Source organism: Schistocerca serialis, chromosome 3 (assembly GCF_023864345.2).
Source record: "Schistocerca serialis cubense isolate TAMUIC-IGC-003099 chromosome 3, iqSchSeri2.2, whole genome shotgun sequence".
Lineage (NCBI taxonomy): Eukaryota > Metazoa > Arthropoda > Insecta > Orthoptera > Acrididae > Schistocerca > Schistocerca serialis.
Window position 1 is genome coordinate 325,284,316 of NC_064640.1, and position 144,179 is coordinate 325,428,494.

At 41.4% G+C, this 144,179-nt stretch overlaps 1 protein-coding gene across 1 annotated transcript; it reads right to left on the bottom strand.

The window, feature by feature from the left end:
* Positions 1-16,112: 16,112 nt before the first annotated feature.
* LOC126471604 (transmembrane protein 177) lies at positions 16,113-63,289 on the bottom strand. Its single transcript, XM_050099841.1, has 3 exons — positions 63,057-63,289; positions 62,149-62,377; positions 16,113-16,807 (listed from the first exon to the last, which is right to left on the bottom strand). The coding sequence occupies exons 1-3, from the start codon at positions 63,209-63,211 to the stop codon at positions 16,238-16,240; spliced, it is 954 nt and encodes a 317-aa protein (XP_049955798.1). The 5' UTR covers positions 63,212-63,289; the 3' UTR covers positions 16,113-16,237.
* Positions 63,290-144,179: the final 80,890 nt, after the last annotated feature.

Genomic DNA, 144,179 nt, shown 5'->3' on the forward strand with positions numbered 1-144,179 from the left:
CAAGGTCATGATTCATAGTAACTAACAGAAAATCACCGAGAAAAACAGAAGTGATACCTTGGTATGCAAATTGGAATGGAGAAAATGTTGTGGGGAAAGCTAATCAAGGACTACGACTTATTGGCAGGACAGTTAAAAGATGCGACAGAGCTCTTAAGTGGGATAGCCTACACTATGCTCATCCATCCTGTTCTGGAATACTACTGTGTGCTGGGGGATGTGCATCAGATAGTACCGATGAAGGCCATTCAAAAAGTTCAAAGGAGCACAGATCATTTTGTATTCTCGGGAAATGGAGGAAAGGGTGTCATGGATACAATACACAGGTTGAGGTAGCAATATTTAAAACAAAGGTGTTTTTTTCATTGCAGCAGGAGCTTTTCAAAAAATTTTAATCACCAGCTTCCCTCCAAATGCAGAAATATTTTGTTTTTGCCCAACTACATAGGGAGAAATGAATATTTATTATTTATTTATTTACATGTCAAGTTCCGTAGGACCAAATTGAGGAGCAAATCTCTAAGATCATGGAACGTGTCAGTACATGAAATTACAACATAAAAGTAATAACAGATAAAAATAAAATGTTTATGAACTCAAAAAAAGTCAATCCATAAGTTTAAGTAAACGCAATCAACAATACAACACGAATCACCTTAATTTTTCAAGGAACTCCTAGACAGAATAGGAGTGACCCACGAGGAAGCTCTTCAGTTTCAATTTGAAAGTGTGTGGATTAATACTAAGATTTTTGAATTCGAGTGGTAGCTTATTGAAAATAGATGCAGCAGTATACTGCACATCTTTCTGTACAAGAGTTAAGGAACTCCGATCGTCTGAGTATTCTGAGCAGAAGCTGCTTATCCTTCAAATTTGCTAATATTGTTAACAGGAAATGACAGTAAGGAATATATATATTGAGAGGCCAATGTCAAAATACCCAGACTTGTGAACAGGGGTCGATAAGATGTTCATGAACGTACACCACTTATTGCCCGAACCAGCCATTTAACCAGCCATTTCTGAGCCAAAAATATCCTTTTAGAATGAGAAGAGCTACCCCAAAATATAATACCATATGACATAAGCAAATGAAAATAAACAAAGTAGACTAATTTTCATGTCGAACGATCATCCACTTCAGATACAGTTCGAATAGTAAAAACAGCAACATTAAATCTTTGAACAAGATCCTGGACATGGGCTTTCCACAACAGTTTACTATCTATCTGAACACCTAGAAATTTGAACTGTTCAGTTTCACTAATCGAATGCCAATTATGTGAAATTAAAATGTCAGGTTTTGTTGAATTGTGTGTCTGGAACTGTAAAAACTGAGTCTTACTGTGATTTAGCATTAGTTTATTTTCTACAAGCCATGAACTTAGGTCATGAACTGCACTATTTGAAACCAAGCCATTGTTGCACACAACATCCTTTACTAACAAGCTAGTGTCATCAGCAAACAGAAATATTTTATAGTTACCCGTAACACTAGAGGGCATATCATTTATATAAAGAAGGAACAGGGGTGGCCCAAACACTGATACCTGAGGCACCCTCCCCCCCCCCCCCCCTCCCCCCTCTTGACCGTACACCACATCAAAGCAATTCTCAACATTGTGAATAATGACCTTTTGCTGTCTGTTGCTAAAATAAGAGGTGAACTGATTGTGAGCTACTCCCTATATTCCGTAATGGTCCAACTTCTAGAGCGATATTTTGTGATCACCACGAACACCTTAGTTAAATAAAAAATTATGCCTAGCATTCGAAACCTTTTGTTTGACCCATCCAGTACCTCACAAAGAAAAGAGCATATAGCATTTTCAGTAGTTAAAAGACTTCTAAAGCCGAACTGCACATCTGATAGCAAATTGAGTGATATAAAATGATCAATTATCCTTAGGAACACAGCCTTTTCAACAACTTTAGCAAACACTGATGGCATAGAAATAGGTTTAAAATTATCCACATTATCCCTTTCTCCCTTTTTATAAAGCAGCTTTACTACTGAGTACTTTAATCGCTCAGGAAACTGACCATTGCTAAAGAAAAAATTACAAATATGGCTAAATACAGGGCTAAAATGTGCAGCACAGTACTTTAATATTCCGCTAGGCACTCCATCAGAACGATGAGAGTCCTTAGTCTTCAGTGATTTAATTATTGGCTCAATCTCAACCTTGTCTGTATCACAGAGGAGTATTTTAGACATCAATCTCGGAAAGGCATTTGCTAAGAGTGTCATATGATTCCCTGCAGAAACTAAATTTTTGTTTAATTCACAAGCAATGCTCAGGAAATGATTGTTAAATACTGTACATATCAGTAACAGAAATTTTTTACTAAAAACTGACTTTTCATCGTCAACCTTGTGCTGCTCACCAGACACTTCCTTCACAACTGACCATATGGTTTTACTTTTATCCTGTGAATTAGCTATTCTATTTGCATATCACATATTCTTTGCCTTCCTAATAACATTTTTAAGCACCCTATGATACTGTTTGTAGAGGGCTACTGTAGCTTGATTGTGACTACTTCTAACATTTTGATATAATTCCCACTTTATTATACATGATATCCTTATCCCACTAGTCAGTCACCTGGGCTGCCTATTACTGCTAGTACCTCATTTAGAACATTCTAATGGAAAGCAACTCTCAAAGAGCATGATAAATGTGTTAAGGAAAGCATTATATTTATCATCTATGTTATCGCCACTATAAACATCCTGTCACTCTTGTTCCTTGACAAGGTTTAAAAAGCTCTCTATTGCTGCTGGATTAACTTTCCTACATAGTTTGTAATTATATGTGACATTTGCTTGACTACAAAAGCCTTTTAGTGTTAAAATTTATGCATCATGGTCTGAAAGGCCATTCACCCTTTTACTAACAGAATGCCCATCCAGTAATGAAGGACGAATAAAAATATTGTCTATGGCTGTGCTAGTGTTCCCGTGCACCCTCATTGGAAAAAACACAGTCTGCATCAGATCATATGAATTTATGAGATCTACCAACATCCTTTTTCTTGCACCATCATATACAAAATTCATATTGAAGTCACTACATACACATAATTTCTGGTACTTCCTACAACGTGAATCAAGAACCCTCTCTAGCTTGAGCAGAAATGCTCTTAAGTCAGAGTTAGGAGACCTATAAACAACAACAATTAGAAGTTTAGTTTCACTAAATTCAACTGCCCCTGCACAACATTCAAATATATGTTCAGTGCAGTGTGATGATACGTCTATGGACTCAAATGGAATACTGTTTTTTATGTACATAGCCACTCCCCCATCTCGCAAGGAACGCCTTGAAAAACAGCCAGCTAATCTGTATCCTTGTAAAGGAAGCCTCTGAATTGTCAAATTATTTAAATGGTGCTCTGACATAACAATAATTTCAGAGTCAACATCTATAAGCAGTTCCCTAACTTCATATCTAATATCTCTTATACTTTGATGAAATATGCTAATTTCTTCTCTACTTGGAAACATGGCGTCCTCTGGAGGTGAGCCCTTAGTTAGAGGGACGTCCTTTAAGTAGGTATACCTATCAGCTGACTTCAATCTAAAAAAGGTGCAGCTCTAACACAAACTACTACAGGAATTTTTCCATGAGTGATCCCACCACCACCCACTACACTGTCACCTATAAGCTTTGCCAGCCACCCCTTCCTATACCTATTGAGTGCACCACTAAAATGTGACCCATGCCCTCTGCCATCAGCACCCTTCCCAGCCCTATGTTAACGCGCCTAACAGCCGCATTAACACGAGGCCAATCATGATGCTGAAACAGTTATACGAAATGCACATTAGTGCCACCAGTTTGAGCAGCTATCTTTACCAGGTCACCACCTACATCATATTCCCTGTTCCTATCAAGACTGTTCCCTCCTCCACCCACTATCACTACCTGATCCTCCTCTGCAAAATTTCTTACACAACTCCCCTATGCTGTCAGTCACCTGAGCACTAGGCTTCACAATGCTGGTGACCTGGTACTCACTCCCCAACACTTCCTGCAACTGCTGGCCCACACCTCTACGTTGATGCGGGCATCTTCATGGTTGCCAGCATGTGCCCTCAATCAAGGACTGCAAAGGGAAACGCTTGTGGGGTTGGAGGGTGGGGATTGGAGGAGGGGGAGTGGGGGAGTGGGGGAGTGGGGTGGACAGTGGGGGTTGTCACAGAGGGGTGGGCGATGGGGGTGGGGGAGGGGAAGAGGTGATGTAAGTCAGTTGCGCTGCATCAGCTCAGTTTGTCAATGCACCAGATGATGGTCATCTGTCTGATCACTTAATTATTGTGACCAGTGGACACTACGGGCTAGCAATACATATGTGGGCTTTTGATCAAGTCATCAATATGCATAGTGTGATCCAGTTTTCACGGTTTGAAGTAAGTGGCACTGGAGTGCCTTATGGTCTCTTTTCGGTAAGCAGTTGATGGAGAGTGTCTCATGTAGGGAGTGTGGATAGCATTTGGGTGAGATTCAGATGTGTGGAGGCTGGGTAATGTTTGGCCAGGGGTTGGACTCAATTTTCTGAGCATAAGTACAGCTGTGCCATTTCTACACTTCGAAAATTTGCAGATGATCAGTTACAGGACTTAGTTGTCTTCTTACTGCTTTTCAGTTGTATTTTTCTGTGACTGAAGAACAAAAGATGGCACAAGAGATAGTACATTGTGTGATGAAATTTTACAAACAATAATTCAGTGTAACTGAGAAACTTGCATTGTACTATTTTGTCATGATTTGGACTTTGATATTGCTACTAAGATAGCTGAATTTACTGGGGACAGTATCAAATAGATTGATATTTTACACAAATGTAACTGAACCCCCTACAGTTTTCATTATTTAACTTGAGGTGGAACACACACATTTTTAATAACAGTATGTAAGGCTTTCTTCTTGTTTGTGAGAGTTTTACTGACAATACATTATTTAACTTTAAACCAAATTTTTCATTGAATTGACTACCTTCTTTGGTTATCCATCCCATTAATTTCCTCTATTTTATTATAAAATTCCAAGCTTTCAATAATATCCACCATCATCTTCACCAGGGACTGAAACTAACTGTTGTGAACTGGCGAAGTTCCTCTTTTATACCCACAGAACGGTATCTGATGGGCTGTATTACGTCATGATGGCACATACAGAGGAGGCAGGCTATGTGTCCATAGATTTTGCTTGCGCTCAGGCAGTGAACTCCAAGAAGTATTCCTCAGTATACTTCAAAGTGTGAATAAGTATTCTCATTTGTTCAAACAAAATCTTGTGCTTATTACCAGACAGTGCTCTGCCATCCCTGATTTATCCAAATGCTTGCTTTTAAGGTTATTTTGAAGCTTGACGCGATGATTGGCAACTGTCCAGATAGAGTGGCCCACACAAATCCTACTGCACTCGCAAGGGACGTTTTACATTCCTAGCACTCTAAGGCCGAAATTATCTTCAACGGCTCACAACATTTCTTTAATTTTTCTGGGTGGCTGGAAGACTGGTCTGATTCCTTGACTGTTTAGGACTCTACCTACTGGTATATTGTTAGTTTTGCAGTGCAGAATGGAAGCTGCAGTATGTGTTGGTCCTCTTGGCTTGTTTGAATGGCGTATGAAACAACTGATGCACAAAAATAGAGTTGCCACAGGTTTCCCCAAGAGAAATTCCCTGATTTCCAGACAAGTTTTAGCATTTTTCCCTGACAAATTTTGAGATCTCAAGGGTAAGTAAAGAGATAAGTTAACAAAAAAATGTAAGAACTTCTGTATTTCTACACGTGTGAGCAAAAATCTAAAGTACTGACATCAACATCTTTTGTAATGAACTGTTTTTAGATAAAGAAAGCAAGCAAAATGGTATATATGTTTCATTAAGACCACTGATGTTATTTTATTTCAATAAAATGAAACACATTTGGTGACAAAAATATGCATTTTGTTGGACTCACAAGACAGATTCAAAACACCTTCACTGATATCAGGAACAACCTCAGAAAAAGTAGGCCTCTTGAAAGATGTGTATGAAGTGGGGAAAAGTTGCGTAAACATACTCTATAGTTTACTGGCAATAAAATGTTGGTTCTACTATGTTCGTTAATGTCGTTTATTACCCACTGTGTTTTAGTTGCTGGTGTTGTTGTGGTCTTCAGTCCAAAGATTGGTTTGATGTAGCTCTCTCTGCTACTCTATCCTGTGCAAGCCTCCATCACCGAATAACTACTGCAGCCTGCATCCTTCTGAATCTGCTTAGTCTATTCATCTGTTGCCCTCCCTCTATGATTTTTACCCTCCACGCTTCCCTCCAATACTAAATTGGTGGTCCCTTGATGCCTCGGAATGCGTCCTATCAACCGATCCCTTCTTCTAGTCAAGTTGTGTCACAAATGCCTCTTCTCCTCAGTTATATTCAGTACCTCCTCATTAGTTACATGATCTGCCCATCTAATCTTCAGCATTCTTCTGTAGCACTCCATTTCAAAAGCTTTAATTCTCTTCTTGTCTAAGCTGTTTATCATCCATGTTTCACTTCCATACATGGCTACACTCCACACAAATACTTTCAGAAAAGACTTCCTGACACTTAAATCTATACTTGATGTTAACAAATTTCTCTTCTTCAGAGATTCTTTTCTTGCCATTGCCAGCCTTTCTACTTCGACCATTATCAGTTATTTTGCGGCCCAAATAGCAAATCTCATCTACTACTTTAAGTGTCTTGTTTCCTAATCTAATTCCCTCAGCATCACCTGATTTAATTCGACTTCATTCCATTATCCTCATTTTGCTTTTGTTGATGTCATTCTTATATCCTCCTTTTAAGACACTGTCCATTCTGTTGAAGTTTTCTTCTATGTCCTTTGTTGACTCTTATGGAATTTAAATTTCATCAGCAATCCCCAAGGTTTTTATTTCTTCTCCCTGGATTTTAATTCCTACTCCAAAGTTTTCTTTTGTTTCCTTTACTGTTTGCTCAATATACAGATTGAATAGCATCAGGGATAGGCTACAACCCTGTCTCACTCCCTTCCCAACCACTGCTTCCCTTCCATGCCCTTTGGGTCTTACAACTGCCATATGGTTTCTGTGCAAATTATAAATAGCCTTTCACTCCCTGCCACCTTCAGTATTTGAAAGAGAGTATTCCAGTCAATATTGTCTCAAAAGCTTTCTCTAAGTCTACAAATGCTAGAAACATAGATTTGTGTTTCCTTAACCTCTCTTCCAAGATAAGTTGTAGGGTCAGTATTACTGTGCGTGTTCCTACATTTCTATGGAATCCAAACTGATCTTCTGTGAGGTCGGCTTCTACCAGTTTTTCCATTCGTCTGTGTTAGTATTTTGCAACCATGACTTATTAAACTAACGGTTCGGTAATTCTCACATCTTTCAGCACCTGCTTTCTTTGAAATTGGTATTATTATATTCTTCTTGAAGACTCATACTTGCTCACCAAATGGAAGAGTTTTGTCATGGGTGGCTCTCGTAGGGCTATCAGTAGTTCTAACGGAATATTGTCTACTGCTGGGGCCTTGTTTCAAATTAGATCTCTCAGTGCTCTGTCGAATTCTTCATGCAGTATTATATCTCCCATTTCATCTTCATCTATGTCCTCTTCCATTTCCATAACATTGCTCTCAAATACATCACCCTTGTATACACCCTGTATATACTCCTTCCACCTTTCTTCTTTCCCTTCTTTGCTTAGGACTGGTTTTCCATCTGAGCTCTTGATATTCATACAGGCAGTTCTCTTTTCTCCAAAAGTTTCTTTAATTTTCCTGTAGGCCGCATCTATCTTACCTCGAGTGATATATGCCTCTACATCCTTACATTTGTCCTCTAACCATTCCTGCTTAGCCATTTTGCACTTCATGTCAATCTCATTTTTGAGGAGTTTGTATTCTTTTTTTGCCTGCTTCATTTATTGCATGTTTATACTTTCTCCTTTCATCAATTAATTTCAATGTGTCTTGTGTTGTGCAAGGATTTCTACTAGCCCTTGTCTTATTACCTACCTGGTCCTTTGCTGCCTTCTCTATTTTCTCTCTCCGAGCTACCCATTCTTTTTCTATTGTATTCGTTTTGCCTGTTCTTATCAATCATTCCCTAACGCTCCCTACAAAACTCACTGCAACTTTTGGTTCTTTCAGTTTATCTGGGTACCCTCTCCGTAAATTCCTACCTTTTTGCAGCTTCTTCAGTTTTCATCCACAGTTCATAACAATAAAATGTGGTCAGAGACCACATCTGTCTCTGGAAATATCTTACTATTTAAAACTTGGTTCTGAAATCTCTGGCTTACCATTACATACTCAATCTGAAACTTTCCAGTGTCTTCAGGTCTCTCTGACGCATCCAACCTTCTTTCATGATTCTTAAACTAAGTGTTAGCTATGATTAAGCTATGCTCTTTCACTCCTTACCTCTAGTCCGTATTCACCTGCTACATTTCCTTCTCTTCCTTTTCTTACTATCGACTTCCAGTCCCCCATCAAATTTTCATCTCCCATAACTATCTGAATAATTTCTTTTATCTCCTCACACATTTCTCCAATCTCATCATCGTCTGTGGAGCTAGTTGGCATATAAATTTGTACTACTTTGGTAGGTGTGGACTTCATGTCAATTATGGCTACAATGATGTGTTCGCTATGCTGTTCGTAGTAGCTTATCCGAGTTCCTATTTGTTTTATTCATTATTAAACCTACTCCTGCATTACGTCTATTTCATTTTGTATTTATAACCTTATATTCACCAGACCAGAAGTCTTGTTCCTTGTGCCACCATATCCAAATTTAACCAGTCTGTTTCCCTTTTTCTAATCTATCTGCACAATTAAGATATTTCACATTCCAGCCTCTGATCCATAGAACACCAGTTTTGTTTCTCCTGATGACAATGTCCTCCTGCATAATCCCCACCTGGAGATCCAAATGGAGGACTATTTTACCTCCGGAGTATTTTACCCAAGAGGACACCATCATCATTTAACCATACAGTAAAGCTGCATGCCCTAGGGAAAAATTATGGTGGTAGTTTCCCCATGCTTTCAGCTCTTCACAGTACCAGCACAGGCAAGGCCGTTTTGGTTGATATTACAAGGCCAGATCAGTCAATCATCCAGACTGTTGCATCTGCAACTACTGAAAAGGCTGCTGCCCCTTTTCAGGAACCACACATTTGTTTGCCTCTCAACAAATATCCCGCCATTGCTGTTTCATCTACAGTATGGCTATCTGTATTGCTGAGGTATGCAAGCCTCTCCACCAATGGCAAGGACCATGGTTCATGGGGGGGGGGGGGGGGTACTCTATGTTATTTCTATAATTTTACATGCAAAATGCATTGTGTGATTTTTCTTTCAAGAAATGCATGAATACATAGTGTTCAAACTGCCAGCAACTGCCACAATCTTCTTCTTCTTATCATCCATGCTTTCTAACATATAAACTACTTTCGAAGTGCCAAAATGTACTAGAATAAATAAAATGTCTACAAAACGCCACACTGTACAATGTACTTGCAGTGAGACAGTTGTAAATCCTGAAATCCAACGCCACAGTCCTGAGTCCATGGATGAACCATGAAAATCTGCCGCATTATGCCATACAAAAACAGTCCTGGCCTGCAGGGATATCGGCTAGACTAGATCCGACAAGCAGGGCCTGCACATTAGTGGGAAACTATGGGCTTCAGTTCAGCAGGCCCAATCCGTTACAGATAACGACAGCAATGGCCTGCGGTTTTGCCCCATCATGGAAGTCCACTTGTGTCGCCAGCTATTCACTTGAGATGGACACAATGTGGATGAAATGAGACTGTGGGGATCAATCCATACAACAGATTACTTGCACAAATACTCGGAGAATCAATACTAATGAGGATAGGTAGCAACTCATCATAGAGATGATCGCTGAGCCACAGACAGGCACATAGAAGAGACTCTCGCAACTAAATTTTTGTTAGAAAACGAGAGCGCACACACTTCACACAATCACTCAGACACAACTCGTGCACACACAAGCGCCTTCTCCGGCCACTGTGTCAATGGCCTCCAAGAATCAGATCCAAACAAACCACTTCTCGTCAATGGCCTCCAAGAATCAGATCCAAACAAACCACTTCTCACGTCTCCCTGCCTCTCATTGGCAGCTGCTAGGCTAGCCGCATGAAGTGGTGGTAACACTAACTCCAAGCTGAGGGGAGTAGTAGAAAGGGAAGAAGCAGTAAGAATGAGGGATTAGGGAAGCAGCGCACATACTCAGCTGTGCGCAGTCAGCAAGTGTGTGACGTCTCAGTAAACAAACCATTTCATCTACTAAGCCAAAAACAAGGTTTTTCCAGTGTTTTTTGAACTTTCCCTGGCACGTTTGAAATTCCCCAATTTCCAAAACTTGTGGCAAACCTGAACAATGGGTTTGCCACTGTCACCAACCATAGCAAACTTTTTCAGGGAAGATTCTGAAGAACGAGCACTGAACAGTGCTCCTTTCTGACCATATTGCTTCTTCAGGTATGTTGATGATACATTATTAATCTGGCTGTGTGGCACTGCTGCAGTTCATTAATCATCTTAATGGTATACATGCCAACACAATATTTCCAGTGAAGGTGGAGAAGGATGGAGTTACCTTTCTTAGATGTGTTGGTTGAATGGAAATCAGATCAACAACTTGGTCATTCAGTGTACGGAAAACCAATGCATACACATCTGTATCTCAACAGGCATAGCTTTCACCATCTAGCTGAGAGGAAGACAGTGTTCAGAAGGAATGGGTATTCTGTCCGTGACATCAGATAACACTGTTGAGAAAACCAAGAGATAACACTGTTGAGAAAACCAAGAGATGACACTATTCGAAAAAGCCAAGAGGAGCAACACATAGTGCAGCTTCCATTCTGCAGTGCAACAACTAGCAACATAGGTAGAGTTCTAAACAGGCAAGGAATCAGACAAGTCTTCCGGCCACCCAGAAAAATTAAAGAAATGTTGCGACCTGTTAAAGATAATTTTGGTCTGAGAGTGGCAGGGATTTATAACATTCCTTGCAAGTGTGGCAAGAGTCATGTGGGCCAGTCTATACGGACGGTTGCCGATTGTTGCATCGAGCATCAACGTCACCTTAAATACAAATATTTGGATAAATCAGCAGTGGCAGAGCACAGCCTGTTAAATAAGCACAAGATTTTGTTTGAACAAACTCAAATACTTGCTCACACTTTGAACTATTGGGAGTCTAATCAGAGAAGCTTTCGAAATTAGACTTCAAGAAAACAACTTCAATAGACACTGGCTATGCACTTAAAAATGCATGAAAGAGCTCTCTTGGTAAGGAAAAAATATAGATGAATACATCTCACAGTTCACCGGCTGATGTGATGGACAGTACTGCAAGCAATGCTACATAGAGAACGGAAGCAAAATCTATGTATGCAGAGCATGTCATCTCTGCAAATGCCATCATGATGAACTCCAACCAGACACTGTTCTGTGGGTGTAAAAGAGGGAACTTTGCTAATTCACAAGTGTCAGTTTTATGCCCTGACAAAAATAATGGTGGATATCATTGAAAGCTTGGAATTTTATCAGAATTTGACGCGGCAAATGAACTGAGAAATTTTTATGCATTTATTTGTGTTGCTTGAGGCTTTCCTGATGGACTAGTTGTAAATACAGTTCTTGGGTGAGACTTGGGAAGATGGAGATGGAGAAAAATAGCAAACTACGATTCCTGGATGTGTCGGTGCCAACAAAAGAGGATGGCACCGTGAGTCATGCTGTGTACCGTAAACCTACATGCAACGACTTATACTTACAGGGTAGAAACTGTCACCATTCGGAAGTGGTGTGCTTAGAACATTGGTCCACAGAGCATGAACCTTATCAAATTCAGACAGCTTATCTGATGAGCTACGCAACCTCTGTACTGTAGTTTTAGAAAACGGATATTCGAGGAGGAGATTTGACTTGCCTTATGCCTGGCGTGTGTCAGACAAATTGAGGAGCTGGAACAAAGTATAGAACCAAGAGGAATGGTCGTCTTGCTGTACATCAGTGGTGTTTCTTCCAAAATATCATTTTGGGACAAACAAAAAGTGAAATGTATCTTTCATCTGCCAGCCAAACTTGGAGTTCTCCCAGGTTAATGAAAGATGGTCTTGGTTTAAGAAGGTCAGATGTGTGTAAGATCCCCTGTAGCTGCGGGATGTAACACACTGGACAAAATTGTTATGATATATGTATCAAACATTGATAACACTAGCCAGAGAAATCCGCAGTGGCTGAGCACCGTCCCAATACAGGACAGTATGGAATACAGAAACACCAAAATTCTTTTGTCGATGTCTTCTACTGGGACAGCATCATTAAATAAGCAGTGGAAATTTGCAACTCGACTAATCTGCTTAACAGGGACACAGGATACCAACTTAGCACAGCATGGGATCCAGCACTGGCCATGTTAAAATCATAGCTACCACAAGGAAGAACTGCTGGTTGAACAAGGAATGGCGCTGTGGCGGCAACATAGATATTCATATGACAATGGTGCTGACTGACACACACACCACCACGAGCACACACATCAGCAGGTGGCTCCCAGCAGAGGGCACTATGTGGCCAATGACAGGGCACAATATGACTGACAGTTTCTGTGGGTGTGTCGAAGCTATTGGTTTATCGTCTGTCAGGTGGCCTAGCTATCTTTCTTGATACCGATCAGGATATCTGCACTATTGGGCACTAAATCTGGTGCATTCATGCCTGTGCAGTTTCTTCTCAGACTGGCATAAACAGGAGGCTTTGGTCATGGCCTCAGCAGCGTGTTCATCACACCTGAAGATGTTGGTCATTTCCACTGATGAAATATTGTGGAAAAATTTCATGACATCTGATGCCTCGCCCAAGAAGCATATCTACAATTATTTATTTATATTCGTTATTACTGACTATTTGTGTATGATCAATGCTTGCCTGTTAAAATTTTTTGCTTAAACAGCTGTTCAGTAGATTATTTTTTTTTTTTTCCAAAATTGGCTTTGTTGTTGAGGTATTGTGGCTGGCAAGTGTAATAACAATTCCAATAGACCTTCTAGGTTAATATTGTTTTCCAACTAGTACAGTTTTATTTAAATTTATGAACTAAAAGTAAAGCTTCTCTGGACAGACTGACTGTCTACATGGGTAGGAGTGATTCAGATAATATATTCACATGTGTTGCGTATCTCTTAAGAGTTTTGCAATGATGATATATTTCATCCCTTATCGAACTACTGAGGCTCAAACCAAATTAGAACTGCTTCCTTGCTGTGTAAACACACTATACTTCTCAAACGTAAATATAGTAAACACACAATTTCAGGAGAGAGGCATTTTTTAAAACTGATATTCCATTGATTCTATGTTTTCCTGATTCATGCATTACTTACACTTCTTTTGCATGTAGGACTGAACTGCATCATTTATACTTTAGGACATTTCAACAGGAGATATTCATATTGTTGTTGTTGTGCTCTTTGTCCAAAGACTGTTTTGATGCTGATATCCTACTGTATTCTGTGGTTTCACCGCCAGACACCACACTTGCTAGGTGGTAGCCTTTAAATCGGCTGCGGTCCGCTAGTATAAGTTGGACCCGCGTGTCGCCACTGTCAGTGATTGCAGACCGAGCGCCGCCACACGGCAGGTCTAGAGAGACGTCCTGGCATTCTCCCCAGTTGTACAGCCGACTTTGCTAGCGATGCTACACTGACAAATACGCTCTCATTTGCCGAGACGATAGTTAGCATAGCCTTCAGCTACGTCATTTGCTACGACCTAGCAAGGCGCCATAGCATTTGATATTTATCTTATGAAGCATGTACAATCAAGAGCGATGTTCGACAATTGTGGATTAAAGTTAAGTATTCCAAGAACTACGTTCTTTTCTTTATAGGATAATTACTTTACCTTGTTCCAGACCTCACGCCAGCCTGCGTGTAATTAAACGCGTGCATTTCGGCCTCCTCTAACAACACGGTGTTGGCTCTTCTGCCAACACTTCATATTCTGTGCAAGCCTCTTCATCTCTGAATAACTACTGCAACCTACATTCTTCTGAACCTGCTTACTGCATTCATCTCTTGGTCTCCCTCTACAATTCTCCACCACTTATGCGCCCCCCCCACCCCCCCCCCCCCCACCCCCCCCAAACGTGCCTGTAATACTAAATTGGTGATGCCTTGATGTCTCTGAATGTGCCCTATCAACCGATCCCTTCTTTTAGTCAAGTTCTGACACAATTCAAAGGCTACTAGTCTCTTCTTGTTTGAACTGTCTATTATGTATGTTTCACTTTCATACAAGGCTACACTTCATAGGAATACTTTCAGGAAAGGCTTTTCATACAAGACTACACTCCATAGGAATACTTTCAGAAAAGACTGCCTAATGCTTAAATCTTTATTTGATATTAAAAAATTTGTCTTCTTCAGAAACACTATTCTTGTCATTGGCAGTCTGCACTGTATATCCTTACTACTTTGGCCATCGTAAGTTATTTTACTCCCCAAATAGCAGAACTCCTCTACTATTTTTAGTGTCTTGTTTTCTCATCTAATTCACTCGGTATCACTTGATTTAATTCGATTACATTCCATTAATCTTGTTTTGCTTTAGTAGATGTTCATCTATATCCTCCTTTAGAGACAGTATCCAGTCCTTTGCTGGCTCTGACAGAATTACAATGTCATAGGCAAACCTTGTTTTTATTTTTTCTACCTGAATTTTAATTCGTTCTCCAAATTTTTCTTTGTTTCCTTTACTGCTTTCTCAAAGTGCAGACAGAGTAACATCAGGGATAGTTTACAACCATGTCTCACTCGCTTCTCAAACACTACTTCTCTTTCATACCATTAGATTCTTAAAGTGCCTCAGCATTTGAGGCTGACTGCAGTACAATTTTACTGCCGCCAACTTACATTTCGCGGAAAGACCACAAAGATAAGATAAGAGAGATTAGGGCTCGTACAGAGGCATATAGGCAGTCATTTTTCCCTCGTTCTGTTTGGGAGTGGAACAGGGAGAGAAGATGCCAGTTATGGTACGAGGTACCCTCCGCCACGCACTGTATGGTGGATTGTGGAGTATGGATGTAGATGCCTTATGGTTTCCATACAGGTTGTAAACAGAGTTTTGTTCCCTGTATTTTATCGATGCTACCTTCAGGATTATGAGTTTATTCAAGTAAACATTGGTAAAAGCTTTGCCTATGTCTACAAATGCTATAAACCCTGCATTGCATTTCCTTCACTTATCTTGTAAGAAAAGTTGTAGTGTCAGTATTGCCTTGGGTGTTCCTACATTTCTCTGGGATACAAACTGATCTTCCCCCGAGGTCAACTTCTACCATTCATGTTAGTATTTTGCAGTTCATAGAAAAACGAACTGCCATTGCAGAAAAAGACTATTACGACATTGAAACTGTTTGTTAACAAGGAACTATTAATGATTATGAACTAGGCTCCAGAATGTCCTTCACCTTTCCTCTTTCAAAACTTCTTATTTAGTAAGCATTTATGACAAGTATAAAGTGCGTATTATCACAGTTTTGACATTACCCTGGGAAAAAAATGATTGTCATCATGCTGAAGCAATTTTCATAGTATTTACGAGAGATATGGATAACATAAATCAGGATAGCAGAGCAGAAGGAGACATAGGAGTTTGACATTTTGTCACTGATGTCTTTAAATAGAGCAAAAGCCCTGACTGGACAAGAAAAGGGTGATAAACAGTCTAGCTCCATTTAAAGGAGCCATCTTCATATTCGCCTTAGGATTTAGTAAACTCACAGAAAACAAAGATCCTGATGGCTGAACAGGAATTTGCCCCCTGCAATATGATGACTACATTGAGATGGAACTTTCTCCTCAATGCATGTCAATGTTTGCATTCCATCTCTCTGTGTACTGAGAAAAATGTATGCATCTGGGAGCTGTAAGAACAGGCACACTATTAAACTATTTTTAACAGAAGTAGTTTTTCAAGAAATATGGGAGGCACAAAATTTCCTTTTAATTCAACAATCAAATTTTTATTAAATAAAATTTATTGACTGGTAACAAATGAATCAGTTAGTTAAAATGCACTGACAATTTCAGACAACTTCAAAGAATAAAATTTCAATTTACACAACAAATTTAAATTGTTAATTCACAAGTATTACACTCTACACTTCAGCTGCTTCAGTTTTTTTCTGTAGTGCTGCCAACTGATTTTCCAAGAACAGCTTCCTGTTAATCAATGGCAAACTTTTCTGTCGAATGAAATATTGTCTGTTACCAGATACACTGTACAGCTTTTTCCCCTTTTCGCCCAGGAGACTCCTCAAAGCAATGTTTCGCTCGAGAATTTTTGAATAAAATTCTAGTCCTCCTTTTGCATAAGTTTCACTCAATGAGCTCACCTCTTCATCACATTTTTTTTCATAGTGGGTACTTGTGACATCTTTCAGGACAGCCCACAGCCCAACACCAAAAATAGCTAAAACAGAATACACCACTCCTCTTATTGCTTGAGGCTGCTTTTCCATGTGCAGTTTCCTGTTCAAATTTTGTGCTATTGTGTATACTAAGGAAAGAGCAGCAAAGGGATACAACGTGTTCAGATACACATATGGTGTGCGTACATAAGCCACTTCACATCCTATTGCAAACTTTTGGGCTGCATCACTTAGTATAAGAGAATCTAAAAACTGTTGTCCTTCTTTAGTACTCCAGGCTACGGGCTCCCCAGACACCTGAAAATTGTAAGAAATAGATTACATGGTAAGAAACTACTGTTACGAAGCAAGTGCATATAAATTAATTCATGAAATTTATGACATCATTAAAAAAAAAGGGCATGTAATAGTTAATATATTGGCACTTTAAAATGGCAGACGTTTAAAATTCAATATTATATGCCCTGGTAATTTGTGCCTATGGTAAGCGACTGAATGATGCAATATTTACTGACATTTCATACTTATTAGAGTGAATAGTTTCACAGAAAAGTTCTTTCAGTTTTATTTTGCCTGTTTCATTCTCTACTCTTAGGGAGAAGGGTTAGCTGTTTTACATCTTCATGTATTCTGTTGGAATGTAACATCAGCCTGGAGAGATTGGGGAAGTGGAGAAATATACCACGCATTGTTAGTGACACCTTATTTTCCCCACACTAAGTATGGTTGCCACCTCTAGGAGTATAGTAGATAACTGTTGGACAAGCACTGTTGAACCTCAAGCAAGACAGTTTCATACTGCAGTTTTCTGACAAATATCCTGCAGTTCTCCTCAGTGGTGACTGCTGCCATTCCTCTTGCAGCCATCGGCCCCCCTACCACCACCACCACCACCACCACCACCACCACCACCACCACCACCAAGGTCTACGAATGTGAGATAAGGAACAAAATGAAGAAGGGGTGGGGTGGGGGGGGGGGAGACGGAGGGCAAAAAGGGGGTAGACTGAGGCCGAAAGGGGGGGAGACGGAGGCCGAAAGGGGGGGAGACGGAGGCCGAAAGGGGGGGAGACGGAGGCCGAAAGGGGGGGAGACGGAGGCCGAAAGGGGGGGAGACGGAGGCCGAAAGGGGGGGAGACGGAGGCCGAAAGGGGGGGAGACGGAGGCCGAAAGGGGGGGAGACGGAGGCCGAAAGGGGGGGAGACGGAGGCCGAAAGGGGGGGAGACGGAGGCCGAAAGGGGGGGAGACGGAGGCCGAAAGGGGGGGAGACGGAGGCCGAAAGGGGGGGAGACGGAGGCCGAAAGGGGGGGAGACGGAGGCCGAAAGGGGGGGAGACGGAGGCCGAAAGGGGGGGAGACGGAGGCCGAAAGGGGGGGAGACGGAGGCCGAAAGGGGGGGAGACGGAGGCCGAAAGGGGGGGAGACGGAGGCCGAAAGGGGGGGAGACGGAGGCCGAAAGGGGGGGAGACGGAGGCCGAAAGGGGGGGAGACGGAGGCCGAAAGGGGGGGAGACGGAGGCCGAAAGGGGGGGAGACGGAGGCCGAAAGGGGGGGGAGACGGAGGCCGAAAGGGGGGGGAGACGGAGGCCGAAAGGGGGGGGAGACGGAGGCCGAAAGGGGGGGAGACGGAGGCCGAAAGGGGGGGAGACGGAGGCCGAAAGGGGGGGAGACGGAGGCCGAAAGGGGGGGGGAGACGGAGGCCGAAAGGGGGGGGGGAGACGGAGGCCGAAAGGGGGGGGGGAGACGGAGGCCGAAAGGGGGGGGGGAGACGGAGGCCGAAAGGGGGGGGAGACGGAGGCCGAAAGGGGGGGGAGACGGAGGCCGAAAGGGGGGGGGAGACGGAGGCCGAAAGGGGGGGGGGAGACGGAGGGCGAAAGGGGGGGGAGACGGAGGGCGAAAGGGGGGGAGACGGAGGGCGAAAGGGGGGGAGACGGAGGGCGAAAGGGGGGGAGACGGAGGGCGAAAGGGGGGGGGAGACGGAGGGCGAAAGGGGGGGGGAGACGGAGGGCGAAAGGGGGGGGGAGACGGAGGGCGAAAGGGGGGGGGAGACGGAGGGCGAAAGGGGGGGGGGAGACGGAGGGCGAAAGGGGGGGGGAGACGGAGGGCGAAAGGGGGGGGGAGACGGAGGGCGAAAGGGGGGGAGACGGAGGGCGAAAGGGGGGGGGAGACGGAGGGCGAAAGGGGGGGGGAGACGGAGGGCGAAAGGGGGGGGGGGAGACGGAGGGCGAAAGGGGGGGGGGAGACGGAGGGCGAAAGGGGGGGGGAGACGGAGGGCGAAAGGGGGGGGAGACGGAGGGCGAAAGGGGGGGAGACGGAGGGCGAAAGGGGGGGGAGACGGAGGGCGAAAGGGGGGGAGACGGAGGGCGAAAGGGGGGGAGACGGAGGGCGAAAGGGGGGGGAGACGGAGGGCGAAAGGGGGGGAGACGGAGGGCGAAAGGGGGGGAGACGGAGGGCGAAAGGGGGGGAGACGGAGGGCGAAAGGGGGGGAGACGGAGGGCGAAAGGGGGGGAGACGGAGGGCGAAAGGGGGGGAGACGGAGGGCGAAAGGGGGGGGAGACGGAGGGCGAAAGGGGGGGAGACGGAGGGCGAAAGGGGGGGAGACAGAGGAAGAAAGGGGGGAGACAGAGGAAGAAAGGGGGGAGACAGAGGAAGAAAGGGGGGAGACAGAGGAAGAAAGGGGGGAGACAGAGGAAGAAAGGGGGGAGACAGAGGAAGAAAGGGGGGAGACAGAGGAAGAAAGGGGGGAGACAGAGGAAGAAAGGGGGGAGACAGAGGAAGAAAGGGGGGAGACAGAGGAAGAAAGGGGGGAGACAGAGGAAGAAAGGGGGGAGACAGAGGAAGAAAGGGGGGAGACAGAGGAAGAAAGGGGGGAGACAGAGGAAGAAAGGGGGGAGACAGAGGAAGAAAGGGGGGAGACAGAGGAAGAAAGGGGGAGACAGAGGAAGAAAGGGGGGAGACAGAGGAAGAAAGGGGGGAGACAGAGGAAGAAAGGGGGGAGACAGAGGAAGAAAGGGGGGAGACAGAGGAAGAAAGGGGGGAGACAGAGGAAGAAAGGGGGGAGACAGAGGAAGAAAGGGGGGAGACAGAGGAAGAAAGGGGGGAGACAGAGGAAGAAAGGGGGGAGACAGAGGAAGAAAGGGGGGAGACAGAGGAAGAAAGGGGGAGACAGAGGAAGAAAGGGGGGAGACAGAGGAAGAAAGGGGGGAGACAGAGGAAGAAAGGGGGGAGACAGAGGAAGAAAGGGGGGAGACAGAGGAAGAAAGGGGGGAGACAGAGGAAGAAAGGGGGGAGACAGAGGAAGAAAGGGGGGAGACAGAGGAAGAAAGGGGGGAGACAGAGGAAGAAAGGGGGGAGACAGAGGAAGAAAGGGGGGAGACAGAGGAAGAAAGGGGGGAGACAGAGGAAGAAAGGGGGGAGACAGAGGAAGAAAGGGGGGAGACAGAGGAAGAAAGGGGGGAGACGGAGGAAGAAAGGCACCCAAGGTGTTCCACCTGGTGAACAGTCACAAGCCCCCAAAAGCAGTGTGCAATAAGGAGACATACGTCCCCCAGCACCTGCCATTTACCAGACATACTCCACTCAGAAATTGCCTAGGAAAGACTAGCAATGCAGAAAGGGCAAGAGAAGCACACAGAGACAAAAGATGGGCAAGTCTAACAGACTACATGAGAAGGGAGAAGAAGAGTAAAAGAGCAGGTAGGGTGAGGACGGGGCTGGACCACCAAGCCCAGACAGCTACAGCCTGTTCTGAGCAGAGGAGGCAACAGTATTCTACTAGCCCCTCAATGGGACCATAAGGTTAAGTGGCCCTCCGTTAAAGAGTGGTAAAAGCCCTTTTCACGAATAAAATGTAAAACAAAGTGAGCTGCTGAGGCACTGTTTCCTAACACCAGGGATAGTGAGTCAGGGAGATTTAGAGGCCACCGCAGGGAGTCTAGGCTGGGACAGTAAAGCAAAATGTGGACCTCTGTCAAATGGGAACCACAACAACAGAGGGGTGGTTCCTCCTGATGGAGGAGACGACCACAAGTCAGCCAGGTATGGCTGATGCAGAACCAGCAAAGGATAGTAGAGTCTTTGCGAGAGGTCTGCATGGAGAATCTCTCAGATTTTTAGTCTCCTTTATCACCTGTAGTTATTTCAGTGAAACCAGAGTGAGCCATTCCATATTTCAGATTCCTAAAACTCGATGGTGTAATACTGATTGGAGGTCTGTTTTGGGAATATCAATCTCCAGAGTCAGTTCACTGGTAGCCAGTTTGGCCACGCTATCAGTAAGTTCATTTCTCAGGATCCCAATGTGGCCCGGGGTCCAGATGAAGGTCACTGAGCATCCATACAGAGAATTTTAGATACCAATGACCAAAAGGTGGCAAGGGTAACAATGGTAGAGAGCTTGCAAACTGCTCAAGGAATCGCTGTGGATGAGAAAGGACTCACCAGTGTGGGAACAAATATGCTAAAGAGTACGAGAGATGGCTACCAGCTCCACAGTGAGAACACTAAAGCCATCTGGCAAGGAGCACAGTTCAGTATGTCCAATGTGAGAATAAACAAAGCCTACATGACCAGCAACCATCGAGCCATTAGGATAGACTACTTCAGAACCCCAGGATGCGGCAAGGACGGAGAAAAATTAGTGATGGAGGGCCTCAGGAAGAACCGAGTCTTTCAGAGCCTGTGACAGGTGACGACGAAGTTATTGCCAAGGGATACACCGTGGAGGTGTACATCAGTGGGCCCAAACGAGAGGTGGAAGAGGAAACAACTGGAGTTCGAAGAGGATGTACCAGACATGGACTGTGGTTGTTATCCCTGATCTGGGCCACCATTATGGAAGATGGATTTTTGTGTTTGAAAAGAAAAGATAGGAGCTGCAAATGTGGGTAGCATAATTGACAAGCTGTTGTTGGCACCTGATCCTCAATGGAGGGATCCGAACCTCTATGAGTATGCTGTTCACAGGGCTAGTTCGAAAGGCTCCTGTTGCAAGTCAAACCTCGCAGTGGTGCATTAGTTCCAGAACCTGCAATGCTGAGGATAATGCCAAATCACATGGGAGACTCCCATAACCAATGCAGGATATTGTAGAGCTGCAGAAGGGTAGTGTGATCTGCACCTCAGCTGGTGTTACTCAGGCAGCAAAGTGTATTAAGGTACAGGCAGCACTTTTGCTTACGCTGGTAAATGTCAACCGAGAACTGAAGACCAGTCATAATAGATGATAAGTCTCCACCACATTGAGTAACTGGTTGTTAAGGTAAAGTTCTGGTTGTGGATGAGTGATACAATGTCAACAGTAGTGCATGACGCAAGTCTTGGCAGCTGGAAACTGAAAGCCATGGGTGAGGACCCATCCCCGCGCATTTTGTATGGTGTCTTGCAATTGACTTCCAGCAACATCCCCATTAGAGGAGCAATAGTAGAGGCAAAAACTCATCAGCATACAAGGATGGTGATAGTGAGGACCCCACAGCTGCTTCTAGATCATTGATGGCTACTAGAAAGAGAGGCACACTCAGTACAGCGTCCTGTGGGAACCTATTCTCTTGGATATGGGGGGTACTGTGGGAAGCACCAACTCGAACCTGAAACATACAATGCTACAGGAAGTTCTGTGTCTGTATGTGTGTGTGTGTGTGTGTGTGTGTGTGTGTGTGTGTGTGTGTGTGTGTGCGCGCGAGTGTATACCTGTCCTTTTTTCCCCCTAAGGTAAGTCTTTCCGCTCCCGGGATTGGAATGACTCCTTACCCTCTCCCTTAAAACCCACTTCCTTTCGTCTTTCCCTCTCCTTCCCTCTTTCCTGATGAGGCAACAGTTTGTTGTGAAAGCTGGAATTTTGTGTGTATGTTTGTGTGTCTATCGACCTGCCAGCGCTTTCGTTCGGTAAGTCACATCATCTTTGTATATAAACAAAGATGATGTGACTTACCATACGAAAGCGCTGGCAGGTCGATAGAAACACAAACAGACACATACATACACACAAAATTCAAGCTTTCGCAACAAACTGTTGCCTCATCAGGAAAGAGGGAAGGAGACGGAAAGACGAAAGGAAGTGGGTTTTAAGGGAGAGGGTAAGGAGTCAAGGAGTCATTCCAATCCCAGGAGCGGAAAGACTTATCTTAGTGGGAAAAAAGATAATTTTCGATTATTCCCTTTTGAGAGAGCGATTGAAGTTGAGTAGTCATGATTTCTTCTTCTTCCTTCATTCTTCCCAAATTCTCTTCATACGTTCACTGTGTTCACTCTTGCGTTCTTCCAGCCATCTTTTTCCCGTTCTGTTCTCCGTATGTTCTTGTTTGTGTGTGTTTCTTTATGATGTTTCTAAACTGTTCTTTATTGTTTATGTTGTCTTGTGTGATCCCCAGTTCTTTAGTGTCTTCTTCTGCTTCAGTGATCCACTTTGTCTTGTTTTTGCTCTTGTTTACTGTCACAAAGATTTGTCTTGTGAGCCTGCTTTTATTCACCCTGCTGATATGTCCACAAAATTTCATCCTTCTCCTTCTAATGGTGTCTATTATTGTTTCTATGTCTTTGTAAATGTCTGCAGTTGGCCTCTTCATCCAAATTCCTTCCCGAAACACGTCCATATATTTTCCTCAGAATTTTTCTTACCTGTTTTTCAATTTCTCTGATCTTCGAATGACTGCGAATCACTGAATCACTGTAGTTTCTGCAGCATAAACTGCTTCTGGTAGGACTACTGTGTTGTAATGCCTTAGTTTCACATCGACCAAAATAGATTTCTTATTATAGTGATTCCAAGTGAGCTTATATGCTTCTTGTAATCTGGAGATTCTATCTTTATTGGCTATTGAGTTCAGTCCTGATGGTTAGATTATCACTCCCATATATATGGCTGAAGTTTAAAAAAATTGTTGACCATGTGCTGGATAGGTATGTACCCAGTAGAACAGTTCATAATGGGAAGGACCCTCCATATTATACAGTCACTGTAAAGAAACTTCTATAGAAACAGAGACTAAAGCATAATACATGTAAAACAAAGTGTAGGACAACAGACAGAGAGATGCTAAATTAATCACATTTGGCTGTCAAGAGGGCTCTGTGTGAAGCCTTCAATAACTACTGTAGCAGAACATTGTCAGATGATATTTCACTAAACCTAAAGAAATTCTCGTTGTATGTAAAGGCTGTTAATCACACTGAAGTTACTGTCGAGTCCCTAGAGAATGAGGCAGGAACTGAAACTGAAAGTAGCAATGCAAAAGCTGAAATGCTTAACTTTGTTTTCAAATGTTCCTTTACAAAGGAAAATGCAGGAGAACCTCCCCCCCCCCCCTTCCCCCCTTCTCTCACCAGGGGCTTGACGACTCTTTTGTGAGCACATGCTTGGATAGCACAGCCCGCAGCCTTTGTTTGCAGCATTATTTCCATTTCGTGCTGCAAGCTTACACTTTCACTATCCCTTCCCCTTTGTCTCTCCATCAGATGGTTTTCTTGGTGCAGACAGTGGTTAGACTTGGTTTGTGATTGCGATTCTAGCTTCCATTTCTGGCATTTATTACACCTTTTCATTGATAAATACATGGTCGCCATTGTTGGATTTGACCTGGCACCCATTTTCAAAATTCTCCAAAAGTACAGATCATGCAGAGGTGGTCACCTGATGGTCCTTCCATTTAATACATTTAATAGGGCCATGTACCAAAAACCCAGTATGGTAGCCATCCTGTTTTGGACGGGTTGTCAAATACCTGCATGGTGGTAGCCCCCTGGCCATCCAGGGCTTGCACTGCAGATGCCAGAGCTGAAAACTCCCCAGATATGCCAAGGAGTATGTGCCCATCGTGACTGGGGCATGGGGACTCCGAGCAGTGGGTTACTGGCCGGGTTGCTGTTGCCGAGTCTGGGTGATACCCATTGAGAGGCCCTGTTCAGAGTGGGTGGCACTGTGGCAGATGAGCTGCAGATGAAGTTATCTCCCAATGGTGGCCATACGGCCTCAGCTGTCTCTATCAAAATGCAGTCCTCTTTTAATAGAGAGAGATATGACCCTAAAATGTTCCCTTCTCCGGCTGCACCATGGGAGGAATGTAGGGTTGAGTGGCAAGTGGCGAAATATCCCCCCCAATACTTAGTTTACATGAGGGCTGATGGGCATTCCTTCTAGGCCACAAAGCCTTTATTCTTTGTAAAAACCATAGAGGACAAGTTTGAGGAAGTTGCAGTGATCTCCAAAATGAAGAGTGGGTCAATTTTGATCAAAACAGCGTCCTATGCCCAGTCTTGGGCACTGCTCACTTCTAACAAGCTGGGTGATGTACCATTGACTGCTACTCCCCATAACAGCCTAAATATGGTTCAGGGCTTCATTTTCCACTGAGACCTCCTCTTACAATCCAATGATCAGCTACGCGCCAACTTGGAGCGATGGGGTGTACATAGGGGCCAAAGGACAATAGGGTCACTATCAGTGCCTTCATCTTGAAACCGTATTGCTCCCCTACCCCCTTACATGTGGTGCTTAAACTGTTTGAAATTGGGGCACATGTATTTGTGCTGCAGTATTAGGGCTATCTGGAGAGATTGTGGACAAGTGCTGCATGCGAACGCTCCGTCTGCCACTCCTCCCATCTGTGTCAGCTGTGGAAAATACCATTCTCTGTGCTCACAGATTGCGCTGTTTACCAGAGAGAGAAGGAAATACAAAAAATACAAGACTAACTTATCAAGAGGCCAAGAAGTAGTATGGGCAGTTGCACCCAGCATGTACAATGATGTCATGTGCTATAGCTATGACAACCTCGCCCCTTTTGGTGACACTGCTCCCACCTGTTACACCACCTACAGGGGGCTGTCAGGGCCACTCAACCACGTCTTTGGGATTGATGGCTTCCCACACACCAGGGACATTGTTCCCTACCTCTCAGCTAGAGACAAATCAGCTTCCTCCAGCTTCTCTTGCCAGGAAGGGATCCTTCAGGACACTTCCTTCCAAGGTTTCCACAGGTCTCCAACGAGCTACTAGTCAGTGGCCGAAGTAGCCACAGGCTGATGGTCGCAGGGCTTCGCAATGATCATCTTTACCTGAAACTGATTCAAAGAAGCCCTCGCCATCATCGAAAACATCTAAGAAGGGGAAAGACAAGAAAAATCCTCCAAGAAGGTCATCACGGTGGCCACCACACCATCTGATCCCACCTGTTCCACTCCTGTGGCCATGGCAGATTCTGGCAGCCCCTGAGGCCCCAGTTCACACCACACAATGGAACCTGAAACCTATGTATATCAATGTGAAACCCCTGAACCATTTGCAGCAGGTGACCATAGGGCATAGCCTGCCTCCTTGGTCCCTTCATGACCTCACAATACATTGTAAACATTATTCTCCTGTGGAACTGTAGTAGTTTTTCCACCACCTGGCTGAGCTAAATCATCTTTCAAACACTTCCTCTGCCTTGTGCATGGTCCTTTGTGAGGCTTGGTTTCAAGCAACGCAGATCCTTGCCCTTTGTGGATATCAGGGATATTATAAGAATCGTGCTACCTACGAAAGGGTGTCGGGCAGAGTTGGCTTGAAAAAAAAAAAAAAAAAAAAAAAAAAATTAATAATAATAATAATAATAATCATCATCTCACTTCTCTCTCTGGTAATATATATAAATGACCTAGTAGATAGTGTCGGAAGTTCCATGCGACTTTTCGCGCGGATGATGCTGTAGTATACAGAGAAGTTGCAGCATTAGAAAATTGTAGCGAAATGCAGGAAGATTTGCAGCGGATAGGCACTTGGTGCAGGGAGTGGCAACTGACCCTTAACATAGACAAATGTAATGTATTGCGAATACATAGAAAGAAGGATCCTTTATTGTATGATTATATGATAGCGGAACAAACACTGGTAGCAGTTACTTCTGTAAAATATCTGCGAGTATGCGTGCGGAATGATTTGAAGTGGAATGATCATATAAAATTAATTGTTGGTAAGGCGGCTACCAGGTTGAGATTCATTGGGAGAGTCCTTAGAAAATGTAGTCCATCAACAAAGGAGGTGGCTTACAAAACACTCGTTCGACCTATACTTGAGTATTGCTCACCAGTGTGGGATCCGTACCAGATCGGGTTGAAGGAGGAGATAGAGAAGATCCAAAGAAGAGTGGTGCGTTTCATCACAGGGTTATTTGGTAACCGTGATAGCGTTATGGAGATGTTTAACAAACTCAATTTGCAGACTCTGCAAGAGAGGCGCTCTGCATCGCGGTGTAGCTTGCTCGCCAGGTTTTGAGAGGGTGCGTTTCTGGATGAGGTATCAAATATATTGCTTCCCCCTACTTATACCTCTCGAGGAGATCACGAATGTAAAATTAGAGAGATTAGAGCACGCACGGAGGCTTTCAGACAGTCGTTCTTCCCGCGAACCATACACGACTGGAACAGGAAAGGGAGGTAATGACAGTGGCACATAAAGTGCCCTCCGCCACACACCGTTGGGTGGCTTGCGGAGTATAAATGTAGATGTAGATGTAGATGTTCTGGACACACTATATAGCGAATTTGTCTCTCTTAATACAACTTTGGAGGCTGTGGCTGTTTGGTTAAGGGCATTTCAGGATATTAACATCTGCAATGTTTACCTCCACCCTGATGGTGAAGTGCCAGAGAACATACTGTTTGTGTTGGTTTGTCATCTACCCCCACCTTTCCTAAACTTGGCCGATTTCAATGCCCATAACCCTTTGTGGGGTGCAACCAGGAACACTTGCCACAGTCAAAACCTCGAGAACTTATTGGCACAACTTGACCTTTGCCTTTTGAATACTGATACCCCCCATACACTTCACTGTGGTGTACAGAACTTTCTCAGCCGCTGACCTTTCCATTTGCAGCTCTTGTCTTCTACAATCCAGCCACTGGAAAGTCCACGATGACCTGTGTGGTAGTGATTACTTCCCAATATTTTTGTCCCTCCCTGAACATCACTCCCCTCGACACCTGTTCACCAGTTCAGATGGGCTCTCAGTAGAGCTGGCTGGGGTGTTTTCTCTGCTGCTGTCGCCCTTGGCTCCCTGCCACATGGAAATATCAATGAGGCAGTCTAGAATACAACTGCAGCCATTCTTTTAGCAGTTGATTTAGCAATCACCTACTCCTCGGGCCCACCCCGATGGAATACAGTACCTTAGTGGTCATCAGAAATCGCAGAGGCTTTTAGAGATAGTAGGTGGGCTCTATGGTCCCACAAGCAGCACCCATCGATGGAGCACCTCATTGCCTTTAAGTGGCTCTATGCCCGGGTTCACCATCTATACATTTCAACCATTGGACCACGTACCTCTCCATTGCAGGTCTGTGCTAAGATCAGATGTCTCTACAGATAGCAGACACCTACAGGTGTGCCTGGTATTAGCTGGAATGGCACTGTCTTCACTGACCCAGATGCCACGACAGAACATTTTGCTCTGCGTTATGCTCGAGCGTCATTGCCTGAGAATTATCAACCTGCCTTTCGTGTTCTAAAACACCAAATGGAACGAAAGCAATTGTCTTTCTACATGCCATGTGGAGTCGTATAATGTTCCATTCAGCGAGTGCCCTGATAAGCTCTAGGACCGGACTGCATCCACAACAAAATGATCAAGCACCTACTGGTGTATTGTCAGCATCATATCCTTGCCACCTTTAACTGCATCTGGACTGAGGGGCAGTTGCCATCACAATGGTGAGAAAACATCATTGTCCCAGTCTCAAACTTGGTAAACACCCTCAAGAGATGGAGAGTTCACCCAGTAGGTCTCACCAATGTCCTCTGTAAGTTGCTTCAGTGCATGGTGAGTCAGTGGCTGTGTTGCCTCCTTCACCCTTGAGTTCTTTCGACTCCATCCCAGGGTGGTATTTGCCAAGGCATTCCACTACTGGTAATCTGTATGATTATGTCTGCTTGTGTCTGTATGTGTGGATGGATATGTGTGTGTGTGCGAGTGTATACCTGTCCTTTTTTCCCCCTAAGGTAAGTCTTTCTGCTCCCGGGATTGGAATGACTCCTTACCCTCTCCCTTAAAACCCACTTCCTTTCGTCTTTCCCTCTCCTTCCCTCTTTCCTGATGAGGCAACAGTTTGTTGCGAAAGCTTGAATTTTGTGTGTATGTTTGTGTGTCTATCGACCTGCCAGCGCTTTCGTTCGGTAAGTCACCTCATCTTTGTTTTTATATATAATTTTTCCCACGTGGAATGTATCCCTCTATTATATATATATACACACATTTTTAATCTAAACTAGATTAAAAAAATCAGTAGTGTCATATCTCAATGCTTTCTCTGAAAACTACCTAGAACAGATAGTTCAGAACCCCACTCATGATGGAAATTTATTGGATTTAATGGCAACAAATACACCTGACGTCTACAAGGATATCCACAGCAAAACTGGTATCAAGCAATTCTACATGCAGCTTCAGTTCCTACCTTCATGGATTTCGAGTTTCTTGTCTACTGCCACAAATACACCGCCTCCATTTTCCATTATCTATCCTTTCAATATGCACTTACATTTTCTCCAAAAATCTAACTGCTGTCAATTTCAAGTTTCAACCAGCTTCCAGTACCTAGTGTTATGCGAGCTTCACTGCTCTTCAGGAGTGCTTCGAACTCTGGCACTTTGTTGTGAATGGTCTGGCAGTTAACCTCTAAGATTTTAATACTCTCACCTGTGGGAGTCACTTCTTTCGATCTTACACTGATACTTCTGCATTTCCTACAGCTATCATTATCTGGTTTGGATGGAGAGTCGCCTAATCTAAAGAACTTTTGTGTGCCCCAAGATGCAGTCAGCTACCTGGGTAGTAGCCTCTGATGAGTAGTGCACACCTGACCCACTCAGAGGTACCCTACAGTTCTCAGCCCTATGGCCCAGGTCCAAGAAGTCACAGCACAGCTTGTCAAAGAACTTTCAAAGTCTCTGGTTCAGCCCAACCACTTGGCTCAGGACCAAGGGGCCACGATCAGTTCTGGGGACAATGCTGTAAATTGCGAGCTTTGATGAAACCCCTTGCACAAGTCTGGTCTTCTCAACCTTCTCTGCCAGTTGCTGAAATGATAAAAGTATGACCTTGAAGTGCAGATAACAGGCGTCATTTGTTCCAATATGCACCATAATCTGCAGTTGCTTGCATCCTGTTCCCTTTATGGCTGTTGGAATAGCCTCTTGAATTTGTTGAATGAGGCCTCCTGGCATACACACCAAGTGCTCCTGGTGTCCTTCCCTCTCCCTTGTTGGCATTTCCCTAAGGGGTACCATCATTTGCTCTATGTTTGAACTGCAGGTGATTAACAGACATCCAGCATTCTGTGTTTTCCACCTCTTGACACTGTACAAAACAGGTTTCCCAAAAACAGATGAAGTGAGTTCCGCTGGCTCAGTTACATGTACAGTGTAAGACAGCACTTCAAACTTGTTGATTAGGGGGGATCAGTGTAACACTCCCGAGTCCTCCCTGGTCCCTACCCACATTGTAGAGGATGACTAGATCTTCTTCTTAAATGCCACTTGCAGTCAAGTGGATGATTGATGGCAGATCCAGTACCTTCTGCAGAGAAGACATTCACAGGAGATGATAATACTTGAGGTACCTTTGGTATCGGTATCACAGGTACATGACTCTCAGGAGCTTTTACAACACACTTATTTGCAGCAGCTGCCAATCATTCGACAGTACTCAGGGTGATTTCCAGTTGCTTATGAATGTCAACCAACTTATTCTGTGTTTCAGAACAGCAATGTACTACAGGACAGTGAACAAATAACTTCAAACTAAGCCTGCTGATGATCTTTTATATGTGTGGAGCTAAAAAAATACTGACTCCCTATAAGAATTCAAGCAAATGTGCAAAACAAGATTTCTATTAAGGCACAGAAAAACCTGAGGTAAAATTACTGATTTCCTAAAACTTTTTAAGATTAATTATAGTTATTGAGAATAACATATACTCCTCTTTCAGTGAAAAATAGATGTAACACAATATTTTAGTTATAATATCTACTGCAGTAACTAAATCACAAATGTTAATTTAATACTAATTAGATTATGCAAAGGGCAATAGTAACTTCCGAAAATTCTCAAAAATACGGCGAAATTTGGGGTGATCTATTCTTTGGCAGCAACTGTGAATCACAAATGCTGATTTGCTATAAAATAAGTTACCAAAAACACTTGGGCCGGTAATTTAAGCAAATATAGCTTTGTAAACATCCAAAAATTCTTGAAAATAACCTATTTCTCACGTAATTATACAATGATATTAGAGAATGACTGATTTGACGAGGATCTGCCTACTGTTCTCGAAAATTTTAATAGAGCACAAATAAGTTTCAAGCCTACAATTGATGATAACAGTTGGAGTTTATTGCAGCACAATACAAATGGGCACTGATGCAATCAATGAAAGACTATGCAGAAGCGACGTGAACAGTAAAATATGCAGATCTTGAATTACAATTGGCACAAGAATCTTGAAAACACTGTCTTGCACATAGGGAAATTCCAAAATCGGCTTTTACATATAAATAAATGTGTGAATTCCATCAATTTTTTTATTTAGCTGTTTCTGTGCCAACTTTTACACTGACATGCCAAATAAGAACACTGCAGCATGAGTTCATCCAAGTCAAAATCTACACAAATGTGCAGCACTGACTAAGCACATCTTCTGCCTGTTGCAGCTAACAGTGCCTCTCTCCATCCTACCGCTTCTTGATATCACAGCCCTGGCCACCCACTCAACTCCTCACCTTCTGCCTTCCACTATTCACCCCAACACCTACCTTCACCTCAATAGTTTCATACCTTCCAGACTATCTTTTTCTACCTTCAATCCTACAGAACAAATTCCTTCATACCCAAATCCTTATATCCCAGTGCATGACCTTTGGTTGTTAAGAGATGGTTGGTTTGTTGGTTGGTTGGCTGATCTGGGGGAGGGGACCAAAGAGTGAGGTCATTGGTCCCATGATCTAGGTTGGCAGAAATAAAGGGAGGAACTACACAAACAGCACAGTTCAGTCAAGGGGAGGTGATAACATGCAAACAGAGAGGGAAAAGGGACATCAAGGCAGAAGGAAGAGGAAATAACAGGAGGTGGGTGGGTGGAAATGGAGAGCATAGGTGCCCCTGAAACGCTATGCATGGTGGGACACCAGCACTACCACTGGCCTGTCATGACACCCACACCATACCATTATCATAAGACAATCAGGCAACACCAGGGGAAGATGACACATGAAAAGGGAAACAACACAGAAAACAAAATGTAGGGAAACGGTGAGGAGAACCTAGCTGGTGTGGAGCCAAGGTCAAGGCCTCCATAGCCAACGCTAACTGAGGTATTCAAATTCTAGAGAAAAATTCAAGGACTTATACCTGAGAGGGAAAACTTCTTTCATGAAGAAGACTGAGGGCAGATGTAACCATGTGAGGGTTGTTCACTAACACTCACAACAAGAAAGGTGGGAGAGCATATTTAGTGTGAAGGGCCAAAAAGCAGGAGCAGTTCAGCAAATTATGGATCACAATGAGGGTAGCCCTACAACTAAAAAGAGAAAGAGCTGGGGAGTGCAACTCATTGTGGACTAGAAAACTGTGGGTCAAACTAGTATGGTCAATATGAAGATGGCAGAGGCTGGTATATTTCTACCAGGAGAGCCAGAGAGAAAAATGTATGTGGGAGTCTCCTTGATGGCGCAAAATTTATTAGATGAGGGGGGGGGGGGGGGGGTAGCCTCCCAGGAGTTGACCGAAGACAGAGCAAAAAGGGGATTTGGTGTAAAGCCGCAAATCTGCCCCCGGAGTGTTCATGGAGAACAGAGGGTAAGTGCTTCCCTCCCCCAGCCAGACACTCTACAACTTCATTACCTGGGATACCTACGTGGTCACGAATCTGAAGGAAATCAACCAAACAAGCAGCATTACCAAGATCAGCAAGGTGGTCATGTATGGCAGAGACCAAGGAGAAACTAAGCGATAGTCTGAAGGCCACTCACTGAGTCCATACATAACAAAACTCAAGTGCGTGAGGACTGTTTATGGAAGCAGAGGACCTGACAGATGGCCATCAATTCTGCAGTAAACAACCCATACGTGGCAGGCAAGAGATGGTGTTCTGTGCAAACAGAAGACGTGAAGGCATACCCCACATGATTGGTAGATTTAGAGCCATAACCCATAAGAGTTTTTGGAACACACAATGAAACACCTTTGGAGCGGCAGAGGCTTTCGGACTCCAGAAGAGATCCATCCAAATCCTGGGCTGAGGGACTAACCAACACGGAGGGCGAGGGGAGGGGGGGGGGGGAGGGAGGAGGTCGGGAGAGAACATGGGGAAGAGGACATGGAGGAGAGATGGTGATCACAGCAGAGAGCAGTGAGGTCGAGCCAACTGGTAAAAACACACCCGAGGGTGAAAAGTGAGTAGGTGACAAAACGAAACTGCGAAAAGAACATAATATGAGGTGAGGGGTGAGCAGGGGATGAGTGTATAGTGATGGCATAAGAAACCAGAAGCTGGGATTGCCGAATTGAAAGGGGAGGGATTCCAGTATCAACCAGAAGACTATCGACAGGGCTAGTGCAAAAGGCACCAGTGACTAAACGGATACCATTATGGTGAACTGGGTCTAAGAGAAGCAGCATTGAAGGGGCAACTGATCCATAAACTGAACAACCATAGTTTACACAACACAAAACTAATGCCCAGTAATGGTGGAGAAGGCTCCAACAATCCGTGTCCCAAAAGGTGTGAGCAAGGAAGCGAAGAACACTGAGTTCATGAAAACAGCTAACCTTCAGATGACAGATATGGGGCAACCAAGTAAGCTTGTTGTCAAAAAGAAGACCCAAGAAATAGAAATGGGGGACCATGGTCAGGCATTGGGTGTCAAGGTAGAGCTCCAGATCAGGATGGACCATAGTATGGTGACGGAAATGCAGCACCCTCAATTTGAGGGCAGAGAATGAAAACCGTGAGAGTGTGCATGCCGGATGGCACCCTGGAGCTGTCATTTGCAGAGGCCACCGAGTGGGAGCTAGCCCAAATACAGAAATCATCCACACACAGAGTAGGGATGACCAATGGGCCAGAAGAGGTCACAAGTCAATTAATACCAATGAGAAAAAGGACACTTAATACAGAGCCCTGTGTAACACCATTCTCTTGCGTCCATGGGAAGCTGAGAACAGTACCAACTTGGACTCTTAACGACCAGTAGGACAGGAACAGGCGAATAAAAACTGGAAGGGGCCACTGAAGACACCACTCATGGAGCACAAGGAGGATGTTATGGTGCCAAGCTGTATTGTAGGCCTTATGAAAATTGAAGAAAACTGCGACAAGATGACGGCACTGAGAGAAGGCCTTCCAAACTGCGGTTTTCAATTGAAGCAGATGATCAATTGGAGACTGTCCCTCCCAAAAGCTGTACTGGTAAGAAGATAAAAAGTCCCAAAACCCAAGGACTAAATTGAGCCGACAAGCCAACATCCATTCTAGTAACTTGCAGATGACATTCGGCAGGCTGATTGGGGCATAACTATCAAGAGACAATGGATCCTTGCCAAGACTGTCTCTCCATTGAGACAGGGAAATGCCTTGGAGTCAAATATTGTGAAACACCTGGAAGAGAGATGTTGTTGTGGAAGATTGAGGTGTTGAGGCAATTAGTTATGGATGGAATCAGGGCCAGGAGCTGAATTGTGGGAAGAAGATATACCGGGTGATTATAATTAAAGTTAAACTTTCAAATTGCTGTAGAAATAACACCACTGGTCAGAATGATGTCAAATTGCAATAGAATATTGTTGGAGAACGGGGAAAACACATGGCAGAAGAAAATTAAATAGTTACAACTGTAGCAATAGATGGCGCTGTAAGCATCACAGTTTAATACTGGTCATGTGTGTGTGTGTGTGTGTGTGTGTGTGTGTGTGTGTGTGTGTGTGTGTGTGTGGGAGGGGGGGGGGGCGGGCTTATGGGTGCTCAATGTCGAGGTCATTAGTGCCCTGACATACATTAAAAGAATTGAATGTGGACAAACTTAGTAAAATGGAAGCATGCATGCAAAGAAAGCGGGAAATGAAGAAAAATGCTGTATAAGAAAATAAAGCATAAGGAAAACAAGAAATGATTGTCAAGGATGCCACAGGAAATTGTCACTGGCTGGCACCTGGCACTTACGTAAAATATGGATGAGCCAGTCAGCCTGTGAATGAATGAAGACCCTCTCCCTGAAATCTTGGTATAAACATTGGACAAGTCAGAGAACTTTAAAACTTCAACCACATTCATTTGAGTATTTCCTAAAAGAGATGGCAGATCCGCCAGCAAGTCAGCCGCGGCCCGCTGGTCAGAAAATAAAATGCAATCCAATAAAACGTGGTGCACAGTGATCTGGATGCCATAAGCACCACACATTGGAGGGTCCTCACGCTGGAGCAGGAGGCCATGCATCATAGGACTGTGGCCTTTCTGAAGCCAAGTGAGGAGAACCTTGTCCCATCTACGGGGCTGGAAGGAAGTACACAACACACGTGTTGTGGGCTTGACTACATGGAGCTTATTGTCAGTAATTTCCAGCCACTCATCCTCCCACTGACGCACGACTTGTGAGCTCAACAGTGAGGTGAGTGGGTGCAGGGGGATGGCACACTGAAAGACTTGTGGATCGAGACATGCCTCCTTGGCTGCAAGATCTGCCCTTTCGTTCCCAGCAATGCCGACATGCCCTGGAACGCAGCAGAAAGCCACCTCCTTCCCCAGTCGTTTTAGTTGGAAGAGGGCATCCTGGATTGTCTGGACTATTTTATCTGCGGGATACAAATGTTGCAATGAGTGAAAGGCACTTAGTGAGTCAGTACAAACAAGAAATTTAGGAAGGGAAGAACATCTCATCTGCTCCAGTGCACGCAAGATTGCAGACAATTCTACATTGAAGACAGTAAATGTTTGAGGCAGTCAGACCTTGAGGATATGATCCAGAAAAACAACAGAGCAACCAACAGAATCCTCATTTCGACCCATTCGTAAAAACAGCTACATTGTCATGGTGCTCAGATAAAATGGCAGAAAATGTTGCATTAAAAACTGTGGCAGGAGTGAAATCTCTCTTGTAATGCACCAAATCTAAAATCACTCTGGGCCTCTCCAGTGACCAGAGTGACAGGTGGTTAAAACCCTGGATTTGCGGCTGCACTGGTTCCATACTGAGGGACTCCAGCACATGTTGCACACGGATCCCAAACAGCATTGTGGCTCGGGGATGGTGGGAAAAAAAGAGGGTCCAGAGGTAGATGAGCAACAATGTGGTGAGCGGGTGAGGTTGGAGCTGCAAGAAACTTACAAACCTGGCGCACCAGTAGGAGCTGCTGCCGGATGGTAAGGGGCGGTTCCCCAGCCTCAGCACAGAGGCGGGGTATGGGACTGGTCTGATAAGCACCTGTGGCCAGTCAAATCCCTACGTGGTGGACAGCATCAAGGAGCTGCAAATAAGAGGGCCGCACTGACCCATACACCGTGCACCCATAGTCCAGCCGTGAACGCACAAAAGCCCGATAAAACTGGAGGAGATGTGCCCTGTCTGCTCCCCAAGATCTGTGGCTGAGGCACTTGAGGACGTTCAGTAACTTCAGGGTTCTGGCTTCAAAGTCTTGCAGGTGTGGCAACCATGACAATCTGGAGTCAAAAATGAGGCCCAGAAACTGCACTGTATTTCTAAAACGTAGGATAGTGACCTCACCATATGCAAGGCATGCAAATTATGAGGACAACGAGAACAATTAAAATGAACACACACACTTTTCGGCAGAAAACTGGAAACCTGTCTTTACTGCTCACTCCTCTAACCGCCACACTGTAAGTTGCAACTGACGGCTCACCGTTGCAACACTGAAGGAGGAACAGAAAACAGCAAAGTCATCCACAAATAAAGAGCACTGTACTGGACTCCTTACTGGAGATGTTATACTGTTGATAGCTATGGCAAAGAGGGTAACACTTAAAAGACTGCCCTGGGGACACCATTCTCCTGCTCAAATCAATCAGACAGTGTCTCACCAACTTGGGTCCGAAAAAACCGCTGAGACAGGAAAGACCGAATGAAAATGGCGAGGTGGCCACGAAAGTCCCATTGATGCAGTTGTGTGAGAGTACAGTGTCTCCAAGTAGTATCGTATGCCTTACTAATATGAAAGAAGATGCTGATACAGTGATGCTGACGGAGGAAAGCCTGCTGAATAGCTGCCTCTAGGAGGGTCAGGTTGTCGACTGTGGACCTAAATTTTCAGAATCCACACTGAGAGCAGCTAAGGAGTGGCCTGGCCTCTAACAGCCATACTAGACGATGGTTAACCATCCGTTCCAGGGTCTTTCTGACACAACTCATCAAGGTGATACTCTGATAACTACTGGGACATCTGCGGTCCTTTCCTGGTTTGAGGAGAGGGATGAGAATTGCCTCCCTCCACGAGTTGGGGAAGGCGCCTGTCTGTCACATTAGATTATTTATTTATTTATTTAGCGTATGTCTAATACAGACATATCATGAAATTACATATACATATGTATATATTGACACACAAGAAACTGAAGTTTGTCTTTACAACTGAATATCCAGTCCTTCAATTCAGCGCACTGCATCTGGAGTTGCTAGCAGGAAGTCCTCTTTGGTGCCGTGATAGGCTCGAATCCTGCATTCACTGACAATGTGGTGGACAGTCTGGTATGGAGCCCCGCAGTCACAAGCTGGATCAGGCAGCTTGTTCCACGTAAAGAGAGCATCCCTGCATCGCCCATGGCTGGTACGGATTCTGTTGAGAGTAGACCACGTCTTGCGTGGTAAGTCGAATCCACTTGGAAGTTTAGCACCTGAGAAGATGTTATGCAGGTGCACATCTGTCACTGCTTCCCACCGACCTTTCCATTCTTCAAGAGGTTTGAAATTCTTAGCAACCATGTCAGCAGCATCGCACAGAGTTGGATGACGTGATTTCAGTCTCTTGCGATTTAAAAGTGGCAGGTCGCTATGCACGGGTAGGTTAGAATTCCTGGAGATCTTGTGGAATTCTCTCATAAGGGCAGTACATCTGCGTAGATCAGGAGGCATTTTCCGGTTAACAGTGGAAGCCAATAAACTGGAGTAGATCTGATTGTGCCAGATATTATGCGCATTGTCGTGCCTCCTGGGTGGTGCTAATTGAGCAACAGTGATTACAGGTAGCCAGACTATTCATACGATCTCCTGGCAATGACATATCAACTAAATAGCAGAAACAGTTCTTTTCAGAGCTCATTAACAAGAAACATTGGACCAACTATCAGACTCCTTCAACTGAATATCGAAAGCATTAGCAGGGCAAAGTGTGACTACCTGTCAAAATTTTTGCTGGACAACAATATCGATGTCGTCGCCATTCAAGAAACTCGTGTTTCCAGCGAAGAAATAGTCCGAAGCCGAGGTCGAATTCCTGGATATTCTGCACTTGGTGTAACTTACCACGAGGTGTATGGAATTGCTACGTATGTCCGTAACAACATAAACGAAGCTTCGTTGATTTCTGTAAGTGTGGAGGCAGATATACATACAGTTGTCATACAATTGCACGGCATTACTACTACAAATGTTTACAAACCACCCAAAACAACATGGCCTGATTTTGTCCGACATTAGGTTAAAATATTCAGTAAGGATTTCTTTTGATGCCACTGGCAGATGTCAAAGCATGCAGTAACGGATGTGGTCATGACATGGTGCAGTGTCAGAAGTCTCATTCAGTGCCGCTTCGAGATCCCACATGGAGAAAGGGGAGTTGTAGGTCTCAGAACTGTTTGACCAAGAAGTCCGACTTTTTCCTCTCGACAGTCGCATGGTAGCGATGAAATGCTGGATCCTGGCTTGCAGTGGCAGTGGTTTATACAAAATGCATGTCCAGCATATGAGCAATGTTTCTAGGTGGTGTTTAGAGGCACCCCTGGTTCAGCACTGCAGCTATCGGGAAACAGCTGTGTTTACCAGAAATTCTCCGGATGGCTTCCATACTTTTGAGCAACAAGTGGAATGATTGATGGAGTTCAGGAACTTGTGCCATGACCGCTTTTTGCTCTCTTTAATGACACGGCGAGCCTTGGCTCTCGCGATGCGAATGGTTGTGAGATTGTCCGCTGTTGGGCAGGATTTCATCAATGAGCCGCACGCTCATACGGGATAGCTAAATGGCACTCTTCTGTCCACCAAGGGACAGGTCGCCTCTGAAGAGGGCCGAAAGACTATGGTATGGATATATCAGCAGTATGATGGATCACATACGTGATGTGAACTACCCATTCCTGGACACTTTGTCACAGTGTTCAAACACAGCCAACTGGCCGAACAGCGTACAGTTACCCTTGCCAATCATCAATGTTGGTGGCTTCTGTTCCAGCAACACACCATCGAGTAGCTGAAGGCAGATCGGGAAGTGGTCGTTGGAATGAAGATCGTCAATGATCAGAGTCAGCGAGGGCTGGAGAGCAGAGAATAGGTCGACGGCTGAGAATGACCCAGTAGCAGCGCAGAAATGAGTCAGAGCACCAGCGTTTAGGAGGCACAGCTCTCGAGAGGTCAGGAGGCTCTCCAAAACTAGACCCCGAGGGCAAGTAGACGTTGAGCCCCACAGGGCATGGTGGGCATTGAAGTCGCCCAGGAGGAGAAATGGTCGCACGAGTTGTGCGATAAGATCTGTGAAAGCCTCAGAGTATAACACATCCAGTGGAGGTAAATAAAGACAAGAAACTGTAAGCCTCTGACGTGCAGCAATTTCAACTACAACTGCTTGTAGGTCAGTATCCAGCGGAAGAGCAGGGGAGTGGTGCCCATTATTGACAAACACAGCAACCCCTCCTTTGGCTCTTTCCCCAGTCAGGTCATCCTTGCGATATAGGGTATAGCCCCATAGTGCAGGTGCATCAGATGCTTTGAAATGTGTTTCCTGCAAACGTAAGCACAAAGGATGTTGCTGTACTAGGAATTTCGGTTCCTCCAAGTACGTCCTGAATCCATTCATGTTCCACTGTAGAATGGGAGCCATTTATCACAGGGGTAGTACTTTCATCCTGACTTTCTAATGGGGAGGGGAGTGCACAATGGGTGGAGGCACAGTTTTGGATTGAGATGATTGCCCCAATCCGACATAAAGCTCCATAGCCTCTAAGGACGAATCGACAGACACGTTAGATCAATGTCGACATTGTCAGGTTTTCTGCCCAATTCCACCAGTGGTTGATGATGTGCCTTGGATTTTTTTCCCTGAGTAGACTTTGCAGCCACAATCGTAGCTGCCACAGCTTTCTCTGAAGCTCTCGGGGAGGGGGACACAGGCATAGAAATGACTGCAGCAGCGCAAGTGCATGGACACACGAAGGTATTAGTGCCGACACTAGCAGCCTCAGTTTGTGTAGCAGCCTCAGTTTGTATAGCAGCGTCAGCATTCTGTGTGGGCTGTAAAACAATGGAAGTGAAGGAGGTAGCAAAACATGGTGGCAGCATGGCTTTACAGAGCTTTTTCACCTCAGTATAGGGGATGCGCTTAATAGTTTTAAGCTCCTGTATCTTCCGTTCTTCCAGATACACACTGCAGTCCAACTCCAGAAAGGGTGAGGTCCAGAGCAATTCACACACTTCAATGGACACCTTAATGGGCGGCCTGACCACACTTGCCACAAAATAGTGGTCGACTACAAATGACAAATGAATCATGTAACAACGCCTAAGGTGTATGTCTGATGTTAAACAAATTGTACTACTCAGTGTGCATGGGTGTACAGGTGTGATACCATTAGTTACGTAAGCCCATTCACCACGGCAAGGTCATATCACATCAGACGGGAAAAATCAGTTTTTAATTGTCCTAAGGCCAAAATCAGCATTGTTAAGACTTTTGTGGCCACTTGTTGACAAACTGCCTATTGGCTTCTGTCTCGGGTTTTTTGGCTGACGTTTATCTCATGATTTTACTGACGTTTCGCCAGGGGCGGTTCTCCTCTTGCTATCTGCGACGGTCATTTGCTGCAGTACGGGAAGCCAGGATCCGTTTACCTTCAGGCTTTCCTCTTTCTTGTTGAATCTGTCTGCACGTTTTTGTATTTCTACAGCTTCCCTGAACAAGCGGATGTGATAGTGCTTCTCTACAGCCAAAACTTCTGTCACGGCGAATTTTATTACGTGGTCAGTCTCAGTGCATGCTCTGCCATGGCCTGTTTCTCCACCCGTTCCAACCTGCAATGTCGCTTATGTTTTTTGATCCTGGTGTTGATTGATCATCCAGTCATTCAAACATACACTTTTCCGTATGTGCATGGTATGCGGTATATTCCTGACATTGTAAGTGGGTACCTTTTCTCCTTTGCCGATCTAAGACACTCTTTGATCTTTCTTGTCAGTTTGAAAATTGTCTTTATGCCGTGTTTGTGCAATATACAGCCGATTCTGTTGGTCACTCTTGGAATGTATGGCAGAAAGGCCGTAGCCGACATTTCTTTTTCTGATTTCTTACTTTGCCAAGTGTTTTGCTCTGTCACACTTCTAACATAATTTTTGGTGTACCCATTGCTCCTCAAAACACTTTCCAGGTGTTGCATTTCACATCTGAGGTGTTGCGGTTCACATATTCATCCTGCTCGCATTATGAGCATATTAATCATGCCTCTTTTCTGGCTCAGGTGGTGGTTTGATAGTTTGTACAGGTATCAGTCCATGTGTGTCGATTTTCTATAGACGCTGTGTCCCAGGTTTTCGCCATCCCTTGTGACCAGCACATCTAGAAATGGCAGTTTTTTCTCCTTTTCTACTTACATGGTAAATTTAATGTTGGCATGGAGGCTGCTTAAGTGTCTTAGGAAGTCACCGAGCTGTTCTTCATCATGGTTCCACACTACAAAAGTATCATTAACGTATCTGTAGCACACCTTAGGTTTGCAAGTTGCCAAGTCCAGTGCCTGTGCTTCGAAATGTTCCATGATGAAGTTGGACACCACTGGACTAAGAGGACTACCCATGGTGACGTCTTCCAGCTCTTCGTAGAAATTGCCATTCCACATGAAATATCTCATGGTGAGACATGCATGAAAGAGCTTTGTGATGTCTTACAGGAAAATGGAACCGACAAGAATATATTGGTACTGCCCGCTGATAAGGGGAATGCCACCATCGTAATGAAGACCGAAGATTATGAGCAAAAGATCCGAGACCTATTAGATTCGACGACGCACTGAAAACTAAGCACAGATCTGACACAGCTTATCACATGGAATAAGAATCTGTTAATCAAGGCATCTGCTCTGCTGGGGGGCATACAGAGAAACCTGCGCAACACAGAAGCCCTACCACCTCGGCTGTGTGGATTATCTAAGATCCATAAGAACAACTTTCCATTAAGACCAATTGTCAGCTGTCCTGGATCACCTATGTATAAATTGGCAAAACACTTGGCCTCTCTGCTCCAGCCACACATGGGGAAGACACACACATACATAAAAGACTCAGAACATTTCATTCAGAAGCTTCAGAAACTGAAACTTGCACCAAACGACATCCTGGTCAGCTTTGATGTTGTCTCTTTGTTTACCAAAGTGCCACTCAGTGACGCTCTGGAACACATTGGTTCCATTTCCCCACAAGACATCACAAAGCTCTTCCATCCATGTCTCACCACGAGGTATTTCACGTGGAATGGCAATTTCTACGAACAGCTGGAAGGCATCGCCATGGGTAGTCCTCTTAGTCCAGTGATGGCCAACTTCTTCATGGAACATTTCGAAGCCCAGGCACTGGACTTGGCGACTTGAAAACCTAAGGTGTGGTATAGATACATCGATGATACTTTCGAAGTGTGGAGCCATGGTGAAGAACAGCTCAGTGACTTCCTAAGGCACTTGAACAGCCTCCATGCCAACATAAAATTTACCATGGAAGTAGAAAAGGACAAAAAACTGCCATTTTTAGATGTTCAGGTCACAAGAGATGGTGCAAACCTGGGACACAGTGTGTATCGAAAACCGACACACACAGATTGATACCTGCACAAACTATCAAACAACCACCCGAGCCAGAGAAGAGCCATGATTAATACGCTCATAATGCGAGCAGGACGAATATGTGAGCCGCAACACCTCAGACGTGAAATGCAACACCTGGAAGGTCTTCCGAGGAGCAATGGGTACTCCACAAATTATATTAGAAGTGTACCAGAGCCAAATTTTTGGCGACATAAGAAATCAGAAAAGAAATGTCAGCTATGGCCTTTCTGCCATACATTCCAAGAGAGATGGACAGAATTGGCCGTATATTGCGTAAAGACAATTTTCAAACCGACAAGGAAGATCAAAGAGTGTCTTAGGTCGACAAAGGAGAAAACGGACCCACTTATAATCTCAGGAATATACCGCATACCATGCACGTGCAGAAAAGTGTATGTCGGAATGACTGGGCGATCAATAAACACCAGGATCAAAGAACATAAGCGACATTGCAGGTTGGGAAAGGTGGAGAAATCGGCCGTGGCAGAGCACGCACTGAGTGACACCAACCACGTAATAAAATTCGCCGACACGGAAGTTCTGGCTGTAAAGAAGCACTATCACACCCGCTTGTTCAGAGAAGCTGTGGAAATACAAAAACATGCAGACAGTTTCAACAAGAAAGAGGAAAGCCTGAACGTAAACAGATCCTGGCTTCCTGTACTGCAGCAAACGACTGTCGCAGGTAGCAAGAGGAGAACCGCCCCAGAAATGACTGCAGAGAGGCCCTCAGACATTGGCGGGCCAGGTACATATTGGCTGCGGCCGCGAGCTCGGCTCCAGTTCACCACCAGCAATGGAGGGTGAAGCTTTGATAATGCCAGCCACTCGTGCTGGCGAAACGTCATTAAAATCATCAGATGAATGTCAGCTGAAGAACCTGAGACAGAAGCCAATAGGCAGCTTGTCGTAAAAAGCATCACTCACACTGGTTGTTAACTGTCCAGAGCCCAAAAACCGCATAAAAAGCATCGATCAAAATCAAATCAAATTATTTATTTCTGTGTGAATGGCACAAAACATGATCAATATGTTGTCCAAGATTTTCTGCAAGAAAACTGATCGAAGTTTTTCCGCGGTCACATTCAGAATGTGTTGCGCAATGCATGCAGTCAATGCAGCTAGGTTTGTAATCGGATCACTGAACACAACATCTTTCAGATAGACCCACAACCAGAAGTCACATGGATTAAGATCAGGTGATCGGGACGGAAAGGCTGTAGGGAAATGGCGCCTGATAATTCTATCATTTCCAAAATGGCGCTTCAGCAGCTGCTTAACTGGATTTAAAATGTGTGGAGGTGTGCCATCTTGCATAAAAATGGTCCCATCCACACTGTTGGAGAGCTGGGATGACATGGTTGCTCAAAAGACAATTCTGTGTATTGACATATCCTGTCACATGGAAGTGGGCTTTGTCTGTCCACAAAACCTTCCACGACCAATCATTGTCCACTTCCATGCAAGCAAGAAATTCTAAAGCAAATGTCTCTCTTGCTGGTAGGTCAACAAGAAGCAACTTGTGCACATGGGTAATTTTGAACGGATAGCAAAGAACGATATTTCGTAGGATTTTACACACCATGCTCATGGGCATGTCCAATGTTTGGGCAATTCTCCGTGCACTACACATGTGCTCACCACCACTTGTCTCCTCCTGAACTGCTGTGGCCACTGCTTCCACTGACATTGAATCAATTCATGTCCTCCCTCAAACAAGTTGCACACCAAAAGAACTCGTCTTTTCGAATTTCCGAATCATTTTCACTAGACCCACAGCAGCCATCGGACCAACGCCTTTTATCAAACCCTTCAGTGTCTGGAAATTCTGCAGAGCGACATATATGCACAGTCATCATTCTTGCAATACTGCTTTACAAGCAGAGTGCAATCCTGCATTGAGACAATCATGGCGAACATCACAGACATGAAAGGAGGAAAAGCTGTCTACGCGGTGTGTTTATACCAACTTCAATGTGTCGTGTGCATGACAGGTGTTTTCATTTACGTATTGCGACACATACAGATCCATCTATGCATCAATTTTCACACTATTTTTTTCTTCTGCCATACATTTTCGCCCTTCTCCGATAATATTACATTGCAATTTGATGTCATTCTGACCAGTGGTGTTATTTCTAAAGTGTTTCTAAAGTTTAATCACCCTGTATATCTACATTTTTTGGAAAAAATATTGATATATCGATAATTTATCAACAGCCCAAGTTGTAAGGTGTTCTGCGAGAACTGATGGGTCTGTACAAAGGCTACTTGGAAGGACAAGGCCCAGAATGGAAGACTGCTGCTGACAACCTTGGAGGGTGCAAATTGTAGCCCACAGCCATGATGAATGGACAGAAGAACCAAGAACCTAGAGAGGAGACAAAGCATTCCCAACACATCTGTTTGCTCTGTATGATTAATTAGCAGGCTATGACGTGAAAATGTTTAAATTTAATAAGACCAGCAGAGGACGGATGCCGCTTAAGATGTTTCAAGGTGTGAGAATGATCATGGATAGCGGTGGCATTGGCCAAGCTTCACCACAGAACAGGCTGATGGTGAATGGGGCCTGTCAAGCAGGGAACAGCAATGCTGGCAATGCAGATTATCTTACCAGACAGATCACAGACGACTTCCTCAATCCAAACTGGCTAAGGAGGTGGGAATACAACCTGGGAGCTGTGTAGAGGCTAATCAGCCCAGCAGTGTAACCTGGTAATCGGGATATGGGAAGGGAACAAAAGAATCATTGGGAAGTGGTCACTATCAGAGAGGTCATTGTACGGCAACCAGCATAAGGAAGGAAGAAAGAAGGGGAGGGGAAGAGAGTGGAAGATCAGTGGCAGAGAAAGCACCATGGGCGGCATTAAAATGAGTCGGGAAGCCATAATTAAGAAGGCACAGGTCATAGTCCGCAAGAAATTGTTTAATGTGGAGCCCCCGACTAAATGCAAAACTACTGCCCCACAAAAGGCGATGGGCATTAAATTCCCCAAGGAGGAGAAAGGGAGAGGGGGAACTGCTGAATGAGGGCAGTCAGGGCAGCAGATTACGTGGGTTGTCAGGAGAGACAGAGATTGCATACCGTGACTGCAAAGTCCAAGTGGACCCGGACGGCAACTGCTTCCAATGGGGTACGAAGTGGGATCCATGTACTAACAATATCCGTACACACCAATGTCCAGACGCCACTGGACTATCCTTTTGTTTCAATAGCGTGAATCTGTTTCAATTGCATTTTTAAGGCTGCTGCCCAAGAAGCTTCTGATGAACAGGTGCCATGTGCATTGTTATTGATTGCTTCTGGAATCTGTAAAGTGACTTTATCACAAAGAAAAGAAAAATTCCTGCTTTTCTGAACCCAGATATTACATTTTATTGGACGTGATAGTTATATTTTTGAAGGTTTTCTTCAACAACCTGGGAAATAGGGATTTTGTCACCACGCCTCTATTCTTCCTTTTCCAATCATCTAGCACATTTCTCCAAGCAAGTTTTGAAGGTCTAAAAAAGGACACATCAGGTGGCTGACACAAATGAGTAGAATTAGGTGGTAGAAGCACAAATTTAATTTCCTGTTTCTGGCACAGTTTAATCACGTTATAAGACAGATGACTCTAGAGATAGCGACCTATAATCACTTCAGGTCCCTCCAATTGCTGGGATTATGGCAACCATGATTCTAACATCGTTAGGTCAAACCAATCACTTTTATTCCTATTATAACCTGCACCAGTTATGTCCTCTTCTGTCCAAGTATCGTAGAGGTGTTTTGCCCTATAAACTGTGTACAGTGGGAGGACTGAGCTGTCGGCAGCTGCTGCTATCACCACACTAATACTTGACTTAGAAATATCCACTATCCTTTCAGAATGTCTTGGGCCTCGCTTCACTATTACTTTCACTTGTCCGCGATCGTCACAAAAGTTTGTCTCATCATAGTTTATAATGTTGGGAGGGAGGGACACCACTCAAGGTCACTTCAAGGTTTTTAAAATAATCAATCACTGTTTCTTGGGTAACTGCTGCCTTTGCCCTCTTCACATTTTCACTTACTCTAACCATTAGTTCTTTCTTTCTTTTCTGAAAAGATTTTACCCACTATGCCCACGTCGACTGTCACAAAATCTTTTTTCAATCCTCCCTGCTCAATTGAGATATGCCTGTACAATATCCCTAGCATCATTATTCTTCAAAGGAAACCCCCATTTTGCACAACACAATAATCCTTCAACCAGGCTTTTTCCCTCACTATTGGTTAATGCTGGTCGGCCGCCCATCTCGTATTTGTACCTTTCCTTGAGTTTGTCATTTAATGCTGTATATGGAACTGCGTATTGCTCTGAAGCTTTCTGGATGCTGATTTGACAGCTTTCACCGTACTTAGAAGAAATTCTGGTTAGTAGTTGGATTTCCATGTTGGTCCCAGAACCTTTGGGTATACTCGCATTATCGGATTCACCCAACAAAAATGCAGTTTTGCAATTAGGCCTGCATAGTGACTGAGCAGTATTAGCAATGAACAAAAAAATGAAACTATATCACTTAAGACATTCATATGCAAGCAATAATATTGCAACTTACCAGTTAGACTTCGGAAGTAACAGGCACCAGCAGAAGTTTCCACACTATTGTGTTGACTAAACGAGTGTAGCACAAGAATCACACACCTACTGACAATGCGATTTTCTGGTTGTGCGCATTCCAACATGCCACTGTTGTAAATAGATTAGTCAAGAATTCACAATAATGGTCAGCTGCAATGTAATTGTTAAAATGCTACGCTCAGTTATCCAAGTGTGGAAAAACCAGCAAATGATCAGATTGACACCACCTGATCAGATTCATCTCATTTTATTGTATTCTCCAGTAGTGTTTGATCAATGAAAATGGAGGGAGCAAACAGCTTATGCATTATGTGCAAAATCATACTTGAAGGTACAATTGTAGTCACAGATTTACTTTCCAAATTATGCCTTCCTAAACTCGTATAAAGATTTCTGCAGGAGCAGTCAAAAGTACTGCATGGGATCTTGCTCAATGATGACAACATACGTACTACCAGGACTGTGAAGACTCACAAATTTCAGGACTCCCTAATGTACACACTTCGACATTCATATTACAGTACCCATTAGGACACATGAGGTTGCTCTCATATGCAGACATTGTTTCAAACACTGGAAGTGCCTAAGCTTGCCTACAATGCAATCCTCTACAAAGTTTGTCCAATACTTTGTGGAGATATGAAGGTAAGTCTATGGAAAAAGAGCTACTTCCTTAAAATCTTTCAAAAATTTTTTTTATTTTTCCTCATACTATCAGTTTCTTTTTGTAATTTGCCTATTCCACTCATATGGTACATGTCCTTAACACATTCTTCTATATATAAACAAAATGTGGCTTCTTTATTATCACCACCTCTGTGAATATGATTCTTACAAATTTTAAAAGTAGCTATGTAGGTGACTCATATAGTAATTACCTTTCTCTGGAGTTTGTTGAATATCAAAAGTAATACTTACCAACCACAAATCCTTCCTACCAACTAAGCTTATACCATGTTAAAATATTTTAATGAGTCAACATAAAACAATTTTGATTCTACTTCAAATTTTGGTGTACTACTTTAAGGTAAAATAAACAAGACTTCAACTGCTACAACTATTTGTCTTGGCATATTAATGCATGTCTGTTTTTCAACCCTGAACTGTATCTTTACGCTCTTTAATGCAGTCTACAAGCAGTTCGCTCAAGGCATTCTTGCCCCCCACCCCAGTTTATGACACATAAAAGTCATCAGTAACATATTTCCTATATTTGGTAGTGGAAGCATGAGCCAAATGCAGATTTTAATGGTTTAATGAACTGAGGAACAAATAATGTCTCTATGAAGAGTGTGATGAGTTCCACAACAACAGATGATAGCGTGAAAAACCATGAGCTGCCACAGATTTTTATTGAACATCACAGCTAGTTTTGGTCTCATATGATGCCATTATCAAATGACACCAAGATCTCAAGAACAAATAAGAAAGATAAGAATGAATTCACAATCTGATACTTGTCAAAATGATGCATGTAAGGCACAGTTTTTATGGAGCATAAGTACAGAAATAGGTAACAAACACAACATAGAAAGTACCTTACATGTTCTGTCTGTTGAGCTACATGAAGTGTCCGATTACAAACTGAGGAATAGAATTTTTACTTAAAACTGAGTTAAGTTGAAAAGTTTAGCATATATGAGCTCAAAATAGTTTAGGTAAGATGCACCAACAGATTGGAGAAAATATGATGTTTCAGAAATTGTGTGTTATATCAGACAGTGTGCTAATGCCACAAGCTAGAGCACCCTCTTGTGCTGACTGGAAATCCTCGCATTGAAGTGAAGGCAAAAAGAAGACAGGTTACAGCCATTCATCTTCCTTGGTTGCTTGTAAGAGCTATTGGTTACTGACTGCTAGACATTACTATCTTCGACTACATCCTTACGCTTGAATTGTTCATCTGACTGAAATTGTTTTCTTTACTGTCACATTTTTTATTTTGAAACTGTACTTGCTTTACATACAGCACAATTATTGGCCTCATGGCATTCTTAAACACGACTGGTAGGAACTGCACCTTGTGCCACTGATTTAGGTAATTATGTATTACTTGTGATGAATGAAGGGAACTTCATGAGCCAAGATCACTAAAAAGCATTGTATTGGAAGACTGGTTTTGACAGAGCTATGCTATCATCATCGGATCTTATGCTTTAAAATTTTTTTTACAATATACTGTGCAATAGTGTTGCAAGTCACTCCACATTGCATATGCACTTCCCTCTCCTATGAAGAGGGCATGAGTCTACAATCATGTCAAATATAAAAGTACTATGCTCGGATACAAACATAACTGTATTGCACCAAATGCAAATGTTCATGCTAACCACCATCTGGCAACTGACAGACGTGGTGTAAATTCAACGACCACCACATACATCCACCAGGTGGCGCTAGGGCATTTGGCTGGATTATTGTCTTGTATATGTCAATGTGTAGTGATCTTCATGGTAGTAGAATGTACATATGCAATTTGAAGTGACTTGCAACACTGACAATAAATTGTAAAACATTTTTTGAAGCATAAGATCCATAATGACAGCACCACTGTCAGAATTGGTCAGCCAATAAAATGCTTTTATAGCGATGTTCAGTTATCACACATTGCAGATCACGCCAAGACTGATGATGTCAGGAATATATATATTACTTACTGAGTTAATTCTGATAAGGTATTTTTCATCTGTTCTTAGGTGATTAGTATCACTTGACTGGCAATGGCCTTATATGGAGTCACAAGTGGTCATGGCTTTAAACAAAAATCAATTACAACTGGGGTTGCAATTTTTGTCAGTATTGAGGAACAGACTATCATTACTGGCAGATCATATTTCAGGAGGAAAAAATGTGCAAATGTTATTGCCACTTACTGAAAAAAGAATATCTGCCCAACTGGTACACCTCTTAGCAAATAACATACCTCAATCCAAAAAGAAAGCTACACTTACCCATTTATACTTTAAAATCTCGTCTTGCTTCCCTTTTTAACAATAAAATCACTTTTCATCAAAATAAGAAATTGTGTAACAAATTCCATCACTATGTTCCATACCATATCTTGAGATATATACTAAAACTGTCTTTGTGCTTGCAGGAGACAAATATTACTATGAATAATTTATTCTATAAAAAGGAAATCCTAGCCCTGAATATTATTACATTCACAAGGACACCAAAATGTACTTACTTTCATCAGGCACAATGCCAGGAAGTGTGACAGTAATACATGTGACAGTACTGAGTGTTGATCTTACTGTTAAAATACCAAGCAAACTATCTCCCTCTGAAAGTAATTAATTTGTGGATAATATATCGTTCCAAAAACCAACCACATCCAGCTTTCAGCACTTACCATGAATGTTAACAGTATATAATCTAAGATTATCGTAATAGGAAATTTTATGGCTACTGCTTTGTCAAAGTGAAATGAATGGAGATACCTTTACAATGTCTTAACAGAAACTACCGTAAATAGACCAACATAAATTGTACCTTACCTTGACAGATTATGTGTATCAGTTATTGTCAATTTATTTTTCCACAAGTTAACCTCGACCTTGAGCTAAACTACAGATCAGTTGGTCACCATAACATCTCATCCTCTGCCACATTTGGTGGCTTCACCGACTAACAATCAAACTGCGAAAGTACACACCAAATGATGTCACCACAGCATACATTAACATTACGTCACTGGTCAAAACTAAAACTATTATCTAATATTCTCCTTGACCAAATTTGCAATACCAGTTTTTTGTTGTGGTTCTGTTGACTGCTCTAGATTTTGTCTGTGTGATTTTTGGGTTACTATTTGTTTTGGTATGTCTTCATTATTAGGCTTGTAGTTTTCCTTAGTCTGGTCTCACCCAAAACCCACTAATCAGTGCAGATATCCCTTTAGTTATACGTTGTTTCTGCAATTAAATATTTTTTCATATCTGGAAAATTTTCTGCAGCCAGGATGATAACTTGGCATTTTCATTTTATTTCACAATCATCTGTCTTGACAATCTTGCCATCATCATCAGATCTACAACGTAAAAAAGTGAAACCATTACATAGAGAATATATCACTGTGTACAAACCTGTATATCGCTGATAAGAAGCACATTAGCATTAGTTTAAATGCCATCGGAAAGATTTTATTAGGATGCATACATGCAACTAATACAATGAGAACACTTCACACTCATAAGAAACACCACTACATTGGCTTGTAAAAGACATAAAAAAGAACATATAAAATATCCATTGCACCAACTGTGTGCCCAAGATTGAAGGTGAATAAATGGAATGTGGAGTCATGGCCCAATGACGTAACAGGAAAAATTAAATGGGCTGGCAACCTAAGGCAGAGTGAGCCATTACATGATTATTCAATAGGTGGTGTATGTGTGCACGTCAGTACTTGACATTCTCACAGACACACACTGAAGAATCATTGACATTCTTACACTAGAGAAGCATTACACCACGGGATCCAAAACATACCATATGATACACCGAGAACTTAACATCCATAGAGATACCAACCTTTAAAGCAAAAACTGCTAGTGTGAATGGTCAAACACACTTCATATGCTAATACGGTATGCCATGGTTTGCACACCACAGCATGGATGACAATGTACAATCTCACAGACCAGAAATCCACGCACACAACAAAACCTTTCCATACAGGTGAAACAAAGAGATCACCACAGAATAGATTGGGTCATAACAACCACTGTGCTGGGTACTCAATTATGTGTCACATTCATTAAAATTTACAGTTACAAAAACACTTGCTGTGTGTATGTAAAAGTAGCACTAGATGACTTAGGAATGTGGGCTTGAGATGAACACAGCAAGTGTGTATGTGTAGTCACTACCAGTAACAGTTGACCAGTTTGCACACACTGCTCATGGTTGAGTCCAAATATTTTTCTTATGACAGTAACAGGGTGTGTTTCCTCTGATTTTATAATCATGCTCCCTGTTGCAAGTGCTTCCTATTTGCATAGATTACTCTTTTTACTGCATTACCCAATTGTTAATGATCTCCTCAGCACATACTGTGCTCAAATCAATGTTTCTTGTATGTATAGATTATACTAGTCCACTGCATCACCTATATTGCAATGATCTCCAATGCACATGCTGTGCTGATATCATAGGTTGAAAGTTAGACACTGTCATTCACATAAGACATACGTTTTCCACTAGCTGAACTAGTAAGTACCATTTTTAAATTATTGTTTTGTAACCCATCCTCACATAATCCACTTATTACAGCACATGTAGGTTTCACAGTTGACATGTCTGCACAGTGTCTTGGTCAAACATTGGTATATTGCCCCATGTGGGCTGTTGTCACCCGGTTACATATTTCAGTACCTATAGATATTGTTTCCAATTTGGTGCCCTTTCCTCTTATAGAATATGTCTTATTCCAAGCAATGTCTAATGACAAGTAATCCATGATCTTTATCTTAAAATACAGAGGCTTATTATTATACACTTTCAATCAATATTGTAGTACAATAAGAACGTGGAACGCACCTGAGTTGGTTTGGTTTCACCTGTCATGGTATCTACCAATTCAGAGCTGTGTGAATGATGTCATATTATGTACACTGGTGTCCAAAATTAAAGCAACAAACAGAAACTTAGCAAGGTTGCACTTATATTGCCAGAAAACAGTATAAACAGGTGATACTAAAGTAGAAAAAAATTTGAAGGATACTTAAGTTAACCAAGTCAACATGTGTAATGGTAGACATCATTGTTCTTTTTTCCAACTTAACAGATTAGCACACACATTCCTATATCTGGTTAATATGCTCAGGACAGGTTGCGACCACTTCTGGCAACCATACAGACATTGATGGAGTATGCTGTGAATGATGTCATCAGTCTCATGCTGAGGCAATAACACCAATTCTTCCTGTAGCACTGATCACCAGTTTTGGAGAGTAGGTGGTGCATGCTGATGTGATGCAACCTATCTCCCTAGTACATCTCGGACATGCTCTATGGGATTCAAACTGGGAGAGTGAGCAGCCCATAACATTTGTACAATATCTTCCATTTCTAAGCAAATATCAGCCACACGTGCTCTATAACATCACGTATGAGCCCACAGCACTTCGCAACAACTGCACATGAGGTCCCAAGATCTCATCACAATACCTGACAACAGTTAAACCTTGCCAACTCAACTGTAAAATTTCATGACTGGGTGTTCGAAAGGTAAAAATAAAGCTTTCCCTCCAGATGCGAGTATGTTGAGAATCACTCACGAAACCAAACTGCTACTCTTCTGTGAAAAGAACATTGCCCCACTGTTTGACTGTTGAAGCAACATGTTGACGACTCCACTCTACACGTTCCCTTCTATAAAGACATGCTAGAGGTACACTTACACCAGGTCTGACAGTAAAGGTCACTCTGCTGAAGCCTTCTGTACACTGTTTGCCTCGATTCAACAAGCCCAGTGAATGCTGCAAGGTCAGATGCCAGTTGCCGTGCTGTACTAAGGTGGTAGTGTTGTGTCCTTACAGCCAAATAACGATCCTCTCTTTCTGATGTCATATGTGATTGGTCCCTCCCTGGCTGTCAGGATACAGTTTGGGTCTCTATAAACTGTCTCTACATCTGAGGAGAAAAAACAAACAAACAAACAGAAAAATTCACAAAAAGTCATAGGGCCACATCAGTTTGCAATCTCCTGCTTCCATTCTCCATATGGTCCTCCACTGCAGAGTGTCTGGTAGGTGTCTTCCCTGTGCCATACAGCACTGTCTGTGCCCACAGTGATTGTGGATGTGACACTATCCAGCAAAAACTACCCTGCCTGGTAGGTGACAAGATGTCATCGTGGGTGTGGTTGTCTGTTGACCGGAATGGCATCTACCAGGAGAACGCAATCATACGGACATCTGGTATGATTATGCCCTGAGTTAGATGTAGGATAAGGAAGTATCAGTTTGCTGCTTTAATTTCGGTCCCAGTATGGTTGGTGTCACACACGCTAGTGTTTTAATGATTTGTTTTTCCTTCATAAACACAGGTTAGTAATATTGGTTTTTAGTCTACTAGTAGTACAAGTTTTCATGCTGTAGGTTCTTATGCTAAGTTATGTAGTTAGTTGGTTGGTTGGTTGCGTGTTCCATTGATCAATCATGCGGTACGGTAGCCGTTATGATGTGGAACGTGTCAAGTGCAAAAGAAATGCACACATATATATAACAATACAGAGTTAAAGATTAATGTTTCTATTATTTACTCCATTCCCTTAAATGGCACATAATGCATATACTATATTTATGGATTTATTTATTCCTATTCAAGAATTCATCTATGGTCTAGAAGGAGTTGTCAAGGAGATATGATTTCAATTTATTTTTGAAGCTATTACTGCTGTCTATCAGACATTTTATTTCATCTGTTGTCGAAAATTTTTATAGCAGGATACCAAGGATAGGTTGAGTAAAGGATAGTGTTAGTCTTTTTTTTCTGTTATTATAATCATGGATGTCAAACCAGGAGAGCAAGCAGCCCATAACATTTGTACAATATCTTCCATTTCTAAGCAAATATTAGCCACACGCGCTCTACAACGTCGAGCATTATCATCCATCAATATGAAGTCTGAGAACAACTGCACATGAGGTCCCAAGATCTCATCATGATACCTGACAGCAGATAAACCTTGCCAACTCAACTGTAAAACTGTTGCAGCTTACTTACGTTTCTGTGGCTTCAATAGATCCCTGTCAATCCATGTGTTTGGTTACCAACAGTGTGTGCTATTTTTGTCTACAAATGTGTGCATACATTGTATGCAAGTGTCTGAATACAATGGCCTGTTAGTAAGACAAGTTGGTGTTGGTTATTTGATACTGCTACTCACTGAATTATTTATAAATGCAGTGTTTCTTGTCTGTCATTTCCATCTCATTGGTTATAGGTTATTACAGCCTGTAAACTTGTGGCAGTTTCCATTAACATTTGTTACAGTATATTTCTGTAAAAGTTCTCTGTATATCTGTAGGACCCACTTTTCAAATAAGTTTGTTTCTAATTTTTGGAATTTTTATAGGCTTTTGAAAAATATCTGAAACAGTTTTTTAAGAAAAGGTGAAAAATGGTAAAAAGCTTTTGCAATTGCACTAAAAAGTGTTTTTGTATTTTTTGTTTTTGTAATTTTAAATTCTAATGAATGTGATGTCTATGGTTATGTACTTATGCACATATGACCCAGACCGTCCTCTGGTGATCTGGATATTCCACCTGTAAGAATCTTGTACATGTGGATTTTTGATCTGAGGGATCATATTTTGATTATGTCATACACAATATGGTGTACAAATAATGGTATACTGTACTAGCATATGATGCCATTCACTCTAGTGATGAAAGTTTTTGCCTTAAATTAGTACCTATATGGATGTCAAGCACTCAATCCTACAGTATATTTTGGATCCCACGGTGTAATGATTCTCTAGTGCAGTTTTTTTTAAGAATTTCAATTGAGGATTCTCCAAGTTTACCATTGTAAGAATGCCAATTACTGATATATGCACTCATAGGCCACCTGTTAACCAATCATCTAATGGCTCACTCTGCTGTAGCCTACCTGCGATGTCGTTTGGCCATGACTGGCATGTTCCATTTGATCACCTCCACTCTTGTGCAATGGGTATTTTACATAGTTTTTTCTAGGTCTTTGACAAACCATTAATTGGTGGTGTTTCTTATGAGTGGAAAGTGTTCTCATTGAATTGGTGGTATGTATGCACGTTAAGAATTTTCCAAAGGTATCAAAACTAATATTTATGTACTTGTTATCACTGGTATACAGGTTTGTAGACAGTGACAAATTCTCCTTGTAATGGTTTTACTTTTGGTATGTTGTAGATCCGATGATGACAGCATGACTGCCAAAATAGGTCACTGCAAAATACAATGAAAATGTCAAGTGATCTTGATATAAAAAATGTTTAATTACAGAAACAACATATAACTAATGGGATAATCACATTAATTGGGGGTTTGAGTGGGGGCAAACTAAATAATACTACAAGCCTAATAATGAAGTCAAACCAAAACAAATACAAACCCAGAAATTACGCAAATAAAATCCTCAGCAGTCATCAGAACCACAATAGAAAAACTGAAATCACAATTGGGTCAAGTAGAATATTTGATACTATGTGTTGGTTTTGACTAGTAACGTAATTTTAATGACTGCTGTGGTGACACAGCTTTAGGTGTGTATTTTCGCAGTTGAATAGTTAGTTGGTATCAACACTGAACTGGGGGGGGGGGGGGGGGGTACATATTGTGGACAGAGACCAATATGTAGCTTCTCAGGGTCAAGGTTAGGTGGACGGTGGCAGTTTGGTTTTGAGTTGGCAAAGCCAACTAATGTGAAAGCAAACACCAGGTCATGGTGACATACTGCTCAGTAGGTTAGCCTGTTTGAAAGAATCGTTTCACAAGCAGCACTCAAGAGGTCCAATAAATTACTAACATCACTCTCAAACAATTTAGATACTTAAACATCCCACACTGGAGAGCACCACTACATACTCCAACATTCCCCTTACAAACACGATCCATTTGAAATGTGCTGCACCACCATGACATCACACAATACACTTACATCACGAGTCGGAGCAGACAAGTGATACTGCAAACTTTGGTTCACTCTTGTTTTGCATGGATACTAAGGTCCTTGAGCTTTCTTGAGCAGAGTGTCAGAGTTGCTTGAAAAGTGATGTTAACAGGCCAGAGAACAAAGGAGGACGAGCTTCTTGCTCCTTTTTAAATATCAGTGCACACATTAAAGAGCAATGTGGGCACCATCTCGTATTAGCAGCATGATATGACTTAAAAAAAAGCGTTGAAGGTGACGGTTTACAGCAATATCTGTTAAGACACTGTAAAGTCTTCTCTCTCTTTCATTTAACCTTGACAAAGCAGTAGCCATAAAATTTCCAAATATGATAATCTTTGGTCATGTATTGCTCACATTACTCAAAAATTCTAAAAGTTGGATACGGTTGGTTTTTGGAATCTCACATTATCCACAAATTCATTAAATATAGAGGGACATAGTTGCTTAGCATTTAAACATTAAGATCAATTCTCAGTATCGCCACATGTATTGCTGTCAAAAATATTTGGTGTTGTGCCTTCTCGAAGTAAGTACATTTCAATGTGCTTGTGACTGTAATAATATTCTGAGCTACATTTCCTTCTTATAGAATAAATTATTCATAGTAAGATTTGCCTCCTACAAGTACAGCAGCAGTTTTAGTATGTATCTCATAATATGGAATGGAACAGTGTGATGGAATGTCTCGTCACACAATTTTTTATTATGATGAAAAGTGATTTTATTGTTAGAGAGATGCAAGACCTGATTCACTACGCGTGTTAAACGTATAAATTGGTATGTGTAGTTTTCCTTTTGGACAGAGGCATGTGATTTGATAACAGCTGTATTAGTTGTGCAGATGTTCTTGTTTCAATAAGTGGCAATAAGTGTTGCACTTACTTGTCCTGAAATATCATCTGACAGTAATGACAGTCTATCTCTCAATACTGACAAAAATAGCAACCCCAGTTGTAATAGATTTTTATTTAACACAAAGACCACATTTGACCTCATACAAGGGCATTCTAAAGTGATATCAGTCACATAAGATCAAGTGAAAGATACTTTACAAAATTAATTCAGTTGGTGTGTAAGTAACACACAAATAGCTAAACCTGTGGTAAAGGTACAGTTTTTAGTAGTCACGTGTAAGAACAGCACGAGGTTAATAATTTTCCTGTATGTAGAACAAAGTACAGTATCTCATAAAATAGCAAGTATGATGGTAAGAACAGCCATTTAATCACATGAACTACTTAAGTGTATGGAAGTAATCGAAGATAGTAATGTCTCACTCTCAGTGACCAATAGCTCTTACAGACAACCAAGGAATATGAGTGGCAGTAGCCTGTCATCATCTTGCCTTCACTTCAATCTGAGTGTTTCCAGTCTGCACAAGAGTGTGCTTTAGCTCATGGCATTAGCACACTGGTATAACGCATAACTTCTGAAAAGTTATATTTTCTCTTACCTGGTGGTGCATCTTACCTGAACTATTTTGAGCTAAAATACTTCACACTTCTGAATTTATTAATTTCATTAATTCAGTTCCAATTAAAAACTTATGCACGAAAGACTGATCGCTCACTACAAACATGTGCAATCTATTTGGTTGCTGCATAAGTTCATAGTATTTTTTTTCCATAAGTTTAATAAACACAACAGATACATGTAACCGACACTTTAGTCATCAATAATATATTCTCCTTCATTATTTACAATAGTTTGCCAATGCTGGGATGACTTGTTTTTTGTCAGTCTATCAGAATGCGGATGGACGTTAGTGTGGAGTAGCATCACTTCACGCAGTTTTCCAGGTTACTGTTCCTTTGTTGCATCTGCACATCATCTCAGTAGCCGAAAATAAATGTCAGGAGTGTTGGTTACATCTCAGGGAATCAATTCGTAGTATACCACACACACACTTTTCCACCAGATGCATAACATTACCTTTTGTGGGTGCGTGCAGGACTTTGCATGGGGAATTGCTGTTTTGTTTGGGCTCAACCATTCCTTTCTTTCCTTATGTTAGCATAAAGACATAATTTCTTGTCACCAGTAATGATGCTGGATAGGAATTGTTGGCACTGTTGATGAGCCAATTGATGACGAGCAAGCAGAGATGTACACCACCTGCTGATTTTTGTGATTCTGGCTTGGCTTGGAGCCACAACCTTCCCCTTCCACATTGCATGCAAATGTCTCACGGTGGAAGAATCATTACAGTTCACATTTGCCAGTTCTTGAGTACACTGACATGGGCCATTGTTGATTAATGTGTTTCAATCATGTTCATCTCATCAAACCCCAAATTGGCGCGCGTGTGTGTGTGTGTGTGTGTGTGTGTGTGTGTGTGTGTGTGTGTGTGTGTGTGAGAGAGAGAGAGAGAGAGAGAGAGAGAGAGAGAGAGAGAGAGAGAGAGAGAGAGAGAGAGAGGGGGGGGGGGAGAGGGGGGGGGAGGGAGAGAGAGAGAGAGGGGGGGAGGGGGGAAGGGAGGGAGTGGGGTGGGGTGGGGGGGTCTGAGTGTTATGTGGTGTATTGGGTTCATTGGAGCTTTAATGCTGGCAGAGTGGAGTATTGGCAGTCTCTGTGACTTAAGGATTGAAATTGTTTTCCGTGAGTTATCAATTTTTCTTTTTTTGGGTGTGTTTGTGTTTTCGATTGGTGTTATTGGTTTTCTGTTTGTGGTGCAGTTTAATTTATTGTGTAGCTTCTCTTGTTAGGTACGGATATGACAATCAAGTTCAATAGCGCAAGGCTGCAGGCGGAGATAGGGGGAGGACATGATGTCCTTGATCAAGTTTCTGCAGATGCTTGCATTAATAGCAGAGATTGTCAGATGTAGTGTCTGCTGAGAAAATATGAGGCTGGCGAGAGTTCCATCATCTTGGACCTGGGACGGGTACATGTTTTGGTGTCGGAAGGACAACCTTTGGTGTTCCATGAACGTGGCACCTGGTTCGAGAAATCCAGGTTGGCCACGAGATTGTTTTGATGACTTACTATATTTGTTATAGGTCCTCTATTAGTTTTTGTGCACATGAAACTGGAGTGAGTGGGAGTATGGTGTTACACTGGTTTTCTTTTTGTAGGGAAATGTGTCCTGAGTATGTGAAGTATAGGGGTATGTTGGGTGGACCGGGGGTATGGTTTGAGATAGACAAATCACAGTTTGGGAAGAGGAAGTCTCTGGTTGGTTTATGGGTGTGGGTTTTTTTTTTTAGGGGGGGGGGGGTATGCCGACTGTGTTTTGAGGGTTTTGGAGGAGCGTACTAACAGGCAATTGGTGGAGTCAATTGAAGAGTGTATTTAGAAGGGTAGTCTGTAGTTTCAGATGCTGTTTCATTATACAGGGTTGAGGAAGAGGGTTATGATCATTTAATTGTAAATCATAGTTTACAGTTTAAAAATTACAAACTTGGGGAACGTATTAATACAATAGAGTGGTTTTGGCGGGTGGTTAAATCAGTCAGAGGGAGGAGGAAGAGGTGCTCTTCTAACTTGCAATCTCATTTAGATGAGTATTGCTGGCAGAAGAACGTCCCTGGGCATTATCGTATTTTTCTGAGGGTAGTGAGTAAGCTGTACAGGCCAAGGGTGGTTAGTTGACGGGGGTTAAGAGAGGTTAGTTGACGGGGGTTTGGTGTGTGTGTGTGTGTGTGTGTGTGTGTGTGTGTGTGTGTGTGTGTGTGTGTGTGTGTGTGTGTGTGCGTGCCTGGGATAGTTGTGGAAACTGATGAGTCAGATTTCGGGAAGTGAAATTGGGGAAGGTGGTGGGGGGTGGAGGGGAGTTGTGGATACTTGTAGGGTTAATCCCCCGCACTGAAGAGAGGGTGACTATTGTTTTTGATTCTTTTGCTTCATATAGGGATCTGAGGGAAGGGTGACAACCAATTAACTGTAAATCATAGACTAGTTTTTTTTTTTTTTTTTTTTAATTTTGAACCTGAGGTGTGTATTAATAAAAGCTCCTGGAGGTGGCGAATTCAAATCGGTTTCAGAAAGGATTAAGACTGGCTCCCCTGCCTTACAGTTTCATTGGATGAGTTGTTCGGACCGTCCCCATCAAAAGCTCTCAATTTCTAGTAGGTGATATATTAGTTTCTATATTATTTTAAATATTTTGTACAAATAAATTATTGTTGTGTGTACGTTATGTTTGCCCAAGTGACATCATGCTTGCCATATTGGATTTAGATGAGTCTGAGGCACTGACACCCCGTTGCAAACACTTCAATATTTCTGACTACTAAAACCTGGATTTCAGAATGTCTGTCAAACTTGATATGTGATATCCTAGGATTAAGATTCATTTCTCTGCAAATAATATCTTCTAAAGATTATTGAGTCTCAATAATTGACAAATTATGAAAGAATGAAGGAGATACAATACAAAGAAATGGAGGATGCAAGTTAATCCCATCTCTCACTGGGAAGCCACAAAAACCTTCAAATACACAATCATGGCTTCTCCTCATGCTATTCAAACTTATTGAAGGACATGAAATGAATTTGACAGTCAATTTTTGTGAAATTTCTGTCATGGATGCACCAAGTGGGACTAAGAATAGTTCACACATCATCAGCTCTAGAGCAGTCACTATGGCAAGATTAGTGCTAGTCATATTAGTGACTAGCTAAAAAATTTTAAAGATGTAGTTCAAAACTCTCGTTACACTTCTGTGTGTTGATTTTCTAATTGTTCCAATTTTTCTGATGAAGTTTGTCATCTTCACAGAAAATAAATGGTAGGCTACTATTTTCTTGTCTAACATTGTTATCAATAATACAGTAGCATTTATGAAAATGATTCGAAGTGGGGCTATAGATAATATAAACAACAGTAAATTGGGGAAGAAACAGTTACTGATTAGGAGCTCGGGCCCAGACACACAAAACGTTACTTTGGATTAAATACATATAAAGCCAAAAGTATTGAAGAATATGATACAGCCCATTCAACTTCTATCTGTGATGAAAAATAAATAAATAAATACTATCAACCAATATGGAAACTGACATACAACCATGTGAATTCTATCAAAGTATCAGGATACAAGTGGTAAAACAAAGGTAATGGATGGGGGTGTACTTGTTATAAAGAACTTCAAGTATATTATGAACTTCAAATTACTCATAGTTTAACAAGTATATGAATACGGTTCAAGAGAGCCAAAACTGACTTGTAGCTACAAGATTTTTCATTTTCAACTAAAATGGAGTAGGCATATATGTTGTACTCTGCCATTGCGTACTACTGTCCCCAAAGTAACAATTTTACTACACCAACAACAAACTGGATAGAGCTGATATGTTACTTGCCTTAATGACTGTCTTGTCCACTTGATCTACAGAGGAATAATGGAAAAATGATGGTATTCCAACAACTGCCCCTTGTTTAGTGTATGTTGATCCTGCATGAAATGTGTCAAAACCATACACAGTAAACGGCTTTATTAATGATCTTTCGTTTGAAGAGACTTTCATATCATCCATTACTACCTGAAAACGTTTCAAGACGTCTTCTGGTATAGGGACTGCTAGGCCATGCCTGAAAAATGCAATATACCTGTCAGCTAACATTCCACAAAATCAAATCACGTTAAAGAACTTGCACGTATATGTAGTAAAATGCAGACACTACATAAAAAAAGAGCACTTATTGACATTGTTGATACCCAAAATAAAAAACACCTTTATTACAAGTTACCCTATAACGCAACGTGTAGATGCCTTCCCATTTCATTTACTGGATATCATGCTAAGAAATCGGTGTCTCATCTAAACGCCACTTAAAATATAGCTCGCCCTTCAATACTGTAAACAATGATTCAAAACATTTTTGACTTATATAAGTATTTAAGATAAGAGAAGTTTCTATACAGAATGTATTTTCTAAGGCTACGCTAGTTACTCTAGTACTACTGTAATTTGTACTTTCCCACGCAGAAACAAAATTATCTCTGTTTACGCTGGTACTTGCTGAGACTGAAATTCCTTTCTTTTACATGTCTAACCATTAGATGCAAAATGAGTTTTTTTCGTTTGAAGTGTGTATGAGACTTTGTTAAAAAAAAAACGTTATTTTCTGCAACTCTAATTTCCACACACAACGAATCACAGCTGGGCATCCCTAACGGTGTGAAAAAAGGTCCAAGACGGGGAATATTAATACAGCCTAGAGCTCAAAATACCTAATTCCAAAAGTGGCAACTAAAGTGAATAGTCACCTGTATAACTGCATAAACTCTCGAAAATCATCAAGAAAAAATGTATTTGGAAAATAATTGATTGACATGAAACTCATTCCGGCAGTAAATACTCCTGCAAAAACTACTTTACGCCCCACTGGCGTCGTAAACCATGCTAAACGTCTGGCTATCATTTCATAAAGTTCCTTCGCCTTAGCAGAACTCGTCCACCTCCTTGCGCTCCCGTTGCCTTTCACATGTCAACAAACCAAAGTTTAACTTCACAGTTTACACCAGTGATCTCAAGCTAGCCATCAAAGATATGTGTCGCTACAAGCATTTACAGACGAGTAGCTCCGCAAAGCAGATGATCACGGCCGCCTGTATTAGAGGCCGGAGGACTGAAATGTGGCAACGTTACGTTAAGGCCTACCGCATGGCTGTGGCTATAAGGCAGCGAACGGAAGCAGCTGTTTACGTACTTTCGCGGTGTCTGTTTTATCCGACATTACAGTGTAATTATGCTATACTGGACTCTGCAAAAATTATAGCAGGTAGTCGTGACTACAGTAGAAGATATAACACAATGTAAGTATACAATTCTGTGAAGTTTGTAGTGTTTTTACATGTATATGTGCAAGTGTGCTACGTGAACGACTTTCGTCTACACAATTGCAACAAAAGTTCTACTATATTCTAGATACAATTCGAAAATAAAGTTTTGAATTCATAAGGTTAATATCAGAATCTTCTCCTAAGTGATTTGTGTTAATATTATGAATATTTCTACACATTTGATTCTATTGTATACTTGTGTTTCGTGATGTCCAAGCAGTAGAAAAAACCAGTCCACTTAAATTCTCATTTGCTATTTTTACATAATAGTATTTTGATGTAAGATGTTAGCAATTAATGCATCATTCTATTTGCAGATGCCAGAAAAATGTTGTGTTCCTGGTTGCAACAGCAACTACAAATCCAGCAATGAAGAGGGTTACATCTCAGTGTTCAGATTCCCTACTGAAGAGGAAAACAGAAAACGATGGACAAGAAATATCCCCAGAAAGGACTCGACTCCATCAAATATAAGTGTTGTTTACATTAAACATTTTGAAGAAAGTGACGTATCAAGAGTGGAGACTTACAAGGATTCTGATGGGAACTGTCACGAGTTTCCTCGTCAAAGACCAGCTTTTACCAGAAGCTGTGCCAAAAATATTCCCTGGGTTACCATCGTATTTAAGTAAGGTGCAGCCTCCAAGAAGGTGTTTGTCATGTTTGTCATTTATATAGGAAGGAATATAATACATTCCAAATAACAGACTGAAATAATTGCAAGTCTGCAAATAATGTTAGTAAGCAACTCACAAAATTGTTTGCTGAACTTGTATATCCAAATCCCGGGTAAGAAACGTCATAATATGAAGAACATGTGAGTTATTGAAAAGTTCATCGTTGCAAGGAAACGAGATTAAAATGCGTAATTCCGACATAAAGTCGGCGTAATACTGCGAGAAATTAGCTTTTCTAGGTTACTGTCTCATATATAGGGACCACATCTACAAAAAAAGTGATTGCGTATTTATATCTGACACTTCTCCACTCGACGAAATCTAAACTTTAGTCTCGGCCTAGCTGGTCACGCTAGCCGGCCTACTGACGTCACAGGCTACGTCGTTGTCAGCTTGACGACTCCGGCCTCTTATACAGGCGGCCGTGAGATGATGCCAATGGCCGATATTTAGTTCCTTGGTTTTCATGTTCTGTCACAAATTCTCATACAGAAATAGACTGGATCAAGTTTTTTTGGGACTGGCAGCAGCGTGATATGCCGCTCTGCATCCTACAGAATAGTTATAAACAAAATTAGGAGATATCATAAAAATAAAAACAGGCGTTAAACGGTGACTGATTAAAAGCGGAACAAGGCGAAAATTTGCAAAGAGAATATAAAAACAAAGGGTAGGTGATGCTGATTAAAACACATAGTAAATAGACAGATACAATTAAAAAAAACACGGCAACATTCTGGTTTCTGTTCGCAACAGTTTAAAAACTGAACATGCACTTGAAATAGCACTGTAGAGGACACATGATGGCAGAATGAGGGGGGGGGGGGGAAGGATCCGGACCGATGAAGGGAAAAAAGGGGGAGGAGAGGAAAGGAAAAAAGGGGGGAGCCGATGGAGGGAGATGACACAGGAAAAGGGGGGTCAGGGTGGACACGAGAAGGAGTGGGGAAGGTAGTGGAAGGACGTGATCAAGGAGGTTAGAATCTATTCAGTCTATCCTTGAAAGAACGGAAATAACACGGGGTCTAGCAATATCCTCAACACGCTTTCTGAGGTCTAACCAAGCGACCAACGAAAAATCGGGGTGGAAGGCCAATGGAAAAGCACTATGTCTCACCCACGGGCAGGTTTAACTTTGTAAACTGCGTTACACATGCATTATATTCTCGCTTCGTTTCTGCATGTTTGAAGTTATCAGCAAATTCAATTTCTGGTCTATTTTTAGTTTCCTGTCTAGCCACATCTTCTAAAATACTGACATATTCGGAAATAAAAAATCAAGTAGCAGTGACAAGCGAGGAGTATAAACGTTGTAATTTTAGGTGTACTTTCGTTTAGATGGGCCATATTTTACGGCAACACTTACCCTCAACATTGCTGCAATGTATGCCCAGTAGACTGTAGTTTTTCATTATCGCTGGACAATATTGCTTATGTTGCAGGCCTTTGCAGGTAGCTGCCGACACACTTTCGAGGGTTTGCCTAAGGCGGAGAATATTTCGTATTGCAGGACAATATGTGCATCTGTCCTTGTCTATAAATGGTTCTCTCTCGCTCTCACCTTTGTTGTCTACTTCTCTCACTGACAGCGCGAATACCATGTGCATGTAGATAAAGCCACATATTTTGTAGTTGTTTGTTGTGTACAGAAATGGAGAAGTGGACAAACGAGGTAACTATGAATATTATGAATGCAATTTATCTACGACCAGAGCTACTGGACGTGGAAGTTAATGTATATAAATATTGCAATCTGTAAAAACATTTGGCAAGATGTTGCCAATGAGCTCAGACTCACGCTTGATAAAGCATAGAAATAATTCAGAAGTCTTTAAATCTATGCCAAATGTGAAGCAAAAGCGTTGCATAGGAATTGTGAAAGTGCAGGTGGGTCCTCACCCACATATGATGGTGTGAGTTTCATATTATCAATAGACATATCGGAAGTAGGAGTTGGTAATGTAAACAGTGTTGCGTGCTCACCGAATTGTCCTTTTTCTGTATTGTGACTATTGGATCCCCTCCCCCCCCCCCCCCCCCCCCCATGAACCATGGACCTTCCCATTGGCAGGGCATCTTGCATGGCTCAGCGATACAGTGATATCACAGGTGCAACCACAACAGAAGTGTATCTGTTGAAGACCTTCCTGAGCTGATACTGTGAACAGCGGAAATCAAGGGGAAACTACAGCTATAATTTTTCTCAGTGGTATCCAGGTCTACTATATGGTTAAATAATGACATCCTCTTGTGTAAAGTGAAGCTTGGTGGCAGAAGGAACAGGACTTCTGGTCACATGAATACAAGGCTATAAATACAAAATAAAATTGGGGGTAATGCATGAGTAAGTTTAATGATGAATAAGAAAATAGGAATGTGAGTCAGCTACTATGAGCAGCACAATGAACACATCATTTAATGCAAGATACATATGAAGCCTCGACCCACCGCAGTAGTGCGAGTTTATATGGCAACTAACTCCACAGATGTTGAAGGGACTGAAAAAATGTGACGGGATAAAAGAAATCCAGATAGTCAAGGGAGACGAATATTTAATAGTGGTGGGGGACTGGAATTCGATAGTAGGAAAAAGAAGAGAAAGAAAAATAATGGGGGAATATGGACTGGGGAAAAGGAAAGAAAGAGGAAGCTGCCTGGTAAAATTTTGCACAGAGAATAAGTTACTCCTTGCAACCACTTGGCTTAAGGACTATGAAGGAAGGTTATATATATGGAAGATACCTGGAAGTTTCAGACTAATTGTATAATAGTAAGACAGACATTCCGGAAACAGATTTTGAACTGTAAGACATTTACAGGGGCTGATGTGGACTCTGACCACAACTTATTGGTTAGGAAATGTAGATTAAAAATGAAAAAAAATGCAAAAAGGTAGGAAATTTAAGAGATGGGGTCTGGATATGCTGAAAGAATCACAGGTTGTTGAGAGTTTCAGAGTGAGTATTAGGCACTGATTGACTGTGACAAGGGAAAGAAATACAGCAGAGGATAAATGTGTTGCTTCGAGAGATGAAATAGTGAAGGCAGCAGAGGATCAAATAGGTAAAAAGACAAAGCCTAGAAGAAATCCTTGGATAACACAAAAATACTGAATTTAATTGATTAAAGGAGAAAATATAAAAATGCAGGAAATTAAGGAAGAGAAAGGGAATAGAAATGTATAAAATATGAGATTGACTGAAAGTACACAGTGGGTAAGCAAGAATATCTAGTGGACAGATTCAAGAATTTAGAAGCTCGTATCACGGGGGGAAAGACAGATACGGCCTACAGTAAAAATTAAAGAGGCCTTTGGAGAAAAGAGAGGAAACTGTATAAGATCAATAGTTCTGAGAGAAAGCCAGTCCTAAGCAAAGAAGAGGGAGCTGAAAAATGGAAGGAGTGTATAAAGGATCTACATAAGGGAGATGTACTTGAAGGCAGTATTATGCAACCAGAAGAGGACATAGATGAAGATAAAATGGGAGATGTGATACTGCAAGAAGAATTTGACAAAGCATTGAAAGACCCAAGTCGAAACAGGACCCCAGGTTTATGTCACATTCTGTCAGAATTACTGACAGCCTTGAGAGAGCCAGCCATGACAGAACTCTTCCATTCGTTGTGCAAGATGTATGAGAAAGGTGATATAACCTCAGACTTCAAGAAGAATATAATAATTCCAATTCCAAAGAAAGCAAGTGCTGACAGGTATGAGTGTTACTGAATTATCAATTTAATAAATCATGGCTGCAAACTACTAACACCAATTCGTCACAGAAGAATGGAACAACTGGTACAAGCTGACCTCATGGAAGACCAGTTTGGATCCTGGATATTTATAGGAACACATGATGCAATACCAACCCTGTGATTTCTCTTAGGAGATAGGTTAAGGATTGCAAACCTACATTTATAGCATTGGTAGATCTAGAGAAAGCTTGTCGCAGTGCTGACTGGTACACTCTTTGAAATTCTGATGGCAGCAGAGGTAAAATACAGGAAGCAAAAGGCAGAAACCAGACTGCAGTTATAAGAATCATGGGGCAAGAAAAGGAAACACTGGCAGAGAAAAAAGTGAGGCAGCATTGTAGATTATCATCGGTGTTATTCAGTCTGTACACTGAGCAAGCATTAAACGAAACCAAGAGTAATTTGGAGCAGAAATTAAAGGTCAGGGAGAAGAAATAAAAGCTCTGCGGTTTGCCGATGACATTGTAATTCTGTCAGAGACAGCAAAGGACTTGGAAGAGCAGTTGAACAGAATGGACTGTGTCTTGAAAGCAGGATGTATGATGAACATCAGCAAAAGCAAAACAAGGATAGTGGGATGCAGCTGAATTAAATCAGTTGATGCTGATGGAATTAGACTAGGAAATGAGGCACTTACAGAAGTAGATGAGTTTTGCTATTTGGGCAGGAAAATAACTTAATGGTGGCCAAAGTAGTGAGGATGTAAAATGTAGACTGGCAATGCTAAGAAAAACGTTTCTGAAGAAGACAAATTTGTTAACATCGAACACAGGTTCAAATTTTAAGAAATCATTTCTGAAAGCATTTGTACGGATTGTCGCCATGTATGGAAGTGAAACACAAATGATAAACAGTTTAGACAACAAGAGAATAAAAGTTTTCAAAATGTGGTACGACAGAAGAATGCTTAAGATTCGATGGATAGATCAGATAATTTTTGAGGAGGTACTGAATAAAACTGAGGAAAAAGAAATTTGCGGCACTGTCTGACTAAAAGAAGGGATTGATTGATAGGGCACATTCTCAGCCATCAAGATATCACCAATTTAGTGTTGGAGGGAAATGTGGAGGGTAAAACATAAAGAGATCAAGAGGTGAATTCAGTAAGCAGATTCAGAAATATGTAGGTAGCAGTTGTTTTTTTTAGATGTAGAGTTCTGTACAGGATAGTGTGGCACAAAGAGCTGCATCAGACTAGTCTTTGGACTGAAGACCACGACAACAACATTCTTATTTGAAATCTCCGTTAATGATATCTTTCAGGTCTTCTACCAAAGCATTGCATACTTCTGGTACCATGAAGTTGTTGATTACTAGTGCACTTTAAAGAGATACATTTAATTCATGTAGGAATCACTAGTAGTTAAAAACCGAAGGATGATCGCTATTTGTCCTGTAACTGGTATACACTTCCTCATATCTGCATCGGTTTTAGCTATTCTTGCACAAATCGCTTGTACGAAATATTCTATATCATTTTCCAACATTCCGGTAAAATTCTGAAACAGGTATCCATTATCAGTTCACTAGATAAATTTTCTGAAGAATTTTGCTTACTTAAAAAAGAAAGCATCCACAACGCCCAATTTCTCTTGTTGTTCTAACTTGCTTCCTTGTGTGATGTAAAAGTAATATAGCCACAGTGATTTTCACTAACTATCATTCGTCCATTTTGTGGTGATAGAGTGGCGCCTCACAAACACTTTTGGCTCAGAAACGTAGTGTCACAAACACTGCTGGACAACAGTGGCCACTGATATTGTAGTACATGTGACTGCAATTTGTGTGGTCGCAGTGTTGCTGGAGAATATTATTTCGGTGTACTCTCATCAGTATACAATATATGGCCCATGTAAACGTGCCTTAATTAAGGCACACACCCTCGCAATTCACGATATACTCGGAAAAAACGGCCAGATATTTATGGACAGGAAGGATACAAATGTCATCGGTGGTTCCAGTATCTGTTATAAATGCAAAAAAGAAAAAAAAGTGTTAGCACATATATCATGATGGGAACTTATTAACTTCTATTCTGCCTATAACCACGTCGGTACAATGAAGAGCAGCATAAGTTTTTTTCTGTTATCGTTCATGTTGGAGTCTCCTGAACGCTTTTACTGCCAATAAGTCGTTAACTAACATTTAATTATATTCCGTTCATCATTTCGGATAGACCTGATATAAACGTTGCATTATGTATTCTTTCGCGTTTGATCGAACCTCATTGGATTTCCGTTCCACATTGGACTGCAGCCAAGTTATCTCGAGTACAGTCAAGTATGGTCATAAGGAAACGTTTTATGATGTGTAACGTGCACATAGACTGAGCTATCATGCGGGACAATAGCTTTAACGGCGCATTTAAGTTGGACAATACAGGCCAGTCAGCTGGTACACCTAGCCTGCAGTGACGTGGCCAGCCGCAGTTCACACGCAAAAAGAGACGAGCAGAGGAGTAATACAGCTTCGAATGTGATTTAATTTTTAAGCAGAATGAAATAATACAATGCAAATCATCCAGACTAGAAGAAAACCGCAACACGTTATCGTTTTTAGCTAAGTTACTATCATAGTTAAAAAAAAGAATGATGAAAATTCCTGGCTTATTAACAGAGTAATTTTTCTGCATTAGCTGTATTTAACATAAGAGAGTGTTGAAGGATTTCACCGTACAGTTAAATATTCGAGCCACTGAAGGTATTACCTACAGTCATTCGTCTGGTAATCTATTAGCTCCTTCCTTATCCAAATCCAAGAAATACATTTCAGTTCTGGAAGTGTCACCTGCTGCGCTGATGACGAGTCTATCAGCAACAGAATCCACGTCGAAGCAACCAGGTGCAGCATTTTCTCTTCTGCTTTTATGATGAGCCTTTCTACAACCCTCCAGCATTCGGCAGTGACATGTGAAAAAGCGGTGCGCGTTTAATTCCAGTACGCATGGCAGCTTAACAATCTTGTTACTTCTCGGGCCAAATCCCGCAGCTTGGCTCCACATCAGTTCTGTTGGGCTCATATTGTAATGGTAAAGTTGCGAATGTAAAAATGCAGCATTTGTATCATGTGCTCGATGTTGTGAAAATGATTGTTTTTCATCTTTCTGCAATACTTCTGTACCTCTGTGGTATAAAACGATGGACATAGTCCAAATAAAGAGAATTTGGTTTTTCATTTCTGCCTTAGAAAATTAAATTGTTATGTTTTCTTAATTTAAGCAACTTTTATGAACAGTCTTTCATAAAACGTCGATAATTAAGAACTTGTATTTAAAATGGAAACAGGAATTTTGTGTCCACTATGTGATTAGAAACAAGAAGACGTGCATTATTCATAAAAAATGATGATGAGTTTTATAATTACGAAATGTTGGTATTTCAAACTGAATGAAGAAAAAGAAATGGTTCAAGGGAGTTTTTTTAATTATTTTTTTAATCTTATTTTGCTCTATATTGGTCGACAAAGCTGTTCGTGGTGGACGTCCGATGACAGCCGTTCAGGTTCTTTGTTGATCCGTGCACTCAGTTTTCTATTACAGAGGGTAGTTAACCCTCTGCCCGAGCACGCTGAGCTACCGTGCTGGCAGGGAGTTTTGAATGAACACACGAACAACCTCACTTCGTTCTCATCGCATTACGTTACCGACTGCGCTACATGCTCAATGAGGGATTTGTAATCAACTGCAGTAAATACACGAAAACTTCAAAGCCTATTATCTCAAAATTTAAGAAAAACATTAAGAACAGCCTATTTCTTGGCACTTTTTAGTCGTGTTCCAAGCACGTGTTTCACTACCGAACAGAAAACAGCCTCAGCCGTTTTTATACTGCGCATTATCAGCGAGAAAATCAGGGCACAACGCTGCAGAGGCTGTGACTGTACACGATTTTTGAAATAAAAACTGTGTGGCTACAGCGTAATTAAGAAAAACCTTGATGGCTGTTAATACATTTAAATTTCTTAAAGTTCCATTTAGCGCAACTTAGTAATAAAACATCTAACACATAAGGAGGACCTACTTCCAAGAGCCTAACAACACCAGTGTACGTGTGCTATGGCTTCTGACCAATCACCGCGTTTGTATTCGTTTACATCAGGTTTATTCTTATGATGAACGAATTATGTAAGAAATTGTACCAAGGTTGTTGTGTTTCTGATAAATCTTTAATCTGCCAAAACAACATTTAATAATGTAAAGAACACATGGGTGAAACACAGCGCTTTTCGATTGGCCTTATGGTTCTGGCTTTCCATTGGTCACTTTGTTAGAGCTCAGGTGACGTGATGGAAATAGTGCTAAACACCGAGTTATTGCTGTTTTTGCAACCCTCCTGGCCTGGTTTGTGGTCTGGAAGTCATCTTTAGCAAGTGTATACTTTTTGTTTTGTTTTGGGGTTTTGTAGAACAATGTGAATTACGACCCGTTCACATTGTCGTAGCGTCACGTCACTTCAGTCCACTCAGCCAAGTACTGAACGGTGAAAGTGAGGTTATGAGTGGTACAAAAAGTCAGAGTATAGTACCGAAATTGATGAGCTACGAAGTGCGATTGGAAAGTTTGAAGAATGGATCCGCTACTGCTTACTGGTTTGGTGGGCAGGTACACAGAGGGTGGGGAGTGAGTCATTTCCTTGTCCTTGAACGGACTCTGACAGGAAACTGCGTTTCCTTTATTCATTTATTTGTGGCAATGGTTGAGTGTGGGTCTATTAGGGCTTGTTGCCGGATTCTGTCTGCGTGAAAGTGGACGTAAAGATGAAGCAACGAGTTTGTGTGAAGTTTTGTTTTAAAACCCGGAAATCAGCTTCTGAGACTTACAAACTATTAAAAACAGGTTTTGGAGATAATTGTGTGAGCCAGTCAAATCTTTTTGTTTGGTTCAACAGATTTAAAATGGCCACGAATCATTTGAAGATGAACCACAGTCCGGCCGTCCTTCCACTTCAAAAACGAATGAAAATGTTGTGAAAGGTGGCGACTTAGTGTGCTCTGATCGTAGACTTACAATTAGGGAGACGGCTGATGAACTTAATTTAAGTTTCTATACGGTTCAGTTAATTTTAACTGACTCCAGATTCACCACAACCGAAAAAAGTATGGCAAAGTCGGTCGAAGATGAAAACAATGTTGGTGATTTTTTTCGATTCTGTCAGTATTGTGCATCATGAATTTACCCCTGGAGGACAGACAAATGATCAGGAAGACTACAAATGTGTCTGAGCGTTTGCACAAAAACGTGCAGGAGGAAAGGCCTGCATTGTGGAAAGACAGGAGTTGGGTGCTGCACCATGACAATGCTCCACCTAATCGTGCCTTCTCCATCGTTGAATTTTTGACCAAATTCAAAATTCCTGTGCTTTCACAACACCCATATTCCCCTGATTTGGCCCATGTAGACTTCTACCTGTTTCCTAAAATGAAATTTTCACTGAAAGGGAAGCGTTTTGACTAGATTGAAGACATTCGGGCAAATATGGAGAGCGTCCTTGACACACTTAAGAAATAAAATTCCAGGAATGTTTCCAAAAATGGAAACAGCGTAGGAGTCGGTGTGTTCAGTCAGAAGGGGACTATTTTGAAGGAGATGCATCACAGTAACATGTAAGTAGCACCTTTGTATAATTACAAGCCCATACTTAAAACTTTCCAATCACACCTTGTATAGCAATAAAGTTTATTAATGGCCAAGGCAAACAGCATAACGTATGTTATTTATCACTTTTGAGTGGCGGGGTATTGAGAAGTGAAACAATGTTTTAAAGTATCAACATTTATTTGCTAGCAAAAATACATACGCAAGAACACGTTGAACAATATGGGGATAAATAGACCGTGTTTATCTCGCCCACCATGTTCTTTTCCTACGTAACTAATAACAGCATAAACAACTGTATGTGTCTCTTTCATTAGAGCTTAGTTTTTCACTTAAAATGTTATTTAATAAAAAGCACATCATCAACCTTTCTTCTTATGTATATGCAGTGTGGGTGCATCTCTTTCTCTTACTGTAAAACCTAAATAATTCTTCGCTTTCAGATATCTGACCTCTCTTGTGAAACAACACTTACAGTGGCGAAAATATCAAAGCCATCATGGAACATTTGCAACTTACCACAAAAATAAAGCACATTAATAAAATAAAGGTTAAGAAGATACAAATGTACCAAACCCACAATTACAGCACGTGTGAGAGTGGAAAAAATAGGTTAACTTCCGATGTTACAGAGGATGATGCCATCAAAACTATCCTACTGAGAAACTTAGAGGTTATGTGATGGTCCACTGATGGTCAGTGTGAATACCACCCTTTGGAATGTATTGTGAAATGTTTTGACTTAATCTGATGTAACATGACAGCCAATCTGAATAGGCCTATATATGGTAATGCTCTTGCTTGCAGAAAGAATTTATATAAACGTCTGAGGCAATGCCATGATGTAAATATAAATTTAAAGCAGTAAGTGGATATGTTGATCACAGTTGGTATTTTTTTATTACACACCCTTTTTTTGACAAATTAATCAAATTAATTTTATTTTAATATAAATTAATTAAATCAATGTTACTTTAAATTTTAATTAGTTTTATTTTGATTTTTAATTAATGTTACTTCTGAAAATTTTCATACTAAGTAAAAATTAAAATAAAATTAATTTAATTAATTCGTCAAAAAAGGAGTGTGCAGTAAAAACATACTTACTGGGCTCAGCCCCATCATTACTACTATATAAAAATCTACATCAGTTTTGAGTCCACTACAAGTAATTAAAAAAAATAAGATGGAAAATTAACCACACGTAAAAGTAGCACTTTATTTATCTTCAATTGCAATTTGAAAACAATTAAATTATATGAATTTCATCATCTCTAATTCTAACTACCAAGTTGGCCCATCGGTGCATCTGGGTACAAATATGTTAACGTTCTTCTCAAGTGCCCAAAAACTAAAAAAAAATTGAGCTTTAAGAAGAAAGGTATACAGAAATAAGTAATTACAGTTAACAAATTTATTCACATTTACTGGAAAATTTCCTTTAATAAGATTTCAAAAAGTGCAAAACAAAGCTCACATTGCTCTCCACACAGCCTATATGTATTTGAGACTCTTCTAATACTATGTACATGGCGTTACATGGAGACTAACTTCTGAATTAATAGAAGTGCTCCATTTATTTGGTCCATTATTAAACAGAAAGGCAAGATTGTTGGTTGTTTTAGCCAAATGGCACTACTCTCTATACATTATGTTATAATGACCTCTGGTAATGCAGTCCCCCTTTGGTAAATGTGTATAGTAGAGTTTGGTGGAAGTCGAGCCTTGAATGTTGTATGTATAGTTGGTATGCGAGTGACAAAACTGATTCAAATTAAGTCATTTTCAATTGTTTGTTTTGGTGTAAATGAATTATTTTCTTCATATTATTACATTTTATTTGAAGAGACTAAATGTAGACAACATGTAATGTCAATTGCAATACTCAAATTAACAGTAAAAAACCGTATTTTGTGTTTATAATGAGGTACATTCCCCTATTAATTTAAATGGAGCTTACCTCAAAACCATCTGCTGACAGATTTTCCCACCACTATAGCTCAGACTTTTCTGAAATGCCAAGTTCAAAGTACGTGAAATTTGATTTCGTTATAACATTTATCTTTAGAGATAAATGAATACTGATTGCTTTTTTGGATAAGATCCTCACCCCTCAAAAACCGCAACCTGATATACATTGAAGTAAGTTGGCTTGCATAACTCACAGGGCAAGGAGCAAAATCTTTATTGTTAATTTCTCAGCCAAATATTAACATAATCTAGAGGGAAAGGGCTATCCAGAAAAAATATAATGAATAAAATCGAATATCATCTACTAATTAAAACCTTCATTAAGTATTCTGTGTTGAGAATCGCATTTCCTATTTTTATTAAATTACATGACTGTATAGAGAAGTGTCTCATTTGGTACCTTGTCATTAAATGTACGCACCAATTTCATCATTGTCTTTTGACTTGTAAGAATATTTTTCTTTACATCATAGTAATCACATCCATTGGGTAATTTGTTATGAAATAATGCCCTACAGCCTCGCCACAGTGGTAACACCGGTTCCTGTCAGATCACCAAAGTTAAGCGCTGTCAGGCTGGGCTAGCCCATTGATGGGTGACCATCCAGTTTGCCGACAGCTGTTGGCAAGCGGAGTGCACTCAACCCTTGTGAGGCAAACTGAGGAGCTACTTGATTCAGAAGTAGTGGCCCTGGTCTCGTAAACTGACATACAGCTGGGAGGGTGGTGTACTGACCAAATGCCCTCCATGTCTGCATTCAGTGACACATGTGGGCTGAGGATGACATGGTGGCCGGTCCAATGCCTGCTCAGACAGAGTTTAGATTATTTTAGTTATGAAATTATAAGGACTTACATCAACATCTCCTTTCAGTTGAGTAACTTGTTTAAAATTGAGAAAAGCGTCATAAGCTTTCAAATACTTATTTGGTGGTTCTAAATTCCATGCTTCTTGAGGAAATACTTAGTTTCTTCCTGTTTTTCAAATATAGGTCACCCAGCTTTATGTGATCATATAGTGATGAATGTGCCAACTGGTTATTTTTATGATTAGTTTGAAACACACCAAAAATAAAATAAGGCATATGAAATTCTGCTAAGGTGTACAAATTCATGGGATCCAATTAGCTCAAAATTTTTCTTATTACTTAAACCAGCAACTTCCTCAGTTTCTAGTCCATAGAGAGAATAGGACCTTTAGGATTTTTCAGTATGTCTTCTCATTGTTCAGGCATATAATTCAGTTCACTTTTAACAATAGATACATGTATTTCCAAAGATTCTACTGTTTTACTTTCTTTTGGAAGTGTATCTTTTATTTCAACTCCAGCATCATTGTGGGCATCTCCAGCAGTGGAACTCCAATTAAAAGTCTTCTTCCCAGAAAATTTCGTATATGTCCTTCCATATTTATTTCATAATTAAGTTATGAAGTCAACTACAACAAAACTGACGAGGAAATATCAGGATACTCTTTTCTAGACATAACATTATTTCCTTTCTTTATGGTAATAAAATCAAATAGCTTTACTACATAATTATCAATTAATTTTTTATGAGATTTTCCATTGTAAATTGGATAATTGTACCATAAACTCCAATAATACCAAAGCTCATGTACCACTGAGCATGATTAGGGAGTACCCATCCATCAACAATATTTATTTTAATCTCAGTTTCCTTGTTAGGTGTATTTGGATTATTTTCACGATTCTCATTAACAGGCAATGAGTATAACTGATAGTTATATATTTTAATCATTATTTATTAAAGAATACAATTTTTTAAGGCATTTCTGTAACAATTGCAACACAAGCTCCATTCAAGTCAGTTACAGTAACAGTATCAAAAATAGGAATATACACAGGATAATGTGGCTCATGAATTACTGGTCCACCAAATTTTACATTAGGTTTGAATGAAGCAATAATGTTAGTTTATCGATGAAAATGTCAGTATCTTTCACAAACATCCCTTCAGCTAAATTAGAATTAATATTAATTAACTTAAATGGAATAATTTTAGGAACATCGATAGCGACAGTTTTTTTAGGAGCTTAAATAATTTGGTTACTAAATCCTAATACACTTCCACCATTATGTTTTATATCATATATAATTTCACATCACTCTCAATTATAAATCTATTTAAAATTTTGATCTGCTGTAATGAGTGTATTAGGATTTTTGAATGAATAAATTTCTCTATGCGTTTCAAACTGTCTTAACCAAGAGGAATTTCTATCGTTTCTCCATCACAGTATAATTTATTATTTTTTGTGTAATATTTGGAATCAGAAATGTATGAAGTCAGCTAGTGCAACATTATTCAAACTTCCTCTTATAGATATAGTCAGTCTCTTTTGACAAGAAATGACTTAACACTCAGTTGAAATAGGCAACTCATTTAATATTAATAGAAATTTATATAATTGAGTGGAAACTGATTGGGAACCAAAAATAAGAATTCCAGAGAAGAAATCAAATTCTGTTCGATGTGGAATAATAGGACCAAGTCGTGGTAAAAGAACCTTAATGATTGACATTTATATTCTTGCTCCAGAATGGTCAAACTGGAATAATGTAAATCACTTGTATGTTTACTCAAAAAGTTTAGATCAACTGAAATATGAAGAATTTATAAAAATGTCCAAAAAAAGTTGAAGATTAAAAAAATGAGAAGATTACTACGTTTATGGGAAACAGTGATGAAATTATTCCACTAGATCAATGCCAAGACAATTAACTTGTAGTGTTCGATTATTTCATTCTTGAAAATCAAGATGTAGTTAGAGAATATGTACTTGAGGTAGACATATAGGAACAGACTGTTTTTATTTTGCTCACACATGTTCTAAAATACTTAAACAATTAGTAAGAGATAATCTAAATTCTTAAAATTTTTTTAGGCGAAATCATACTAATATAAAGCATATTTACCATGAGTCTGTCTGTGTAGATTTGAAGTTTGATGATTTTAAGGAAATATGTTAGAAATTCTGGAATGATCAGTTTGGATTTTTTCGACAGACAGGATTAGGAAACTTAATGAAGGGAAATTCATTTGTTGTATAAAAGATTTGTAATCTAATGTTTTTTATCCTTATTAAATGTGCACTCTAGATCATATAATAGAACATTGAATATTAAAAAACATACTTATCATTGATAAGAAGCTAAATGAGGGCCAGACACAAGTGGGTGCTATTTTTTTAGAGGTGTAAAAGCAGTATCATTATCTTATTAATGTTCATAAATATGTCTTTCATAATAATATAAATGTTATTCGTTAAAATAAATTATATCAACGTTTTTTATGTTTTCCATTGTAAGCTGAATAATTGTACCATCAACTCCAATAATACCTAAGCTCATATGACCCACTGGTTGTAAAAAAAAGCTAAACTAAATAGGAAAAACTGAAGAATTGAAAGAAGAATTTAGAAAATGGAAGAAACAAACAAGAACAGATTATGAAAAATATAAAAAAGAAGGCCAGCCTGTTACTGATGTAATCAAGCAGGTAATACAAGGAATTGAAGGATTAGGTGAGGATGTTCTGAAAGCAAATGAAGAAAATAATAAATGGTTCCGTATAATGTAAATCTACCAGGATACTAAAGTCCACATTACAAATGCTCTGATGATAACCCTGCTTTGTATGACTAGACATTAAGTGAATCAGAAATATGAAAGCCCACAGTGTGATTACAAATTAAGCAAATCAGAAATACAGGCTGCAGTGAATGAACATGAAGAAGAGAAAAACGATAAAAAAAATTAATGAAGAGAATAGAGAGAATGTGGATGGTGTTAAAAATAAATATAAGAGAAAAATGTTGAATATTAATCATAGTGAAGATAAAGTTTTTGGATTGAAACTTGCTGGTATGCTTAAATATGTTGGAAATTTACAAATAAATTTGACAGAGAAAAACTAACCATTGGTGGAGAAGAATACGAAGGTACAGATGGATTAATGAATCAGTTAACTAAAAAACAGATTATTATGGATGACATGTGTCTAAAATTTGATGATCAAGTAAAGGTAAAAATAGAAAAGTTGTATAAGAAACTGCTTAAGAATATTTTCCAAAATTAAGACAACCAATTTCAAGTTCAGATTTTCCAGAAGCAAACAAGATGAAGGCTTAATGAAAAAATATACAGAAAAACCAACTCAATACATTTAGTTGAATTACACCAGAAATTTAATCTTTAGATTCGTTTTTATTCATTGAGAAGGATTAGCTGAAAATGAAAATGATTGAAATGAAAAAGTGGGAATAACAAAAATGTTAACAAATAAATTTTGCGGTTTTATTATCAACAATGTGAAAGAAATTACATATTTCATTAGATTTTTAGATCCATTGCCATACACATTCTGGTAAAGTGCAAATTATGGAAAACACTTAGTTAACACATTAATTAATAAACTAGCTTTTGAAATGCACCTACCTGGCTGTAGATTTTGTGGTCTGGGAGGTAAATTAGATGGAAGATTAGCTAGAGGAGATTAAGGAATGATTCCCTTAGATGAAGCTTGCAAAAAAACGTGATATTGCATATAGAGATAATAAAGATTTAGGAAAAAGACATGAAGCAAATATAGGCCTTCAGTTAGATGTAAAGGAAAGAATGTATGCTTCTGATGCAAGAATTGGAGAAAAATTAGCTGCTACAGCAGTTAGAAGAATAGTGTATTGAAACAGGGAAATAGGAATGAGTATTGAACTTCATGATAATTGTCAGGAACTATATATATAATTAAACTCAATAATGAACAGTTAAACAGTACTGATAATTTGTAACTGGTGCACAAAAAAGGAAAATGATAAAAAACTGTTGGCAATTTACTCATGACATTAGATATTCCTGTTATAAAGAATTATTGAATATCTAAGAAAAAATAGAGAAGGGTCAGGACTAACAAACCATGAAGAAGGATTTCTTCCTTTATTATTGGCAACATTACCATATCTAGCAACTATTGATTCTCTAACTAGTGGCGCAGCTGGTGTTGCAAAAGCAATAATGGACAAGAAGAAAGGTAATGGAGAATTATAAAAAAGGCATAATTAAGCAATGAAGAAAGAAGGAACTGGACAAAAACACATTAAACAATCGATATGTGTAAAATCCTGAAGAGGGGCAGCAGTATTTTCAGTAGTTACAGGGGCAACAGTCTGTATGATTGACTGATCTCTCCTTGTCACATTAACCAAAACGGCTTTGCTGTGCTGGTACTACGAATGGCTGAAAGCAAGGAGAAACTACAGACATTATTTTTCCTGAGGACATGCAGCTTTACTGGATGGTTAAATGATGATGGTGTCTTCTTGGATAAAGAATTCTGGAGGTAAAATAGTCCCCCATTCGGATTCCTGGGTGAGAACTACTCAGTAGGACGTCGTTATCAGGAGAAAGAAAACTGATGTTCTACAGATCAGAGCATGGAATGTCAGATCCCTTAATCAGGCAATTTAATAAGGGCAATGGATAGGTTAAAGTTAAATATAGTGGGAATTAGTGAAGTTCGGTTACAGGAGCAAGACGTCCTGCCAGATGAATACAGGGTTATAAATACAAAATCAATTAGGGGTGATGCAGGAGTAGATTTAATAATGAATAAGTTAATAGGAGTGCAGGTAAGCTACTACAAACAGCATAGTTAACACATTATTATAGCCAAGATATACACGAAACCCAAGCCTACCTCAGCAGTACAAGTTTATATGCCAACTAGCTACGCAGATGACGAAGAAACTGAAGAGATTAATAGTTAGCAGGGACAGGAATTCGGTAGTAGGAATAGGAAGAGAAGGAAAAGTAGTAGGTGAATGGGGAATGGGGGTAAGGAATGAAAGAGAAAGCCACCTGGTAGAATTTTGCATAGAGTGTAACTTAATCACAGCTAACACTCGGTTTAAGAATCGTGAAAGAAGATTGTATATGTGGAAAGGGCCTGGAGACACTGGAAGGTTTCAGATAGGTTATATAATGGTAAGACAGAGATTTAGGAACAAGGTTTCAAATTGAAAGACATTTCCAGAGGCGGATGTGAACTCTGACCTCAAATTATTTGTTGTGAAATGTAGAGTAAAGTAAAAAGAGTAAAAAGAAACTGTAAAAAGTGGGGAATTTAAAGACATGGGACCTGGATAAAGTGAAAGAATCAGAGGCTGTAGAGAGTTTCAGAGAGAGCATTAGGAAATGATGGACAAAAATGGGGGAAAGAAATAAGTAGAAGAAGAATGGATACCTTTGAGAGATGAAACAGTGACAGTAGCAGACGCTCCAGTAGATAAAAAGACGAGGGCTAGTAGAAATTTTTAGGTAACAGAAGAGATACTGAATTTAATTGATGAAAGGAGAAAACATAAAAATGCAGGAAATGAAGCAGGCGAAAAGGAATACAAATGTTTCAAATATGAAATCGATAGGAGGTGCAAAATGGCTAAGCAGGAATGGATAGAGAGCAAATGTAAGGATGTAGAGGCATATATCACTAGGGGTAAGATAGATACTGCCCACAGGAAAATCAAAGAGATCTTTGGAGAAAAGAAAACCACCTTTATGAATGTCGAGTACTCAGATTAAAAACCACTTGTAAGTGAAGAAGGGAAAGAAGAAAGGTGGAAGGAGTATATAGAGGTTCTATACAAGGGCAAAATACTTGAGGGCATATTAAGGGCTTATTTCAATAGTGGTACAAGTCCATTTTTGCTCATATTGAGGTACAGAGTCCTAAAGTTAAATGAGATCTGAAAAATCTGCAGTTGAGATACCAGAAATATTCAAGCATGTGGCTTCTTGCTAGAGATGAACCTTTCTTTCTGTTTGTTTGGCTCATTAATTTCAGAAGCATTATAGACAGAAAAGTAGAGGAAATGGACTTGTACCACTATTGAAATAAGCCGTATATACTGTATTATGGAAATGGAAGAGGATGTTGTGGCGTACCCAGAAACACCAGATCGAAGACACAAAATGCAAGAGGAGAAAAGGTGGTGAGGAATCGTCGGCCAATGGTGCGCGGAATTGTACCACACTACGCCAAGAGAGACACCTGGAAGAAGTGGATATAAGTGTCGTTTCTGCTAGCCTCGGCCGCAGAGATTGGCACCGGATTGCAGACGATAATTATCAGTGCAACTTGCCTGAACATTTCACATATTGAGGACTCTACACTATATCGTCTGTTTCCCTTCGTTTGCGACTACTACTTGTAAATCTCCGAAGTTAAGTACTGTAAATTGCTCTATAGAAATAAAACTACTAATGTTATTTGTTTGAACTGCATCCCATAGGAACCCTAACAGCGATGAGTGGGCAAGACCCCACAACTGGCAACAAGGATGTGATCCAGTTGGGGGTATTGTCTACTCGTCACTATTAGGGTGCCTATGGGATGAAGCGTTCTTGGAATGCAGTTGAATGGAAAGGAGAGTGTGTTGAAAAGAGGATATAAGATGAGCATCAACAAAAGCAAGACGAAGGTAATGGAATGCAGTTGAATCAAATCAGGTTATGCCGAGGAAACTAGATTGGGAAATGAGGCACTTAAAGTACTAGATGAGTTTTGCTGTTTAGGGAGCAAAATAACTGATGATGATCGAAATAGAGAGGATATAAAATGTAGACTGGCAATGGCAATGAAAGCCTTTCTGAAGAAGAGAAATTTGTTAACATTGAATATAGATTTCAGTGTCAGGAAGTCTTTTCTTCAACTATTTGTATGGAGTGTGGCCATTTGCAGAAGTGAAACATGGACGATAAATAATTGGATGAGAAGAGAATAGAAGCTTTCGAAATGTGAAATGTGGTGTTAGAGAAGAATGCTGAAGATTAGATGGGTAAGTCACATAATTAATGAGCAGGTACCTAATAGAAATGTGAAGAAGAGGAATTTGTAGCACAACTTGACTGGAAGATGGGATGGTTTGGTAGGAAACGTTGTGAGGCACCAAGTGATCACCAATTTCGTATTTGTGGGATGTCTGCAGGGTAAAAATCGTAGAGGGAGACCAAAAGATATATACACTAAGCAGATTCAGAAGGAAGTAGGTTGCAGCAGTTAGTTGGAGATGAAGAAGCTTGCACAGGATAGAGGAACATGGGAGCTGCATTAAACCAGTCTCTGAACTGAAGACCACAACAACAACATGTATTCTAATACATTAACTATTTTTGATATAGTAAAACTTGCTTAAATTTAGTATTAAACAGTTTTGTGGTGTTTCTGTGTTTGATGAAGTACCCAATCACCCTAGAGAAGATGAATCTGGAATAGTTAATTTAGATAGCCTGACGACCTCAGAAGTTAAGTCCCATAGTGCTCAGTCAGTTAATTAGATACATATGATTGTATTGGCACTCACTGGATATGCGATGGTAAGAATAAAGATAGAAAATTGTGTTTGTTTCAGTTGAAGGAAATATACCTGAAAAATTGGTTAAATATCTAGGCTCAGGTGAATTGTACTATAACTGAAAACAAATGTAACATTTTAAAGAAGTAATTTGTGGTCATTTGTGTATATTTGTTTTAAAACTTTAATGAAATTTTGAATGTAGTAAATGGACATTTTTGGAAATAAGCTGCAGCCTAAAGGTGATGTGAATAATGTAAAAATAGACTCAAATGAATTATAAGCAAGAATTGATCCAAAGAAAGAAAATTGAATCAAACAGTTTCATAAAGAATGACATGCCAGTTTTGAAATGTCTAGAGGATATATTGATTTTATAGATAGAATTTTAGTAGACTGTAAGTGGTTATGATGCAGTTACCAAATAACACTTAGAAAAAGAATATTTTACAAAACCAGAAAAAAACAAGTATTCTAACACAATTGAATAATGAAGTCATTACAGCACATCTCACTGAAAAAAATTTAATGAGTTTCACAAAGATAACCATACCACAACAACATATCTTGATAAAAGGAGGAAAAGCATGGATACAGTCCATAAATTTGCTTTAGGTGGATGCAATCCAAAACAAAATATCGTGCATCAGAAACACATAGTTGAATTTACGTTTATAATTGGAAATGAACAAAAAATGTGTGATTTTGAATCTGATTTTTAATTAACGAAGACCATAGACAATGGTAAAAATATAAATCAACGTTTGATATTTGATGACATGGAGATCACAGTAAGGGTATCTCATATTATATATGAAATAAATAATGATAATGAGCCTGTATCAATAGTGGTACATATATTAAATTTTATAAATGTAAGGTTACCAGATACTTGGAAAACAGTGCCAGTAGATGTAAAATTAATTGTTTTGGTGAATTAAATTAAAGTTACTACATTTTTATCAAAGTAAATTGATAACCAAATCTAATGTTTGAAGTGTAGAAAATGTACTGAAAAATATAATCCTCAAAGAGTAACTAATAAAAAATACAAGGCCAAGGATTGAACATCTTCGTATAGTATGTAAAACTAAAAAGAGTACATCTGTTAAAATTTTTTTGTAGGTAATGGTCTGAATATTAGTGAATAAATTGTCCATGAATCTTTTGGTATAGATGATCTATCTAGTGGAAATATATTTTGGAAACATATATGGAATACTAAAAATTTATAAAAGCTACAAGTATTTATTAACTATAATAGATGTTTTTTCAAAATTTTGTGGACTAGCCTAGTTATGAGAAACCTACTAAAAACAGTTGAAAAATTAAAAAAAATTAAAGCTGTGGTGTTAAAGAAATTTACAGATAACAACAAAGAATTTTATAATTAAGAATTTCAAGAACATACAAAAAAATATAAAATTAATAATTGTTCAACTTTTATTGAATTAATAAAATCTGATGTTGAAAGATTTAATGCGAACACTTAAAGAAAATTTCTGGAAAAAATTATTCTAGAAAGTAATTATGAACTGATTGAAATAGTTGATAAACTGGTTGATGAATACAATAATACAAAGCATTCAACAATCAAAATCACACCAATGGCAGTTACTGACAAAATTATAAGCCAGCTGAAATTTTGTCGAATAATAAACCTAATTTTAAATGGAAGACAAAGTTAGTATCAGCAAATGTAAAGGAATTTTTTAAAAAGGTTACACAGCCCATTGGCCAACATAAATTTTTGAAACTGACTGTTATTCATTCTAATTCAGTTACATATAATTGGGAAGATATCAAATGATGTTTTTATGAACATGATTTACAGAAAACAAAATATCCTGGGGTATATGTACTTGAAAATGTTTTGGGAATGAAAGCCAATCAAGTATATGTTAAACTTCTGGGATTTGATCATTCACATAATAGTAGGGTAACTAAGGACAATGTTATTTTGTAAAAGATTCCTTGCACTTTATAAAAATAGTTGTTCAGTATATCCATTAGTTACTGTAGAAATTAATTTTCTTATTCAATACCTCTTTCATTTTATTGCATAAGTTTATTGAATTAGGATTACATATTATTCTTATTATTTTTCGCAATTTAGATGTATATCATACAGGCACATAATAGTGTTTGAAGCTTTCTAGTTTGGTACCTAATCACATAGTAATCACTCTCAAATTCATTATCAAATCATTTGAAAAAAACGAATATATTTCTCAAATTAATATCTTCCATAGGTACAATGATATGCTTTTATATTTCTCTTATTTTTCCTACAAGCACTTTCAGTTGCCTTTTAAAGTTTTGAATGTCTTCTCATATTTTTTCATTACATAAAAGCCATTTCTTTATCAGTTTCTAAATCTACAGTTTGTTCTTGTAGGTTATCAATTGTTGATTGAAGTGTATACTGACCATGTTTTCTGACTGATGGTAAAACTTCGTAACCCAATCTTGGATTTGCTTAGCTTGTTAGATTTTTGATTTCATGATCAATGAATATAACATTTATTAATAAATACAGTATTGTGTTTTATATTTAGTGTAGGGAACAATTCGTGCCTGCAGATATTTTCATATATTATGATGTTTTTCTCTAGTATGGTGACAAACTGCTATTCTTGTATTTACATATTCCAATATTTCTGCAATATCCTTAGCTTCAAACCACAGAACCCTATTTTTATCAATTGTTACAAGTACTTCTTTATTGTTATAAATAATCCTGCAGTTCTTCTGAAATATATTCATTAAAGATACCTCGTTATTAAATGTACTTGGAACAGATTCCATTTAACAGAAAATGTTTTTATTACATTTTTATTTTTATTAATTTATTAATATATATTATGTATACTATTAAAAACAGAGAGGCAATTGCTGAAATTTGTAATCAATCAAGAAAAGGATAATCATTCAATATATTACTGTAATATGTTACTAATTCAAATCAATTTTAATTTTTTTGCAGAAAAAATTTGTGATTTGTTTTAGTGTTAGTAAAGCAAATGTTTTGGAAGTTATCAAAATTTTGGCCCCTGAAAATCTTAAATATCATTAGTTTTCAAAACCTTTTTTTAATATTCTAAAATTCTTATGATCCACTGGAATATTCTACAGAAACACTAAAATATCATTAGTTATTAATACATTTAAAACAGTGGCAGCTGAAGGAGCCTAAGGGCTGGGCTCAGTCTTTAGACTGTATCAAAGTACCTAAGTTTAGATGATAATGGTTCTTCTGAGTAATAATACAAATGATTTCCGCTAGTATGGTGACAAATTGCTTTTCTTGTAGTTTCATATACCTATATTTTTGCAATATCCTTAGCTTTAAACCACAGATTATTATTTTGATCAATTATCATAATTACTTCTTTATTATTATATGTACTTTGAACTGGTTACATTTAAACTTTATTAATTGTTTTCCAATGAAACCCAAAGTAGATAGTTTCATATTTTCCTTATAAAAATAAATCTTATAAATGGAGAGCCTAAAGTAATCGATTTAAAAGCTAGAGCAAAACAACTAGAATAAAAGCTTATTCTAAACTGAGAAGACAACAACTTGTTGATTTTGCTAACAACAAGAGCAATAACAGTAGTAATAAGATCAATAATAACAATAATAATGAGGTGAATTAACTAAAGCTAAAGAACAAGAACTTGTTTGAAAGATTCATCTTATGTATAAAAATTTAAATTTTGAACAAGCATATGAATTGTACTGAACGAATGAGACATATGGAGGTATAGTTGTTGATTGTATAAAAAAGAAGTGGTATGTATAAATGGATTAAAATATAAAATGATATTATAAATGTGCAACAAAAAAGGTATACAAGCAACAAAGGCAGCATTTCATTTATGGTAAAAGTATATTGGACATTCGGTTTCATTAGGATAACAATAAAAGTGACATTATAGTTACAAGCTAAAGACAAGCATATAGTTACAAAATAATGGTCATCATTGTCCAGAGGATCTAGATGAAAAAGATAATGTATTTGGTCACATATTTTCCAAATATGAATAATGATGCAGTGGAGGTACATATGGATGATGAAGAGTTGTGGTAATTGGAAACTGATGGGAATACACCAAAAGGTAAATCAAATCCATTTGAAGTTCTTCTTTATATAATTGGTCATGCATTGTGTTTAAAGCACATGGATATTTATGTGGCAATACATATCCTTACTATATTGGTTTTGGTTTAGAATTATCTCAGAATGATATTAATGCTGTTCAAACCTTATATGTTAAAGCAACAACAACTCATTCAAGTATTCCAAAAACTACACCAATCATGTCATCTGCACCAACTGATCATGTAAACATTTTGGTCACTTACTATTTACATATGGGGTTTTATATACTTTTTTATCAGAAGTGGTTGTGGTTAGGTACATCTATGAAATCACAATTAATATTTAATTGGTTGATATTCTTATTTTATATTTGCAATAAATCGATGGAGTATGTGAAAGACCTTCTGGTGATGTTGGGTTATTTGTTAATAATATGATAAATATATGATGAGTTTCCATACATTATATCCTAAGGCAATATCTCGTGTGGGATTAAGTAAATTTTTTTATTAAAACGGTATTGTCAAAACAGATACAATAAGAACATTTTTATTCTTTAATGAAGCTTTCTATATGGGGGTAGATGAATGTAATTTTAACTATCAAACACAAGAACTTCTAACTAAAGAGTTTCAAGGTGTGTCTTCCGGAATGAATTCTGCATTTAGGTAGATTAACAGATAGTTGCATTTTTTCAATGATGATACTTTCTATAAATATAATGAATTCACAGAGCTGGTATATAAGATTTATCACCATTGGGTATTGATTCTGGTAAACCATCAGTATTAATTCCTGATACAATAACAGTATTGCAAATACATTTAAAAAACTAGAACATATACATTTTTAAATATCATAATAAAATTTTTCTATACAAATTGAATCGAAAGCGCAAAACTGAGAACTCAGTTGATAATTTTACTCACTGAAATACAAAAAGGTTCGTGTAGTGCAATGTGTAGGGCATGTATGAAAGAATGTCATATAAGACTTTATAAGAGTAAAAGAATTCCTTGTGATTATGAAAAAATATTTCTTTATGTTATTTTAAAATCATTTAAAACGAATTCTGAGTGAAGAGCATTCGAAAATATTGTTGTCGCTGATAACATACAAAAAATGTGTGTTGATTGTAAGAAATCACAGAGTTCGTTTTTTGATACTCAGATCTATCATGTTAAGACAATCATTCAAGTCCATGTAAGAAATGTACTCAAGAAAATGTTAAAAATAAGAAATCTGAGAATAGTGAATTACAATATTCGTTCATAAATTTTTTTAATTAAACAGAATTATAAAATGGAGAAATTCATGATTGCCCAACTTTGTGGTTATTGTAGAACAAATAATACAACTAATTACAACATATTAAGTAAAATGAATTAATTAATTTAATTATATCACATAATTAACCTATTTCTACAAGGACTCTCAATAATACGAGAGAAGCTGAACTCAAAGCTAAAAGTTGCAAATAGACACTACAATAAAGTAAAGAAATCAGAATTAACTAATTCAATTATTTTACAAGTGTTTCCATTTCATCAAAAATTATTTCAAAAGACTAAAACAGGAAGAAAATGTTAACCTAATATGGATAATTTGTACAGGTTTGATGATGATATTTTGGGAAAACTCGATGACAGACACAGGACAGTATAGCGAGACTAGATCAAATTTATCCATTCAGTTATAAACCATTTGAGTAAGAAAAGCAGGTCAAACTGCCTAAAACGGATTTATTTGCAATTAAAGAAATAAGATCCAAAGTTAATGAAAATGTTTAAAGCTTTGTGTATTGACTACAAAATTGTTTTTAAGGATGTTAATATTAGTAAACGTAATAACATTAGTGAGAAAACAGATTATACAATGAAAGCATTTAATTCTGTGGTACAGGAAGATAATAAGAGAAAATTTTTTAGAAACAGATATAAGTTGAATATAGCAACGGCAAATGCAAAAATATTTTATGCAATTCCTACAGTATATAAAGCATCAGATAGTACTATTCGATCCATTCACGTTTTGTGCAATAAAATCAGAGATATATTAGCATCTGATGAGTCTAGTGATATAGCAATTACTACATTTTATTTTAAAAATATTAGTAGTTCCAGAAATAATAAAATAATAAATTTAGCTAATGATAAAAATACTAAATGAAGCATTACTGGAATTAATAAAAGTGATAACCTGTGTTGTCCTAGATCAATAATAGTTGCATTATTATTTCACAGAGTTTTTATCTTAGGTAGAGAACTAACTACTGGTGAAATTAAGAAAATTATGAACGGAGATAATACAAATCATAAAAAGAGTTAATCAGGATATTATTAACCAATTTGGGGAATACAATAAAGAAGAATTTACACCAGACGATATTAACGTTACCTCCCACACTTATTCAGTACATGGAAAATGGAAATTACATATGGCCAATTCCTGATATAAAATATTATTGTTTTTGTGCTATAAAACTGAAATATATGGAAATATTTCTCAAATGACATAGTCAAAAAACAAATTAAAATCATGTGTTGAATATGAAGGAAGAGATTAATGACTACTTTTATTCTGATGCAGAATATATTAAGACGAGGTTGTATTGGGTAAACAATAGAAGGAAAATTACTGTAAAGAAACTATAGCTTGGTTAAATAATTCAAACAATAATAATATTCAACATCCTCTTCATGGTGGTGAAGTAAATATAGCTGGAGCAACAGTAGACAGTTTTGATAAAGAAACCAATACTATTTCTCAGTACTATAGCTGGTTTTGGCATGGTTGTAAGAAATGTTTTAAAAGTGAAACGATTAACAAAACAACAATAAACCTATTTGAGCTATGTACAAAGTGAGGAATTTCAGTAATAAAAGCGTTTTGTTGTTTATAAATTAATGTGAAAGGCTTAATGAAAATAAAATTAGAAAACAGTCCCCAAAATTTTGAAGCTAATGAGATATATATAAAACATGTGAAAGAAAAAATAGGTATTGACTTAGGTCTTGGTAGAATAAAAGTAAACCCAGGAAAACAAGATGCTACTGAGATACGTCTGAATTCATTATGGGGAAAATTTGGACAACGTCAAAATATGAGTAAAACTGAGTATGCTACAGATTTATAAAAATCTTATGTGATGCTTTTGGATAATCGATTAGGTAGTATACATATATATATATATATATATATATATATATATATATATATATATATATATATATATTTTATTAATGAGCATATGGTACAGATGAAGTACAACTTCAAGGATTGTTATGTAGAAAATAATACAGCATTCATTACATCAAATGCAAGACTCAGGTTACGTGGTGTGTTAGATAAGTTAGAAAAGCTGTCATTTATTTTGATACCGACAGTATAGCAGGTATTGATAATGGTTGAAATACTTTTGAAACAGCTTGTATACTAGGTGAATGGACTGATGAATTACAAGACAACAGATGGATTACAAAATGGGCTTCAAATGGACCATAAGTTATTATTTAAAAAAAACAATAAACATACAGAGATGAAAGTAAAAGGCTTACTTTAAACTGTAAAAACATTCAAATGTCAAATGACGAATATATGATAAGATTAACTGAGAGTGAAGTGAAGGAAAGGATATGATGAGAGTACAATCAGATAACCAGAGATGTAGACGCTAAATATTAACAACAGTCATGTTAAGAAAGAATTCTCATTTAAATATGATAAAAGAACAGTTCTAGAAAATTATGATACACTGCCATATGGATATTAATTTTTATTAATAAATTTTTGTTCTATTTAAATGGAAGCCTTACTCACGAAGCTCAACAATGCTAATGATAGAAATTAAAAAAAAAATAGTGAGCTAAGGTAAATATTTTATATTACATTATTAGTTGATTACTAGACATGGAGAGAAAATTTGTTTGGAACTGAATAATGAATTTAAAATTGCTTTCCCAGACAGATATTCGAAATTTATTAGTTGTTGCGATTTTCATTTTTTTGAAGGAAGACATTCTAGACTGAGAGATAAAGGAATGAAGAAACTCAAAGATAATGATAAGAATTTCATGGTCTTCAATTTCTGGTCTAAAATTTTCACATACACACACACACACACACACACACACACACACACACACACACACACACACACACACACACACACACATATATATATATATATATATATATCTGTGTGTGTGTGTGTGTGAAAATTTTAGACCAGAAATTGAAGACCATGAAATTCTTATCATTATCTTTGAGTTTCTTCATTCCTTTATCTCTCAGTCTAGAATGTCTTCCTTCAAAAAAATGAAAATCGCAACAACTAATAAATTTCGAATATCTGAAAGCAATTTTAAATTCATTATTCAGTTCCAAACAAATTTTCTCTCCATGTCTAGTAATCAACTAGTAATGTAATATAAAATATTTACCTTAGCTCACTATTTATATATATATATATATATATATATATATATATATATATATATATATATATATATATATAGTAATATTCCATTTGGAATGTGGGTGTACTCAGCGATTGTGATATAACTTTCAAATGATAGAGGACAGCAGTCAGTTATCCTTTTCATTCAGGCTTTATTAGGCAAATTTAGATTTTGGCTAGTGCCTGGCATTTATCAATGCTAAAAAATACAAGAAGAACATAGTCAGACAACTGTAAGAAGTTAAAGCGTGTCCTAGTATGTCAGTCCCCTGTTGTTCAGATTTCTGTCACAGTTCATTCAGGACTAATGTATAATGAACATGGACCTTGCAGAAAACACATTGGTTGGTTGTATATATATATAAAATGATTTTATTTAGTTTGTGGGAGCTTGAGAAGAATGATAACGAATTTGCATCAAAATGCACCAATGCACCAAATATGTCCACTTAGTAGCTGTGATGAGAGATGATAAAAATTCACAAAATGTAATTATAATGATAAAGCAGTTGAGACTAAAGTAAAGTGCTTTTTTTAAACTTTGGTTTAATTTTTGGTTTCATATATCTTATAAATTAATTTTAGTGTGCTCAAAATGGATGTGGATTTTTATATAATGGTAGTAAGTGACTACATTGAAGGCAGTTGGCATATTTTTACTGCACACCTTTCTTGATGAGTTAAGTAAACTGGTTTTATTTTAATACAAACTAATTAAATTAATTTTATTTTAATTTTTAATTGATTTTATTTAATGAACTTTTTCTTGTGCATCATCTGAAGATTATCACAAATAAAATTAATTAAAAAATTAAGAATAATTAATAAAATGAATTCATGTTAAAATAAATTTAATTTAACCAATTTGTCAGAAATTGATAAGAAATAAAAACTGCCACAGCACTCAACATACCCACTTACCGCTTTTTCAGTCAGGATAAAGCAATGCATACTATTACTAAAGAAATGTTTTAGAATGTAGCAACACTAAATTTCCACATGGAAGTATGCATAGCATATGGAAATGTAGATTATAATAAATACATATTAGTTGTTAATAGATTGGATGAGGATGTATTTCGTCTGGGTTTAAGTTATGTGCCTATTGTTGAAATTGATCACTTCACAGTACCTTTTTAGTGGCGGACTAATTCTGTTGGAGGTGCAGAGCTGCTGACCTACATAGAGCACCATGTCTACTTAGCAGTTAATGTATTTGTAGAGTACATTTTGCAAAAATTGATAAAATAGATCTAATAGATGACAAAAAACAAGGTATTTACAATGTGTGTACTCTATGCTCCAGTAATTGTAATACACATACTTAATGTTATAGGTGAGAAACTTACAATATGAATCAGCTATCAGTATAGCAACCATCAGGTAGGAATAATTTAGAACAGAATATGAAAATTATCTTTTACTTCATATGACTGGAATCACAGATAACTATAATACCAATTAGTTTCATAACCCTAGTATGAGAGAGTAGTTATTATTGATGTTACTGTACTACATGTTTTCATGTCCTTATTTCAATGAAATTCTCAATAATGTCGTTGAAATCTATTTGAAATGCAACTTTTCTTTCAGTCAATTAAATGGACCGATTTACTAGTCGTTTCATTGTAGAGGAAAGAAAATTTTCTTTAGTTTCAGTTTAGAAAAACTTCTCTTGCATAATGTGACTGAGACAGAAACGGTCAATAAGTATTGGATTCTAAGTAATGTATTATGTAATCATTCACTGAAGTACCATTTAATTATAAACTGAAGGATTTCTTGGGTTGTCCATCTAGCATCAGTATACTCAGATCAGATACATGTAGATGTCCTTAATACCTTCTTATTTCCTAGGGGACCTGCTCTCTATCAAACTCATTATAAATTTTTTATGAGATTCTCTGGTGCTACGGCCAGAGTGTCATCAGAAGCTTCAAGTATAAATTTTGTTTCAGCAATTTGGAAAACTTTGGTGATTTCCTTGATGACAATGTAGTGTTGTAACAATTCTTGTATGAACTGGTTTGTGTATTCAGACGTTGATCAGTGAATTGCTTGAATGGCTAATACAGTGTCATCAGCAGTTCAGCTGGAATTTTTCCTCATTGGTAAATGTTAATGTCTATATCACTGCATTTTTAGAGCCAAAAATAACAATATTGTCTGTAATTGTAGTTCGTTCCATCACTAAAATCTCATTCATTTGATTTGGCGAGTCTTTTTCCGAAATTCATTTTTTGAGACTGTAAATATTATTAGACAAAATCTACTTCCACCAGTATCTTGTGTCAAAAGTTGGTATAGGTCAAAGACACATAACACAAATAATTGGAAGGAGGAAGCTTGCTGCAGATCTAGTATTAAGGTTCCTGCATATCTTCCAAAGTGGTCACAATTGTTTCCATGTTTTCTTTTATGACTTTAACTGAATTGTAATGAGCACTCCATGAAGTATCAGACAAGCAATCCAAACTTTTCCTGTTTTTTTTTCGACAAAGAATTCCCATCTATTTGTAGAAGATGAGACGAATGAGTGCAGGTGACACTAGATGGAACATACGAGAATGCATGAACTTCACAAGGATTTGAGGAACAATTAGTATGGGGACTGAACAGAGTTTTATATTGACTGTTCGAATTCTTCCTTGTACTCCTCCATGTACATCTGACAATGACACAACATCGTCATAACCTGGAACCCTGCACAATGCAATATCGAGCCTATTATTTTCTAGCTGTTGTTGAATACCTTTCGATATATCTTCTGGTTCATCTAGTAGGATTTTCATATACATAAAATAAACTGCAGAATAATTATGTATAACCTTGGAAAAGATAAATTTCGCAATGTAATATTTTGGTTACAAAGTTAATAAATCACTGGCAAGCTCTTCACTGCACTTACCCATGTATTTATAAACTGTATAGATGGCAGAGGTATCACAGAACGTTTCATGTATAATAATTGCGTCTAGGAGACAAACGATTATCTGTCTTGTTGCTTTTTAAATTTCATGCAAAGTTATATAAAATTCTTGATATTTTGGACACATAAATTGACAATAATTGTCATATCATGATAATAGGTAAAAGAGAATCTATGTTCATATTTTACATACATATGGGGCCTCAAACTCCAAACTGACTTTTATCTGCTGAAAATACACTCCTGGAAATTGAAATAAGAACACCGTGAATTCATTGTCCCAGGAAGGGGAAACTTTATTGACACATTCCTGGGGTCAGATACATCACATGATCACACTGACAGAACCACAGGCACATAGACACAGGCAACAGAGCATGCACAATGTCGACACTAGTACAGTGTATTTCCACCTTTCGCAGCAATGCAGGCTGCTTTTCTCCCATGGAGACGATCGTAGAGATGCTGGATGTAGTCCTGTGGAACGGCTTGCCATGCCATTTCCACCTGGCGCCTCAGTTGGACCAGCGTTCGTGCCGGACGTGCAGACCGCGTGAGACGACGCTTCATCCAGTCCCAAACATGCTCAATGGGGGACAGATCCGGAGATCTTGCTGGCCAGGGTAGTTGACTTACACCTTCTAGAGCACGTTGGGTGGCACGGGATACATGCGGACGTGCATTGTCCTGTTGGAACAGCAAGTTCCCTTGCCGGTCTAGGAATGGTAGAACGATGGGTTCGATGATGGTTTGGATGTACCGTGCACTATTCAGTGTCCCCTCAACGATCACCAGTGGTGTACGGCCAGTGTAGGAGATCGCTCCCCACACCATGATGCCGGGTGTTGGCCCTGTGTGCCTCGGTCGTATGCAGTCCTGATTGTGGCGCTCACCTGCACGGCGCCAAACACGCATACGACCATCATTGGCACCAAGGCAGAAGCGACTCTCATCGCTGAAGACGACACGTCTCCATTCGTCCCTCCATTCACGCCTGTCGCGACACCACTAGAGGCGGGCTGCACGATGTTGGGGCGTGAGCGGAAGACGGCCTAACGGTGTGCGGGACCGTAGCCCAGCTTCATGGAGACGGTTGCGAATGGTCCTCGCCGATACCCCAGGAGCAACAGGGTCCCTAATTTGCTGGGAAGTGGCTGTGCGGTCCCCTACGGCACTGCGTAGGATCCTACGGTCTTGGCGTGCATCCGTGCGTCGCTGCGGTCCGGTCCCAGGTCGACGGGCACGTGCACCTTCCGCCGACCACTGGCGACAACATCGATGTACTTGTGGAGACCTCACACCCCACGTGTTGAGCAATTCGGCGGTACGTCCACCCGGCCTCCCGCATGCCCACTATACGCCCTCGCTCAAAGTCCGTCAACTGCACATACGGTTCACGTCCACGCTGTCGCGGCATGCTACCAGTGTTAAAGACTGCGATGGAGCTCCGTATGCCACGGCAAACTGGCTGACACTGACGGCGGCGGTGCACAAATGCTGCGCAGCTAGCGCCATTCGACGGCCAACACCGCGGTTCCTGGTGTGTCCGCTGTGCTGTGCGTGTGATCATTGCTTGTACAGCCCTCTCGCAGTGTCCGGAGCAAGTATGGTGGGTCTGACACACCGGTGTCAATGTGTTCTTTTTTCCATTTCCAGGAGTGTACATGGGCCTCGTTTGGGATTTGACTAAACACAGGCTGGTACTGGTAATCCTCCAAATATTGAGGTCCTTGAGACCTGAGGGTCCCCTTGACTTGAGACCCAGAACAGAGTGCCCCCTCAGCCCCTTCTTAGTGTGCCACTGTCCCTCTGTAGTAGTTACAATGGTACTGATAATTTGTTTATGAGTAATTGTACAAAATATTCGACATGTAAAACTGAACAGAAATGTATAAGAATATTGCTAACCTATTTAAAGTACAGCCATTTTTTCCATAGCAATGCTTGCTTCATCAATTTCGTTACACTTGAGAGAAGGAAGAAGAAAAGAAGCAACAGGAATATCGTACATCACGATATTTTATTTGTGTCTGTGCTTTAATTGAAGAAGTTCTTGTTTGGAAAAAGTCGCTCTCATAACTCAGTTTTTGAATATGTCTTTCCCCTGTAGAGACTGCCTAACTCTAATATTGTAATATATGTATTTGAAGTGTCTATTATGTGTACATATTTTATTCTACGCGGTTCTTTGTTTTCATGTGTGTCCTGCATTTATTATGGATTTCTTCCAAATTATGAGTAACAAGTTTCACTCAAATATGGTTATCAATACTTTTAACAAAGCCCTACAGATATTTTTAAGTAAATAATTGTTCCAAGAAGGGTCTTTTGGGAACAGTCAAAGCAATTCACTCAATTTTTGAGAAGTGATATGGTGAGAGTGATGATACAGAATTAAAAGGTTAATACCAAACATCATTTTTGTCTCATGACGTAATGATAATGTGCTGTGTGACATTAAATGTGTACAAACAGGAAGATATCAGATCACTGACAATATTTTTGTTTGTGTCTATTTTATTTTCTGGAACATAGGTTATGGCGATAGGATGATTTGTAGGGGAACCCAACGTTTAAGTTAGTTTGAAAGGTGACAACTGGGTTGTGAGGTGGTGAAGCCAACGATTATGAATGTCTATGTTAGACTGCTAGGTGATAGTCTGACTGTGAATTAGCGAAGTTGTGCCAAAGGCTTCAATTAATCTAAAATGATAAACCCAGTTGAGATATGACAGTTATAATTTTACTTATAAAGTGTGTGTGTGTGTGTGTGTGTGTGTGTGTGTGTAGACACACATACCTATTGCCATTCATTGTTTTAAGGTATCATGCACAAAGTGTGATGTTCTTATGTGATGTTTCATCTAAGTCCTAAGAAGCAAAGTGGGAACATAAAATTGTAGGTAAGAAACTGACTTTTGTTTAAACTAACTGAAAGCATTTTATAATGGACAGGTGTGCACCACTTTATCCAAAGCAAATAGACGGCAAGGAATGTCTTTTTTCAGGACTCAAAAATATGAAAATCAGATGGGCAGATATAGGGACTGCATGGAGGATGCGTAAGGACTTCCCAGCAATACTTTTGCAGCATAGTCGAAACAACCTTGGCGACATATGGATGGGTCACATAACTTCTTACCATCTGTCTCGTTTTCATTCGACTGTCGCTTATAACTGTCAACTTTAACTGTGTAAAGTGCTTTGGTTTTTTAAGAGGTTTTCGTGTCAGACATTGGCAACAGTTATTACAATGCTTTGTGTGCAGTAATGAGCTAAGCGCCGGGATATTATTGTGCAGTAGGCAAGTCTTCTAGTCATGGATTCAAATTGTGAGAAGTATGGTAAAAGGACATAGTCGGAAGTTCAATGTGTTTAAAGCCATTAACACCTTGCAACTACAGAAAGGTAAGAGCATACTTTCAAATTTATCCAAAGGTTTCCATATGTTGTGCTAATAAAAGACATGGTTTCGTCTGCCTTTATACTAATACAGAAAGTGAGTTCTTCAGAATCATGCCCTGCCCTGAAGTGACATATAACTTCTCTCACTTGAGAAAAATTGTAAGAAATTTGCAACGCTAAATGTGTTAACAGACTGAACAGACATATTGAACAGTACCATACTACCGAAGTGAGTTAATTTTATAAGATCTAGCTGTAGCTACAAGGATGAAAAGTCCTTGTCTTAAAACACTTGTTCTGTATTGTCAGTTTTGGTACACATATTTGCTGCTACGTCTGTCTTAACATATAGTTACCGAAATGAAGGATCGAAAAAAAGCACAGTTTGTATTAATCTTTTCACATTCACAGCTCTCTCTCTCTCTAGACGCCAGTTTAAGCCTTAAAATCAGACACAATACTTAAAGAACCACACTTTTCATCAGTTAATAAGCAGTCCGTAACGGGACACATAATGTTGAATGCTCGATTATATACTAAGTATATCATGACTTTTGAGATCAGAAACCTCATGGTTATGACTGCAAAGCATAGCATGCGGAATTCATACCCTCTGAGTCAAAGTCTAGTGCACGCTAAAAACTACAAATATTTCTTAGACGCCATACACAATTAATCACAAGTTTTTACTGACATACACACATCAAAAAAAGTTTTACATCATCACCGAACTCCTGAAGATAGGCGTTGACTATGGATATTGTATCATAGACACAGTCCCTTTGACTGTTTAGAGATGTCACTAAACCCGCCCAAAGATGTAAACAATCATGCATGAGCAACGCCTATTAGACGGAGGGGGTCCGACAGCCGATCAGTTCCAGTCATTTCACGAGGAAGGAGGTACATGGCTCTTGTTGTCTATAGTTCAACCAAGCCTAGACTGTCAATACCGCGGTTCGATCGCATCCGCGTTGTTACTTTGTGCCAGGATGGGCTCTCAACAAGGGAAGTGTCGAGGCGTCTCGTAGTGAACCAAAGCGATGTTGTTCGGATATGGAGGAGATACAGAGAGACAGGAACTGTCGATGAGATACCTCGCTCAGGCTGCCCAAGGGATACTACTACAGTGGATGATCGCTATCTTCGGATTATGACTCGGAGGAATCCTGACAGTAACGCCATCATGTTGAATAATGCTTTTTGTGCACGCATAGGACGTCGTGTTAAGACTCAAACTGTGCGCAGTAGGCTGCATGATGCGCAAATTCATTCCTTACGTCCATGGCGAGGTCTATCTTTGCACCCACGATACCATGCAGCGCGGTACAGATGGGCTCAACAACATGCCGAATGGACCGCTCAGGTTTGGAATCACATTCTTTTCACCGATGAGTGTCGCATATGCCTTCAACTAGACAATCGTTGTAGATGTGTTTGGAGGCAACCAGGTCCGGCTGAACGCCTTAGACACACTGCCCTGGTGGTCATGGAAGGCCCCGTAACGGCTGTTCGATACGTGAATGCCATCCTCCGACCGGTAGTGCAACCATATCGGCAGCATACTGGCGAGGCATTCGTCTTCATGGACGACAATTCGCGTCCCCATCGTGCACGTCTTGTGAATGACTTCCTTCAGGATAACGACATCGCTCGACCAGAGTGGTCAGCATGTTCTCCAGTCATGAACCCTATCAAACATGCCCGGGATAGATTAAAAAGAACTCTTTATGGACGACGTAACCCACCAACCACTTTGAAGGATCTACGCCGAATCGCTGTTGAGGAGTGGGACAATCTGGACCAACAATGTCTTGATGAACTTGTGGATAGTACGCCACGACGAATACAGGCATGCATCAATGCAAGAGGACGTGCTACTGAGTATTAGAGGTACCGGTGTGTACAGCAATCTGGACCACCATCTCTGAAGGTCTCGCTGTATGGTGTTACAACATGCAATGTGTGATTTTCATGAGCGATAGAAAGGGCGGAAATGATGTTAATGTTGATCTCTATTCCAATTTTCTGTACATGTTCCGGAACTCTCGGAACCGAGGTGATGCAAAACTTTTTTTGATGCGTTATGACGTATAGTCGGTACTATTTGTGAGGTGGCAGGTAAATATCCAAACGGAAGGTGCTTTTCGTTGAGTCGTTACGAAAAGACACTTAAATTCTCTGTGCGTGCTTTACACCTACCTTCGTCGTTTACAAGTGCCTGAAAACTATTTGTGCGGTCGGCCAGAAAACAATGGAGAAGATACGGTCTGCAAGTCGACATTACTCTTTGGGCTCACTGAAAGAAAATGTTCCTACCTGCTATTTAGTCAGGGGGATCAGGAACTTTGACAATAAATAAAAGTTTTGAGTTTTAACTGATTGATCTATTCAGTGATTGTCCTCAAGGAGAAAATGTAAGTTTTAATTCTAGCTAATATCCCTATCGGATACAGCACTACTAACATTCCAGAGGTGACCGCTACAGGAAGATCCAAGTAAAATGGTTTATCATCCTGACTTCAAACCACCAAAGTTAACTGCTCTCCTTAAAAATAGAATATCATCTCGATAATTGTAATGGGGTTTTGTCAACATTACGGGGGCACGGAAAGTTTCTTCCGTGAAATGTAAGCTATCCAGGACGGTGTACAGTCCTAACTAGTTCACTTCATAGTATTACTGAAAACGCTTTTGGTAGCTGCCTGGCTCTGACGTCAACCGAGGCACAGCGCACACAGGCGTTTGACTCACGCGGATAGCTTGATATCTCGGTGCGAAGTGTCTCTTGCAACTGCCTCTCTGGCCGTATTTATATACAGCTGCAGCAGACCACCAAACGGAACATCTGCTCTCAACCGCCTTAAGTACAGATAGTAGCATCATAATGGTCCCTTTCTAAGAGACGTATTAATTAATACCTCTATCATTTAAGGACGTTTTCGTTCCAAATTTGGTTTTTAGTAACTAACTTTATCGCTAATAGAGGTAGCTTTTTTGGTGTCATAGTGTTAATGTTTTTTATATCAAACTGAGACTACATACGAATTTTCACCTTTCTGAGTCTAATATTTAGAGCCTTCAAATTTTCGTAAGAACGCCGATTTTGACCAAAATATTGCCCTGATCAAGTTGAGACTTGCGAATTTTGGTTATGACTTTCTAATTTCGTGTCTTTTTCGTAAGCTCGATATTTTGCGTAACATATTCATTTCATCAGTTTGAAACTTTACAACATTATCATTAATATACATTGACAAAGTTTGGAAAATTTATTTTAATTTTTAATTTCACTTTTAGATTATGGTGCAATCCTTTGCATGCTAAACACAGGCGCATTGTAATGACTTGGCGCTGGCAGTATTGAACTGGGTTTCCCGTCACGTTCAGCACTGCACCCATGACGAGGACGCACGTAGTACCGCTGGACACGACCCGCTGCCTTTTGCGTACGCACCTGGGCGCCAGGGCAGCCCTGTACTTCGCCGCCATCCCAGTAGGACGTGAGGTTCCAGCAATCCCTTCCCTTTCAGGAGTATCAACAGAAGGCCTCTACACGGTGGGTAGCACCGCGACCTTCTGCAGTGGCGAAGACGTTGGTGGAGGCTCCGTGTCCACAGCGTGGGCGCTCTCGCCGCTGCCAGTTCAGCTCCCGGCATAATGATGACGCTGGCTCAGCGCGGTATCTCCCACTCAGCACGAGTCCACCATAAGCGACATTATCTTACCTCCAACAACATTGCGAGGGAACACCAAAGTGCGCCAGAAGATAGGACGCACTCAGAAGACTGTCTAAGCTGACTAAATCAATAAAGAATTGGTGTATGATTACCGCTAGTTTGTCTGCAGCTGCTCTTCATGTCACAGCTGTCTTCCAGACCGTGTACAGACTCTACGACTTCCATAAAAAAGCCGAACACATCCTGACAAGCAAAAACTATTCCTGTCCCATTCCCACTCGATTACGATTTGCAGAAAGAAGCGGGATTGGTTTGGGAACTGAAGGATCAACAGTGACCTCGAAGATACACAGCATACTGATGGCAGAAGACTGCAAACAGTGATTGAAGAGGTACAGCAAGATATGTACACTATGATCAAAAGTATCCGGACACTCCAAAAATATACGTTTTTTTCATATTAGGTGCATTGTCCTGCCGCCTATGACAGGTACTCCATATCAGTGGCCTCAGTAATGATTACACATCGTGAGTGAGCAGAATGGGGCGCTCCACGGAACTCAACGGACTTCGAACGTGGTCAGGTGATTGGGTGTCACTTGTGACATACGTCTGTACGCTAGATTTCCACACTCCTAAACATCCCTAGGTTCACTGTTAGCGATGTGATAGTGAAATGGAAACGTGAAGGGACACAAACAGGACAAAAGCGTACAGGCCGACCCCGTCTGTTGACTGACAGAGACCGCCGACAGTTGAAGAGGGTAGTAATGTGTAATAGGCAGACATCTATCCAGACCATCACACAGGAATTCCAAACTGTATCAGGATCCACTGCAAGTACCATGACAGTTAGGCGGGAGGTGAGAAAACTTGGATTTCATGGTCGAGCAGTTGCTCATAAGCCACACATCACGCCGGTAAATGCCAAACGACGCCTCGCTTGGTGTAAGGAGCGTAAACATTTGACGATTTAACAGTGGAAAAAACGTTGTGTGGAGTGACGAATCGCGATACATAATGTGGCGATCCGATGGCAGGGTGTGGGTATGGCGAATGCCCGGTGAACGTCATCTGCCAGTGTGTGTAGTGCCAACAGTAAAATTCGGAGGCGGTAGTGTTATGATGTGGTCGTGTTTTTCATGGAAGGGCCTTGCACCCCCTGTTGTTTCGCGTTTCTCTATCACAGCACAGCCCTACATTGATGTTTTAAGCACCTTCTTGTTTCCCACTGATGAAGATCAATTTGGGGATGGTGATTGCACCTTTCAACACAATAGAGCACCTGTTCATAATACACGGCATGTGGCGGAGTGGTTACACGACAATAACATCCCTGTAATGGACTGGCCTGCACAGAGTCCTGACCTGAGTCCTAGAGAACACCTTTGGGATGTTTTGGAACGCCGACTTCGTGCCAGGCCTCACCGATCGACGTCTATACCTCTCCTCACTGCAGCACTGCTTGAAGAATGGACTGCCATTCCCCAAGAAATCTTCTAGCACCAGATTGAACGTATGCCTGTGAGAGTGGAAGCTGTCATCAAGGCTAAGGGTGGGCCAACACCATATTGAATTCCAGCATTACGGATGGAGGGCGCAACGAACTTGTAAGTCATTTTCAGCCAGGTGTCCGGATATGTTTGGTCACATGGTGTAAGCAGCAGCACAAACTTTTTTATTTTCGAACATGAGATTCCCTAAACCTTATGTTTTGACCGTTCCCAACTTTTCACATAATGTTGGGGTTACATACTACTGAAGTGTTCAGTAAGGGACTGAGGACTGAACTGTCAACCCCAGTAATATGCACCCAGTGCTGTGGACCTGCCCCACGGATAGAGTCACATCCTGTGCTTGTTGGGTTTGCTATGAAAAAAGAATATTATGTCAGCCAGTGAAGAAAGAGTGTCTGATTCAGGCGTGGGAAACCTTTGGCACCCCAGAAACTTCGGTAATCTCTTGCGGTTAACCCAGAATAGTGATAAGGATATTTTCTGTAAGTAGGAGATATACAGAGTAAATGCTTTAGGAGGAGCAAGGACGATAGGAGTAAAGTGTGTATTAGTAATTAAAGATAGATGTCATGTAAGATTTAAGGTAACGTATAAATAAAAAATATTAGGAGATGCAATGTGGGAAAATGCGATCCCCAAGAAAAATACGCAGTTAACATGTGCTACCTAGTTCGTTAGGATAGGTCAAGCCGTGGTACAATGCTAATAAATTAGAACAAGAATAAAGAGTCTCGATGGTATTGCTTGGTTATGTTTTACTGTGTTCAAATCTTGCTGCATTGTCTCAAAACAGCAAAAGCACTGAGATACCAGATGGATGTGGGTCGGTCTTTAAACGAAACGTCATCAGTTAAACAGGTCCAGTTCCTTCGAGGAGCAATGTTCATGATAGCTGAAGATCCACCAGCTGTAGCTGACCAAGCTACATATTTCACAAAGTGGGAACATCTGTCAGACATTGGATGAGAGGTGAAAATAAAGGAATTAAAGGCATTTTTATTGCAAGACACCGTTGGGCCTGATCTAGCGCCTGTAGTTGGGAAAATTTTAGGAATATTGCGTAGCACAGGTGAGGCTTGTATAGCGCTTGTAGCTGGGTCATTGGTATCTGAAAGCTCTTGAAATGGAGCCGCTGGATTAATGTCTCAGAACAAAAGGAATTATTAAAGAATTAATTAAGAGACGAAAGGGATAGATTATTGAAGTTTGGATAGATTGCCCAGTCACGATATCTTGATACTGTGAACAAAGTAAGGCCACCACGGATCTCTTACTGTTATAAACCAACTTTTCCAAATTGCTAAGGTATAAGAGTGCTTATAAAACAGAAAGTGACCAAATCACAGGTTCATGCAGGCCAGTATCACCACAACAATAGAACAGTGCACGAACCATTCTGTTTGCATACGTCAGTTCTGTTATATACAGAATAAGGTAGAGTTTGTTTCACAGTACATGCATTCTCCTTGTCAGTCGATAGCGATAAGTAGTAAGATACTAACGTAAACTTGCAATTAAAGTAACAGGACAGCAAGCATATAGATTAACGAAAAGAGAAATGTATAAGACAAAAAGCGCCTGTCTTCTTTATTTAACCTCGAGTGTATATATATATATATATATATATATATATATATATATATATATATATATATATATATATATATATATATATATATATAGGTTGAGTCACCTAACATTACCACCGAGCGAGGTGGCGCAGTGGTTAGACACTGGACTCGCATTCGGGAGGACGACGGTTCAATCCCGCGTCCGGCCATCCTGATTTAGGTTTTCCGTGATTTCCCTAAATCGCTCCAGGCAAATGCCGGGATGGTTCCTCTGAAAGGGCACGGCCGACTTCCTTCCCCATCCTTCCCTAATCCGATGAGACCGATGACCACGCTGTCTGGTCTCCTTCCCCAAACCAACCAACCAACCAACCTAACATTACCGCTGGATATCTTTCGTAAACCACATCAAATACTGATGAATCGATTCCACAGACCGAACGTGAGGAGAGGGGCTAGTGTAATTGGTTAATGCAAACCATAAAAAAATGCACGGAAGTACGTTTTTTAACACAAACCTACGTTTTTTTAAATGGAACCCCGTTAGTTTTGTTAGCACATCTGAACATATAAACAAATACGTAATCAGTGCCGTTTGTTGCATTGTAAAATGTTAATTACATCCGGAGATATTGTAACCTAAAGTTGACGCTTGAGTACCACTCCTCTGCTGTTCGATCGTGTGTATCGGAGAGCACCGAATTACGTAGGGATTCAAAGGGAACGGTGATGGACCTTAGGTACATAAGAGACTGGAACAGCACATTACGTCCACATGCTAACACCTTTTTATTGGTCTTTTTCACTGACGCACATGTACATTACCATGAGGGGTGAGGTACACGTACACACGTGGTTTCCGTTTTCAGTTACGGAGTGGAATAGAGTGTGTCCCGACATGTCAGGCCAATAGATGTTCAATGTGGTGGCCATCATTTGCTGCACACAATTGCAATCTCTGGCGTAATGAATGTCGTACACGCCGCAGTACATCTGGTGTAATGTCGCCGCAGGCTGCCACAATACGTTGTTTCATATCCTCTGGGGTTGTAGGCACATCCTTTAACTTACCCCACAGAAAGAAGCCCAGAGGTGTAAGATCAGGAGAACGGGCTGGCCAATTTATGCGTCCTCCACGTCCTATGAAACGCCCGTCGAACATCCTGTGAAGGGTCAGCCTAGTGTTAATTGCGGAATGTATAGGTGCACCATCATGCTGATACCAAATACGTCGACGCGTTTCCGGTGGGACATTTTCGAGCAACGTTGGCAGATCATTCTGTAGAAACGCGATGTATGTTGCAGCTGTTTGGGCCCCTGCAATGAAGTGAGGACCAATGAGGTGGTCGCCAATGATTCCGCACCATATATTTACAGTCCACGGTCGCTGTCGCTCTATCTGTCTGAGCCAGCGAGGATTGTCCACGGACCAGTAATGCATGTTCAGTAGATTCACTGCCCTGTGGTTTGTGAAACCCGCTTCATCGGTAAACAGGTAGAACTGCAACGCATTCTCTGTTAATGCCCATTGACAGAATTGCACTCGATGATTAAAGTCATCACCATGTAATTGCTGTTGTAGCGACACATGAAACGAGTGAAAGCGGTGACGATGCAGTATGCGCATGACACTACTTTGACTCAGTCCACCGGCTCTCGCAATGTCCCGTGTACTTATGTGTGGGTTCATGGCAACAGCAGCTAACACACCAACTGCACCCACTTCTCCTGTGACGGACCTGTTACGGACCCGTTTGCGTGCTACGACCATACCTGTTGCATACAGTTGGCGGTAGATGTTTTGCAATGTGCGGCACGTTGGATGTTCTCTGTCCGGGTACCGTTCTGCATACACCCTGCAGGCTTCAGCTGCATTTTGTCGACACTCGCCATAGATGAGTATCATCTCCGCCTTTTCAGAGTTCGAATACACCATGGTCACAGTTCATACAACACTACACTATCACAGACGTCTGGTAAAACGGTGTACTACAGTTGGTCTGCGTGCGGAGACGAATGCAGAATAACAATAGCAGCAAGCGCTACATGCGGACACTGCGACAGCTAGACCAAACCACAACAGTGCACTACAGCCACACTCGTAAACACGGTCGTCATCGTAAACATGTCCCTGCAGATGCTGCTCGCCGACCGTGGCCCGTGTTTGTTACAACACGCAACTGAACGTCAGAGGTTTCAAGCGTCAACTTTAGGTTACAATATCTCCGGATGTAATTAACATTTTACAACGCAACGAACGGCACTGATTACGTATTTGTTTATATGTTCAGATGTGCTAACAAAACTAACGTGGTTCCATTTAAAAAAAACGTAGGTTTGTGTTAAAAACATACTTCCGTGTATTTTTGTATGGTTTGTATTAAACAATTACACTAGCCCCTCTCCTCACGTTCGGTCTGTGGAATCGGTTCGTCAGTATTTGATGTGGTTTACGAAATATATCCAGCGGTAACGTTAGGTGACTCACCCTATATATATATATATATATATATATATATATATATATATATATATATATATATATATATATATATATATATATATGTGTGAGTTATGAGTTAACATTATATTTGAAACTTCTGTTCGAATTATTAGATGAATATGATATGAGTAATATGAGAATGTAGGGAACACGAATTTAGCAAGCAAAAAGTAAGCTGGTTAGAATGCCTTCCTAAGTCTCATTATCTTCCCACGATGTGAAGTGATTTAGCTGCTGCCAGGATTAAAAGTGAAGATACTGCGAAGGACAAAGTGATAGAGTGAGTCCAGGTAGAATTGTGGAGTGTTAATAATTGTAAGTAAACCAGCGTCTGAGTTTCAGCAAAATTCGAGGGCGAATTTTCTTCGTGGAAGGGATGAAACTGTAAAGGGCAGAGCTATAAACGAGACTTAGTACCTGCAGTGTAGTGCCAGGATGGAGTCAGGCCACAGCTACAGCCAAAGTTGGGCGCTGGCCAGCAGAGTGCGTGGTCAGCAGCTTCGCAGACCTGTGACGACAGGCCACAAGTGTCGATGCCGGCCCAACCTTAGGGAGTATTACTGCCCAAAAATTACAAGCTGCAATAAGTCTGTCCTTGTCTCTTTAGTTTTTATAATGTTAATTTTGCCGCTATCGGACTCGAATTTGATGGCTTTTCTGAGAGACACTCTTCGTTACGAAAATAACCTGATCATGTGTCTAATACGAACACGACTCTCTTACACGTTGCAGATATTACAGTTATTTAACTAAAGTATGATAAATGTCACTCTGAAATGATAACAGTACAGATCAGATTACTTTGGTTTATTGATCCTTTTGCACGTAACAAAGTTTCCTAACAATGCCTAGTTTATCCAGTCTCGTTTGATAGACATCTTTGTTTCACATTCACACTGAAGCAAACATTACTACGTTGCGTTTCCACATTAATTAAACAAGTAATCACTAATCACGAAAGCCTTTTCATTTGCGTTTTACTAACAATATGTATCCCCACAATTACAGATTCTCAAACACGACACTGTATCAACCATAAATCCTTAATTAATTGCGAAATAGTTCAATTACTTAAATACTCTTCTTTAACAAACTGACGTAATACTTTTAACTATTAGTTCCACTTTCTACCAGATTCTGCACATTACTTATTCACGGTGCGGCAGCACGACTGCTCCCTACGGAAGCTCAGCAAAGATTCTTCTGCACACGCCAATACAGCGCGCGAACACTAGCGCTGGGGCATTGTTGTCATTATACGGCAAGACAATGCTCCCTCAGAAAAAGCCACGCTCGGCCCCGAAAGTTCCAGAAGCCAGCGATAAGTAAGCAGTACAATATCGATACGTAATGACATCAAAGACAACAGACTGCTTACAAAGTGGGTCATCACCCCGTTCAAGAGCACTCGGAGAGACACACTAACACTGCTGTCAGCGTGAAATCACCACTATTTAAGCTCGAGAGAACCAGCTCGTCATCGTCTGAACAGCTCGGCAGTTACGTGACGTCGAGCCTGTACTGTTTAGTGCCACACCGATGACGGGGATGTATCTATTACCGCTGGGACACGAACCGCTGCCTACCAGATAAGCACCTGGGAGCCAGGGCAGCCCCGCACTTTGCTGCTTTCCCAAGAGTACGATGTGAGGGCCCAGCCATACCTGCTCTCGCTGGTGTATCAACAGAAGTCTTCTACATGCAGGGTAGCGCCACGACCTTCCTCAATGGAGGCAACTTTGTTGGCCGCTCCGTGTCCGCAGTTTCGCAGCGTCCCCCGCTGCCAATTCAGGTCCCAGCATACCGACGACGCTAGCTCAGTGCGCTGTCTCCTAAGCAGGGCGTGTCTACCATACTCTGCGCTACCTGGCCTGCAGCCACAGGGCCGGAACATTACGAGGAAACACTAGACTACACCAGAAGACTATCTAAACTGAATAAATTGATAAACAACCGTTGTATGATCACCGCTCATTTGTCTGAAGCTTCCCCATACGTTATCCCCTGTCTTCCAAACTTACAACGCCCACAGAAGAAACGAGCACATTCTAACACGCAAGAATTATCCGTGTCCCACTCCCTCACCGTTGTACAGGCTTGGTAGCAACACTAAAAATGAACAAAACTAATGCACTCTGGTGACTGTTTTGCCAGTCACAGAGAACTGAAACTCTTAATGAGTTACATAACGCTGGCCGGAATGGCCGTGCGGTTCTAGGCGCTGCAGTCCGGAACCGCGAGACCGCTACGGTCGCAGGTTCGAATCCTGCTTGGGCATGGATGTGTGTGATGTCCTTAGGTTAGTTAGGTTTAAGTAGTTCCAAGTTCTAGGGGACTGATGACCTCAGAAGTTGAGTCCCATAGTGCCCAGAGCCATTTGAACCAAGTTACATAGCGCCGATGGTGGCCACATGTACGAAGTTATATAACATCCAACCATGTCTCATGTGGAGGACCAAGGCAATAAGAAGTTTGGAGTTTATTTTTAGAATGAGTATGTTGGGAGGACGGAAATGTGGGCTTTATATGATAGGTTGGGCCTTTTCCTGCTTAGAGGCTCTTCATAGAAGTCTAAAACACTGTTATAACTCAGCAAAAATGAACTATAGATTTGAGAGCTGCTTTCAGCCCTACTGCCTAAAAGAAGAGATTTACTTATTGAGGCAGCAATAAGGCTGAGTGCGCGAGTTTAACATTGGGGTGCACTTCCAAAGTAACTCTGAGCCACAGAATAATTCTGAATTTGAAGAGGTCATGAAATCGTGTAGGTGCTATTACTTTCAAATCGTCTTCTCTTTTCTGTGTCTAGTGAAAGGCAGCATAAATGCAAGGCATGTGCAATTATTTTCACGAATATAATTTAAAATAGTGTCACTTCAAATAACAAACTGTGAAATTGCTATGTGTGTTTTCCTGTATGAGATGCTTACGCCATATTACGCTTTTTTTCTAGTATGTGTGACGACATTGTATGTTCTTGTACAGAACACAAATTGAAAGGCAACATGAGAACGTTTTTACGCCATTGAAGTACACAAACGAAATGAAATGGGTATTTAGCAAGCTGGGTGAAGTCAAAAGAAAGACCTACAGGAGCTACCAATGCAAATTGCAGCGTAGGGCAGATGTGAAATGTTAAAAGGAATGATAAGTGCGGGCAGCGAAAATACTAGTCACTAAGACAGCAAGCTAATCTAACAATTTCATCTCAGAAGATGAAGATGAACTCTGCTATCAGCAAAGAATTAATTGGTCCTTATTCTGCAGTATTAGAGCGAACAGTCTGAGCAAACAGAAAACGTAAGATGCAGGGAATGTTTTTGAACCAGTAAAAAAGGTAAATGAGGCCATAATTTATCTACACCTTCTTGCGAAATTGTGGCCATGGAAGGAGGACTCTTGCACGATGATAATATTACGAGGGATGTTCAGTAAGTAATGCTACATGTTTTATATTTCTTGGTCAATTTCTGTTAAAAAAATACGGAATTTGTTGTGGGACATCATGGAATATTCACGCTTCCGTCCCTATAGTTTCATGAAGTTCCGATAGGTGGCAGCGCTACACGTAGTCTTCAAAAAAGGCGTGTGTAAAGGAAGTGTGTTCCAAGTAGAGAGCTGTCATTGACTTTCTTTTGGCGTAAAACCAGAGCATCGCAGATATTCATAGGCAGCAGCAGAATGTCTACGGAGACCTGGCAGTCAAAAGAAGCACTGTGAGTCGTTGGGCGAGGCATCTGTCATTACCGCAACAAGGTCGCACAAACCTGTCCGATCTGCAGCATGCCGGCCTGCTGCATACAACTGTGACTCCTTCAATATTGGAACGTGCGGATACTGTCATTCAAGATGAAAAAGAACTTCTCTTTCTCCATAACAACCCAATACTTCACATAAGTCAGCGCAACCAAGAAGAGCTCACAAAACTTCACTGTACTATTTTTCCGCATCCACCCTACAGCCCGGATCTCTCAGCTTCCAACCTCCATCTGTCTGGCCCAATGAAGAATGTACTCCGCAGGAAGCAGTAGGTGGATGATGGGGTAGTTACGGATGCAGCAAGACGTTGACTCCGACGCCGACCAATAGAGTGGCCCCATGCGGACATACAGGACCCCCGAACAAGGTGGCGTAAACCCGTCGTATTGAACGGAGATTAGGTTGATTATGTTAAAAAATTGTGTTTTATAGCCGAAAGAGTGGAGAATAATATGGTGTATTGGCGTCCTGAATAAAACCAACCTGCTTTCAGAAAAAAAGCGTTGCATTACTTATTGAACGCCAGTCGTATTAGACACTGATAAGCCAAAACATTATGAACACTACTTACCACGAGAATGAATGCTGCCTGGTGGCAATGCGAGCATGTGACGCAGTAAGAGAAATATACACACAACAAAAAATGTTTTGCGTCAGCCCGGTTCCCAGAGATCCTGAAGATAGACGTTGACTGTGGATATTGTATGACAGACACAGTCCCTTTGACTGTTCAGAGATGTCACTAAACCCATCCAAAGATGTAAACAATCATGCATGAGCAGCGCCTATTAGACGGAGGGGGTCCGACAGCCGACAGTTCCAGTGATTCCATCAGGGAGGAGGTACACGGCTCGTGTTGTCTATAGTTCAACCATGCCTAGACGGTCACTACTGTGGTTAGATCGCGTCCGCGTTGTTAATTTGTGCCAGGAAGGGCTCTCAACAAGGGAAGTGTCCACGCGTCTCGGAGTGAACCAAAGCGATGTTGTTCGGACATGGAGGAGATACAGAGAGACAGGAACTGTCGATGAGATGCCTCGCTCAGGCTGCCGAAGGACTACTACAGTGGATGACCGCTATCTACGGATTATGACTCGGAGGAACGCTGACAGTAACGCCATCATGTTGAATAATGCTTTTTGTGCACCCATAGGACGTCGTGTTAAGACTCAAACTGTGCGCAGTAGGCTGCATGATGCGCAAATTCACTCCTGACGTCCATGGCGGGGTCTATCTTTGCACCCACGATACCATGCAGTGCGGTACAGATGGGCTCAACAACATGCCGAATGGACCGCTCCGGATTGGCATCACGTTCTCTTTACCGATGAGTGTCGCATATGACTTCAACCAGACAATCGTTGGAGACGTGTTTGGAGGCACCCGGTCAGGCTGAACGCCTTAGCCACACTGTCCAGTGAGTGCAGTAAGGTGGAGGTTCCCTGATGTTTTGGGGTGGCATTATGTGGGGCCGACGTATGCCGCTGGTGGTCATGGAAGGCGCCGTAACGGCTGTACGATACGTGAATGCCAGCCTCCTACCGATAGTGCAACCATATCGGCAGCATACTGGCGAGGCATTCGTCTTCATGGACGACAATTCGCGCCCCCATCGTGCACATCTTGTGACTGACTTCCTTCAGGATAACGACATCGCTCGACTTGAGTGGCCAGCATGTTCTCCAGTCATGAACCCTATCGAACATGCCTGGGATAGATTAAAAAGGGCTGTTTATGGACGACGTGACTCACCAATCACTTTGAGGGATCTACGCCGAATCGCCGTTGAGAAGTGGGCCAATCTGGACCAACAGTGCCTTGAAGAACTTGTGGGTAGTATGCCACGACAAATACAGGCATGCATGAATGTAAGAGGACGTGCTACTGGGTATTCGAGGTACCGGTGTGTACAGCAATCTGGACCACGACCTCTGAAGGTCTCACTGGTGGTACAACATGCAATGTGTAGTTTTCATGAGCAATAAAAAGGACGGAAATGATGCTTATGTTGATCTCTTGACTTTGTTTGATGATTGTATAAGCGCAGTAGAGACGAAGGGAGAATCATTCTAGTGACGATACAAACCACGAATGAGAAAATTCACCGATACAAGAGACTTTTACAAAGAGTAGATTATTATGGCCCAGCGTCTTGGAACAAGAATCTCAGTAATGGAGAAGCTGGTAAGCTGTTCACATGCTACTGTTGTGAGCATCTATGGAAGGTTGTTCAAGGATGGTGCAACCACGAGTAGATGACAAGGTGTTGGACGTTTAAACTTCATCACAGAACGTGGAATTTGGAGGCTTTTCGCTCTGTAAATCAGGACAATAACCGATTTGTGACAGATCTGACGACAGCATACAATACTGGGGGACGCACAAGTGTTCTGAAGAGCACCGTTCATCACACATTATTGAACATGGGTATCTGCAGCAGATCGATTGATCAATCTCACTGTAACTGTTATGCCGTGGAACGTGTTCCCACGTTGACTCAGTGACAGTCTATTACAAAGTCACTGGAAGCCGAATCATAAAAAATATACCATGTATCAATGGAAAAACGTGGCTCGGTTGGATGACTCATGTGTTTTGTTACACTGGAACGACTGTCGTGTCCAGATACGCTGTCATCCAGGCGAATGGGTGGAAATATGGATGGCGGTATACTTCTGTCATGTATTCTTGCTCTCCTGTGGCGGGGCTACTTATTACTGTTACATCACTGAAAATTTGTCGTGTCATTTTAGTGCTATATCTACTTATTTTGTTGATAAGAGGATTCGGTGCCGTTGTCTGAACTGAGTCAAGAGATTCGTCAGCCATAACAAAAATAAACTGCATTTATTTGATTTTTTGCAAAATGCTTTCTGTTCCGAGTTACGGAATACGTTGGAGCAATTGATTCTGTATTGTCTTGCGTTTCCCTTTATGCTGTGCGTCGCAGTAAACAAGGAATACAAAGAAAAAATTTAATAATCTATTTAACAAATATAAACACCTAATAACTGAGAACAACAACCAAAATGCTTGTGGCCTTGGGTCTGTTCGCCTGTGAAACACAACTGGAAAACTGACGGTAGTCCTTTAGTTAAGTATTTCTTGAAGAATAGAAGAAGCATTGATACAATATCTTAAATAGTGGAAATTTCCTGATGACAAATGCCAGAGCAGCGAGGATAGTGGCCATGCAATATCAAGGATGGGTGCAGGGCACAGCGGTGATCCAAGTGATATAACTATTGGCACTTCACTGTGGCATAAGGCCACGAAACATGTGCTTTCGATAGAAATGCACTCTATTGGTGGCAGATAAATTAAATCCCTCCTCCCAAGAGATTCCGGGTACAGCTGGAAGGTCTTGCGTCGTCTGCACTGGACGAGAGGCCACTGGTGGTGGTCTGTGAGATGCGCTCACGACTTCCTTTGCTGCTGGCATCGAGCCGTTCTCTGGTGGCGGTAATGTTGGCTTGGGGATTGGAGGCTCAAGCATCTCCTCCCCCGAGTCCTCTTCCTGTGGTTATGGTGAACTAGTGCAGAGATCAGGCTTTTATTGAAGAACTGGTAATCGTAATCGGTCTGTTGCTGACAGTACTGGTGGCTGTAGCTCTGTGGAGAATCAGCAGCCATGCATATGACTGATGTGCCGTTGGGCAGCTATCTTGTGAGTATCAACACTGGCTATAGCTGCTCCATGAAGGCTGATGATTGTGCCAAAGACCCAGCTAAGCTGGTGCCAAATTCATGGAGCAGGACTGGGTCCTGTGGATAGAATGCTCGGCTCTCAACGATGGGTGCACGTAACTGGTCTTTGGTAGACACAGCACTTCCTCAGCCCATGGAGGTCCTTTACAAGACTCTACCCGTCGACGTGTTTTATGGTAGGTGCTTAAAAAGATGCTGAGAGTATTTTCCGAGTAAGTCTCTTGATGTATTAGGCCCATTTGTATTCTCAATGCCTATGTCAGTCGTCCTGGAGGGCTGTTGGGTGGACTGGTGTTGCCAGTAGGTACTGAAAATCATTAATAGCGTAGAATTCTGGGAAACTGTTCACTGTCACTTTGTGTAATAACCTTGCATTCACCGTCGTCTGCTGTAGAAAGGCTGAGTGTACCGTGTCTAATCCAAAGTTGATGTCAGATAGAAAACGGGCTCTTTTCTTCTGGTAATTTGGGTTGTAGGCCAGCTGTTACATGTGCACCTGCAGATCCACTGTGGCATTTGCTACCTTCACCACTGGTGGAAGTAGGTCCGTGAGGACTGCTGGAGGTTGATGTTCAATCTCATAGCAGAGCTGCACTGACACATCAAAATTTTCTCGTGGACCCCCTGCTAATTTTGGAAATGTGTCTGCCTTAGCGTGGTGGGCTGTGGACTGAAGAAAAATGTTGTACTGGTAACTAATGAACAAGAGAGACTATTGCAGTAGTCGTTGTGCAGCTCTCTGGGGTGTACGGTGACTGAGGGAAAAAAACTGCCAAAAAGGGCTTCCAGTCCACAACAAATTTAAAGGTGGTATTGAGTAAATACTCGTGGAAGTTTTACTCAGAAAATGTTATAGAAAACATTTCTTTTCCTCTTTGGAAATAATTTTCTTCTCCTGATGACCGTGTCTTTGATTTTTATGCCCAACCTACATTTAGAAGAGTCAGTAACTAGAATGAGGAGACAGCTATGTGTATAATGGGTGAGGCAGGACGCTTCTGAGTCAATCTTTTAGATTAACAAACTCCTGTTCATATTCTGAGGACCACTGAAAGAGAATGTTCACTTACACAATCTATTTAAGGCGACCTAGATATGAACAGGTAGCATTTTCACCGCTTATTTCGAGAGTGCATTACTGTTGATGTCTGGTACTTAGGAAATCACGTTCGACCTCTTACAGAAATCTCAAAGTAGCGAGCAAGGGGAACACGGACTGGGACTGCGGATGGGTAATGCTAGGTGTGAATGTGGGTCAGCCGAGAAGCGCACCGAGATAGTCCGCGCAATTGCGGTAAACACTGAGTCCGGATGACACGGTAGTTAACGTAACTGCCTACTAAAGCAAGAGATTCTAGGCTCGAATCCCGTGTCGCCACACGTTTTCACTTATCGTCGCTGACTCTGCATAAAGTGCCGATGCCGCTGACTTCATGAATTCCTTTCCTTTCCTTTACGCCCTCTCCCTCTCTCCTCCACCTTCAATTGACATTGAAAAGATACCATAAGTACTGAACATGTAGTCTCCAGGCCGGCCGCAGTGGCCGCGCAGTTCTAGGCGCTTCAGTCTGGAACCGTGCGACCGCTACGGTCGCAGGTTCGAATCCTGTCTCGGGCATGGATGTGTGTGATTTTCTGATGTTAGTTACGTTTAAGTAGTTCTAAGTTCTAAGGGACTGATGACCTCAGATGGTAATGTTCACGACAACGCCCTTTCCTGAGAAGAAAAAATCTGCGAAATTTATGAAGAATCACATTGCTGAAACGTTATTTAATCTAGGAGTTTTTGAAACAGTTTTCTTGTTGTCAGATTTTTAATTTCTTGGGAATTAACTTTCACACTAGTGCTGACAGATTTTCGCACGTACAGTTGAATTAACGAAGTAAAGCATGTTATAAAAACAGCAGTTTGATGTGTTATTTCGAGATCGACCATCTTTACAAAGGCTTCTGGTTACCACATTTCTCTGTGAAGCATTTAAGTCTTTCCAAATGTTCTCTCACGAATCACGATAATGTCGCAATTAGACACTAAAATGCAGAAATTCGTCAGTTGTTGGGAATATCAGAATCAACATCACATTACAGAAAGATCACAACACAGATTGGGGAGCGCATCGAATCGGATGGTCTGTTTCCTCCCCAAAGTTCTCCGTTTAACCACAGCATGCTCACTCTATACCGTTCGACTACAGCATGCTCTCTCCGATCATTCGTACTCGATCGCACCATCTCCGAGCGAGCATGAGCGAGCAAAACCTCCAGTATGTAGACCTTCGTTCTCGCCTGTAGAAATTTAGAGTACAAAGTTGCCCAGATAGCTTCTCACATGTCCTGCAGATACTCCACATTTTTTTTTTTTATTGCTGTCTTATAATACTGACACGGACTGTTTATTTCACTCTGTTTAACATAACCAGAACTTCCTACACAGTTTCCATCTGTAAGTTTTATTCCACTAAAGTTTTCACATTTCTTCTTCAACTTGGCTCCCCTTCTTTCTGGAAGTGACCTAAACATTCCATCTCCCGTATTTTAACATTAACATATGATTTGTTATTGGTCCTTACAGTCCCCATGTGTTGGAAACACTGTTAGATGATTTCTTTTGTTGCGCAGATAAATGTTCTATGGCTTCTGTGATAAGTGCTGCAGTTTTAAATTGACTGCTATAAAAGTCAGATTATGTATTAAATAGTATCACTCATGCCAATTTGAACCTGATTACCACAGAAATAAAACTGCAAGACTGAAGTCACTCTATGCAGACATAAAAAAATTTAAGGCATTCATCAATCAGAAGGTTCGTTTTGACACCACGGTGTTTCACTAGACATTGTCCCACTAGAGGTGGTATGCTCTTGCCTACTTCCGTCCTTTCGAGTGGCTTTCTCAGCCTGTTATCGAGCACCTATAGTTTACGTGAATTCTGAATCACAGTGCATTTTGGCATTTTTCACAGTAACAATTTTGTGAATTGTGATGTCTGCGGGAGGATCCTGACATAATATACTGAAGGACGACAATAGTAATGCAACAATACTGTTCCCACATAACTGGTATGTTGATAAGACGTGTGGTCTACTAACTGACTCTATAGGAATATTGATTAAAACTTTAAAGATGTGTGCAATGAAAAACTTATGCACTCCTGAATTCTACTTCATTACTCCAAGAGCTCATCGAGAGGTTAAGACTATATAGCCTTTCTAAAATCCATAAAGAAGGCTACGTTTATGGCCAACATAAAGCAACATTGATTTTCCCACAAATGTTTTAGCTCCCTTGCTGGGACCATTAGTGGGAAAGTGCTCAGGTAGCTACATCAGCTAATCCCTGAACTAGACAAACTCAGTTACAGTGGGACAGAATGTGATAGTCAGTGTGAACAATTGGCAGTCTAAAGCTTTTGCATGGTTCATTGAGGTGCCTGTTCACTGTCGGGTTTAAGCTCAAATGATAACACAGTTAAGATTTCTTAAGACTTTTGTTAGTATAGCCAGCTAGCGAGGAAACAACAAAATATGAAATAAACAAATAATTGAAATAAGACGAACTTTTTAAATAAGATCCCATAGCATAATGATGTTTCCTAAACCAGACTTTTTAGAAGTCAAACCATATATTTGTTGCAAAAAAGCACAGAAATATTTGTGAACAGTGGCCTCACATAAAATTAATAAAAAACTAAACAATATTTAAACTATTAGTGCAAAATGTAGTTATGTAGTGCAAACAGAGTAATTACAAGTAGTTGCCTATGAAAATTGACTGCATACAGCTGCACATTAATTAACAAAACCTGTAGCAGGTCTTACAGTTCTTCAGTGTGAAATCTCTCTAACATTGCAACAAACATTTAAGTTTCATCATACAATTTGAAATAATAAAAATGCTGCAAAATATTAAAGTTCTCAGCTACCTAAAAACAGTTAAATAATGGTAAGTCTGATTAGTCACAAATAAACACTGAAAGTCACTTGAAAACTGTAAATACCAACCAATTTCAAAGTCCACAGCTCACTCCCATGAAATTATTCAAAGTCTCGAACTATTTCCAAATGTTCAAGCTTACGACCATAAAATATAAATTTGTGACCTCGTAATAAAAAAGTTGTACATTAATTTTGTAATTATGAATAATTTTACGGATATCTCTTCACATCCGGCACTTCAGCGTGTTCTTAGTCAAATTAAGAACTACAAATACGATATGAACATCGAATTATGGTTAACTAAAGAGAGGAATTAGTTGGATAATTTGTTGGGATACTAATGCTGATCTCATAATGTGTGTTTGTATGGAGGAATTCGTAGTAATGACACCATTTGCATATAACTAATTAAATTATGTATAATGATTGATCATTTTTATAGCAAAAGTAATTGGTATCATCAACTTTCATACGGCGCTATGATAAACGTAAACTGCGTCCAGCTATTAGAGTTTCTATAAACTGTAGTACTTATAAACGTTAATAACTTTTTAAGAAATGTGTTTACAAACAAGGTTCAGTTCGCAATGGACTTGTTACATCGCCACTGTTAATATGTCGTATTTAGCATATCTGTAAGACATTTTATGTATTTTTCCTAAATATTATACTTCATCTCCATATTCTAAGTCACTGGAGCCACCATCGTCCGCGTTCGGAGGCCTTATTCCTGGGCTCAGGATTTTCCCTCTGACCTTTTGCATCCCGTCTCAGCACAGCACAGCTCCCCGTGGTTTCTGCTTCCCCAGTAGCTTACCACACCGGCAGGCGAACCATCAAATACTTACTGCTACCAGAATGTCTGCGAGCTAGACGTTCATAATGTCACGTCATATACGTATTTCGACCGATTTTGTCAACAGACTCGTGGAGGGCAGCCGCCGAGCCGAGACGACGCGCAGTAGAGCAGCAGCAGCACTTGTATGATAAACTGTAAATTAATTTAGTCTTTGCTTCTTGGTCATGTGCTTCTGCAAAGAAGTGAACTGTACGTGTGTATTTTACTGTGTAGACTAGTGGTTAGAAAATTAATAGTAGTTTTTTTTTTGCGTAAGTCTTGTGAATATCGTTGAGTAGGGCGGCTTCCTAGTGTAAATTTTCCGCTTAGGGAAATTTATTTCTGTTAAATAGTTTGCGGTCTCAGAGTTCAGTGAGAAATCTGCACACCAACTTTTAGTGTTACTTAAGTCTCCTTTGGTATATTTTCAAAATCAGTGACGCCATTTTCGACCTTATATCTATTTTATACACAGTACGATATGGCTAGGGACTGTGCTTGTTGTGAGCGGACACAAGGAGAGTTGGCTGCTCTCCGTAAACAGCTGGAAACTGCGTTGGCTTCCGTGGGCAAGCTTCTAGTTAATGCTCGAAGTTGCGGTGACCTCGGGGCGCCAGTGACGAGACCTGCGACACCTTTGGTGTCACTGGAATCCCCTGGTGCCCCGGAAGTTACTGCGGCTTTCGTTATGCAACACATGACCGGTCCGTCCTCACTCCAGAGTGGGTGGCAGACAGTGGTGGGTTCGTGTGTAACTGGGCGGATGGCGAAAGAGGGAGCAGGCCGTGCGGCTGGCCACCTACGTCTTAGGAACAGGTACGAGGTGCTTCCTACTGTTGATGATAACTCTGAGCCAGTACGGGATGGCTCTCCTGTTGGGCCAGCAGTCGACTTTCCTGCCCAGTCCGGACAAGTACAGAGGGTGGGTAGGCTAGTCATTGGGGGCTCCAATGTTAGGTGTGTGATGGAGCCCCTCAGGGAGATAGCAGGCAAGGCGAGACAGAATTCCAGTGTGGATTCAGTATGTTTGCCGGGAGGTTTCATCCGTGATGTGGGGGAGGCCCTGCCGGTGGCCATCGAGCGCACTCGGTGCAACCGGCTGCATGTAGTGGCACATGTCGGCACGAATTGCGCCTGCCCCTTGGGTTCTGAGGCCATCCTCGGCTCCTTTCGGCGGCTGGCTGATTTGGTGAAGGCAACTAGCAAATCACGTGGGGTGGAGGCTAAGCTATCTATTTGTAGCATCGTACCCAAGGTTGATCGCAGTCCTCTGGTTTGGAGCAGAGTGGAAGGTCTAAACCAGAGGCTCACACGGCTCTGCGACGCTATCGGATGCGAATTTCTCGACCTCTGCTATCGGGTGCAGAATTGTAGGGCTCCCCTTAATAGGTTAGGGGTGCACTACAAGCAGGAAGCGGCTACTAGGGTAGCGGAGTACGTGTGGCGTGCACATGGTGCTTTTTTAGGTTTGAGGACTCCTCCCTTGGTAGCAAAAACGATTTGCCTGTTAAATCAGCCACAGCGACCCCAGAGAATCTAGTATAATGTTGGTAAAGGCGCAGAAGGAAACAAAACACAACAAAGGAATGCCAGATTAATATGAATCAGCAAAAAAATTATCTAACAGTGCAGTTCAAGTATTCACTAAACCGTGATCTTGAGTTTATAGAAACGGATTTTGGGAGGCCCAATATTGATCCCGCATCACTACCTTTTCGGCAGCCTTTGCACCAAAATGAGTTTCAAGTAAAAGTTGATAAGTGGAAAAATCTTCATGAGTTGAAGAACTACATTCTGCCACTTTATCATGAGTTCTATAACAATATAGCCCCTTTCCACACAGCACTTATCACGAGTGTAAGAAGAGGGGTGGGGAAAGAATAGGATGCGATCAAAGAGGGGGACGAGGAAGACAGAAAAAGGCATAACAAAATGGCGCAGCATTACGAGTGTTGCCCAAGAAGGACATTCTTCAAGAGATACTGCTGAAAAAAATGATTATGATTCTATAGACACTGACTATGGGGGGATTATACAAAGCGACTGAATATTCTCTCGTATATCTTGGAACCACACAAATATATTTTAGTTTTGGTGTTTTAATTTTATTTGCTATTTCCCTATGGTTTTCCAGGTTGTTATATTAATTTCGCTTTAATTACTCACATGCACATTTAGAATGAACATGCACAGTGATCATCCAGTACATCATGACCATCTACCTAGTAGCCGGTAAGTCCACCTATGGCACACATAACAGCGGCGATGCGTCGTGGCATGCAGGCAGTGAGGCCTTGGTAGGTCGCTGGAGGAATTTGGCACAACATCAGCACACGCAACTTACCTAATTCCCGTAAATTGCGGGGAGAGGGGCGATGAGCTCTGACGCCACGTTCAAGCACATCCTAGATCGGGTTCAGATCTGACGATTTGGGGGCGTCAACACATCAACTGGAACTCGCCACTGTGTTCTTCGAACCACTCTATTACACTACTGGCCTTGTGACACGACGTATTATCTTGGTGAAAAATGCCACTGCCGTCGGGAAACATGATCACCATAAAGGCTCACATGGCTCTGAGCACTATGGGACTTAACATCTGAGGTCATCAGTACCCTAGAACTTAGAACTACTTAAACCTAACTAACCTAAGGACATCACACACATCCATGCCAGAGGCAGGATTCGAACCTGCGACCGTAGCGGTCGCGCGGTTCCAGCAGACTGAAGCGCCTAGAACCGCTCGGCCACAACGGCCGGCCACCATAAAGGAAAGCACGTGCTATGCTACTAGTGTGAGATACTCCTTGGCCGTCATGGAACCTTGCACGAGCTTCGCTGGATCCACGGATGCCCACGCGAATGTTTCCCAGGGCATAATGGAACCGCCGCCAGCTTGTCTCCGTCCTGCAGTACAGGTGTCAAGGAGCTGTTCCCCTGGAAGACACGGATTCGTGCCCTCCCATCCGCATGATGAAGAAGGTATCGGGATTCATCAGACCATGCAACGCTCTGTCGCCGCACCAACGTTCAGTGCCTGTGGTAACGTGCGCATTTCAATCGTAGTTGCCGATGTCGTGGTGTTAACATTGTCACATGCATGTCACATGCGGAGGCATATCGTTGGGAGTGTTCGGTGACCTGTGTGTTCAGACACACTTGTACTGTACCCAGCATGAAAGTCTCATGTTAGTTCCATCACAGTTCACCGCCTGTTCTATTTTGCCAGTCTGTCCAGCGTACGACGTCCGACATCTGTAATTGGGGGTGGCTGCCCAACTCCACGATGTCTGGACGTGGTTTCACCTTGGTTTCGCCACGTGTTGAAGACACTCACCACTGTACTCCTCGAACACCAGATAAGTCGAGCAGTTTTCGCCATGCTCATGCTGAGCCTCTGGGCCATCACAATCTGTCCTCGGTCAAACTCAGACAAATCGCGCGCCTTTCCCATTCTACACACGGACAGCACGTTCACTGATACTGCATTCACCGTGCGTGTGTCTGACTAGGAGTCATTCCTCAGTAGGTGAATTGCTGTCGCCTGGAGGGGTTTATAGCGATAGTAGGTCGGTTCTGGCTGATCAATGCATTGTACTACGTATGTCATGTGTGTTGTACCAAAAATTTTTTTCACTTCTGCCAATTTTACACTAAAAAGTTTTTAGTTGTAATTAGTATAAATATTTTTAATATATTATAAAAATAATGCAAGGGCACTACAAGCTGTAACCATACCTTCAACTATAGACGGATTAAATGACCATTAGGAAAAAAATGTCTGTGTTTCGACAGTAATTTACATTATTTATGAACAGCCATTTACCTTTGGCAGTCATTTACTCAGTTTACTTCAGCAAGCTCCTGTACCACTTGTACTCGCAGGTCATCAATTCATCATCTCTTCACCAGTGCTCTGTAATGCATACTACTGTGCTGCTCATAGACTGTAATTGAATTTCAAGCTTGTGTACTTTATTTTTAATGATCTCCACATTTTGCTCAATAATAGGTAATTCTGAACCAATTTCTGCGGTGCTTGCACACTCCAGTGCGGTACACTCTATTTCTAGCTTACAGGCTGCAGAAGCTGCTAAGAGAGTTGAGATACTTTTAAGAAATGGGAGCCTGCTGTCATGGTTTAGCTTAAAAAGTGCCTGGTTCCCATATCTATGACAACAGGTGTTTGACTACGTGTGGCTTCACCTCCACCCACTATACTCTCACTAATCAGCTCCACCGACCTCCCTTTCGCAAAACTGTTGAGTTGCAGGCCATGCCTAGAGTAGTCACATCTCCCGATAATCCCCACCAGCGCCACGGCAATGTGCATCCTACCAGCAGTCATCAGCATCATCTCCAACTCCTTACTGACACGCCTTGCAGCACTGCCAAGAATAGCTGATCATGCCGCTGGAACAGCCCTACCATGCTGACACTGGTGCCACCAGTTAGGGAAGCTATCTTATCCAGGCCACCACCTATGCTGTAGTAGTAGTAGTAGTAGCTTTATTCATCTGTAGATCTCTTTTTGCAAGGATATAGGACATCTCAAAATATTTACAAATTTAGATCAATTTAAATTAAGCTAATTAGTATACACATATATTTACAGAGTTCTAGTTAGAGACAATCATTAGATTTACTCCTGGTATACAATACTTTTTTTTACAAATAACTTATTAAATAATGTAATGCCACATTGTGCACTCATATCTCACAATCAGTCACTGCACACACTATACACATATTGTTTCATAACACTTCACTCACTACACACACACACACACACACACACACACACACACACACACACACACACACACACACTGGTGATCTTTGGGCAATTTTCTGTACCGCAACTTCCCATTTGCTATCCTGAAAAACTGAGTCAGCATCCCTCCATAATGAGTGAGATGTTGAGCTCAGAAACAGGAAGAGGTGTTAGTATTGTGCTGTGCATAGCTTGGGAGTAAGTATTTCTAGAAAGTAAAAAGAAGAAGGAAAATAAACGTGAAGTAAAGGTGTTATGTGGATTGTTGGATGTTTTATAATCATTATTATTATTATTATTATTATTATTTATTTGTATAACATTGTTTCTCAAACCCCTATTCTGTTTTAGCTAAGTAATCCTTCAATGTGTAAGATGTATTGCATAACAGGTACTCTTTAGCTGCCTTTTTAAATAAGTGTATTTTTGCAATTTCTTTGATCTCTTTTGGTAATTTATTGTACAGTTTCATTCCTTGGTAGAAAATGCTGTTTTGAGTTTTATGTTTATTTTTTCTTGGTAAATGTAAGTTGAGTCTATCTCTTGTTGCATGGACATGGACAGAACTGTTTGTGCAGTAGTTATCAATGTTATTTTTGATGTGTACAACTGACTGGTAAATGTATTGACATGGAGCAGTTAAAATCCTCAGTGTTCTGAACAGATCTTTACAATGAGCTCGACTAATATTTTTGGTTAGTATTCTTATGGCTCTTTTCTGGAGTTTGAAAACTGTGTTCATATTTTGTGCATTTGTTCCCCCAAGAAGAATGCCATAGCTAAGAATTGAGTGTACATATGAGTAATATGCAACTAAAAGACACTGCATGTTACACACCGATGGTAGGATTCTAAGGGCATAATATGCTGATGTCATTCTGTTTGCAAGTAACTTCGTGTGTTCACACCAGTTCAACTGAGAATCAATAAGCGTTCTTAGAAATTTTGCATTTGTTACACAGTGTATAGAGGTGCCATCTACATTTAATTTAACACTGTCATTTTTCCTCTTCAAACTGAAATTCATGGCACTGGTTTTTATGTATGCCTTGTCCCTCTCCAGGGTCTTCCCTGCCCCACCCACTATCACTATCTGATTATCTTTCGTGAAATTCTTACACAATGGCCGTAAACTCTCAGTCACCTGATCCAGCTCAGAACTCGGCTTGAGAAAGCAGTTGACCTGATACTTCTCCCCTAACGTCTCCTGTAATAGAGGGCCTACAGCACTCTCATGACTGCTACCTAGCACCAGTACTATCTGCACATATCCTACTCCTACATCATCTTGAGGCGCTTCTGCCCTCAAGTGTGGCAGCTGAAATCTGTTGCTGTAGCCACAACAAAACTATCATCTGCGTCCTCCTCCTATTAGCCCTGCCATTAAATGCCAGTTTTCAATCACGCTTGCCACTATATGACTACCTTCCCTCATCCTCACCAGGTCTCTCCTACCTTGATCCAACAGTACCTGAAGGGCGCAGAACTCTCATCTTTACCTACACCTGCTGCATATTTCCCATTTCCAGGAAAGGGCCCCAGTGAACTTAATAGAGTTTTTTCATCACCTCAGTTGCATTCATAAGAACATCCCGTTCACTACAGGAATAGAGAAAGATATTTGGCTGCCTTTCCTGGATGTTTTGATCAGAGCGATGAATCATGGCTGTCTAGGGCATTCAGTTTATCGCAATCCCATTCATACCGATTTTCGCCTAGAGCTGCGCTTTACCAAAACTGCGGTCCCGTGGTTTTGGTACATTACATAAATGAATCAGTAAGTCGTAGGATTACCGATAGTATTGGTAATATTGGTAGGGAAGGGAGCATAAATGCATGTGTAAGAGAGAAACTGGGAGACAATGAATTCTCTTTGTCTTTTTGTTTTCTTGTTTTGCACGTAATTAGAAGTACATAGCATTCATTGTCAATACACCATGTATTTTATATCCTTACATAATATAAATTGCATTTTATAAGTAATGAAAATTAGTTGATAGTGTAACTTCTGTGCCTTTATGAAACCAAACCAATTACTTTTAATGTAAGTACAGTTTACATGCACAAACATATATATGCTTATGTATATATATAGTTGTTATTTTGTACTCAACAGAACGTTCATCGTCCTCCTTATTGTTATTGATAAATGCGAAAGTTGTTTATGAATAACAGAAACGTGTTTTATATAAGTTCGACGAAGTATTGAAGCAATATTTGATATATTTTTGTTTTTCTGTTTTTTCTTTACCTTTTTGTAGGGGAAATCGCCTTTTCTAGCACTTTTCTTGATTTTTACTACAACATCTCTCTGTTTCGCGTTACAAACCACAAATTTCGATTTAACTTGAATTAAACATTGACAATTTCAATATTGTTATAAATACTGTTTACTTTTAAGTAACAGACAGGAGGATACATATGTAGAACAAAATGGTTCTTATGTTACCCGACCTTTATACTTGAGATATCCTCACTCAGTTTCTAGACGGTTCACCGCTTCCAGTTTTTAAGGGTATCTAGTAAGACACTGAGAGCATACGCAAAGAAAGCGATTGATTTGAGATAACGTCCAGTAGGCATATAACACAAATAACGTACAGATAACGGCGGCACGACTTTAACTGACCAAAGCTACTAGGAAAACTACTGTAGTCTACAATTTCGATAGTCTATGATAGCCTACGGTGGTTTTACAACTCTACCATCACCAAATATGAGTCTGTTTAGAACCCTAAAGACAACGTTCAGGGGCTTTGGTTATTCTACTGGCAGATTAACAGGATACTGTCAGTTAAAACAGAGGGCCAGGACTATGCCTCGTGATGACTGGGTGTTGTGGGCTGTCCTTAGGTTAGTTAGGTTTAAGTAGTTCTAAGTTCTAGGGGACTGATGACCATAGATGTTAAGTCCCATAGAGCTCCGAGAGGGCCAGGAAGCCGATAAATAGGCAAAATCTCTTGCTTTCCTTCCTTTTGTTGTGAATACTTCGTTTAAGATAGCAAGAATTCTCCTTAAATTTCAAGTGAAAGTGGTTTACCGCCTATCATATAAGATTGCCGAGCATCTAGCATCAGTGAGGAACAATGTCGTATGGCTTATACAGAGTGTCTCCTAAGAGTCGTCAGGCGCATTTTCTCTGGTGTTTCACCAGTTTTTTCCAATTTGGTTTTTGCATTTTGTAGCTGGAGTCAGCTCAAACGAAGAGTTCTCATCACGTCTTTCATGCAATATCCAATGTCGACGGCAAGCGTCTGTTTGTTTCCCGTTACAAACAAAATGATTTTTAAAGCGGAATTTTAAGCTCCTTTCCGATAGAGTTGTCCCAGGTTAGTCTAGTGCAACATTCGTTTTATGGATATGTATTAACAAGGACAGTAAAACACGAAAAATAAGCAGTACTATAACCCCGACATTACATCCCTGGTACGCGCTGAGTTCTACCGCCAAGCATGCAGCGCTACTGACCCCCTGCTGGATTACTGTTTATTCTTCGTGTTTTACTGTCCCTGTTAATACACATCGATAAAAAAAATATCGCACTACACTAATCTGCAACCGCTCTACCGAAGGGGTGCGTAAAATTTCGCATCAAGAATAGTTTTGTTTGTAACGAGAAACAAACCGACGCTTTCCGTCAACAATGGGCGTCGAAGTGAAGACGTGATGAGCACTATTTGTCTGGGATGATTCCAGCGACACAGCGAAAAAATGAAATTGCAAATATTTGCTGAAACGCCGGAGAAAATGCGCCTGACGACTCTTAGGAGAGACACCCTGCATAGGCCAACAGCGCGCATCGTGAAAGAATGCTACACCGAACATGACCATTACACTAGCTGTTTGCGATCAGACATGTCTGTTACTGCCGAACATTGTAATTCCACCGGGCAGTTAATGGAGTATGATAAAACAATAATTTTAACCACTGCAACATCTTTTTGGGAATCCAGTATTAAAGAATCCGTGGAAGTACGCATGAAGAAAAATCTGGTGAACCATGATAGCACCTACCAGTTGGATAATGAGTGGAACCATATCATCTCCAAGATTTGCTCTCATCGAAGACGACAGAGTTCACTGATGGCCGAGGCGAGCAGCGACCCTGAAGACAGTTTAGTTTCGCAGTTCCACAATCGAGGGCGCTGCTGCCGGTTAATGTGGTCATGATGTCACCACGGTCTTGACGCATGTGCGGAATACTCACACTACGCTAATAAATAGCTGAACGGGGTATGTCTTCGTCAGCCTCTGACGACTCACCTGAGGAAGACTGACAGATGTGTCCAGTTTAAATACCGTGGAGTGTAACTGACGACGACCTGCAACAAGCCCGAAATTTGTTTTAACAGTACCAACTGTTGTCAGAAACATTGAAAGAAGGCATACAGCTGACGAGGATTTGAGCCCCAGACCTCAACATTCGTTAACTGATACTTTAACATTAACCCACACTTAGACAGACGTACACAATTGAATTTTTATTCAAGACAAGAAAGAATAAACTGGTGCATTTACCGTGCCCCCCCCCCCCCCCCTAAGAGTCGTCAGTCGCATTTTATCTAGTATTTCGGCAGATATTTGCATTTCATTTCTGCAATGTGTGGCTGGAATCAGCCCACAAGTACCACTCATCGTGCCTTTCATGCGACGCTCAGTGCCGACGGGAACCGTCGGTTTATTTCCCGTAACAAACAATATGATTTTTAAAGCGGAATTTTACGTCCAAATTCGATATTTATTTTATCGATATGTATTAACAGAACACGAAGATTAACCAGTACTCCAGTAATAGCACCGCCATGGCCCACCCTGACTGCTGCAGCCATGGAGTAGCGCTACAGAGACGCTGCTGAAGTACTGGTTAATCTCTGTATTTTACTGTCTCCGTTAATACATACTGATAAAACGAATAACGCACTAGACTAATTTTGGATCGCTCTGCCGACTGAGCATGTAAAATTCCACTTTGAAAATAATTTTAGGACTCCATATACAAAAACGAAATTGCAACTATCTGCCGAAACACCAGAGAAAATGCGTCTGACGAATGTAAGGAGGAACACCTGATGCCCATTTAGGTAGGATGCTGAAGGCTCGTGCTACAGAGTGAGATTCCATGGTAACTCATAGACCTCTGGAGCACGCCATCTTAGGAAGTATTCCCAGCGTTGGTGACCTTCAGTGATACTTTATGCCAAAAGATAACACCGCAACTGTACTGTATACGAACTCCACTCCTATATACTGGTGTCGTACGCTGGAAATAGCGCCAGAGTAGGCTATATTGGGACGGATGGGACTGTCTCGGCCGCTAGACAAAGTACAGTTGCAACCTCCAGGCAGATACTCGAACTAGGGACTTTCACCTTCCGTAGGCAATTGCTCTACCGACTGAGATGCAAAACGACGTTTCACGACCAGTCCTCATAGCTTTTCTTCCGCCAGCACCTCGTCTACTAACTGTGAGGACGGGCGCTGAGTCGTGCTTGGGTAGCTCCGTCGCTAGAGCACTTGCCCACGAAAGGAAGTTTCATATTAGCGCACTGTCCGCTGCAGATTGAAAATTTCATTCCGAAAGTGCCATCGGCCTATAGAATTGTCCGCACGACATTGATCACTGCTCGAACATCCTCACTCATTGTTAGCCAGGAGCTAGAGTAGCTGTTGTTGCAATTGCTGTTGTTTCTACTGCTCACTTAGGTACTGGATCAACTGCTGCTGATGTTGTTGTTGCTAATTATCTTTAAGTTTAGGAAAATATTGAGTCATTATAATGACAAAATATTGCAAATCTTAATTGTTAGCTGTACTTTGCTTATACGTAACTTCATCGGTTACCTCGTCACAAACTTTACTGTGTCTCATAGCAAACAAGTAACACAAGTTAAAAGTTAAATAATTTATTTAAGAAAAAGGAACACATTATAACAGAAAATTACAATACAAATGGTGGTGGCTGTGGGCTTTCCCACCTCTGAAGCACTACAAAAATTGATACGGTAGTGTGACTTAAATATGATATAAAATCACAAAATTTGTCTGTATTTTTTTAAAGAAAAAGAGTGATTGTTAGGAAAAATCGCAAATGTTACAGAGTGTAAGTTTCAGTAAAATGAGACTGCATTTATGCTTTAAAGTTACGAATGTAGACTAGAAAAAATAAACGTGATAAGGTTCGTCCGAAACATGATACAAATGTGATATTGTTATCTATACCGAAGATAGAAGGTCGAGATCTTAAAAATTAGATAGGGAACACGCAAAAGGATACATACGCGTAACTGGAATTTTTCTGTGGAGATATGGCATGAAACATACGTTAGAATGAACTGCAGAAATTTCTTTATTTGTTTTTCCTACTTTTAATACTATAAAATCAATCAGCTATGGGTAGGAACTGTTTACAGTTATGCTTAATATACTGACACTAACACAAATATAAGAGGTACACAAAAGAGAATGACTGATTTATGTTCCATGAAAACCAACAGGACCGTTAAACACGAAGCACATTCCTCATTTGACGTTTCCCGCTTCAGTAGCAGCTTGAGGAATTGGCAATTTCGCTATCACATCACTATTACTAATAAGAGAAATGTCTTTTTCATTTATTTTTAAAACTATTTTATCTTTGTCCTCAGACTATAGAGCCATAAATTCTAGGTCATTTTCCAGTACTTGTTGTATAGTGCAAACTTGTCTATAGCTGTATAAATTCCTTGTTCCTCCTCGACATTTAGCCATGACGTAATGCCTCCACCTAAATGCGTTGTATTAGGCATTGCAATAGGATCTGGGGTGGATTCTATAAATGGATCGACATTGTTGATGCTGTCGTCACTGTTCAAAGAGATGACGGGTCCAGAATCGGTCTCCTTAGTTTTCTTTCTTTTGTGTACCTGCCACCGCTTTGGCCACATCCGTAGCTTTCTTGCCCTCCTCTTTTTGGTGTAATTCTTTGTTGTTTCGAGGCTTTTCTTCTTCAGCAATGAGTTTACAGCTGGTGTCGTCTCCCGCTGTTGTGACGCTGGCTCATGAGATGGGCGGCAACAAGCATTACTCCGCTAAGTGGTTGGTGGCTGGGCACTAGGCGACAGTGTATTCATTTTAGAAATGAACAGTACCTTATTTTGGAATGGACTGTATCATATTTAAGGATTATATGGACTGTTTAATAATTATCCCCATACAAGACATTTGTCAATAATGAATAAATCAGCAGATTAAGCACAATTTCCTGTGAATGTAACACAGATTTGGTAGGTATATAGTCAATATTTGCGTAAATGTGGCAAATGTTCTAGAATTGGGTGCACATTTATTTTCAGTCTGAAAGAGCTGTTTGTCAAAATTATTTTTTGTCTCTAAAGTGTATTTTCTAACTGAAAAACAAATTATGACTAACAATTACTAAGCAATAACATTTGTGATAGGAATGGTTTTCTTATGAGTAGACTGGGTGACTAATTTTTTGGAAAGTTTGGGGTGTGTCATTTTTAGGACACCTTATCCTACAAGCCCTTAAGCTAACTCTTGCTTGAAGAACAGGCCACTATAGAATTTCCTCCAGGTCTAAGGTATTTGAGATGTCTGCTAGAATTTGATACGCTATCATAGATAATGGAAGTTTCCTGGTGATGAATGCCAGAGTGGCAAGAACTGGGGGCGTGAAATGTCGATAACTGGTGGCAGACCGAGGCAGCTGGAATAGGAAAAGACGATCGCGGTGTCCGATAGCGACGCGCCGACGGGTGTCGAGTCTGGCTGATGACAGAGTGCAGTCTGTGGTATGCTGGGTGCTGGGCACTGCAGTCGAAAGGCAAATCTCTGTGTTCTTATTTTTTTAGTCTTTTCATTCCTTCCCCAAAAAGTAGAGTGGCCTATTGGAGTAATGACCCATGTCGTAAGGCCCGTTACACCGCGCAATACTATTAAATGATAACTTTTTCGGAACACCGTAGTTGTCTCCCATTGCAACATAGAAGTTTGAAATTTGACTCAAAGGTTCTCAAAAACTTCCTCTGTAATAGAGAAAAAGCTTGGCACCTGCAGCGTTACCCTCGGGTTTGACGACGCTTTAAACATCAAGGTGTAGACACATGCGAAAAAAAAGGCCAAAATTCAGAAGTTCATGTTACGTGTAAGGTAGGTTAATGATATAACGTTGGCACTAAATTTCACCAAAATTCTGCCAACGGCATCGTGGGCGTGATACACGATGGGAAGAACAGAGCACCCCATTTTACCCACATTTCACCCCATTTTTGACGCCTTTGTTATGGAAGTCAGAACTTCGACGCCAAGCGTTGAAATCACTTGGTTTTCTTATGAGTGGCCGAGAAAAAACATTTCAGACACACATCCTCTCAGAACCGACACGAAAAGGACTCAGAGACTGGCATAAAGGGTGTTAATGAACCACCCCTTTCCTTGGGGCGAAGATTCCCACACATTTAGCGGTGTAAAACAACAGTTGGCAGTACACTGAGGAACAGGACGACGTTCTTGACAACCTTTGACACTGTTAACACCCCTGGGACGATTCAACTCTTCTGGAAGGACGTTGTAGGCCAGCACCTCATTGAATATGATCACAGTCCTTTGGAGAGCAGTGTGGCCCAGTTTTTGCTCCTGTGCATAAGGTGTAACTACTAGAGACAGTTCATAACCATTCAACGCAATATGAATGTCATCTGAAGCAGCAAAGAGTGCTTATACTTATTGAGCTCTCCTGTTTCATACCCTTCCGTGGCGTGATCCCGGAGGGGTGTCAATGTCACACATGCGTGAATAAAACAGCAAAGGGTTCCTGTAAGGCCCTAGAGCTCAGAAACATTCTTGGTGGCACGTGCCCACCTTTGTTGAGTACTTTAAAAACGTGCCTGTATAGAGACAGACTGTGAAGAGAGTCTAAGGCGACTAGCGGCTGGCAAACCCTTGAAACCCCTCTGACACCGCATGACTACCAGCAGGTGCAAGAGCAGCAGTGTAGCTTGCATGTGGGCACTAAGGACTCCCGTCACAGTTTGTTTCTGTAGCGGTAAAATTTTTAAGTGCTCAACAAAGGTGGGCAGGTGCCACCAAGGTTATTGTAGAACTGGGTGGTATTATAGGGATGCTTTGCCGGTTTATTCACCCGTGTATCAATGTCACATCCCTCCACTATCAAGCTACAGGAGGGCAGGAAACAGGAGAGCTGAGAAAGCATCATTATCCTTTACACCTTTGAATCACTTTGAAATTTCGTCGAATGGTTTTGAACCGTCGCTAGTGAATCCACCCTGTACGCCAGAGCAAAAACTGCGGCCGCACTGCACTCAAAAGGGGTGCGATCATATTCAATGGGTTTGGTAGCCAGCGATGTCATTAGAGAAGGGATGAAGCGTCTGGGGCATGTCAGCAGCGTCAGAGATTGTCAAGAACGTCGCCCTGTGCTCAGTGCACCACGGATCTGTAGTGTTTGACCACGAAATGTGTGGAAAAAACGCCCAAGGAAAGGGGTGGTTTTATTGACGCCCTTTATGCTACCCATAGAGATCTTTTTGTGTCGATTATGAGTCGCGGTGTATCTGAAATGTTTTCCTCGGCCACCCATAAGAAAACCGCGTAATTTTAACGCTGGGCGTCGCGGTTCTGACCTCCATTACAGAAGTGTCAAAAGAAGACGTGACGACCTTCCCATCGTGGGACACATCCACGGTGGCAGTGGGCAAAATTGTAGTGTAATTTGGTACAAATGTGATATCATTAACCCAGCTTGCGCGAACTTCTGAGCTCTGCCGTTTTTATAGCATCTGTCGTGAACCTGTTGTTTGAAGTGTCGTCGAGCCAGAGGGTGAATCGCAAGGCGCCACGCTTTTGCAGCATTACGAGGGAGGTTTTAGGCATCCTTGAGCACAATTTCAAACTTCTGCGTCGCAATGGGAGACAACTATGGCAGTTCGAAAAAAAAAGACCCTTTGTCTAGAGGGCTAGTCACGTAATCGTCAGAACTCTTCTGCTTTTACTGCCGCTTGTGACAAGGCTGCGAAACTCATGCTTTTGATAGTATCATACTCCATCGACAGCAAGTATATTAGACTTTACAAAATAAAGCACTTGCATTACTAGAACTTAGATATCAATGAAGCATTCTGTGAGACATTTCTGGATTATCTGAGCTTTCACTTTCTTTATGTCTCTTCAAAGTCAATTAGTGGACACCACAAAGTTAAGGCAGTTTACACCTCAGAGACTAACGTCCTCTTCTTTTTTTATTTCATCTGATTGTTATATGGCTGCTTTGAGTCCTTAAAAGCCAGGCTTAAATATGTTTGCCGTGGCGCGCACAGCCACACAAACGCAACGGTCGGCTACCGCGGCACAGTTAAGCGGCGCCTGCAACTTAGTGCTGGCGCGTTCCGCCAGCCAGCGCTAGAGGCGTTTCCGTCAGACATTCAATCACCCGCGAACTACGCGCGCGCACGAGCCTTTTCTCCGGCGCAGATGGTCACATTATGATATCACCAACCACCATTCAGGGATCGCCAACGGCCGCCAGTCATCACTGCGGAATCAGCGGAGGAAGACTGGACCCGCAATGTTAAATAGCCGGAAGAAAGGGAAACAGGCCATCTAGAGGGTTGGATCCCCTCCTTCGAAAGCGTCAGACTGCAAAGCCTGGGCTACTCTCGGGGTGGAATCTCCGTCTTCGAAGATTGTATCTGTCTGTCAGTCGGTCGGTCTGTCTGTCTGCCCGCCCGCCGCTTGCTGCTGTAGCTGTTCGTCCGTCCGCCTGCCTGCTCGCTGTCCGTCGTCGTCGTCGTCGTCGTCGCCGCCGCCGCCGCCGCCGCTGCCTGCTGTCTGTCCGTCTGTTCGCCGCCGCCGCCTGCTGCCCGTCCGTCTGTCCGTCGCCGTTTGTCTGCTATGAGCACTCCCACCTCCACTGTCATCTACACCTACCCCTCTCCCTTTCCCACTGTCACTTCCTGGAGTGCCGCCCCTGGCCTCCCTCCTTACACCTCCCCTCCCCTTGCACCACTTACCCATCCCCCTATCTCCTCCCCAGCTGTATACCCACACCTCTACACCCTTCCTCCAGCCTCCACACCCTCAACATCTCCCACTACTACCCCCGCCCTCACGTACGCCTCTGTTGCCGCCTCTGGTGCCACCCCTCAGGTGGTCGGCTTCCCCTCTCTCACCCACCCTGTCGCTTCGTCATCTGCATCTCCCGCACGTATCACGTCGCGCCGAGCCACTGTCGCCACCACTGAACCGGCTGCTTCTCCCGGCACCTCCACTACACCACAGGGATCTGCTACCCGCCACCTCCCTCTCCTCCTCGTCCCTCTCCCCTCCTCCCAGCCTCCATTCTCCAAAAAACCCCAAAAGCGCGTCACTACCGACTCTGCTCCCGCCACTTCCCACAAAAAGTCAACACCACCTCCCCCTCCTCCTGTCGTCTCCAAGGACAGCACCCCTCCTCCAGCCACCCGTACCCCGGCCCCCACCCTCCATACCTTTGTCCTGTCAACTCCCGATCCTAAGTTCCTTGACGCTCGTACCCTCACCGTGGAGGTACGAAAGTACTTACCTGGTGCTCCTATCTCCCAACTCATTCCCCGCAGGGACTCAGTCCTCATCGAGTCCCCATCCCCATCCTTTCACACGGACCTCCTTCGAAAACTCCCACGAGTTATGTTTGGCCCCCACACCTCTCTGACACCCTTCCTTTCCACTTCACTCCTCGTCAGCCCCAGCCTCCCCGTCGCCCCCCCACCCCCCCCCCCCACCTACACCGCTGTCTGTGATCACCGAGCTCAGCCCGGTGATCATAGAGGATGAAGTGTTGGCAGAACTGAACTCCCACCCGGACTTGGCAATCCGCTCTGCCCGCCATATCCACAATGCCTCTGGTCCCACCTACCTCATGCGGGTCTTCTCTGAGTCCGCCCCATCCATTGACCATCTCCTCACCCAGGGCACCCTGATATACCACCATCGCCACCCTGTCGAATCCTCCAAATCCCCTCCCCAATCCTACTGTTGCCGGCAGTGCCTGATGTACAATGACCACCTGACCCTCAACTGCAAAAACCCTCCCATCTGTCCCGATTGCAAGGCCTCCCACTTTCTTAAGAACTGCCCCAACCTCGCTGCTCATCCTTCCTGTAACACCTGCAATGGCCCCCATCCCACCTACTCCCACAAGTGTAAAGCTAAACCCCCTCCAGCCACCCCTGAGCTTACAGTCCGTGTTCGTCACGTCGATCCGCCTGTCCATCCCAACAATACCCTCTGCCCACCCCCCACGGCTTAGAACATCATCCGGTTCCTTACTGTTGTACTCCAAAACATTCACCCTTTTCAGCGCCCCCACACCTTCCAACAAATCTCCCTTGCTGCTCGCTCCATTTTCCACCTGAACACTTTCGCCACTTACTCCCACAACCAAGCCCACTTCACTTTCACCCACCTCAACACCCTAGTTTAAGCCTCTTCCCTTCCCTCTCTTCCCCACCTCCTTCCCGCCATGGCGCGGCATGAGTATCACATCCTCTTCCAGAACATTCGCTCCTTTGGCACCAACAAATACCTCCTCATGTACACCCTCTCCCACCACCAGGTCGACACCTTCCTCTTGAACGAAACCTTTCTCCAGCCCCACCATTCTATCCGCACCTCTCCCTATATCCTCCACCGCACTGACGTTCCTGGTCCTCGTGCGCAGGGTGGAGTAGCGATTGGCCACCTTAAGCATATCCCCGTCCGGCCACAACCTCTCCTCAATGACCCCACTGAACATCTTATCCTCAGCATCTTCTTCCCCTCCCTCACCATTACCTGTGCCACCATCTATGTCCACTCCACTGCTCCTCTTCCTTATGACTTCATCTCGCACATTGACCACACCTTCTCCACCTATGTGATTGCCACCGACCTCAACATCCATAGCCGCACTCCTGCCGCCCTTCGGCGGTGGCATCAGTTCCTCTCCACAATCGAAGGTGATCTTGTTCCCCTTCCCCAGCCCACCTGACCCGAAAGTGACACCACCCCCGATGTTGTCATTGCCTCCGCCAACCTCCTTGGGCGTATCGCTGTCGCTGTCCATGACCCCATAGGTAGCGATCACCTCCCTGTCCTTCTCACCATAACGTCTGCTCACCGTCCCCTCTGGCTCCGCACCCTGCACCCCCTCCCAAGGTCGTCCATGACTATCACTGTGCCAACTGGATTGCCTACCGGGACTCCATCTCCACCCAGGTCGAAAGCCACGCTCTTACCTATCGCCATCCTGACGACATCATCCATACCTCGTCCTTCCTTCAGAAGGTAATTACTGCCGCCGTGGAGGCCCATGTTCCTACTAAAACCATCCACCCACACCATCCCACTCTCCCTCCGCGGGCTGTCCTCCTCCTCTGTGGATCCCTATGCCTCTATTGCTCCTTCCCGCACACTCGTGACAGGGATACACTCCAACGCCACTGACAAGTACAGCGACACGTATGGAACCTTATTACAGCAATGAAACGCCGAGACTGGCGCCAGACCTGCACATGACTCAACGCCACCCTCCCTATCAACTTCTCCAAGCACTGGTCCGCCTTCCATAGCCTTACTGGTTCCCTTATTGCTCCCCACTACCCCCTTCTCCATGACGATCGCCCCCTTCCTGACAACCTCAGTAAGGCCAACCACTTCGCTTCCCATCTTTCCGAGGTCTTCTCCATCCCAGATGATCCCCACTTTGATTATTCTCTTTTCCCCACCGTCATGGAACGTGCCGATACCTTGGTCACTCCACTCGCTCCTAGTCTCCAGTACTTGGGGCAGTTGCCCCCCTCTGACATAAACACTCCCATCACAGCACAGGACATTAAACTTACCCTCCGGTCCAAACACGGCCCCTGGTCACGACTGTGTCACCTACCGCCACCTTCGAGAAAGCCCCTATTCCTTCCTGACTGTCCTCGCCCATCTCTATAATGTCATCCTCATTACTGGCATCTACCCTGAACTGTGGAAGACCTCCCGCATCCTCTTATTCCTCAAACCCAACAAACCCCCTTCTGCCACCTCTTCCTATCGTCCCATCTGCCTCACCTCCATCTTCAGTAAGGTCTTTGAATCCATCCTCTCCCAGCGTATCCATCAGCACCTTACTAAACACCACCTCCTCCCCCTTATCCAGTGTGGCTTCCGACCCTCCTTCTCTGCTGAAGACCAACTCCTAAACCTTGTTCACCTTCTGTCCCTCCAGCTCAACTGCCGTCGCTCCGCCATTTTTGTTTCCCTTGACCTCCAAAATGCCTATGACCGTGTATGGCATCCAGGTCTCCTCTTTAAACTCCAAACCTACGCTCAGCCTATCAATTTTGTCCGTCTGGTCGCTTCCTTCCTCTCACACCGGCCTTCCTATGTCACCCTCCACAACACCAACTCCCGTATCTTTTATCCCATGGCTGGTGTCCCCCAGGGTTCTGTCCTCTCCCCTCTCCTTTATCTCTTGTATATGGCTGATACGCCCAAGCCACCCCAACCTGTCCACCTTCTCCAGTATGCTGATGACACCGCCTCCCTTGCTCTCTATCCTACCCTTCAATGGTCCCAACCCACCTTAACCAGTTCACCACTTGGTGTAACCAGTGATTCCTCCGTCTCAACCCCTCCAAAACCCAGGCAATCATCGTAGGCTGCACCACTCGCTCCTTTCGCCTCCATGATTTCTACCCCACCCTTTATCGTCGTCCCATCCAGCTCACCCCCACCCTGAGATACCTTGGCCTCACCCTCGACCGACACCTCACCTGGACCCCTCATCTCCAGACCATCCAGCAGAAAACCCATTCCCGCCTCCGCCTTCTGAAACTCCTATCTGGCCGGACATGGGGATTGCATCCTTCTACCATCCTTCACACCTACAAATCCCTCATCCGTCCTATCCTCTGTTATGCCAGCGTTGCCTGGATCTCTGCCCCCACCCGCTTTTACAAGGCCCTCCAAATCCTTGAACGCCATGCACTCCGCCTTGCCTTCCGTATCCGCCTTCCTTCCCCCACACGGCTCCTGTATGAACTGATGCCCTTCCACCACCTCCTCCTGTTCCTCCAACATCTCCGCATCCTTTACATTGTCCGCAGGCTTGATCCCCCCCACCCTCTGGTTTCCGTCTTCCTCTCCACCCCCCACCCGTTGCCGTGCCTCTATCGCTGTATCCCTCCCTCTCTCCACCTCCACACTCTCCATCTCCTTCATCAGGGCAATTTCGAGCGCCTCCCCCTCCTGGATGACGAACTTCGCCGTGACGTCTACCCTTCCTTCCAACTATAACCTGGCCTTGTTCCCCCCCCCCTCCCCAGGGCCCCCGTTTCCCTCTCACCTCCTTCTCCCAGAGCGGATTTTTCTCCTATACTTATCTCTTTCCTTCCCACATCCCTCCCTACCTGGCCCTCTCCAGCGCGCCCCCCGCCCATCTGCCCCCTCTCTTCCCCTCCCTCCCTCCCTCCTCCTTCCCGCCATCCCTTCTTCCGGTCTCCCTCATATCCTTGCGCCTGGCAGATCCTCCGTTTTGATCATTGTCAGTGTGCCACGTCAGTGTTGTGTTTAGTGCTGTTTCTCCTGTGCGTCAAGAGGTGGGATTTCAATTGTGTACTGCCTTGAGGTTCGCCGTCAGTGTTTGTTATGTGCTACGCCATACGTCGATACTTTTTAATGCTCCAGTCATACTGTGCCTTGTGTTCTTTTAATTGTCGCAGTGTGTGACTTTTTGTGTGCGCTACTTTTAAATAGTTTTTTATCTCCATTTTACAGTCACCCCTTTCTTTGTCTATTGCCTTCCATGATGTTCCCCGTTTTTTATATCTATGTTCACCATATTCTCTCCTTTGTTATTTTTAAATGTCTTCTATTTGTTTGTTCTATGTCTTTCGGCTGAAGATCAGAGCATAGATAAAAAAAAAAGGAAACAGGCGTCTTTCGACCCGCCGCGGACTGCCGTCCGGTAGATACTTCGACGCAGCCGGAACGTCCAGGTGCCACGTCTTCGCTACGCCAGCCATCGACCCCGGACTCTGCGCCCGTCTACTTCCTCGGCATCCGCCGGAAAGCGTCGAGAGGAAACCCGACAAAGAAACGTAAATTCAGTTCAGTTGCTAATATTTCAATTCAATAAGGTGGCATATTCTTTGGCTTGTTATAAAATTTTGGTAGGAGAAGGAGCCTTTTGTTTTCGAAGAAAGTTCATCTTTTTGTAAAATTAAGCGGTGGCCTTGCTCCACCTAATAAAAATTTTTGTTCGCACGTGGGTGTTAATCTGTGGATATAACAATATTCATATGTTCATGACTCTTAATGTGGCAAAACTGAACATATTCTTTTATGTGCTTTTGTGTAATATCATACTTGTCACATTTTTTGTGAAGTCACTTTACGTCCAACACACTATTCTCAGTCTATATAATATTTGCTGCATTACATTTCATTCCTAATAGGTGGCTGAGAGGAGAGATAAGCGCATTTCTTAACACACATCCACAAGTTCACTCATACGGTTTTGTAATTGTATCCTATTCTATTCCATATTTTCTCTGCTGGCCCTTAACAATTTTAATAGCGTTTAGAGTTGCATTCTAACTTCCATGTGCTTTAACATTACCTTTTTGTCACATTGTTAAGGATACAAGCCGAAAAGATGTTAAACGCTGCACTACATTAATCATTTTAACTTCTGGATTACAGATCTGAAAGATATACAGGGTGTTACAAAAAGGTACTGCCAAACTTTCAGGAAACATTCCTCACACACAAATAAAGAAAAGATGTTATGTGGACATGTGTCCGGAAACGCTTAATTACCATGTTAGAACTCATTTTAGTTTCGTCAGGATCTACTGTACTTCCTCGATTCACCGCCAGATGGCCCAATTGAAGGAAGGTAATGTTGACTTCGGTGCTTGTCTTGACATGCGACTCATTGCTCTACAGTACTAGCATGAAGCACATCAGTACGTAGCATCAACAGGTTAGTGTTCATCACGAACGTGGTTTTGCAGTCAGTGCAATGTTTACAAATGCGGAGTTGGCAGATGCCCATTTGATGTATGGATTAGCACGGGGCAATAGCCGTGGCGCGGTACGTTTGTATCGAGACAGATTCCCAGAACGAAGGTGTCCCGACAGGAAGACGTTCGAAGCAATTGATCGGCGTCTTAGGGAGCACGGAACATTCCAGCCTATGACTCGTGACTGGGGAAGACCTAGAACGACGAGGACACCTGCAATGGACGAGACAATTCTTCGTGCAGTTGACGATAACCCTAATGTCAGCGTCAGAGAAGTTGCTGCTGTACAAGGTAACGTTGACCACGTCACTGTATGGAGAGTGCTACGGGAGTACCAGTTGTTTCCGTACCATGTACAGCGTGTGCAGGCACTATCAGCAGCTGATTGGCCTCCACGGGTACACTTCTGCGAATGCTTCATCCAACACTGTGTCAATCCTCATTTCAGTGCAAATGTTCTCTTTACGGATGAGGCTTCATTCCAACGTGATCAAATTGTAAATTTTCACAATCAACATGTGTGGTCTGACGAGAATCCGCACGCAATTGTGCAATCACGTTATCAACACAGATTTTCTGCGAACGTTTGGGCAGGCATTGTTGGTGATGTCTTGATTGGGCTCCATGTTTTTCCACCTACACTCAATGGAGCACCTTATCATGATTTCATACGGGATACTCTACCTGTGCTGCTAGAACATGTGCCTTTACAAGTACGACACAACATGTGGTTCATGCACGATGGAGCTCCTGCACATTTCAGTCGAAGTGTTCGTACGCTTCTCAACAACAGATTCGGTGACCGATGGATTGGTAGAGTCGGACCAGTTCCATGGCCTCCACGCTCTCCTGACCTCAACCCTCTTGACTTTCATTTATGGGGGCATTTGAAAGCTCTTGTCTACACAACCCCAAATGTAGAGACTCTTCGTGCTCGTATTGTGGACGGCTGTGATACAATACGCCATTCTCCAGGGCTGCATCAGCGCATCAGGGATTCCATGCGACGGAGGGTGGATGCATGTATCCTCGCTAACGGAGGACATTTTGAACATTTCCTGTAACAAAGTGTTTGAAGTCACGCTGGTACGTTCTGTTGCTGTGTGTTTCCATTCCATGACTGATGTGATTTGAAGATAAGTAATAAAATGAGCTCTAACATGGAAAGTAAGCATTTCCGGACACATGTCCACATAACATATTTTCTTTCTTTGTGTGTGAGGAATGTTTCCTGAAAGTTTGGCCGTACCTTTTTGTAACAAACACCCTGTAGATGCAAGTAACAATTTAAGATCCACACAAACTGGAACTAAATACTTGAAAAACTCACCTCACTCGAATAGCCTAATCACATGAAATTGCAAGGCTTGCAGCTCGGTCTCGACTCTAGCAAACAGGTTAATCGTGGAGAGAAGTGGAGGGGCAGTGGTAAGGAGAAGCAGCACGTTGTTGGACTCGCAGTCCCAGGAAAGGAATTGGCGAGTGTTAGCTACAACCAACGGCTTTTCGTTTATGTCGTTCTACGAATATACAAACAGTGCAATTTGTTCGCAAAACAACACCTACCTGTAAGTACTGAACAGTGAGTACTTAAAATGTGGTTACTTAATTATAGCAAATTTCAATGTTTATGTTGAATATAATGATTTTTCTGGCGGCTATCATCATGCAGTGTAGTTCCACCATCATTTAATAGTGAGTATTGAACAGTGAGTACTGATAATATGGTTACTTAATTATTGTTAGTTTTACGTTTATGATGGATATTGTAATTTTCTAGGAGGTTGTCATCATGCAGTCCACACGCACGAGTCGCACATGCATGCGAATATCTAATTCTTTAATTGAGTTTTATACATGTCTGAACAAGTACTCGAAAAGAGTTTACTCAGTTTTCGTACACAACTGAATCTTTGTCTTTTAGTGCTATTTCTGGTAC

Bases quoted from the DNA above. Each gene is read 5' to 3' on its own strand.
- LOC126471604 (XM_050099841.1), bottom strand. From the start codon at position 63,211: ATGATAGCCAGACGTTTAGCATGGTTTACGACGCCAGTGGGGCGTAAA. The intron at 62,378-63,056 runs GTGACTATTCAC...TGCATTTTTCAG, and splicing joins GAGTTTATGCAGTTATACAG to GCATGGCCTAGCAGTCCCTA. The intron at 16,808-62,148 runs GCAAGTAACATA...TACAATTTTCAG, and splicing joins TGGACAAGACAGTCATTAAG to GTGTCTGGGGAGCCCGTAGC.